General features: G+C 42.1%; 1 protein-coding gene across 1 annotated transcript; it reads right to left on the bottom strand.

Moving 5' to 3' along the window:
- Positions 1 to 48,873: 48,873 nt before the first annotated feature.
- On the bottom strand, positions 48,874 to 138,138 carry CRPPA (CDP-L-ribitol pyrophosphorylase A). The gene is made up of 10 exons (XM_054991754.1): positions 137,894 to 138,138; positions 134,591 to 134,858; positions 113,005 to 113,154; positions 108,065 to 108,169; positions 105,730 to 105,775; positions 89,574 to 89,671; positions 87,526 to 87,618; positions 86,409 to 86,501; positions 84,863 to 84,985; positions 48,874 to 49,592 (listed from the first exon to the last, which is right to left on the bottom strand). Exons 1-10 carry the CDS (start codon positions 138,100 to 138,102, stop codon positions 49,488 to 49,490), a joined length of 1,290 nt encoding a protein of 429 aa, XP_054847729.1. The 5' UTR covers positions 138,103 to 138,138; the 3' UTR covers positions 48,874 to 49,487.
- Positions 138,139 to 144,179: the final 6,041 nt, after the last annotated feature.

Below are 144,179 nucleotides of genomic sequence, written 5' to 3'. Positions count from 1 at the left end.
TTTAATTTTTAAAAAATCTAAAAGAAATAATCTCAAGTACCTTTAAGTTACTTTAAGTTACTTTAATTACCTTTAAGTTTAAGAACTTCCACAAGAAATTTAGCAACTGCTACAGTAATTTCAGGAACCAAATCATTTAAGAGAAACTAACATTTAAGGTTATTACTCAGATGATTTTTAGAATGTAATAAATTAGAAAGCAAACATTTCTGAGCAGACTCATAAAAGGGCAATCTAAAATTATATGGTCAATTGTATCTAAGGAATTAAGACCACATGGACATAGATGCTCTTGCCTCGGGGTCTGGAGATACCTGCCAGAAAGCATCCTGGAAGGGAATGCATTAACCCTGGCCAATAAAAAGGCTCTACGTTGTGAGGGAATATCAAGGTCATGAAGATAATAAGCCATCCTACCTGGAAGACTAACAAGGCCGAGCATGGCGGGTGAACAAATGTTAGATTGAGCTGGACTCAGTTTTTGCTGTTCATCACTTCTGCTTACATCTGGATGCATTCTCTTCACGAGGCTAATTGTTTAATTACATAATTCATAATTCCATAAGGAATCCTTTGGCTATGCTGCTTATTCAGCATTTGTGACACCACAGAGCAGCTGATCATTCCTTTACAGAACATAATCAGCATAGCATATCGGGTAGCTGAAACGCTCTAGGGCTGGGCTGTAAAAGAAAACGGGCATGGTGTTAGTTCAGGACCTTGCAAAACATTTTGGAAAATCAAGTTCTTCCTTCTCTCTTTTGAATGTTTGTGTGAAGGTGGAATACCTGGGCTTAACTTGAGAGGTCAACCAAAATCTCTGTTCATAATAGACATGGGCATGAACGGAAAAAATAACACTGAACAAGCTGTTCATTGTTTGTTGCCATCCACAAACAACGAACAATGAACAGTAACAAACATGACCCTGTTCACAAACATGTTCATTGTTCGTTGTCCATGGCTCCTTAAAGATCCCTTTAAACTATCAGCTGGCAGGTGGCAGGGGGAATTCCCCCCTGCCGCCTGCCAGCTGATAGTTTAAAGGGCCCTTTCCTGCCACACGCATGGGGCAGGGCCCTTTAAACACCCCACAAACTGACCTTCCCAATGTCCTATACCCACCAAATGTTCAGGGGATGTAGTACTCACTGTCCTCCGAAGACCCCCCCAAGTTTCAGAGAGATTGCACCCCGGGAAAGGCATGATCCCTGGGTTTGTTGTCATTTTCTCTTCACAGTGGCAAAAATGGAACTGCCTATTGGAAGGCAGCTACTTTGAGGGGTTACAAACTGACCTTCCCAATGTCCAATACCCACCAAATTTTCAGGGGACGTAGTCCTCACTGTCCTAGAACCCCAAGTTTCAGAGAGATTGCACCCCAGGAAAGGCATGATGCAAGGGTCTACCCCTTTGTTGTCATTTTCTCTTCACAGGAGCAAAAACGGGACTATCTGCTGGAAGTACTTTGAAGGAAAGCCAGAAGGAGTTCAGACAGAGTTCAGTCCCTGCCGTTGTCAGGGGAATTGATTGAAAGGCCCCAGACTATCTGGCTTGACAAACGGCTGATGAGGGCAACGAACAAGGCTTGCAACAACCACTTGTTCATTTAGAATGGAGCCTCATGAACGGCTTGTTCACGATCAGACAAATGGGCTGTTCATGTTTTTTTTCCATTCATAATGCTGTTTGTGCCCATGTCTAGTTCATAATGGGCATATAAAGGATTGTCAGGCTTCCAAATTGCCACACTTCTATGCAGAGCCAAGCCAATGACTCTAATGAGTCATGTTGTTTGAATGTAAGATCCTCCACTAACTCTTTTGCAAAGGTTGGGGTTCTTAAAATGTGGTTTAACCTTGATTAAGAAATTATAATTGGCTAGAAATCTTCCTCAGTCTGAGAAGTGAACAGCATTAGGATATGATGTTTAGCTGGAGTCAGACGGAAAACTTCAATCTTTGAACGATGTACAACAGAAACAGGAAGGCACTGTGCATGTCTGGCTATCAGGTTTGTGCCTGTCATAAGGGCCTTTCAGGTGTTACAGCTGTGTATATTGGGAACCTCACAAATGCTTATAGATCCTGTAGATATGTGTGGTTGCCATATGGAGTGAACAGGGACCATATGTATTTACCATGCATGTAGAGTGACCACTGGATTTTTCAGGGGGCATCTTCACATGTATCAGAGCTGCATATGCATGATAAACATACACTGCCACTGTTCACTCAATATGGTAGCCATGTGTTTCAGGAAGATCATGGATAGCACATTCTCTGGATACGTATGGTTGCTGGTTCTCAATACATGCTCTTATAATGTCCAAAAAGGGCTAAACAAACTGAAATTTGTTCATTAGTATGAGCTAGATGTTGTTCTGAGTTCATCAAAATTATATTATATCTAAAGGGCACTTTGAAGAATCCAGTATTAAATTGCTGGGCAAAGGTATGTCTTGCAAAAGGATTTTTTTTTGTACACTATAATGATAGCAAAGATTTAAAATGAGTTTGTTTGCCTCAAATCCATCTCTTCCAACATTTCTTCATGTCACAGAGGATACATGAAGTAGCCCCTGTATGATCTCTTACGGAGCATGTGAAGCCTCTGTGCTTGCAGGTGGGCTGGGCTTCCATCAATTCATGTTATGTAAACTACCTTGTCCAAGTGGTTGAGAGCCAAACTACAAGTGACGTCTTACACAGGTTGGACACTAGTCGGCTTCCCTCAAGTTTTGATGGGAAATGTAGGCATCCTGGTCTTGCAGCTGTAATGGAGAGCCAAGCTGTAAAACCAGGGCGCCTACATTTCCCATCAAAACTTGAGGGAAGCCGACTAGTGTCCAACCTGTGTAAGACGTCACTTCTAGTTTGGCTCTGATACATTATATGCAGCCATACAGATTCCTAAAAGGGTCACAATATGAGAAAGTTCTGCTGCCATCACAGAAAACTGGATGCCAGTGTATACCTGACACACATGCATGAAATTCATGTGAGAATCTGCAGCCTAATCACAAGTTCTGTTCATGATTGATATGCCCCCAAATAATCATATAATGTCACTGATATCATATGAACGTAGGAGGTTACTGTATACCTAGTGAGATAGCCTACTGGCAGCAGTTTCACAAGTTATTAGGCTGTATGATCGTTCCTGCATTGCTGCCTAAGCAAGCCTGAACGAATATGCCCTTTTCCTCTGTGGTCTACTGTTTCGTTCCATATATTTTTGTTGATGGTATCACCACTTCATCTGTTTGTTTTTATGATGTTATCCAAAAATAACATAGCAAATGCATTCATTTCAGCAATAAAAATGGCCGTAAGGAAATGGCAAATGGTGCAAATACATGGGTCCAATTCACACAAGGGGAAGCAAAATGAAAATGAGAATTTTTCAGTCAAAACAACAGGATTCGTATTTTTAAATGCAGGTGCTGGGAACTGAATCCGTGATCTTCGCACTATTCATTTACTCTCAAACCGAGCTGCTGCCCTGCTCCTTTATCATTTTATTATAATGCAACAAAGTTATTTTAACACATTAACTAAGTCACCAATACAGATTCCAGTAAAACTTTTAGACTTTCTATTCAGCTTCAGTTTTTCTTTAGTGTGACCTTGGGACAAAACTCATCTACTTGCTTGTTTCAGCTAAAAGTACAAGAGCATTTTTCGAGAAGCAAAAAAGAAAGACCAAGTAGGGGGAAAAGGGGGGGGGTCTTATGGGGTACTTGGGATCTTATCTTTTTCAGGATCCTCTCTGTTCCTAGAACTTCATACCTCACAAGCTGGGGGATTGTTGAGTTAAAGAGAAGAATTTACCTTTTGTTAAAAGAATAACTTTCATTCTGGAATGAAGTTACCAGTAGGACCCATCAGAGAGCAGAGCGCCTATTTTATTAAATATTTTTATTTGTGAGCTGGGGAAGGGAAGCAGGAGTGGGCTGATGAAATCTGCAGATAGCACCAAGCTGAGGTATTGTTAATACAAAGAAAGAGCAGGAAATTATGCAGAATGAATTGGATGACCTCATGAACTGGAATAATATAAATGAAATGAAATTCAATAGTATCAAGTGTAAGACTATGCATCTGAAGGCACTTTTTGTTACTGGCTGAGAGCTCATTAGCTGAGAGGATGAACAGCCACCAAGTTCAGGCAGCTGCAAAGAGGACAGATCCAGTCACTGAATATATTCATGGGCTGCCAGCACAAGCAGCCAAGGCGGATCACAAGTGACCAAATGGTAAATAAATGTAGCCCATCACACACAAAAAAAGGATGCATCAGTTCTGCCACGTATGTTGCACGTGGTTTACATGTTTCCTGGCATCCATGTAGAGAGATGAAGTGCAGACAAAGAGGGCGTCCAGCTCAGAGACAGTCTGGAGTCAGACTTAGTTTGAGGAGACAGCCTATTAACTAGAGAATTCTTTTTGTGGTCTTTAATAATAAAACAATAAAACAATAAAATTTGAATTTGAACTAGAGAAGTCTAGCTGATATCAAGGGCCAAGCTTTTAAACAATTCTTTTTAGTTGCTTTTAGAAGGACTTTAAGCATTTAAAGTAGCATATATGCTATCTAAATCTGAATAAAATAATAATCTACAGCATTTTTTCTAATTATGATAGAAACTGCTGTCGTTGAGCAACAGTGGGCACTGAAAGGGAAGATAATTACCCTTGAGCCTTCACAACATTCTTACTATTGAACCTCACAAGTCAAGAATAATTTCTTCTTCTCACCAGCAAAGGCCAAAGCTATAGTTTAAAATGGCAAGGTTTCTTCCCTCTGCCCATTTCAAATGAGTAATTTTCACCAATCCCAATAACACTCCAATATTTAATTATATATTTGCAATGGTAATTTTCCATTCATTTTATCAGGTGAAACAGTAAGGAGACCAGTAGCAGCTTTAAGACTAACCAACTTTACTGTAGCATAAGCTTTCGAGAAACACAGTTCTCTTCATCAGATGCAGATCTCGAAAGTTTATGCTACAGTAAAGTTGGTTAGTCTTAAAGGTGCTACTGGACTCTTTACTATTTTGCTACTACAGACTAACACGGCTAAGTCCTCTGGATTTATCAAGTGAGGGAAACTTTGGCGAATATTTTTGCACTCCTCACTGCTGGATCTCCCAGTCCCCTTGCTCTTGAGGATAACAGTCTGTGATGGCCCAGGCTGGGCTTTTTGTGTTGCTGCTCCTCTTTGAGGGAAGCCGCCCTCGGGAAAAGAAAGGCAGGCACCTACCCTTTGGCCTTTCAGTGGGTTTGTAAAATGAAAGTATTTAAAAGAGCTTATGGTGTTAACGTAAATGGGCTATGGCTAAACTGTTTTAATTGTCTGCTTTAATGGACTTGACACCTTGAACCACAAGGAAAGGAGGGATATAAATATTTCAATAATTAAATAAGTTCTAATTATTTGTTTTAATTAATTTAATAATTGTTTTTGTATTATCTCTATTTTTGTCACCTGCCTTCAGTCCCAACTATGTCAGGAGCAAGACAGAGTATATTTCATAAGAAAATTTTGCAAGGTTGGGGTAGTTGTCGAGAGAGCATCTTAGATGCAGACTTTCAGAAGGGAAACAAAAATAGTGAAGATTTTTCAAGGTGACATCATCCTTTCGGCGGACAAGACACGGCCACAAATAACCCACCATAACCTTTAAAATTAGTTTTTTCCTGACTTCATAAAGCAATATTTTATTTGGCAGGCCTTTGTTGGCAAGCACTTTCAATAGTTCTGTTTGTTTGCCGTAACCAGGAAGATACCACCCGTTTTTTCACGTAGGCTTCCGTCAGTGCCGTGGTTTTGCCATTTTTGGTCTCTTTATTACAGCCTGCTGCTACTGCTGGAATTTGCTTTTAAGAACAAGGATATGAATAAAAGAAAAGCAATTCCTATAACAATGTTGGCTGGGCTTCTCTAACAACAACATCATTGCATCCAAACAGTTTTGGATTAGAATACTAGCTAGGGCAATCAAGTTGCTTCATATTTTGAAGTTATGTAATACCATGCAGCTGTGAACATATAAATTGCAGGAAGTCAGTCTTTATCCTTTGATGCACTGACTGAAACCAACAGTTAAATATGGAACTGTGTAAGCATACGGATGTATAGAAAATTAGATCCTACACTGGAAAAAAAGTTTATCATTAGATCAAGAAATATGGAGCACAGTCTGTTGCTGATGGGAGGCAGTTGTGCAGGAATCTGCATAGGGCTCAACTGAGCTTTTTTTCTCTTTCTCCCGCTGGCACAGGGGCACATACACAAAACCCTTCACTAGCCATTGTACTAACAAGGAAGTCCATGATTTCATATCTATACACTTCCCTCAGCGGGAGGAGGGATCCGACTGCTAGCAAGGGAAACGGCACAAAACCCAGATAAAAACGGGTGAGAAGATTTGCTCGACATAGGCTACTAACATTTGCCAGTCTAACTCCTCAAGTGACTAGAGGTGGGCATGAAGTAAATTTCAACCAATTAAGCAGCAATTAAGTTTAGGCGGTCTCTTACCCTGCCTGACTCCCTTCCATCTATGGTGAGCTGGCTTCAATCTGACTCCTATTCCAGCTCTTGCAGCTAGAGGATGGAGAAGAAAATTGCCGATCTGGCTTTCTCCATGACTTATTTATTGGTGCTGAAGTTCAACAAAACCTGTGCAGAAGTGGTTTGCCATTGCCTGCCTCTGCACAGCAACTCTGGACTTCTTTGGTGGGATTTTTCATCCAAGTACTTACCAGAGCTGATCTTGCTTAGCAACCAAGATTGGGTGTAATCAGGCCAGCCAAGGCCATCCAGGTCAGGAGAATACCTGGTATTAGAAAATACATTCATTTAAAAACAACAACACAGTAACCATATATTGAAGTAATAGAAATGCAACTTCTGTGCCCTTGATCTCCAGTACACATGCGTGCATGCATACATGCACACACACACACTCTAAGCAAAGAATCAAGAGCTGGTGCAGTGTAATCAGAGTGGTGTGTACTTGTAGACTGGGATACTTGTTTGTAATAGCAGTTTTGGAAGCAGAATGAGCTTGAAGGATTGCTCGAGAGTGTTCACCTTTTGCTGCATCTTGTGGATCTTCAGGACCTGTTTCCCACAGTATCACTTGCATTACAGCCACTTCTGGCATAGGACAGCCTGCAATAGCTTGATCCTGACTACTTTAGGAATCCAACTTTTGTGCAAGGGATTGCATGGAAAACACTTAGAAGGGAGAAGTACAAAGCCCCATCTGACCCTACTTAGGTATGGAGGCGGGGCTGGTTGGACTATTTTACAGCCAGCCTGCATGTGCTTTTTACTCCTTTAAACCATGTTGATTGATGGCTACAGGGGTCAGTGGGATCCCCTCTATTCCCTAGGTTGCCATTGTCAACTGCCCTGTTTTGGTTTGGTTTGAAAACCACCACCACCTCTTGAATCAAACAGGAGTGAAATGTCTTGAATCTTCAATATATATTGATGAAATACAAATATGCATAGAAATTTCAAAATGGTGAACTCCTTGTTTGTGAATTGCTAGAAACTTCTAGGACTCTCTGCATGCTAGGTGCTCCGAGGAGAGTGATAGCAATTCTGTAAAGCTGTCATCTGCAGAGAACTGTATGAGTCTCTTAGCCTTTCTCTTGTACCCAGGTCCCACCTACATCCATAACACAGACTCATGTACTCTGCCCAATACACACCTCCTGGGTGATTTGACGAGACTCACATTTTTGGAAACCCATAGTTAGTTACTACATCTGATGGATAAAATATGAGTTCTGGTCTCCCCCAAAACCTGGATTTCCAACCAAGATTTAATCGAATGAGCCTGAGGATGCCCCAGTCCTGTATACCTTAGCAGCAAATCTTGATTTGTTATTATGTCTGAATGATGCCACAGATTCTTTATGATCCTAATTCACAGCAATCAAAGAGCTGTTTTGTGCGTGCTCAAACACTGTGACAACTAATGTACAACAAAGGTGCATGGATCATATCCTTCCATTTCCTTTCTTTCCTCCCTGTACATCTTTTTAACTGAGAGGATATTGAAAATTTCCAGCTATTCTGCCCATTTTTTTTCTTTTTCTTTGATAACTTTGGAGAGGCTTGTGCTTTTTTTTTTTTTAAAGCTTAGGGAGGCTACCCTGGGACTTGCACTTTCGGCTACACCCTAATACAGCTGTGTTTCTATGTATGAAACAACTGAGAATTTCCATATGACTTGCTCTGCCATATGAAAGAATCAGGTAATTGTAGAACAGATATTTCCCTTGTTTTACCAGATCACTTGCATAAAAACAATCAAGATACAAAAACCATATTTTTATTAACATAATTTTATCACTTTCTGTAAATACAATAGATTACATAAATATTTGCACATGTGCTTTTTGCCCAGTGCTTTTTTCTTTAAAAAAGAGGTGCTGGTAGCCGATGAAGGTTACAAATAATTTCTCTCTCCCTTTCTTGTTAGATGGATGGATGCCAATGTCTTGTAGGTTCAGGTGGCTTATAGGCATGGGATTGTAAAAGTATGTTAGGACATTTCCATTGCAAATAGGGTTGCCACTTGAACAGCTCCAAAATAAGAAACAAATTATGAGAACATAGGAAATGATACCTTACCTGAACTTTATTAGAATAGACCATCCTTACAGTGTATTAAAGTTTCTATTCATTAAGAGGGTAAAATATTCCATATTTCTAAAATCAGCTATTTGTGTGAAGAAATATGGGAAGCTGAACTGCAAGCAGAATGTAGTGAACACATAGCCTACAATACCCCCATCAGAGAAGTTTGAAAATGGGCTTCTTGTGCCTAACAACCCACATTAAGGACACGTCACACATCCTACATTCAGCAGAAGCAATGAAGTGCCCCATATGGACATCGTACAAGTACAAGAGAATTTTCTCTTCATGCATTTAAACCAATCTTGAATTGGGGAACTAGGATTTGTCATGTAAATGCTTGGAACAAGCCGAAACTGTGACAGTGTGGCAGGTGTGAGAATGTCTCCATTATACCGTCTTCTGAGTGGGGTGAACTCTGATGGTAGCCAGGAACACCTCAACACTTACTATATACAAATAGTATTTATTCACATGTATTAATATTATCACATTATTTATTAAAGGGATCAAAGGCAGTTAGTATCCCCTTCCTAGATTGATTAACATTTTTTTTTCTTTACAGCCTACAACTGTGAATGGAAAGTTCCAATAATTAAACTTGATCTATTGACCTAACCAGAATTAATTGGCTAGGCAACCATGTAGCAGTCCATGTCAAAACAGGAAGCCAAAGTTCCTCAAATAACTTTGATTCACTGTGAGAAAAACAGCTGGTTATTTCTCTTAATGTGCAAATTTGGGGGGCAGGGATAAAAGGATGTATATATCTGATGCCCTCTTTAAAAATGGGTGTGTTTTTTTCCGATGGAGCACTGACATTTGGAGAAGCCTAGCCCCAAGACAGTCTGATTTAAACAAAACCATTGCTTTGCAGAAAGGGTTTCTTTACAATGGCTACAGAGACCCAATTAGCATGACATGCACATTCCACTACACTGAAAATATAGGCGTTCTACGGTGCATTTTTTTCCTTTTAAAAATCAGTAAGAAAAATATCCATTAACAATAATAATTGTTAAAGACGCGGGGCACAGAGATTTTGTGTCACCGTTTCTCAGCAGTTATACTACATATTCCCCCTGTAGGCTTCTGGGATGTTGTTTTTTATTATTATTATTTTGCTCTGCACACTCTCACATCTGCTCAACATGTGTGGTTGGCGACTGTTTCTTTCAGGGCTGAATGTCCTGCTAAATGGACAGAATTGGGCAGATCGTTCCCTTTGAGAGAGGAGAATCTGCCTCTGGTGGATTGCTGCCAAGCGCAGCGGTGCAATAAAGAAAAGAAATCTGCTCATTCAAATTGCTCTGAAATGAACTGTGTCCTTTCCAAAAATACCATCTGGCCAGGAGCCCTTAAGGCCTGGTCGTAACACCTAGGTTTGGCAGATGCCATTTGATGGCTGCAAGCATCTTCATGCTGGCTAAACGGAAGGAAGGCTGGATAATTTAAGATCATAGGAGATGTGATGAGGGCTCTCTTCTTGCTTTCAAGAGGCAGGATTAAAATCCTGTTGCTTAACGATGAAACAAAACTGAAATTGTGGCAGAAACCTAGTTTATTTGAAAGATTTAGAACCTGCCATTTGATCAAATAATCCTCATGGCAGCAATAAAACAAAAGTTCAACATGTCTGCTCAGCAGCCTGTAGACATGCAGGTGCTGGAGGGTTCCTTCCCCTGGACAACTGGCAGTTTAGAAGGACATACTTTTGGACAGGAAGACGGAAAGCATGCCATCTATCACATTCTACCACCACCCCACACATACTTTCTCCAACGAGCTCAGAACAACACACATGGATCTCCTCCATTTTATCCTCACAGCATCCCTATGAATTAAATCAGGATGAGTGAGAGAAGCTCAAGGTCATCCAGTGACCCTCACCGTATTCTGGGGATCTGAGGCCAGATTTTAGTCTAATGCTAACCTGTACACTGGGTCGGTGTAGCTGCTTCTTCTCTTGACAGTGAGGTCCTGGCTGATTTTCACTTGCAGTTGGTATTCTTTTTGGATAACAAAGGAAGGATTGCTGCCTCCCAGTGGCCCTTGGATCTCTGGCCAAAATTCTTCCATGCACTTAACGTGCAGAGCCAAATCCATATGTGAAGAAATAGCTTGAGTGGGTTCATCCAGACTGGCCCTTGTGGTGGCCAGTGTGGCACAGAGTGTTGGACTAACCTATGGAAGTCCTGGGTTCAACTTTCACTCTTGTGGGGTGACTCTGAGCCAGTCACTTGCTTGCAGCCTATCCTACCTCACAGGGTTGTTGTGAGGATAAAATGGACAAGAGGAGAATGATGTAAGCCACTCTGGGTTTCTTTAGGTAGAAAGATGGCATGTAAATGAATTTAGTAAATAAATAAATCTTTGAGACACGTCCTGTTTTTGACTAAATTCCCATTTGCTTCATCAGCTGACCAGCTTTATTGATTTATTTAAAACCAGGGGCAGATGTCTAACTCAAGAAAGTAGTTTGCCACAGATTATATGAGGCTGCTGCTATTAGTCTCTCATAATCCAGTCTGGTACAATCACAAAACAGGAACTGGGAATGCATGTGGAACTAGTAACTGTCTATTTAATGGCATTAGTACATATAGATCCTGTCTTTGAGCTTGAGAATCTCAGAAGAAAGGCAGGTATATAACTATTTTAGATACATAAAATAGATGGATCATTTTATTAAAACAAAAAAATAGTGAATTTTATTTTTCTAAAAAATTTCTTTTGTTTTCTATTGATCTAACCCAAGTAAAAGGATAAATGAGATCCCAAGATAATGATAACTGGGTACGCTGGCTCCACCATTTAAAATAACTTGGTAGACCACACCTGCCCTGGACTTCTCCCCTGTTCATTTATATCTTGCCTTTTCATCCAAAATGGATCTACAGGCAGCTATGATCAAAGACTAAAACATTGAGTATAATAAGCCTATGTCTATTAATTAAACAGACAATGGCCAGTTGATGGAGAAAGAAGCATTATCTTTTCAGAACACTTGTGGCAGTATGTTGTTGCCAAAGGCCCTCCCACAAAGTACAGCATTGCTTTCCATTGTTTTGTGATGGCATGGTCAAGAAAGGTTGCTGTTTAAATGAAGCACATATTAAGTCATGTGAGCATTTCAGAATGTACCACTCTCTGCTCAACCACTTTCAACATTCTCAGTTACTTATATGAACTGACTTGAATTCAACTGGGAGCAATGGGTAGGGTCGCCAGCTCTGGCTTGGGCAATTCCTGGAGACTTTGGGGGTGGAGCCTGGGGACCATGGGGTTTGGGGAGGGAAGTGACCTCAGCTGAGTATAATGCCAGAGTCCATCTTCCAAGGCAGCCATTTTCTCCAGGGCAACTGATCTCTGTTACCTAGAGATCAGTTGTAATTCGGGGAGATCTCCAACCACCATCTGGAGGTGGCAACCCCAGATTTCAGAGAACTAAAGCCAGCATTCATCATGCATATATTTCTTACTGATATTGAGCAGCAACAAAAATCCCACACATTTAATGGGAAGAAACAAACAACCATCCAGCAGTCTGTTCATATGGATACTTCCCAATCTGGAGGGCCCTTCTATGCCTTCCCACTCCCTGTCCTTTATGTCTAATTGAATCACCTGTATTAAGTATTGTGATTAACAGCTCAAACAACAACTTTATTGAAGACTGGAAGCAGACAGACAGAACAAGGCTCACCAGGAGCCAATTTATACATAAGAAAACCACACCCCTTTTTAGCAACAACCAATACAAAGCAAGTAGTTTGAATCCTTCGTTTGCATAAACCATATACATAGTAACTTATTTCTAGTATGGTTTGGTCTTTTATACAGATCTGATTGGCCGCTGCCAGCATGAAACAACCAATAGTAACGAAGGCTTCAGGAGCCTTAGCTCAGCCTGAAACTAAGCCAATACATAACAAGCTCCACAGTAGCTGCAGCAGTAGGTGGATCAGTAGATGAAATAGCCATTTTTTAGATGAAATAGCCAAAATATACCTGGGAAATGCCTTTTCGGATTGTCAAGTGTATTTATAGAACAAAAAATAGAATTACTTCACTTTCTGGAATTAGAAACGCACACAATTAGGCTGCAATAGGGGATCGACCAGAAGGACGGAGAGGCTGTTTTTAGAGCACATTGCACCAAATTTGCAGGGAACCAAGTCCACCTTCTCCCCTAAAGCACACCTAAGTTTGAACAAAGAGGTCTGATTTTAAGTACCCCATAACATGATGTCCTCAGCTATCTTCCATTGTTTCCTTTCCAGGTGTCTGCAGAGGGTGTTTGCAGAGAAATAACACCAAAATTACAGAATGCAAACTCTTCCCTTTCTCCTAAAGACCTTCCAGGTTTTAAGGGAATTGGACAAAGGGGCCCAATTTTATGCCCTTCTGAGAGAGGACCTTGGTTCCCAATTTGATATCATTTGCTTTAGAAACTCCTATACTGGACCCCCCCCCCCCGAATGATCCCCTATTCCATCCTAGGGCTTCTTTTTTCCTTTGGTAACTCTAGTAAATTCTGTAATCCTATTTTTCATTCCGTAAATACACAGGACAATCCAGAAGGCGATTTTCCAGGAATATTTTCAGCTTCGAAATTTCGGTATGCATATCCCTATTTAAAATAGCAGCAAAGCCAGCAATCCAATTCCATTCAGATCAATAGTTTGACTGAGCTGTATATTGCCACACCTTATATAAACAGGGAGATCAGCAGACTTTCTCGATCAAAACAGTCTTCTCAGTTGTGACTACAGTTTATATTAATAGCAGTCTTCCAGTCTATCAAAGCAGGCAGTTTTCCATTGTTTGGAGAACATAACATCATCAGGTCATGCTCCCACATCCCGCACTGTAACTCAGCACCAACAAAACAAAGATGCCACCTGTAAAACACACACACACACACACACACACACACACACATCATTGTTGATAAAAGGGGTAATATCTGTCCATTTTTCTGGTTAGTTTGTACATCTATTATTAGCCAATGATACATTAAATTAGCCTTAGTAAAAAGTTATTTTGTTTATGCTTTAAATGTCCTTCCCCTCTTTTTAAAAAAATCTTGTTTATTTAATACTGAAAAGGAATTTTTGGTTCTCTTTCAACCAGAACATGACAAATTACATTCTCTGTTTTCACAAACACAGTACAATTTGTGGTGTATAAATGAGATTAGTCATTGAAACTTTAAGCTAAGTTATTGTGCTTTTTAACAACTATTAAATTAGTATGTGAATAAAGCTCCGCTATAACCCAGAAGGTCAATGCCTGATCCTCTTCGTGTTTATTTAATTTAAAGATTTTTGCCCAGCATTTCTGCTAATAAAATAGGGCAAGGCAGAGTACAACACACTACTAAAATTAAAAAGCAGCAATAGAAAACAGCATAAAATACTAAAATAACAATAAGTAATCTAATACATGAGTAAAGGCAGTAAAATTATTTAATGCATTAAAAATATAAACATCAGGAGCAGCATAATAAAATCAGAGATAAAATTACCAAATAGCAAAAGTATTAAAAGCAAAACATCACATGACACAGCTGAGATTCAGTCACCATCACAAGACCTTCACAGGTTTCTGGAAGGCAAAGAGGAAGGGACAAGATGGGCTTTTACGGATTGGATGTTCCAAAGCCTTGGAGCAGTTCCAAAGCCTTCCTGCAGAGAAAACCCTGTTTCATGTGCTCACCAGGTTCACTTCTGCAGTGTGGGGTACAAGAAACAAGATAGATTTAATCTTAAATCATAGGCTGGTTCATATAAGCAAAATGGTCCCTCATTTACACTGGTGCTAACCTAAGTCATTTAAGACTTCAAAGGTCAATACTGCGACTTTGAATTGCGCTTGGAAAGAAACTGACTGCCTCCCTAGAATTAGAACAATAGGTGGCACTGAGTTGTGTTACTGTATTTTGGTGCTCTGGATGATCTCCAGAAGTCACTTCATATAAATATTATGTAGTGTGGGAGATCAGGTGGAACCCTGTAGAATCCTACTGGGTATAGAGCAGTAGTGATCAAGCATCACTTGCAAGAACTTATCTACCAGGAATGCCCAAGACCAATGTAAATCAGAGGCCCCTTATACACGCATTCCAACAGATGGCCAAGAGGTTACTACAACTGCTGTTATGGAAAGCCTCTGAGCAACTGATGAGGAACATACTCTCCTTGTCAGCTGCCCAGCAAGGTCATCCAACAAGGCAACTGGCAATTTCTCTTCCATAGTCATGTTGGACGCTGGATTGGAAAGATTCAAAATAATGTAGGAAGATAAAATTCAAGATAACACAGGAAACAATGGACCCAAAAAACGGAGGTGAGGGGTGGGTGGAGCCAAAAATAAAATTAAAAAGTGGGCGATCCTCATGAACGAATACTAAGGATTGAGAGAAATAACGTAAGGGTCCTCATTGAAGAGAAAGGTGGGGTATAAATTGAGTAAATAAATGACTTGTGGACTATTTTTTTCTTTTCTCAGTTTCCCAGAGGGAGATTCAGCCTCCAGCGGCACCTCTTATTATTTCTTCCTTGAGAGGGCTCAGTTAGTGCTTCAAATAGAGTTTTTTTCTCTGTCTCAACAAAAGGGAGGCATTGTTTTAATAAAGCAAATTTAAAGCTTCTATAAAAACACCAAAATGACTCACCCAAAAACTGACGTCCAGTGCATCCACCCCGATGTTCTTCCTGTTCAGATTTATAGTGCAATATCCATCATCATGCAGTTCTTGGGTTCTTCAAGTTTGCTCTTGCCTCTTTGAACTTTATCTTCTTATCTGTCAACATCTACTTTAATTAGTGCTAAATAATTATTACACTTTGCAAAGGTCTAGTGTTCACCTAAGGCATGTTTAAGTTGATGCTTTAATATTAAATTGATAGAGGTGGAAACTGCTGACTGAGCTGACAGAGTGACATTTAGCAAGAACACACAATAATACCGGAGTTATTCCAATCTGGGCAACACTTGATGAGAAATGGAGGTGGGAAATCTCTCGCCTTGGACATGTGCTAGGAGAAAGCTCTTGTCTTTAGCTGATGCTCAATGAACAGGTTTCTCTTTTGTTTTCAGAATCTATATTGTCACTATTTTTCAGAGGATACTAGAAAGCAGATTTGGCCACAGATACATTCTTCACCTTGTTATCCAAATTGTACGCTTCCGGTGTGAAAAGTAATGAAACTGTCTAGCTTCAACCAGATTGGCAGCAGCTTTCCAGGGTCTTAGGTGGTCTTTCTCATCAACCACTACCTGGTCCCTTGGTGGGGATTGAACCTGGGACCTTCTGCACACCAAGGAGACACTCTATCATGAAGCCATGGGCCCTCGCCTTCTTTCCAGACAGGCTGGCCCATTCATTGCAATCAGAGAAGCAGCTCCAAGTGTGTAAAGGGATGTGTGCAGAAAGGATGCATGTAAAAGGTGAGCTGTTGAAATATGTGTTGTATATTTTGTTAACAGAGTATCGTGCAGCAATGCAATCCTAAGCAGAGCAGCACCCTTCTAATGGGCTAAGGCTGCCAGCAGCCCTTGTTGCCTACTGCCTCTGCAAATTTTTTAAAAGCTCGTATGGCTATTTTACCATAGAGTTTTCAACTATTCCAAGAGCTATTGTGTTTTCCATGAATTGATGTCATGGCATAGATGAGTCCTTCAAATCATGCTTCACATCTCAAGGAGGGTGGGAATGGGTGGCAAAAGACATTTGAACATGAGAAATGTGCTATGTTGAATTACAGGTGGAAATGGTGTACACATTCCTTCAGGTATATCAAGCAATACTAAAGTGGTGTTCCTATGATATGTTAACAGTGCATAAACCCTTCTCATGTTTAGGACAGGTTCCCAGAATACATTTTTGCATATGTTTGTTAGCACACAAACAGCCACTTGCTATCTTCCAGAATACACCCAGACTTAAGGGGCTGCCTTTGAACATTGTTCTGAAGTTTCAAACAATGCAGTATTGCTGAAAGGCTAATTGGTACATCTGCACAGAAACATATATCATCATTTTCAGATGCAGATTTTTTTTATAGCGCAATCGAATTTGTTGATGTCAGATCCAGTGTGTGTTTAAACTGTACTGACTCCATTTTCTAATGTTTCTAGTGTCTAAGTGCTTTCCCTGCAGGTGCACCAGTTCCCAGGCAGCTTTCCCATCGGAGGAGACTGTTTTGTCTAACACCGTTCCACCAAGCATTGGCCTTGAAGGAGAGCAGCTTCCCAAGACTGAAAGATGTTGTTTTGAGAACTGTGGGGGGAGGCTAATGCAGATGGGAACTGTTACTCTGTACCTCATGCTTTGCCCTTCATTGGTAACAATGACTGTGTTCCATCCTGAGTCTTCTATTCAGGACAGTGGACTATAATGGACCTTTTCTGCAGTAAAGTTTCCTTATTCAATCAATGGACTCTTGTTTGCTTTTGAAAGGGAACCTGTAGGAAGAGCCTTATCTAGCCACAAGCTGACATTTTGTTACCAATCATGCCTGAGTCGGGCCCAGCGGAATCCAAGGTAGTCCCGGACAGGGATCCTTTGTTTGATCCGTATGCGTCCCCCGACAGTCAAACAGCGCAACCCCAAGAATCTCAGGAACCGGTGCCAGCCGGGGCCGGAGCTTCGACTTCTACACCGCCTCTCATCGACCTCGGCAGTGAGGGGACAAGGCCGACGGCTGCCGCTCTCCCCTTGATCTCGCTACCCACCCCGTCGGAGTGGGGAGCCAGACCCCGAGAAACGCGAGAGCGCCGGGCCGGAGGACTACATCCAAGAGTTTCGATGGATGGACGCCGAAGCCTAGGGACTGTCCCTGAGCTGGATAGCAGCCAACCGTGGCTGTTTTGGAACAGGACGACCGAACAGACGGACGGGAACACATCCCGCCGCAGCGCCCTGAGTTGGGATTATTCGGAACTTGCCCCATGGAAAGAGCCAACGGAAGTTCCTGAACAAAGTTGGGTGCAGATGCAAAGTCGCACCCATGCTGTAGATTCCGGCATCTCGGCAGTGACGGGTCTAGCCAAAGGAATTCTAGCAGCGAGATCGCGAGTCGATCAAGGAGATCCTCCGCCTTGGGGGCCGTTTTCCCCGGTGAGTACGACCGAGGGAGGTTCCGTGATGGGGCAACCGGGTCCAAGCCGAATGCAACAGTTGGAAGCTAGGCTGATCGATATGGAGGAAAGTTTGGCTCATGCCATTCACCTAATCTCAGCGATGGGGGCAGGAGAGAGAATATCACCTGAAGAAATGGCTGTACAAATCGCCACCCTCCAAAGCGTTATGTCCTATCCAGTGGAGGACGCCCCGCAGCAGCCGCTGCCTTCGGGAGAGGAGGAATCCTACCCTGGAGAACCGGGAGAACCGCCCGCGGAACTCCCTAGATTAGACGAAATTCCGCCTAGCGGGGATACTCCAGCTGAGGTGCCTGGAGAGACTCCAACGGAACCCCCTAAATCGGACGGGGATCCACCTCCCGAGGAGACTCCAGCTGAGGTGCCTAAAGAAGGGGAAGAAGGGCCAACCCGTCCAACCGAGACGACGGTGATACCCCCTCCCGCTTCTCCAATAACGGTTCGGCCGGATCAGACGGAAGAGCCTCCGGCTCCTCCTGGGGAGGAATTGCCCCAACAACCGCTAGAAGTGGTTCCCATTCAGCAAACCCCGAGGGACGGTCTACCAGCACCACAAGACCAGCCTCTGCTTCCCAGAGTCACGACGCCGGGAGGGGCAAGCCTGCGCGGCCCACCACCCATCAGGCCTTCGCCGCTGCGGCCCCTTCCGCTTCGACCGCAACTAACCCCTTTGCCGCAACCGATACGTTTGCCACTTGATCAACCCGTATTACCACCTCCGAACCAACCGGTGGGGCCTACACCACTACGACCCCACCAACCCGCCCCTCAGCGGCCGGTCAATACTCAACCGCACCAGCCACCTCCACCTCAACCGCTACTGCCGGCACCTCCGGTATTGCCACCACCAGCCCGACCAAGGTTGCAGCCGCCTGCCCGACCACGGCTACAGCCACCGGCCCAGCCGAGGGCACCACCGCCAGCCCAGCCGAGGCCACCACCGCCAGCTCAGCCGGTGATGCCGCCGCCAGCGCAACCAGCGCCGCTACCACAACCGGGTCCCCAACCACTTCCCCCCGTACCTCAAGTGCCATTGATGCTTCCGACGGACTTCTACCCAGCACCGGCTCCGAGGCAAGACCTCCCGATGGGCTGGGTGAAACTGGAAGCTACTTTTGATGGGGATCCCTCCAAACTGGGGTTTTTCCTAGTGCAAGTCGTGCAATTCTTCAACCGGTGGGGACACCTCTTCGGCAGCGAGGCCAGTCAAATTGAGCATCTCGGCTCCCGCTTACAAGGCAAAGCAGCGGACTGGTATGTAGGACTATACAATATCGGGGCCCCGGAACTCAATACTCTCCAGGGGTTGGTGGATGCGATTCGAGCACAATACGAAGACCCCTTAGAGGAAACCAGGGCCCGAACAGAATTGCAAGCCATTAAGCAAGGCAGCATGTCGGCAAGGGACTATATTACGAAATTCCGACAATTAGCTGCCAAATGCCCTAGGTGTGAGGAGTCCACCAAAATCATCCTGTTCAAGCAAGGGCTAAACCCGAGACTTCTGGACAGAGCCCTTATGCAGGACAATCCCCCTACGTTGTTAGGTTGGATCCAACTTGCATGCGAAGTTGAAAATCGCATTTTGGAAGTCCGTTTGGTTGAACAACAACAACAAACGGGACAAAGAAGACCCTTGACTTTACAGAAGGGAGGACGGGGAGCTGGGTATGCCACTCGTGGAGCGAGAGATGCTAGATGGCAACAAGGGCTGTGTTTGCAATGCGGACAAGCCGGTCACTTTGCAGCACAATGCCCCTACCGGCCTGTGCAAAGACCTTCGCTTCAACTACGGCGTCCAACCCTTGCTCCATTTCCTACTCTCCAACGCCCGATTCCCGCGCCATGCGCGAACAGAGGCCGCGGCGCTTCCCAAAGGCCCGCCTCAGAAAGAGGACTGGAAGCGGAAGAAGTTATGGAATACGACCCCGCTTCCCCAAACGCAGAGGTAAATCCAGAAAGCCCCCAGTCGGGAAACGAGATGGATCTGTCGTAAAAGGGCCCAAACGACAGATCCACCCCAAGCCCGTCCCTGCGCGGAACCGGCCACCTGGGTCCATCTTATTCATGCCAGTGACTTTACTTAACCCGGAGAGGAAGATGCACATCCGAGTGCAAGCCCTCATCGACTCGGGTTGCTCAAGAGACATCATCGCCCCAGCCCTAGTCAACGGACTAGTTCTACCAACTCGTGAATTGCAAAATCCAGTGATTTTTGAACAAATGGATGGCACCAATATGAACCCTGTTACCACTGAAACCATTCCAGTAATCACCGGCATGGGCCAACACTGGGAGAAGAGGTCTTTTGTCATCAGCTCCACTGCCAAATACCCGTTAATTCTAGGCAGCAAGTGGCTATGTGATCACAATCCCTACATAAATTGGGCAGAAGGATGCGTCACTTTCAGTCACGCCAACTGTAAAAACCATCGCTGGAACCAAAACTGGGGTAGTGATCCAACTCACACCGAGAAGGCTCTTCTCACCCAAGAAGAAATAAACCAAATACCCGAACCGTACTGGCCCTTTCTGAATGCCTTCTCCGAAGAAGAAGCTGATACTCTACCCCCGCACCGACGAACTGACTGTGCGGTGGAAATTGTACCTGGAGCCTCATTGCCCAAAGGACGACTCTATCCCATGAGTCTCCATGAACGAGAGGAGCTCCGAAAATTCATCGACACCAATCTTCAAAGAGGGTTCATCCGCCCGGCCAACAGCCCCCATGCCGCTCCGGTACTCTTCGTGAAGAAAAAAGATGGGGGACTTCGGCTGTGCACGGACTTTAGAGGACTTAATGCTGTGTCCACCAACAACGCCTATCCCATCCCGCTCATCCGAGATCTTCTCAACGTCGTGGCCCAAGGTAAGATCTTTACAAAATTAGACTTAAAAGATGCTTACTTCCACGTCCGTATCAGGGCAGGGGATGAGTGGAAAACCGCATTTAATACACCCCTCGGACAGTATGAATATTTAGTTATGCCCTTTGGATTGGCGGGAGCCCCGTCTGTATTCATGTCCATGATAAATGAAGTTCTACACAAATTCCTCTATAAAGGTGTAGTGGTGTACCTTGATGATGTATTAATTTATTCGGACTCGGAGGAGGAACACATTCAAATGGTGCAAAAAGTCCTGTCCACTTTGATGAACAATAAACTACCCATTAAGCTGTCCAAATGTGAATTCCACAAAACTGAACTCACTTACCTTGGGTACTGTATCTCCCAAGAGGGGTTAAAAATGGATCCAGCCAAAATACAAGCGATCCAAGAATGGCAAACTCCCACCACCCGCAAAGAAGTGCAGTCCTTCCTGGGCTTTGCCAACTTCTATAGAGACTTTATAGCAAACTTTGCTCAAATCACGCTCCCCTTAACCGAATTGTTAAGGACAAAAAATAAAGGGGACCAGGCTAAAAAACCCTCCTCCAAAATACAATGGACATCCGATTGCCAAACTGCTTTCGAATGCCTAAAAGAGCAATTTGTAACAGAACCCATCCTCTGCCACCCCAACGAAAATTACCCTTTCATAGTGCAAGTCGACGCCAGCGATGCGGCGATAGGAGGGGTATTATTGCAGAAGGGGGAGGATGGGAAACTACGGCCTTGTGCATTCCTGTCAAGGAAATTTTCAGAAGCAGAAAGGAATTGGAATGTGTGGGAGAAGGAAGCTTTTGCAGTAAAAGCGGCCCTCACTAACTGGAGACATTGGCTGGAGGGGGCGCGATATCCCTTCGAAGTCTGGACAGATCATAAAAATCTGGAGGCTCTTCGAAGCCCTCGCAGACTGAATGCCAAACAATTACGATGGGCAGAATTCTTTTCCAAATTCAACTTCACTTTAAATTACCTCCCAGGCAAGACTAACTTTCTTGCAGACGCCCTATAGCGCATGCCCCAACACAAGAGCAAACGGGAGGAGACTGTAGACACGGTCTTCTCCCCTACACAATTGGGAGGCGTGGTAACTACCCGCAGCCGCGCGAGACAGCCCCTCCCGCATAACCAGGAGTGGAAATCGAAACTTAAAGCTGAGGTGGAAAAGGAGGGGGATAAAGCGCCTAAAAGCAAACTGGCTCAATCCCCACAGGGGGACTGGCTAGCTGGAAGCAAATTTTATGTCCCAGACAGCCTCCGACGGGAGGTATTACAGCGATGTCACGATGCCCCCACTGCTGGTCATTATGGGTATCTGAAAACGTTGCATCTAATACAACGGCAATTCTGGTGGCCGGGCATGCGCAAAGACATTTCCCAATACGTTAGCTCCTGCCCCATTTGCCTCAGCGCCAAAACCCGGAAAGGGAAACCCCCAGGCCTCCTACAACCATTGGAAACGCCTAACAGACCGTGGGAAATAATATCTATGGACTTTATCACTGATTTACCCCTTTCGAAAGGACATAATTGCATTTTAGTCGTGGTAGATCTGTTCTCCAAACAAGCTCATTTTATTCCATGTACTGCTATACCCACCGCCCGAAAACTGGCAGATTTATTCTTAAAACACATCGTAAAATTACATTCTTTTCCGTCCAAGGTGATTTCGGATCGCGGCGGACAGTTCGTTGCCAACTTCTGGCGGGAGCTTTTGCGAATGTTGAATATTGAGCAAGGAATCAGTTCAAGCCACCACCCACAAACCGACGGACAATCCGAAAAAACTAATCAGATTTTAGAACAGTTCCTTCGTTGCTACATTAATTTCCAACAAGATAATTGGGTGGACCTTCTTCCTTTAGCTGAGTTCTCATACAACAACAGTGTGCATGCTTCCACTGGGGAGGCCCCTTTCAAAATTGTATATGGAACTCACTTCAATCCCTTCCCATTGGACACTCCCCCCCTCCATTCCTCTAATTCACCTGATGTATCCTCCTGGTGGGGGGAGGCCACGCAACAATGGACTCTTATTAAAAAACACCTCGAGAAAGCCAAACTGGATTACAAGAAATACGCAGATCGCCATCGTGTGGCCGAATGGGATTTACAACCTGGAGATCATGTTTATATTTCCACCAAGAACCTGAAATTAGCTCAGACAAGCCGCAAACTAGCATTAAAGTTCCTTGGGCCTTTCCCTGTGCGCAAAGTAATCAATAAAGTGACTGTTGCTATAAATTTACCCAAAAACTTGCGCCATGTTCATGATACATTTCATGTCAGTCTCCTTAAAAGAGCTCCCACCGACGACAAGTGGCACATCAAAGCTCCACCCATTCCAACTTTGATAGACGACCAAATACACTACGAAGTGCAACAAATTTTGGACTCTAAATTCAAACGGAATCAGCTTTTTTACCTCATTAGGTGGAAGGACTTTGATTCTGGATACGATGAGTGGGTGAACTCTGTACATGTTCATGCTCCTAGATTAACCAAAGCTTTTCATACTCGTTACCCATATAAGCCAGGGGGGGATCTATTTTAAGGGGGGCAGAATGTCAGATCCAGTGTGTGTTTAAACTGTACTGACTCCATTTTCTAATGTTTCTAGTGTCTAAGTGCTTTCCCCGCAGGTGCACCAGTTCCCAGGCAGCTTTCCCATCGGAGGAGACTGTTTTGTCTAACACCGTTCCACCAAGCATTGGCCTTGAAGGAGAGCAGCTTCCCAAGACTGAAAGATGTTGTTTTGAGAACTGTGGGGGGAGGCTAATGCAGATGGGAACTGTTACTCTGTACCTCATGCTTTGCCCTTCATTGGTAACAATGACTGTGTTCCATCCTGAGTCTTCTATTCAGGACAGTGGACTATAATGGACCTTTTCTGCAGTAAAGTTTCCTTATTCAATCAATGGACTCTTGTTTGCTTTTGAAAGGGAACCTGTAGGAAGAGCCTTATCTAGCCACAAGCTGACATTTGATACTTATTTTTGAATTCCTAAATGAAATGGGGCCTAGGACCTTAAATCCCACATTCTTCCTGCTTGAGTATTTAGATGTACATCAGAGGCCCTATTATGGGAACCCCATTCACTAAAGTAAGGCAAGTGGCCATAAGGGATAGAGTTTTTTCTGCAGTGGTACCTTGATTATGGAGTTCCCTCCCCACCACGATCCATCTGGCAACTTCCCCATTAAGTTTGAAGCGCAAGGAAAAAGCTGTTTTTATCTAACCAGTTTGGTGTACTGGTTAAGAGCAGCAGGACTCTGGAAGACTGGAAGACTGTGGAGTAGACTATAGGACAGTTTGGTGGATAGGGAACTGGTTGGAGGACCGCACTCAAAGAGTGGTGGTCAACGGCGTTTCATCAGATTGGAGGGAGGTGTCCAGTGGGGTGCCACAGGGCTTGGTTTTGGGCCCGGTACTTTTCAATATTTTTATCAATGATCTGGATGAAGGAGTGGAAGGGCTGCTCATTAAATTTGCTGATGATACCAAATTGGGAGGGGTAGCAAACACCCAAGAAGATAGAATTAAAATTCAACAAGACCTGAATACTCTGGAGAAGTGGGCAGCTGTGAATAGGATGCAATTCAACAAAGACAAGTGCACAGTATTACATCTGGGCCACAAAAATGAGAAGCACAAATACTGGATGGGGGATACACTTCTGGGCAGTAGTATATGTGAAAGGGATCTTGGGGTAAGAGTGGACTGTAAACTGAATATGAGCAGTCAGTGTGATGCGGTGGCAAAAAAGGCTCTATACTGCCTTGGTCAGGCCACACCTGGAGTATTGTGTGCAGTTCTGGAGGCCTCACTTCAAAAAGGATGTGGACAAAATCGAGAGGGTGCAGAGGAGAGCGACGAGGATGATCAGGGGTCTGGAGACTGAGCCCTATGAGGAAAGGCTGAGGGCCTTGGGAATGTTTAGTTTGGAGAAGAGGAGGTTGAGGGGGGGACATGATGGCTCTCTTTAAATATTTGAAAGGCTGTCATTTGGAGGAGGGGCTGGGTGAGGGCATAGCTGCATCTTCCCCCTTGCTTGCCTGGCCCCCACCTGAAGCCACGTGGCTCAGAGCTGCATACACTTTAACCTGCAAGGATGCCTACACTTCCTGACAAACCTTGAGGTAAGAGAACATGAGTTGAACCTAGGTATCTCATCACGTCTGTTTCAGCTCAGGGTTTGATTCCCCACTCCTCCTCTTGAAGCCAGCTGGGTAAACTTGGGTCAGTCACAGCTTCTCAGAGCTCTCTCAGCCTCACCCACCTCACAGGGTGATTGTCGTGAGAATAATAACATAATAATAACATACTTTGTAAACTGCTTTGAGTGGGCATTAAGTTGTCTTTAAGGGCGGTATATATATCAAATATTGTTGTTACTGTTACTGTTATTCTGGTATTTGTTATTTAATTATTTTTGGTAGGCTGACTTTTCTTTCTTGGTTGAGTTGGTAGATTTTATTTCCTGCTAAAGTGTATATTCTTGAATATTTCATGGTCTCCTCTGCTGTATTTCGTTTATATGCATACAAATAAAGCAGAGTCACCATGGTAAATGATATCCAACCTGATACAAATACCTATTGACTAACAGTTCCTTGAATCTACAGGTTGATGAATTAACCAGGAGGAAAACACATTATTCTGCCCTCAAGCATGTTAAAAATATATACAACCTTATGGAACAGGTTATGTAATGATTTGATCTGCCACAGTATTTCCACAGATGAAAAGATTTTTGCCTGTGGAAGGCAATGTTACAGCCTCCTCTAGTTTCTCTGTAGCACCAAATCCCCCCTGCCAACAGAATTTTGAGGGCATTTGGAGTAGCAGCAAGAAGGAGAAGTGAGAAATTGAACATACAGGCAGAAATCCTACCTCCATGGAAATGCTCCAGTAGAATCAAGGCTTAGCATTACAGAAGGAACAAACGAGGCTTACAAAACCTGGCTGGCAGGATAAAGCTGAATACAAATGTTGCTGTATAACACTGCAATATAGTCCCTAGGGGCATTTAACTGATATTGAAAGCACTAGTGATGTTAGTCTGCTTTTCACAGAACTGTTATAGGTGAAGACTTAATGAGCAGTAAGCAAACTGTTTCCAATGCTGGAATCAAATTCTTACCTTCCAATATCTGTATGCATGTGTGCTTTCACCCCAAATTACAATATTTTTCTTTCTCCCTTCAATTGCCTAAACCTCTATACAAAAATTCCAACTGACTATATCCACCTTGATCATGAAAGTCAATAATGGGGTATCAATGAAGAAACAAGGACAAACAAGCAAGTATTTAATACAGTTTTTGTAGGGAAAAACCACTTTTTACCATCAGCTGTCATTTATAATGCTCTAGTCCCTCTGCTGGACTAAAGGAAAAAAACATAGTCTTAGCTAATGAAAATTTACTCAGGCTTCTAAAGACACATTCATGTGATGGGGTATGGAGAGCTGTGAGGGAGGGAGGCCTGTGACCAATTAATGGAAGGATGTTTTGTGTGAGCTAGCTGTATTGCTCTTATGTGTTTTGGTCATTTCATGTGATGCTTCCCCCACTTAGGTTGGTTCAGATATTCAGCCTTTCAATAATGTTCCAAGCATGGCAGAGGCCAGAACAGAGCTTTAGGAACACATGGTTCCCACACCACAGGTTTGTGAGCTGAGAGACCACATATGCCAGGCTAAGTGTAGTTTATCCTTTCCTGGTACAGCTCTTTTGGCCATAGCCTTAAGCCTGATCCTGCGTTAACGAAGACCAAAATACTAAATCTACTATTGCCAATAATAGTGATAAGCATGAACACCCAACTTACCGGGCGGTCGGGTTGCTGCTGTGGGGTGGGAGGTGAGGCAGGCGCGGCGGCTGCCATGTTGGCTTGCCCAGCATCCCTCCGGGCAACCCGGCAGCCAATAAGTTCAAATTCCGGCCGGCCAATCAGTGGTGGCCGGGAGGCGTGAGCAGGGCGGCGCTCACTGCCAGACCTCAGGGAAGCAGTCTTCCCTCTGGTCTGGCAGCTCTACATTTAAGGAAGCTCGCCCTGCTCTGCCGCTTTCCGCTCCTGGCTGCAAAATCCCACCCACCACTCCCTCTCTGTTTTGGGTTGTGTTGCTTGTTTCGTCACAACTTTTCATGGCAGTTGGTCATTGGATCAGATCTCTTTTGGGGGGAATCAGGGCCTCCGCTCTGGTTCCCGTTAAGGGGATTCCCATAAGGAATCTTGGGGGTGAGTCACGGAGGTGCATGCCCAGCTTGGGGGCTGCCCGGGCATACTCACTCCCAGGTGGCAGAGGAATCATGGAGGGGTGTACACCCATATGATCTCCCCCCCTTAATGCCACTTCTTGGTTCCCCCCCTCAGCAATGGTCTGAGGGGGGAGGGGCCATCAGCTGGCAGGTAGGCCAGCCGATGTTTGGGGATCCGATCCACATGACTGCCAATGCTCGTTACTTGCTGTTGTTTCAACAAAGTTGTGGCCAATTTTTTCACTCCAGTAACGTGTGTGGTCTAAGTTTGTCGCCGTGCCCCCGCCTTCCTCCACACCATCAGCACTAGGCTGCAAAAGAATCGCACTCCAATCACAAACATTTCCTAATTTTAGGCTGGATTACTAGAAGGTAGGATGCCAGTGACCTGGTAATGTCTGGGTTCTTGTCTTGTAAAAGAAAATAAAGGCTCTGATTAATATTTGTGAGCTCATTCTTCTCAAGTATCGAAGTAATCCATCTTTGTCTCTTCTCACTGAAATTTGGGCAAGCGTAGTTTATCTAATCTGTGTTATCCTTTCACCTGCTTGGGGGGAGTGGGAGAGAAAGATCATATATATTAAGCAAATTGCACATTTGTTCCGGATCACATTTTAGTCTACTAAATAGTCGATTTTTTCAGAGTCACATGATTGTGACTACATACAGATATCAAGTGGTGCATGCTTAGAGGTGTGTGGTAGTATTGTTATTACCATAATACTTCTATTCAATGAGACGTCACTAAGTCCCACCCCTCTGGCTTACTGATAACGTTAGAAAGGGCTGTCTCATGGTTTGAGAGGATGGTGAACTATGTACTCATACCACCCCCTCACCATAGTATTTCTAGATACATGCCTGAACATGCAAGAGCCAGATATGTTTGATTAAAGACTGACAGCTGAGCTTCTCAAGCTGTTTGAAGTTGGGCCTGCCTTGATGCTCCCAGGACCTATTCTTCATCATAAAGATTACCTGCTGAAAGCCAGAAACCAAAGCAAAATCACCTCTATATAAACAAATACTCAAATAAGTAGCCCATGACACTACAGCAAGGGATTTAATTAATATAAGGAAAAGCGCAAACTACTGAATAAACCATAAGTCATGTAAAATAGTACAAATTATTAATCTAACATTATCAGAAATAATCAAGCAATAATAACAAGTAACCTAAATTTCTATCAAACCATGCTGAATAAACTGTGCCCTAGCTCTTTGCAATAGATATGCAAATAGGAGAGCTGTGCATACTCTGCAGCTTCTGTGTCCGCATCCAATTGCTGCAAAGGACTGTTGCATCTTGAAGGACATTCCTTTGAGATCAAGAGAGAATGAACCCCAAGTCCAAAACACGTGCATTGCTTTTTTTTTTTTTTTAGGAAAGTCTCCTACGTGTACAAAACATGGCTTTTCTCTTCAAAATACGTTCAGCCAGAAGGCCTTTCTTTTGCCACATGCCGCCCATGTATATTTTGAAGCCTAGCATCTCCAGCACATATTGTTGCTAAAACAATATAAAGGTCACTTAGTACTTAAGTTTCCCAATACGAGTGTCTCCTGTTAAACAGCCCTCACATCCAAGTATTTTCTTCAGCAAAAGAAAGTAAAATCAGAAATTTAAAATTGTGGAATTTTAATGAGCGTGTGGCTTAAAATGGCAATGTAACCCATATTGTTTAATCTAAACTTTGAAGGCATTTAGACATGCTTGATAAGGGGGAAGCAGGAGGTGAAAGGGGCAGGTGTTTCCTGCTTACGTGCTTCCCTGCCTTTTCCAGAATGGAACTTCTAGGCCAGATGAAAATGCGATGCTGATGGGACAGAAAAACTTATCTGTGATGTGGTATACAAATCTAGCATTCCATTTAATCTGATCCTCTATATGTGCAGTCCTGTTAAGTGTGCCAGCCCAGTACCTACTTAGGCTATGGATTTCTGGAGTTCTCAAAGCTCTAGCACGGCAGCTGCTGACCCAGCTTGATGCAGGAAATGTTAAGTTCTGCCTGTATTAGATTACCACATTTCCCTATAAGGAAAAAGTTCTATTCATAAAAAGGTAGAGGTTCTCAAACATTTTGAAGTGAGAATCACTTCTACTGGCTTGGATCCTATGACATCGTTCCCCTCACACTTCTATCCAGCAGCCGCAAAGGCTTTCCTCCACTGCAGCACTACTCACTCCCACTGCTGCTAGCACTTTTGTGTGCGCACGACCAGTGTTTTTCAAGATGCTGTTATGCATATAGAAGTACTAGTGGCCAAAGGAGTGAGTACAGCAGTGAAAGAAAGCCTCCACAGTGGTTGGAGAGAAGGGTCAGGGGAATTATATGCTACCTGAATAACTACTGAAGTTGGTCCCCTGGTCTCTAGAAGCGTCTCTCTGAGCATGTCCAAAGTGCAAACCAAACACAACACCACCTGGATCTTTTCCTCTGTATACTGGGGTTCAGTGGAAGGGATGTCCCTGGTTGTTGGGGGTAAAAAAACGCTTACAAAGGAGAGAAAAAGGAGCTCATTACAACTTTCTATTGGAGAATTAACATTATTTGAAAAAAACCGTTAAAGAACAACTTAGACAACGTATAAGCTTCTGGTCAAAAATGTTTACTAACGCAAGGTAGATAAGATATATACAGGAATAATAATGAAGGCAATGACCAAATCCAAACTACAACTAACAGAACAACAACAAGACCATAGCACACTTTTCCATTCATCAGGCAGATGTAAATACTGCTCTTAGCCTCTAAGTTCTGACATGAGTCTTAGTTAAAATAGCATACAACGTCAAAGTAATGGTTACTAAAGCAAACATAACCACAATGAAAATATAAGCAAAGATAGGCATGTTGACCTGCATGCATTCCATAAACTAAAATAGGCCGTTTCCACCATATACCAAAGAAATGAGTTGCAATTGTTCTTCAGGCAATGTGGGTATGCTTGTCTCTTATGTGTAAATGTGGCTGCAATATAGGACCATATGACCTGTCCTGAAGACATGGTGATGGAGAGATCTTCCTCCACTTTTTTTGCTGGTAAACTAAATATGGTGATGCACAGTGAAAAGGAAAGTTTTGCATCACAGGTGCCAGGTAGGAAGACAGAGCACTGGATGCTATTAGGGCAAAGCAGAAATCGCACACACGGAAACTGTATATACACACTTGCATTAGAAGGTGAATGAAAAATGAAGATAATACAGATCTAAAGAGAAGGAAGCAATTCCAGAAGATTAGAAAATGAGAATGAAGGGGTGCAAAAGAGAGGGTGCAAAAGGGAAAGAAAGGGCAATTGGGCTTTGGGTAGCCCAGATAATGAAACCAAAAAAACACTTGATCCCAAGGAACAGAGAAGGAAGAAGCTGGCAGGCCCCAAAGAGATGGACAAAGAACTTTAGAGATAGAAAAAGCTTGAAAAATAAATTCAGAGAAAGACTTGGCCCACAGGAGACAAAAGAACAGTCCCCTCAGGAAGGATTATCTTTATACCTTTACAGTAAATGTACCATGCAAATGAGGCTAATTAAGATGGACACTTCATACATACCTCTTTTTCCATTGGGCACCTTTACTTAATTCAGAGCAAAACTGGATAAAGCCATATTTCATATGTAGTGGGAAAGTTCAACGGCTATGATTTAGCAGGCCTGTTTCACTGGAGACAAGAAATTGGTGTGTGTAGTGTAAGGTGTTTTGAAGTTCCTTATGTGAAATATCTAATTGTACTGAAGTGCTGAAAAGGTGCAATCCCTTCAAAAACCCTTTGAAATACGGGATCTACATTCTGATTTCTCTGGGAAAAGGAGGGTTACACTGGCAACATGCATACATCAGTACCCTTTTGTGATGCTCTTCAGGTGGCCTCTGATATCTACCATTACAGTTTAATGCGCAAATGACAGAATGGCACCTAAGCTGGAGGCACTTCCTCTCTGTAGAATTTAGGAAGAGTAATTACCCTTTTAAATCAAAGGTGGTGACAGAGCGTGATGAACCTCGGTCTCTTAAATCAAAGCAAGGTTCCAGGTTCACCTTCAGTGTAGCGACATGAAAATCCTTTTAATTTTTATATAAAAATAAGACATTTAACTACCTAAGATTGCCAAATTAATCTTCATGCTCTCATATGAAATGGAATTCAGTGATGAGATGACGGGATGTAGCTGCAGTGTGTAGCTGCTTCACAGTGCAGACTTCTTTTCTGTCTTTCTTGCAGAAGTGGGCAGGGTTGAAGTGTTCCCCTTTCCCTTCTCTGTTGCCTCTTGTACCAATCTTTCTTCATGGATCTTCATGGTACATTCTGCATGGGAGAGGGAATCACTGCACACGTGCCTTATTTTCCCTTCTCCCTTGCACTACACTATTCCTTATGGGTTTCTACTATAGAAGCAAATATTATGAGAGCATAAAAGAGAAAATAAAGTGGGGACTATAATGTCACAGATCCAAGTCACTGCACTTTTCTGCACTCATTTGCAAAGTTACTCCATGCTACTTTCTGTCAGACTATGGAATCCCTGTCATCTAGAGGTCGTCTCCCCCTTCGGCAAGAAGCAAAAGTTTCCTGATTTCAAAAGGTTTATTGAAAGACTAGGCTCTGATTCAGGTGTCCATATTTCAAGGCCTGAAGAGGTCTTGACTGAACTTTAGCATTGCTGAGAATGAGTTAGAAAACGAAACTTGTGATACATTAAACCCTTTGTTCCCAGCCTCCCCCCAGAGTTCACATTGCTGAGAGTTCATCTGTGGGAAAGCTTGGCTCCTCAAGGTCGGTGCTGAAGAGACAGATAAGACAAGACATCCTCTCCCATGGAAAATGCGGTCATAATAATGTCTGGACCTGGAGGGAGAGAAAGACTAACAACTACAGATTAACATGGCATAACTCTGGCTAGGAAACACACCATAGAATAGACCCTGACACTTTCCTCCTCCCCAACACAACATGCAAGAACCTCACATCAGTTAACAAGGAACAAGCGTACACTTTGGGAAACATAGCATTTCTGAGCAACAGGCTGTAGTTTATGGCCATTTTGCACACTGTGCAGAAGGAAACCTAAAATTTGCTACTGAGTTTCCCAAAGTCTCCTGTTCCAGGTAAGCTTTTCCAGCTTACCCTCCTGCTCCTTCCTTGCCTCACAAACCACCTGTGAGATAATCACAACTTCCTGACCCAGAGTTCAAAAACTGTTGAGAGAAGACAAAGAAATTGTTGGCAGAAAATACAAGACACTTGTGCTTTGCACATTATCATAATCTCAAAAGCCACTTCTTAAAAGCAGGGAAGAGGTCATGCCTCTGTGGGTTCAACGCCTGGCTTCTCCAGTGAAATGGACTGCATGACAGGTGATGTGACTTTTGTGTGGGACCCTGGAGTGCCACTATAGTCAGAGGAAACAAAGCTGACCTTGGTAGACCAATAGTATGAATCAGTAGAAAAAAGCTTCATGTGTTCATGTGTCATTGCCTTTTCTGCTTCCATAGAAGTATGTATGGGTACCGCTTTAGTGACATTGAATTCATATGTAAATTTGACTCAGTTAGGCTGGGACTGAATAGGGACTATGAATGGTTGTCTCATTATCAGAAGTAACTGATTTCCTTAACAGAAGCAAACTGATCTCCATAACAGAAGCAGCTGTTTGCATCTACTCTGCCCCCCCTCCTCTATATCTGACCGGTTTCTTCTTGCCCTCCAAGAGAACTGTGATTCTCGAAAGCTTATGCTACAATAAAGTTGGTTAGCCTTAAAAGTGCTACTGGACTCTTTTTGATTTTGCTACTACAGACTAACACGGCTAACTCTTCTGTGTTCTGTACATTATTAGCTTAATTTGAAAACTAAACATGAAGCAGGAGCTCTGTGACTGGAATTCCACACATGTAATTTGGCCTCACAGAGTAGCCACAGGAAGACACAAAAAGGTTTTTTAAAATCTTCTCTTGCCCACACTGTTTTCTAAGTTAGAAATCCCCCCGCCCCCGATTAAAACCCAATCATTGGCAGGGGGTGGGGAAGGGGAAGCAACCTATGCCTGGGGAAATGACACTGAGAGAAATGTTTAGTTCACCCTTCCCCAGCTGTTAACTGGACCTAGATGCTGCTGCCCCCTATGCCATGTCTCCTATCACTCCACTGAGCAAATGCTGAAGCCTTCCTCCAGCCTAAGCACTGGAGACTTCTTTCTCTCTCATTGGAGGAAAGCTCCTTAGGCTGAAGGAATGTCCTCTGGCCTTAGTTAGGAAGCCTGTGTCCGGGGTCTGACTCCCAGCTCCCAGACTTGCCAGGAGGGAGCAGTGGGAGGCAACCGGGAGGCAGTGGCCCTACCACCCCAGCCAGCAACCAGGTCCAGAACCTGCCCACTCCAGGGGGAAGGGGCAAAAGGCCAAAGCCTCAGAGGGCTGGAGGGAGCAGGGGGAGACCAGCCAGTCCCACCCTCCAGGGGGAAGAGAGGGGGCTAAGAAGGACGGAGGAAAAGGGCCAAGGCAGGGGGAATAGGGACCCAGCAGCAGCCCAAACAGAACCCTTACCAGCCAAGGAGGAGAAGCAGCCACTACAGCCCAGAGCCACACCCCGGCTAGAGGACAGCAGCCTGGCTCAGGAGTTGCTAGGAGCCAAGCCCCTCCAGGTGGAGCTGCCACAGGCATTCTGGGGGAGGAGATGGGAGCCCCACCCAGCATCAATGAGCAGGCAGCCCAGAAGCTGGCTGGGGCAATTCCTCGCGAGCAAGGCCAGGCAAGCTCAGCAGTGCCGAAGCCAGCTTGGGCAGCTCCTCACGAGCAAGGCCAGGCATGCTCAGCAGCACAGAAGCCGGCTGGGGCAGTTCCTCATGAGCAAGACCAAGGAGACCTCAGCTGAGGATGGATCGCATTCAACCCCACCCTGCCAGCAAGGCAAGGAAGCCAAGGAGGGATTAGTGGTAGCAGGGAAACACCTGAGGGAAGGCACAGCTGGGCCAAGTCAGGAGAGGGAACAAGCCTAGAAGGAGGGCAGGGAAAGGAAACCCTATATAAGGTGGCTAGGAAGAGCTCTGAGGTGGTGGGTGTGAGTAAGGAGTGATGGTGTGGAGTGAGAGCAGAGTAGTGCAAGAATGGAGGCATGGAGGAGAGTTCTGGGCGGAGGAGATGATGGAGGATGCAGGGGGTAAGCAGGCCAGGTTGAGCAGGCCAGCGAGTGGATTGAGAGGGAGTCAGGGTGATGTATACCGCCCCTCCTTCCACAGAGCAGGGTCCTGCAGCATCCCTGGTGCCCCTCTGACGTCAGGGCCGGCCCAGCCGGTGCCCCGCCCAGCGGCGGCAGCGACAAGCCCTGACAGCCTACGTCTGTTTTTAAAGGTCTAATTACTTACCTGGAGTTCCAGCTGGGAATTCTAGCATCACAGACCATGAAGGCTGTTGCCTTTCTCCATACCCAGGTCACCTAGCCCATGGAGCCATGCAGAGCTGGCATGAGGGGGAAAAAAACATTGCCTCAGGTCATCAGAGGTCATAGCTCAGTAGCAGAGCACATGGTTTGCATACAGGAAGCCCATGGTTCAAGCCCTGTTAGGTGAAGAATCTCAATAGATAGTATTGAGAAAGAGCTACTGCCTGCCAGGATAAATGGTCTCACCTCAAAAAGCACAAATAAGTTCATAAATGCATACCTTCTAGACCCTCTTTTTTAAAAAATAAGTGCATTTTTATTCCATGTGTCTATGGGGAAAGATAAGATCTTATTGAACAGACAAGGCCAAAATTATACAGAAAAAAGGTACAAATTGCCAATTTCATAACTGTCATGTTTTTAAAAGTGTCATTGCTATTATTGGCATGGTGCCTTCCTTCAGCTGCATCTGGTGCACCAACCCTCTCATTAGCTAGACTCAGCTGATCTGGCCATGCTGCTTCGTGCTTCTGTAACCTTGCCATTGGATTACTGCAATGCACGTTACATTGAAGTACTTGGGGTTGTTTCCGAAGATGACCTGGAAACAACTAGTCCGAATGTGGCAGCCCAACTACTGTCAGAGGCCAGCTGCTGGGAGCATATGTTGCCCATTTTGAAGCAGCTACATTGGCTGCCAGTCTGTTTCCAAGCTCCATCCAAGGTGCTGGTTATGACTTTTTAAAGCCTTCTGTGACCTGGGACCCACATATATGAATCACCATCTCCTTCCATATATCCCTGTGCACCGCCTACAGTCCTTGGGCAGCCATTTGTTGGCTCTCTCACATCTTAGGGTGGCCCATCTGGCATCGACCAGAGCTCTGGCCTTTTCCATTGTGGCCCCTGCTCTTTGGAGTGGGTTCCCTAAAGAGGCGATGAGGGCCCCTCTTTAGAGCTCTTTAAGAGACACTGCAAGGCTTTATTTGTCCGGGCTTTTCAAGAGGTGACAGGAAACTTTTAAAGGGAAAAGGAGAGACTTGGGGTTTGTTATTTTATTTTGGTTATGATAGGAAATGTTTTTAACTCTTATTGTAAGCCACCTTGAGCCACAGAAAAGGTGGAATATAAGTCTTTAAATAAATAAATATGCACCCATCTTTCTATGTCTCCCCCCACTTCAAATGTTTCTGCTGGCTTGTGGCATCTGACCACATGGAAGAAGCAACCAGATTGCTGAGCTAATGTAAGAACCAGCCCTTATTCTGCTGTGACAGAAATTATTTGGCAAAGTTCATAAATGAAAACTAAGCACATGCATTTCTGAATTTCTATCTGTACCTCTTCCAGTCAGACAAAATCACATATATTACATTTTGCTTTGAGTGACTGTGCTCAGACTGTACTCAGAAACTTGCAGGCTTCTGAAGAAAGTCTGCTCCTGTTGGTTATATGCAATAATAACACTTTTTCTATGAAAATGCTTTTTCTTTTAATTTTTCTCTCCCTGTGGACTATGCAGTTAGTGCACGTTATAGATGATTCATTTGTTAGTTGCAGGTGTAAATAATGCAAGCCACAACTTTGTGAAGAACTGGACGCACATTCTAAATAACTGGATTTACATCCTTGTAATTGTCATGACTGAAGCCTGTTTCCTGAACTGAGTCAGAGGGAAAACCACACAAGGGTCATTTCATTGCACTCAGAATGAATACGCCGTCCAACTGCAGGGGGCATGAAAGCACCACGGAACTGCTTGACTCATAAAACTTTCTCATTTTTACGCCCCTGGAATAATGTTTCTCATGCTACTGCCATTTCCTAGGCTATTTTTAAGCAAAGGCGAAAAGCAAGGCAGAGACATCCATGAAGAGCAAGTCCCATCAGTTTTACAAAAATGTGCCAATCAAATCAGGAGCAGTTTTGAATTTATTCATTTCATATCATTCTATTAGGTGCTTGCAATGTTAGAGCGTCACAAAAAGGAGCAGAGCAAGCCCCAAAGAGCTTGCAGTCTAAAATTCCACTTGGAAAGACATTGAGAGGTGTGGATGAAGATGAAGGGGAAACTAAAAGGAGATACATGCATTCATTTCAATTACATGTAATTAGATTTAATTTTAATAGGAGTTGAGGCCAGCCCAAAGGCAAATCCACAGCAAAAGTGGATTTTGAAGAAAAACTCACTCTTTTTGAGTTCATTCCAAAGTTTATGTTCTGTTATATCCCTCAAGACATCATTTTTCTCCCCAAAACTTATGGTGATCATAACATGGGATTGGAGGGCTGTGACAAGGAGGGTTGGGTCTAGGGCCTCTTTTTCACCAAAGCTCACTGGCACAATGGAGTCTGAAGCAATGAAGCCTCCATGAAATATGGTTTCTTAGAGATGCTGGTGCTCAAGATATTGCTGCAGGGCATAAGGGCAGAACAGACCTGGCAGCAGCCCTTCTTGGCAGCCCTGCTGCCTGGTACATCTGTATAGGAAAAAGAAGGGGGAAATGGGCATGGAATGGAAGGGGTGATGGTAGGTGCAAATCCAAAATGCACACAATGATTCATTCATTGTTGAAATTCACAAATATTTATACCGCAATAAAACTGGGCAGGATCCTTGTCTATGCAGACATCAACAGTCAGAAGATCCCACAGTGTGCATTTAAAGCCAACTCTCCCCTGCCCCGCCCCTTGCAAATAAACAGGTATTACACTAGGCCATCAAGAAAATGGGAGGCTCACAGTTTCCCATCTCCTAAGCCCCCTCAGTCAAGAAATGGACATATATACAGATCTTAAAGAGGAATGCACTGAAATGCTGGGAGGGGTGAGTTTTCATAAATAGTGCATTCCCAAGAATTGTTGATTTTCTCAGCTGAGGATGGAGTAAAAAAATGTGCTGGGAAGAGAGAGAATGTCGATCCATTTCCTTTCTGTCCCACTGAACTGAGGGATAGCTCTTTGCCTGCTCAGCACGGTAAGACAGGAGCATTGGTGCAGTTACCTCAGCAACAGGTGTTTTCTCCTCCTTCTCCATTCTGAGGGAGGGCAATGTAAAGACATTAAAAAATCCCTTGGTGTTGATTTCATGCAGTTAAGTCTGATTAGCTGTTTGGTAACTGACCCATGTAGTAATTAGATTGTTGAACTAGGAATAGAGAGAACAGGGTTCAGACCCCCATTTTGCCACAGAAGCTCACTAGAGCATCTAGGGCTAATTATCCTTTCTCAGCCTACAGAGCCTTCCTGACAGTTATTCTGAAGATAAAAATGGAAGAACTGTGTATGTTACCCTGAGCACCTTGGAGGAAGGGTGGGAAAGACAATGAAATAAAATTAGAAATGTGATCCCTGATGGGCTAGGATGTTATAGGCTTCCTAAGGACAAAAACTGGCACCAAAGCTAATGCCAGCAGGAAAAACAAATAGAAAGAAAAAAAGGCTTATAAAGAAATAATGGGGAACATTTCTGATCTCCAGATGTTTTTGATGCTGAAATTGTCTACCCATAAATTACAGGCATCATCCGTCCCAAGCACTTGCTGTTTGAGATATAAACAGCAGCCAATCCATGTCTAAACAGCTAGAAAGAATTCATTAAAAAGAGGGAAAATCTATCATGTAGATGAGCAATGATTGAGACTTGCATGATAATAGGCAACCCTGGAACATCGGGATAAGGAAATTCCTGCCTGGATCATTCCCTTGCCACTTTAGAACTCTGAGACTATACGGGAGCTGCAGGATGAGGCAAGGCTGCAACTTCTCCCCTTACACCTTTAATCTGCTCCCTCTTTCCCCCAAATGCACTCCCTCTCTACTCTGTTTTCAGCATTGTTCCCTGAATCACATGCACACATGAAGCTGCCTTATACCAAGTCAGACTATTGGTCCATCAAAGTCAATCTTGTATACTCAGACTGCCTGTGGCTCTCCAGGGTCTCAGGTGAAGGTCTTTCATATCACCTACTGCCAGATCCTTTAACTGAGATGCGAGAAATTGAACCTGGGACCTTCTGCATGCCAAGCTGACACTCTACCATTGAGCCACAGGCCCTCCCATAAATCAAGTGTATTGCATTGCCCTTTGTTTTGCCTATTCCTTTCTTTTTCTGTCATTTTATTAAGATTTAAAACCCAGTTATGCACTTACACACAACATGGAATTCACTTGCATGGTAGAGTCTCACTTGGGGGCATACTTGCATGCACGTTTACTGCTGGAGACTAGCTCAAGGTTGTTGCTGCCTATGGCAGGCTCCAGCTATGTCTATCCATGTTCCCTCCTTCCACCACCCACATGGCAAGTCAATCCACGTGGAAACTGAACTGCTGATTCCTCCTACAGGCCTTTTCAACCCTTCAGTAGATGGCACATTGTGCCTATTGCTTGGATGGAGGGGTGACCAAATAAGGGCTGTCTATGTTGTCCACTAAACTCTCACAGCCCTTTAGTTTTTAGCTTGGCACAAGACTTGGCCTGGGGCAGTTCAGAGAGGGAATGTTACTACCTCATGCTGGGAATTAGCTGGGATTTATAAAGTAACAACAGGAAGAAACCTCTGTAAGAAATTCCTTTGCTAGAAAATAGTTCCCTGCAATTTGGTTTGATTCATTAAAAGCAGGAAATACAGTAATTCTCACATTGTATTTTCAATCTTGCTGTAGAGGGGCAGGGAGAATTCATGTCCCTTCAGTCTCTGGGTGGCAGCCTCCATGGAGGCACACACACTACACACTGGATTAATGAAGAATTGTTGTGATTTCAAACAATGCAGGAGACGGTGCCTTTTGTACTGTGCACTCAAAGCATTAGGAAACATTTGTATTTTTCAGCTTAGTATGACTGCTTTGACTGCTGCTAAGCGGCCACTCCTCAAATCCTTTATAGACCGTTGATTTCCTTCCTCCCTTTTCTTTTCCTTACCAAATAGTTAAAAAAGAGATTACTATTTCAACTCTTAAGGCTTCTTAAATATTGTTTTCCTCGTGACTTTTACAGAAAATCGTTGGAGGTCTGGAGTGCATTGAAGTTGGCCCGTAATCTGTTACTGACATGCAAAAATGGTTTTAAGAATTATGGCGGGGTGGCAGCGGTGGAATTAATTCCCTAGGAAAAGGGTTTATTTCACCAGCTGCTAGTGCACAGAGCTGCCACAGCAGCTCCCCATGCTAGAGGTCTGTTCCCTCCACCAGCTGTTGATCATCTGGACTCTGCTGGCAGTGGAAGTGACATCTGCTTTTAGCCCCACCAAGCAGAGAGGTGCCAAAGCCCAATAGCCTCAGTTCCTGATCCAGGCAGGCAAAGAAAGGATTCTTGTGCCAGACTACGGCCCTGGATTACAACACAGAAGGGGATCGTTTAAATCAGGCAGGGTGGCCTGCAACGAAGACAGGCAAGCTGACAAAGCAGGACAAGGAGAAGCCGCCAGGCCACTGAGAAAGGAGAGGCTGTGGCATGTCAAAGCACAATATAAGTGGCATTGACTCTTGGGAGGGGAAAAAGGACAGTTGAGGTAAAGTGTGCAAAACACTTGTCTCCTTTCCTGACAGGATCTGAGTCAACAATAAGCTGGATAGAATGAGATGGATTTTTTACGTTGCCTGGTGGGTGACACAGGAGGGAGGCAAGCACGTATGTTGGTGTGTGGAACAGATGCAACTCAGAGGCCCTGCCTTTAGAGCTGAAGCTGGGCAGTGGGGGCTTTGGTGTGATCAAGGGTAGAGCTTTAATGTCAGAAAAACGTGCAAACAGAACTGACCAACAGGGCAAGCCCCGTATGTCCTCCCCTATCCAAAAATGTATCTCCTGCTCCTTGCAGCAATGTAAGGAAAGGCTTTCCCCCATCAGGATGGGAGAAGGCTTCAGACAGGAGTGTCTTAAGGCCAACTATCACTGTCTTCCCCTGCTGAAAGGCTCTGGACCCACCAGAAGCTTGTGGCTCACCGTCTCCTCCCAAGTCTCTCCAATCAGCTGTGGTGTGCGAAGGGAAGAATACACCAAATCTTTATAACAAACTTCATTCTCCAGTGTTGTCAAAGTTAGGGGGGTATTCCAAGAGGAAATGCTTCTTCTTGGTAACAGGCAAAGTTGTGTGAAGAACTCTGCTTACCAAGGGGATGGGGGCTTCCTAACATCCCTCCAACTTGTCTTGCCTGAGTAGCAGGCTTCCAAGGAGTTTTCTCCAGTTCTGTGGAGCACTGGTCATTGTTTAATTTTTTTCCTCCTCCTCTTTCCCCCCCCACCTCTTAATTAGGGGCAAGGAGTCATATTTGATCCCCGCTGAAGAGGCGTGCATTCAGCACACCCGTTTCTCTCTCCCCTCCCAGCCTCAGTTTAATGAGGCCCTCTTCAGTCAGTTGTTGTGTCACCCTATGGGGGGAATGAAGGGGCATACCTATCATTAAAATGGCTAGACTATCTCCTCCTTCCCAGAAGCCCTGTGCAGCCTTGTGGAGTGGCCATGTTGTCATGAGCCAGTGCCTTGTCTCAAACTCCAGTGAGAGAATATATCCAGCTTTAACCCAAGTGTGAAGTTTGACAGCTGCAAATAACCTGGCAGGAAAATAGCAAGATGGTCCTTGAGTTGAGCCAGGGTTATGACTGGATTTCACCAAAACATAGTCATCCTCATTCCCCCTTCTGCCCAACAAATCATGTGCAGCTATTTACGTTTAATTGTATGTGGGAGCCAAAAGACCAGTGAGTATGCATGATATAATTTCAGGATTATACAGTCATTCAAAAAGAGATCTCAACGTTCTTAGATTTCTATGCACCCCCCTGGGAAATACCTTGAGAAAGACTAAGTGGCTGACATGAGACAAGATGTTTCAAGAACTGCTCTTCAGCATTGCAGGCTTCCAATCAAATCTTTGGAAACCTGCATCAGTAATGAGAGCTTCTGTTTTAGCTACAAAGAAATTCCCTCTGGTTTTGTAAAAGGTTTTTAAAAAGTACCTGTGTTCCTAGCACACCATTTTGGAATTACAAAGCAAATATGCAAATAAGAAAACCAGGACAAGAGCAGCAGAAAAAGGTAAGTTTTGCCTGGAGATATCTTCACATATCTTGATGGAGCTGGGCATGAGCAACAGACTAAATGAATCTACACTGCACCAACATAAACATCAGCAGTTCACAGAAAATACTATCAACTGGAGTCCTTAAAAGGAGTAATTTCACTTATACATCTTGCAGTACAATACTGCATAGAGTTACTCTAGCCTAAACCAACTGATTTGAATGAGCTTAGACTGAACTACTTCTGTACAGGATTGCACTGTTGGCTTCTGTCCAAGTTTATTCAGAGGTAAAAGTTAGTTATTGGCTCAAACAAGTGATCCTTGAAACAATCAAGAGGAAATGCCTTTGAATAGCATTATTTTCAGAGTTATATAAAACATCTTTTATTCCCCAAACCATGTATTCAAGTAGATAATATTCAGTAATATACTCCTTTGAAAAGGAGACTATGAGGATTAGAACTGAGCAATTGTACTGTCAGAAAGGAATACAGACCCAGGTGGGCTACTTAAAAGATAAGCAAACAGGATATTTTCAAAAGACATGTTAATATTAGGTTACATCAGAACTCCTATCTAGTGGTGTTGATTTGTATTGTTTGCAGCACATTTCTGAATTAGAATGTTACAAGCGAAGGAACTGAGAGATTCATGGGGGGAATCCCATCAATTGGCAGCAACTCCCACTCTTCCTCCCACCCACCACACTGCTCCCACCCAACCTACCTGCTAGCCTTCCTGCTTGCAGTGCTGTCATTTCCCCCTAGCTGGGTAATGTGGTGTTGGGAGGATGGGAGCGGCAACTGCTCCTGCACCTTCCTCCCAGCCCTCCTTCTCCCCCCCACCTCCCGCAGCACAACTCCCCCCCCCTAGCAGGTTCATGAGGTATTGGAAGCTCCTGCTGCTCCCCCCTCACCTCCCTCAAAATGGTGGCTGAGGTATTTCAGTGTAGCATCATGAAAGCTAAGGCTTCTTGAACCATGTTTAATTTCCTCCTCCTTTTTGCAAACCAGACTCCATTTTCTGAGTTTTTGATCTGCACAGAGGCCAAGTTCAGAATTAGATCTATGATTTCTGAAATTTTGATCTCTCAAACATGGCCTCAAGTCCATTCCTGACATCTTGCTTCCCCAATTCAAGAGATGTATTTTTAAAAAAACCGGACCTGATAAAAGTAACACCACACTTGGTGCTGAGGCTGCACTGATAGAGCTCCGTCTTATGTAAAGATGCTTGACATGTCTTCCTGTCCTGCTATCATTAGCTGATTTGCTCTGATGTCACAGGCGGCCTTGGGCAGCCTGGAACAGTGCATAAACGCATTTTGATAAATGAAATTTCCTATGTCTCACGCTCATGCCATTGTTTTTGAGACTGGCATGTATAATTTGAATGATCCTGCGGCATTTCAACAATGAAAATCAACGAATTCCAGAGGAGTAGCTAAAAGAGTGGCTATAGACAGACACCACATATTTTTAAAGACAAATTAATGAGGTTTAATTCTTCAGAGTTAAGTTATAAAACTTCTATTCCAACCAAAAAAAAAACAGTAGATAGAAGAAGGCTACTGGATGTAACATGTTTGCTTTCAATGCTACCAAGTTTTTGTACGATTATATTAAAAGTAATGCTGCCTGCAGTGTGTGATGATTTCCAGTCCCAACATTTAAGACAGCCTGATAACCAGCATTCATTGTAACTGACCCTCATGGAGGTCTTTCATCTGTTTCAGTTCCAGGGTTGCACAACTACCTAAGTCACAAAACAAAACCCCCAGTCTTCTGCTTGAACTGCTGGATCTATGATTTATAGGGATCGTTCCCTCTGCTTGTCTCCTCCTCCATATCACTTGCTGTTCCTAAGGGTCCCTCAACTCTTTTAGGTGGTTTTACAGAAAAAAGGTGGGAAACACCAATCCTGCACGCAGAACTCTGCTTGTGCTTCCACAGTACACGTAGAAAGTTAGACCCTTCCATGGCCAGAAGGGTGTGATTTCACTTAGGATTGCAGTCTTACGATCCAACACTTTGTCTTTATGTAGTTCTTTGACTGAATTTTCCAAATACCCTCTCCCCTCATTATATTCCTTGGAAGAGGGTAAAAATTCTCTGCAACGATGACTTGGAAATTTGTGCCTCAACACAATGTTGCTCCTGAGATCTCTTGGAAATGACCCTTTAAAATGAAATATTTCTTTTTCAGGAGCAACATTTGCTGTTTCTGTCCAGATGTTCAGAGGAATTCAGGCTTTGTATAAAACGTGACATAAACATAACTGAGGCTTACTTATTATAAGGAATTGTTAATAGTATACAACAGGAGACTATCATTCACAGGTAAGGAGTAAGAGGTAATGAACCATACACTTCAAGGTAAGAAAGCGCACAACACCGGAGATACCCAAAGCTCCATAAAGGGTGAATTCAGCCTAAGGTACAAAATTCAGAGATAGCAAGAGTGCACTCTGTCTCTTGAAATCAGTGATTTCTTGCTGATGCAGCAACTGAAATGCACACTTTTAATCCATGGAGGCTTCACTCCAATGGCATATCAGCTTCATGCATAAAAAGATATAAAAACAGAAGGGAACAAAACCCAGTGAGATAATGCACAGCGCAGACAAGAACTATGCAAATTGACAATCTGTTTTGTGATTAACACCTATATTGGATTTCTAACATGATTTAACCTACATAATTTTAAAATAAATGATCATTGAGATGTGTTTACTAGTAGATACCGCAAGGTGTATAAACATCAAAACAAAAAGACACTGATTGTAATCAAATATAATTCCCACTGCGTGATGTTTGATTTTAAACGGTAATTTTAAAGAGATCTTAGGCCCACATGGGACTGTGCATGCTCAGGCCTGCCGATTGGTAGGTTTCATAGCTAAAAATTCCTCTGGGGGTGTCTGCTTTCTCAGAGTGCGTAAGCTGCTTGTTTCCTGCTGAAACAGTCTGCTCTCTGGGAGGAGCAACACCCCCAATCTTCAGTTTTTTCTTGGTTGCTGGTAAACGTATAATGTGAAAAAAGTCTTTTTGTCTACAGGAAAATGAAATGCTAAAATAGTAGCCAGATACACTTTGATATAAAAGAAAGAAAGCCCAGCATGTTTTCGGCTCAATAGATATTCCAGGACAGAGGCTAAAGGGCATGTATAGGGGGGTCGAGGTCGTTGTCCTTGGCCCGTTCTACAAATGCCCCATTTATGTGCATAAGATTTCCTAGTATTACGTTTTCTAGCATTTAGTATAGCCACTGTTACTCCTTGAGGGAGACCACCTATTGCAGGATCAACCATGGTTTACTTTGAATCTGGGTATGTCGTGATACCTGACTCCTCGGTACTCCTTCTTTCCATTTCTTTCTTCCTTTCTTTCCATCTCTTTCCTTCTTTCCATCCATCCCTTCCTTGCCTTACTTCCTTTTTATTTCTTTCCATATCTTTCCAAGCCTTCCTTCCTTTACATCTTTCTATATATTTCCATACCTTTCCATATCTTCCTTCCTTCTTTTCTTCTTTCCATACCTTTCCATATCTTCCTCCCTTCCTTCCATTTCTTCCTTCCATTTTTTTCTTTCCATGTCTTCCTTCCTTCCTTTTTACTTCTGTCTTTTCATACCTTTCCAAGTCTTTCTTTCCCTTCCTTCTTTACTTCTTTTCATATCTTTCCATATCTTCCTTCCTTCCATGTATTTCATTCCTTCTTTCCCTTCCTTTCCTTTTACTTCCTTCCATATCTTTCCATGCCTTGTCTTTTTCCTTTATTCCTTCCTTCCTTCTTTCCATCTTTCCATGTCTTCTTTTTCTTTCTTTCTTTTTATCCTTCCTTCTTTCCATATCTTTTTTTCCCTTCCTTCTTTCCATGTCTTTCTCTTTTTCTTCCTTTCTATCTTTTCATGTCTTTCCCTCTCTCCCTTTCCTTTTTTCCTTCCTTCTTTCTTTCCGTGTATTTCCTATTTTCAATAAAACATTGGGGTTGCCAAGTCCAACTCAAAAAATACCTGGGGTCTTTGGGGGTGGTGCCTTGCAAGGATGACATCACTTTTTGTGATGTCACTTCCAGGTCAAAGGTCAGGTGATAGTCCTTCCCAAGCTCTACCCCTTCTGATGGTGTCACTTCCAGCATACTGTGCCAAAACCCCACCCCTTCCTGTGATGCCATTTCAGGGCACTCCCCCAAACCCACCTCTTCCTCTGAAGTCACTTCAATGCATCATGTCTTGTGGCTCTCAAACATCTTAGGTTTATTCCATGTGGCTCTTACATTAAGCAAGTGTGGCCACCCCTGATATAGTGCCTCCTTGTTTGTTTACGTAGAACATAGTTGTCCGCAAGTATTTGGATGTTTGTTTTGTACAATATTTGCAAGGGAGATAACAAACAGCCCTCATTTCTAATATACTAGTAAGTAAATTTCTTTCATCTTTCAACTAAGTGCCATAGGTAGTGAGATGGTCACAATGTGCACCCCTGGTCTTCCATCGAAGCATCTGTGGTAACAGTGACTTCAATCTTTGAGGCACCAAATGGAACCCCTCTAAGTAGATAGGGATCTGATAACTACCCGTACAGTAATCTAACAGATGTTCTCAGAATATAATACTTTCTATTTGGGGAGTTATGGACAGATTGGAACCACATTTGTAATCTCCTCATATGCAACCTAGCCAGAGAGGTCACAGTTGTAATTGCAGCTGTTAGCCCAAGAAGCATTTGAATTTTTAGCTGACTGAAATCTACAGTTCATCATAGATCTGACTAGGGTTTTATTCCTTTGTGCTCTCTCCACTGGGAGAAAAGCCTTATTTGAATCATCATCTAGCAATACACCAATAAATACCACTCTTTTGGAAGGGATAAGGTTAAATTTCTTAAAATTAACCATCAATCCCAAACACCAACGTGTCTCTAAACATGACAGTGTTTGGGACTGATTTTGTAAGACCTCCTTGGAATGGGCAGAGATCAACCAATCATACAGATAAGGGTAAATGGATCAGCCTTTAGTTCTCAGGTGTGCAACTACTATGGCCATGCACTTAGTGAATGCTCTTGGAGCCACAGCTAGTCCGAACGGTAGGACCTGTTATTGATATATGTTCTCCCCAAACTGAAATCTTAGAAATCTCCTGTTGGATGGATGGGTTGAGATATGAAAACAGGTGTCTTTCAGGTCTAGCTATGCAAACCAAGAATCATCGGGAAACAGCTGTAGCACCATACTGATTGTTATCATTCTAAATTGCTCAAATCCCTCAGACCTAGTAAGGGTCCAACACCCCTTCAACCTTTTTCTGAACTAAAAGAACCTAGAGTAAAACCCCAGTCTAGGTTCAGATGCTGGTATCTATTGTAATACACCCTTTTCCAGAGAGTTATTATTATTATTATTAATTTATTAAATTTATACTCCACCCTCCCCATAAACGAGCTTAGGGCGGATTACAGCATATAAATACATTACAAGTAAAATACAATAAATAAAACAAAATCATAAAATTCACAGATTCAAGTTCAGCAGCGTAACAGCTCTACAACATAACTTGTAGAATCCCAGGACTGGATTCCTTTCACCCTTCCCTGTAACCCATATATAAAGAGAAAAGGGGGGTGGAGATGTGAATTGATGTTCAGAATCACTGCTCACATGTGGGGGCAGATGATCATATGGCCCCACCACTGATAGGAGACCGGGAGGGAGGCTGATTTAGTGGATCTGCATGCTGGCCTCAACCATATACCTGGTGGAACAACTGTCCTGCAGGCCCACTGAAAGGACACAAGGTCTTGGCAGGCCCAAGTGTCCTCTGACAGAAAGTTCCATCAGGTTGGGGCCAGGACCGAAAACGCCCTGGCCCTAGTTGAGGCCAGTCGAGCCTCCCTAGGGCCTAGGACCACCAGGTGTTTTCCTGCTGATCTAAGTGCTCTCCGGGGTACATATCGGGAGAGGCGGTCCCTCAGGTATGCTGGTCCCAGTCCATTTAGGGCTTCATAGGTTAAGACAAAAACCTTGAACCTGATCAGGAACAACATGGGGAGCCAGTGTAGCTGCTGCAAAATTAGAGTCACATGTGCCCTGTATGGCGTTCCTGTCAGGACATGAGCAGCAGTGTTCTGGACCTGCTGCAATTTCCGGGTCAGACCCAAGGTAAGCCCCGCATAGAGCGAATTACAGTAGTCCAATCTGGAGGTGACCACTGCATGGATCACTGTCGTTAGATTGCGGGTTGAAAGATAGGGGGCAAGTTGCCTGGCCTGCTGAAGGTAGGATAGATGTTGGTTTTTCACATATTCTGGACATCAAGTCTACAATTCCCTCTATCATGGGAAACGCAATGTTGGGTTCCCTGAATAGTTGTTGTTGTAATATTTTGTCCTTGGGTTTAGGCTTAGAAGAAGCAGCACCTATGTCCATACGGACATAGCCATAGAGTGCATCTGTTCGGCATATAGTTGAAAGTCATCTGTGAGAGAAACAGGTTCCCTATCTCTCACTGTCTCGTCCGGTGATAGTTCCAAAGGTAGACTTGGGTTCTGCTCCCCAAAGTAAGGCTCTTGATCTGGCTCAGATAGATGGAATGCCATAGAAGGTTTTGGAAACTAATGTTGTGGATGATGCACCCTCGGTTGCACCCGATCAGATGTGGGTCTAACCTATTCTATTCTGTAAGATTTGCCCCAATCTACCCTTGAAAGTGGAGGCATTTGTGCGAACAGCAGCTTTGCAGTGAAAGTGGTCCAGAATTCAGACTGACCGGGTATCAAGGTTTGTGGGGTAACTCTCCTTCCTCTTCCGAGGAACAAACTGAGCAGGAACCCGAGTGAGGGGAAGGGATATGTGGCATCTCCACTACCTCCAAATCCTCAGTCTCAATGTCTGTAACTTGCATCCTGTGGGAGCTCCTCTTATGCTTGGAGTGTTTTGACTTGGATTTAGTCTTTTTTTCTAGGTATTTTGAACTATTCCGGAATTTCTGTCCCTTCAGATCCAGGCCCAACAGGGCTTGGATCCAACTGTAGATCTGTAAAGGCAGGTGTTATAGATGGCGCTCGTACCACTTGATTCGCTGGCTTGCTAGACTTGGAACATTACTGAGAGGGTTGTCAAGGCGGATGGGCTCGGAGTGCTTGAGGCTCATTGGTGCTGTCTGAACTGCTGGTTCTGAAGAGCTTGGTGTGCTAGAGGCTGACTGTTTTTGGATGTTTTTGGATCTGAGGTGGTATTGTTGGGTCCAAGTAGGTTGGAATCTCAGCCAGTGAAATAGCTGGTACTGTCAGAGCTGATTTAGTGGCAGCCGCAGCTGACAATGCCCATTTCCACAAAGTATCCTTGAGCCTGGTGGTTCTTTCAATTGGCCTTAGAGATGAAGCTGTGGCAGTGTTTGCACAACCTAACATTATGCCCCTCTCCTAAACAGATCAAGCAAAGGGAATGTCCATCTATTTTCGTCCTTTTCATACTGCACTGAGTGCACATTTTAAATGTCCTTTTCAGCCATTCTGACTGTCTCTCTCCCATTTGTCCAGGTGGAGAAGGAATCTGATGAAAGGCACTACAAAGAACCTCTCTGACTAGTGGCAAAAAGGGAACTGAGGGTCGAGGGCATCGCTCCTCCCAGGGTGTGGGCTGTTTCAGTAGCAAATAAGTTGCACATGCGCTCAGGGAAGGGGGTAGATGCCCCCAAAGGAATTTTTAGCTACAAACCTACTGATTGGCTGGCCTGCGCATTCTGAAAATGAACCTCTGTTACTGGGAAGAAACATGACTTAAAGTGCTTCACTAGACCATGCCCTTATCCATTTTGAAATAAATAACTGTGTGGTGATACCAGCTTTGAACATACGATCATATTTTTAGCTACACTCTCTGTCCAAAGGCAGTCAGGGCATGTTCAACAAAGCAAAATACACCTTACAATAACTTCTGTTTTGCATAAAACCTCTCTCTTAAACATCCAATGATGTTCTGAAAACACTGGTACTAGATTGTAATTGCAATTTTAAACATTCCATGTTTTCACTAATTAGCAAAAGATTTTAGAATGCCTGCTTGAAATTTTGGCAAAGAATTGAGCTTTTCTTTCTCATGCTACTAGAAGCTGGCCAACAAAGGCAGGATTTCTGTCTCTAATTAATGCTGTGATAAGTGTAGCAGCAGTCTCAGCAGTCTCTTGAAGTTTCAAATTGTCCTGAGGGAAAAAAAGAATACCTAAATCAGTCACTTTTATTTCTAAATTCATTTATTTATTAAATTCAAAACATCTAGTATTTACAAATTAATGAACTTAATTTTTTTTTTAAAAAACCCACTCATTGTGTACCAAAACCAAATTTCTCTTGAAGTCTGACAGTCTACAGAATTCATAAGCATATGAAAATCAAGGAATCAGGAGAGATGAAACAGACATGCAATCTTTCCGACTATCAGGTCAAAAAGATCCTGCAACAAAAAATAACTGTACCGATGGCTTTGTACAGAGTGGTTCCACCAATAACACCGAAGGCTCTGTAGCTTAAGGAAACCTTTCTTGATTCTGAAGAAGTAGTAGAGCCTATTTGCCTGAGATATTCATTCTTTGCTACTTTGAAATTATGGTAAGAGTGAGTCTTATCTTCTATTTCATTTAGTGGTTACTATTACTACTATCTCAGAGGTATGCACAGAGAGGACGAAGAGACAAATGTTATGACTGCAAATCCCACACCCAGATGCTAGGCAGAAACACAAGGGGAGGGGGAATACACTAAATACTACTGGAACAGAATGGAAAAGGAATTCCCCCACCAATGTCACAGAACAGGTAGATGGATAGGATGGTGGCTCTCCCTCTCCTCCTTTCATCTGCTCCTTTTATTGTATGCTTTACACTCCCTGATCAAGTCACTGATTGCAGCCAAAACATCCTCTGTCACAGTAGTTCCTTTGCTCTACTCAGCTATGCTATTTGCTCCTTCAACCTCTGCACCCGGCTGAACATCTCCAGACCAAGGATGGGTTCCTTTGGCCCTGACCTACGCCTGATAATGAATCCTGCCATCTTTTGTCCTGCACCTTTAGATAGGGACAATGCAGCTCACAGAAACAGTGGCAGTATTGAAGTTTCAGTGGCATCTTGGTATTGCTTTAGGGCACTGTCAGGGTGTCCCACTGCTTACAGTCAAGCAGTGCCAGTGCAACCACAAATTTGTTATCCTTCATTATCTAAAGACATGCTGCTGACACCACCTGTCACCAGGCAGCCCCATCCACAGCTATTTCCATGCATTGCAGCCCCTTCGTGCTGAGGAACATGGTCTGGATGGTTTTGGCAATCATATGGTTCTGTAAAGAATCTGAGTCTGAGCAAGGTCTACCTATCCTCTGCTGTACCCTTACTAGCTGCTCCATCAATGTAGTCAGGGACAGCAGCACATTGTGTAATGTACTCCGCCTGCTCCAAATCTCATTAGTGACAGACACAATAGGCCCACTGCCTGGTCAGCTGAACCTTTACCTGATTCTTAGAGAGATAGTACCACAATCCTTTTAAATATAATGCCCTGAAGCTTTTTAGAATGGGCACCAGTGTGAGGCGCCTAGCCAGAACTATCACCCAACCCCCCCCCCCCATATTGGGAATTCACTGCCTTTGACTTTGAGCTGCCTGCAAAAATAGTTGTGGAAAGAAACTGAGGGGGCTCCTTGCTGCCAAGATTCCCCTCACATCTCATAATGTACTTATTAAAAGAAACATTCCCCACAACGCCCTCCTCATCTTGCCCAAAGTCCTTTGAGCAAGTGAATGACCATGACTCTTGCTGCCATGTTTATCACAGTTGTAGAAGCATAGCCAATTGTTTCAACAGTAGGCACACTTCTGCTCATAAGGCTGCCAGTACAGAAGCTACTCATACTCACTACTTGGGACACTGCACCTGAATGCCCTTGCCTGCAGTTGCAGAGCTCTCACTCTTTTCTCGCCTTCTTCCTTCAAAATCATACACTTAGTATCTTGGGGGACGAATTGTTATCAAGGGTGCCAAGAAGACTCCACACCCACTAAATGCCTTCCTTTCTCCACATAGCAACATTGCTGAGTGTTTTTTCTGCACTGTGCCAGGAATCAGAAGGCAATCTTCTGTAGCCTATTCTAGGACCTACCTTCCTTGGTGAACCAAATGCAAGGCTCTTAGCCCACTATGTTATGCTATCTGCTTTCCTTGCAGTGTCAGGCGGAAGCCACCCTCTACCATGCAACTCTGCTTGCACTCTAAGGATACTATACAACTCCCTGTACCAACTCTGCCATACAAAAGGTACATTGCCTGGAATACCAGGAACCATTCTCCTATCCATCCAAATTTAAGCCAGAATGATACCTTGTGTGAAGTTATAATCCCCAAGACCTTCATAGAGACTGAACACAAAATGCTACAGCTGGAAGTGTGTTTTCTATTTGAATGAATGGAAATAAAAAATGAATGAATAAAAAATGGTACATGCCTAATCCTTGGCATCTGCAGTTAAACTATCTCTGTTAGCAGACTGGAAAATCTTGGTGTAAGGCCCCAGTCAGCTACTGTCAGTCACAGTCGACAATGCTAGGGTGTATAAACCAATGATCCCTTTCCTTGTACATCCTTGTTCAAATTTGTACACACCAAGTTCCTTTCTCTCCTTCTTGATTTCCTGCCTTCTGTTCCTTTTCTCCCATCAGAGCATTGCAAGCAGATGGAGCAAGAAATTTATTTTATAAAACTAGAGCTAGTTTCACAATTTATACCACAAAACGACTGGTGAAATTAATTCCAACTGAAGAAGTAGAGCACAAGGACACGCAGACTAGATTTTTAAGGACTGAACGGAGAACAAGTGACTGCTTATAATGCAAGATATTGATAAGAGACACTATGCTTGATATAGAAAAAAATAAAATATTGAGATCTATCTTGTTGGAAGGCAGCAACAGAAAATGAACACACAAAATGTCTACATGTGCATCTCCTCATAATCAGCATCACTATGTACACAGCACTTCCTTTGTGCATTTGCCCCACATAGAACACTCAGACATCATAGGCAGGGGCTGGGCCAGCACACTGATATGCACTCATCCTCTCCATGCAGTGAATAAACACATGGGCAGAGGGATACAGTCACAGGCAATATTCTTGGTACCAAAATAAGGCTAATATACACAATACTTTTTATTATATTCAAGCAGTACATACTCCAAAACTGAACTACATTGACCTAACACATATATATCATATGAGAGGGTGATAAGTAATTAGTACTAGTAGTACTAATAAGGGCTGACTCTGCTCTGCTTCCAAGAACTGATAAGACTGGGCTAGCCTGGGCCATTCACATCAGATCAGTCTTCAGTTACCCTAAGCTTACATCAAAAGCTATCATCAGAGGTCCGAGAATATGGAATACATGCAACAAAATAGCTATGATAGTTTCTCTGTTACAGCCACACTTAGCAGGGATTTAAAACCTAGCTCAATATTCCCTCTGCTATCTCACTCTCAGCTTGCTAGGAACATTCATGGTAAATGATAGCCAGTGCAAGAAAACACCCTCAGGGTGCTGACAGATGATCAATGAAACTCTAACCTTCACTTTCTCTGCAGGGTTAAAAGTAATTATCCAAATATTTTTTCACTGAGTGAGTTCTCAATAATTATATATTCAGCTCTTTTTCCTAAGAGGCTTGTAAAAAAATTTTGGACACTTTAAATAAAAAGATAAAATAGAGGTTTGAATTGCCTTTCTTGTTTACAGATGAACATCTAAATGAATAATCCAGTCCCAGTAGAATCTGGATGGAAAAACCACAATTCCTTGAACTTCCATTGAATGAAGCTGGCAGTGCAAACTAACTTGATAAAGATGACGCACGCAACTATATCTACTGCAACTTTCCCCCCATGCCCACAAGAGTATTGCGTCATTGAATTTTTTGTTCAATGGTGTAATACTAAACCTTTTAGTAGTTTCATGACTATGTTTAGGAAGTTAAATATTCAAACATCAGTAGCTTCACAGGCTCAAATACTTGAAAGGTTTAGACACACTGCAAACCAGAATACACAACAGGACAGGAAAACAAAATAAGCAGCAGAGATCTTGTTGTCATCCTACACCAATTATCCTGTATTATCGACCACCCACTGCTGTTCCTGCAGTTCTGTGCCTTCTAGGATGCAATGCTTATGGATCGTGTAAAGTGAACTGTTTTACTCATCAGCAAAACCTGTAACAAAAAAACACAGTGATCCTGATGATTGTTCTTTCCTATCTATTGCTAAATTCTGTGGTCACCCCTCCCACCACTGCTGAAAAAAACATTTTTTTTTTAAAATACTGGTTCAGTTAACCCAGATCCTGGTGTAAAATCTGTCTTCCTGGGTAGGAATAATTTCCACTGTTATTTACACGGGTGATTTGCTATGCATATATACCAAAGTATAAAATATTTACTACATCATGTGGACATAATTTTCAAGATAAAGCAATACGGGCATTTGCCAGTCATACAGCTGTTAGATTCCCAGAACCTACTTTAAAAAAGAAACAAGGCAAGTGTTATAATTCAAGGTGGACTCAATTGTGTACTTGCAGCATCTGATTTTAGGGCTGTGTCGCTTTGGGGGAAGCCATTCCACAAACTGAAGTGTACTTTTGCACATTTCAGTATCTGGCAGATCTCTCACTGCTAGAAAGCGGTATATCTATATTCTGGAGGTATTACTGAAGTTTGGCCATTTGTACTGATAAATCCAAATGTGCATGGCAATGAGTGGAACAGGCTCACACAGTTTTTATTTTTGTCAAGCAAAACTCTTCACTTGGATATGGCAAATACATGTCAAAATTCATTCTCAGTGTCACTAGAGAATAAATGTAGCAATATTTTAATATTTGAGTGGAGAAGTTGAACAGGAAGGGGCATCAGGCAAAATACAGAGGCACAACCAGAGAGCAGGGTATTATGTCTTGCCTATGTTAGAAAAACTTTATTTACTGCCTATTCGCTTCTGGGCTCAATTCTTCCCCCATTCTGTAATGATGAATGATTTTATTTGATTTAATTTGCTGTGCAGTCTCCTTTTGGTCAATATTTTCATGAAAACCAGCATTTGGTATTGCCAGGATTTTAAAATCTTAGTACTATGCTCAACTATTTCCTCTACTAAATATTGGAAATGATTCAAAAGAGAGCTACAAAAGTGATAAAGGGCTTCAAAAGCAGATCCCCTGAGAAAGAAGTATGCAACTGGCTTCAATTTAAAACGAAGAAAGGAAAAAAATTAAGAGAAGGAATACTCCAGTATTATTTATACACTGTATCATAATTAGAGATCTTCATGGGTTGCCTGATCATTTCTCAGCCCAAATCAAGGTGCTATTTTTTTTAAAGCCCTGTATGGTCTAGGAAACAGGCATCTGAAGTATTGTGCTTAATCCTATAGGCTCCTGCCTGGACATGATTAATTAATTAATTTAAAACATTTGTGTGTCACCTTTCTATTCAAAATAAAGTCCCCCAGGAGGAAAACACTAAAACACTAACCAACAATTTAAAACAACATTCCAAAACAATTTAAATTTATAACAACATTTAAAATAGTATTTAAAAATTCAATAAATATACACACACGAAGACACAATATGAAGAACAGGGAGGGGGAGCCAGTAACAGCAAAATTAAAAAGTCTTCACCCACTGGCAGAAGCAATACAGAGGGACAAACAAATCTCCCTGGGGAGGGAGTTCCAAAGCATTAGTGCCACAACTGAGAAGGCCCTTTCTTGGGCTGCTACCCATCTAGCCTCATATGGGTGTGTGTACCTGAAGCAGGGTCTCCAAAGATGACACAAGTGAATGAGTAGGTTCATACAGGAGAAGGCAGTCCTTAAGATACACAGTATCTTGGATACATGCTTCATGTTCCTATGCTTTGCAAGAAAGCCCCAAACAAAGATTTTCAAGGACATAAGCAATTTGCATGGGAAACCTGCAGGAATTCTGGCACAGGAGTGAAGGGGGAAGAGATGCAGGTGTTCTATTTTAGATACAGTGGATTTGGGCATTTAATGAAATTCATTTTATATTCTTCCCACATAAGTATCTCCTCCCCACAATAATGATGTAATATATAGAACACAGCCCACAGAACACAGTAATTATATTCTTTGAAATAAATGGAACAGTACTTGTGAATTAAAGTTACAACGATATCAGCAACCATTAAGCATCTTGTATCCATAAATGAAGTTGACATAGATGGAAGGCCACCGTAAGAATCCATTTACATTGTGACCCATATATTCTGAGAAATAGACTAAGGAATGTTGCAAACTGAAACGTCTTTGGAGAGATTACAAGCCATTAAAACTCTCTATGGAACGTAAAGAAGAAATGCAGTTTTCCATAGTTTAAAGGACATTTCCTTGGCTTCTTAGGTACACTGAATTAATAAACAATAATCTTGTGTGATATGAAGGACTTTCTTGTCTAGACAAAAGCATGAAAATATGATAACCTGTATTTATCTAAATTTACTATTAGTCTTTCAAATCTCCAATTAATCCTAACTCCTACAAACTAAGAATAATTTGAGAAATAAACAATAATTTATAATAACTACCGAATTCATTCCAAACATTCCTTTTAGTTGTGCATAATCCATCAAAGATGGCTGGGAGGAAATGCTGGAAAATGGCAAAGGAAAAAAAAGGAAACGAAAAAATACAGGGATGAACGGATTTCTACAGCTCCATTTCCTTTTAGGTCTGATTCCTCTCCACTCCTGGAGATTAGATCCAAAGATCTAAGTTTGCAAACCTCAGTGAAATAGAATCCCAGAACCAAAGAGGAAATAGTTCTTCTTCCCCCCACCCTGTATCAGCAAAACCTGATTTAGGCTCCATTCCATATACTTGTATGTAGTGTATCAGTTAGTCCCTAAATGTCCAAATGGATTGCAATTTCATGGCCTCTGGAACTGTGGCTTCACAAGCCAGGCCACCATACTGCACATGACACCATTAACGTCTTTTTAATGCTATCATCATTATTAAAATGGTGGCACATGAAACCATTGCTCAGAGCACAACTGGAAGACTGAAAACATCATTAATTACTTAATTGTTCTTTAAGCATGTACACAAATGAAACATGTCAGGAAAGTTTTCTATACCCTGTTCTGGCTGCCATTACGTTTTCTATACAATGTTCTTGCTGTGTGAGACAAAACACTGAGTCAGGCTGGCCATCTCTCCCCCTCTGCTAGCTGTGCCCCTTCCCCGTCACACCTCAGTCAAAAGAGAACCTGCTGGAAAGCTTGGAAAGGGTTTGCAAGTGATTTCAATGGTCTGATGTTCCTTGATAAAAGTCAAATGGCGATAAGTTTTCAAAACAAGCAGTGGAATCCTAAAGAGAGTTGCACGCTTTTTAGCCCATTGACTTCAATGCACTTAAAAGGGTGTAACTCTGCTTAGGATTGCAATAAATATAAGAGTCAGATCTTTTTAACTAACAAGCTTTCATTCTAATATGAAAAAAATAATTTTACCTATTTGCCTAGTATCAAAGTTCTGCTTCTTGCCTAAGAATGTCATGAAAATTATATTTAATTGGATAAACAAATTAAACTTTGATTGAGAGTGGTTTGCTCACTCCCAGTTATTCTGCGATTTAGCAAAACAAAGATCTCAATCTTGTCCAAGTCTTGACATGATTTTCTAACCATCACTGTCCTATGTATCTGGAATATTCTGTTTTCCCAAAGCCGAACAACATTTAACCCCCATTATACTTTATAAAAGCTATTTCATTCTGCTTCCTGGACTGATTTTTTTTAAAAAATAAGAAAAATCATACTTTTTAAACCAGGGAAGATGGCACCACTCATTCATACTATAAACATTAGAGCTAGCCAACATGGTTGCAAATTTTCCCCCTGTTAAGTTTCTTCAGATTAATTCACAAAGGAGACTATAACAGTGTTCATTTAGCCAAGTATCACTAAATGATAAAAATTAAATATCTCCAGACATTCATTCTGCTAATTGAACCCAGCTAATCTGGGGTATTTTTGCTAAGGTCCTGAAAAAAAACAGTATTTCACTTACCTGTAACTGTTGTTCATCTAGGTCTTCTGTGCAGGCACACATGGGACTGCACACGCGTAGGCCTGCTGATTTCAGAGATTTTTTTAGCTCAATACCACTAGGGGGCGCCCCTGCCTCTCTGCGCCCATGCGCGGCTGTTCTTTCCCACCAAAAATGGTGTCTAAGAGATGGGGCGCCCCCGACATACCCTCAGTCTTCTTTCCCCACCGTGCTGCAAAGTAAGTACCAAGAGTGTTAGCAGGGAAGGAGGGAGGGCATGTGTGCCAGCATGGAAGACCTAGAGGAACAGCAGTTTTGGATAAGTGAAACATTATTTTTCATCGACGGACTTCCTGTGCAGTCCCACATGGGAGATTACAAAGCTTAAATTCCTGAGTGGAGGCAATGAAGAGTTATCACAGGAAGACCACTGTCCCAACTGCCGTCTCCCTTCTATCCAGGACATCCAACGCATAATGCTTGACAAACATGTCAGCTGAAGCCCACATCACCACCCTGCAGATGTCTTGGAGCAGCAAACCTTTCAGAAGAGTGGCTGACGACGCCTGGGACCTGATGGAATGAGCATGAACTCCCAATGGACAAGGTACATTAGTAGTCTCTTAACATTCTACAATGGTCTGAACTACCCACCCAGCTAAGGTTTGAGGGGTTGCCCTTTTACCTTTCTTCTGCCCTGTATAACACAGAAATAGATGGGAATCCACCCTAAACGGTTTAACCCGATCCAAATAAAAAAAGGAGTGCCCTACGCACATCAAGAGAATGTAAAGCTGAATGTAAAGAGAATTATAAATATTTTATAACATACCAAGATATGATAAACTCTCAAGGAGAGATAAACACATGGCAAGAAATTCAAGATGAAGGAAAGAAAATACAATGGCTGATATATTTTCAGGCAGTTTTCAGAATACAAGAAGCCCAGAAGGAACTCAGAGGACAACTAAGGAAGCTTACCGACTTTAAGAAATTAATCATGCAGAAAAAAGAACACATCTTGGGTCTAATATATAAACTTTTACTCCAATGATACTGAATCACAACAAAAAGTGTGTATGATAAAGTGGATGCAAAATTTCAGAGAAGAAATAACATTTCAGCAGTGGGAGAATCTTTGGACAAAGGGCATAAAATTTACAGCAAGTCAAACATTAAGAGAGAATTGGTATAAGATGTTTTTTAGATGGTACATTACACCAAAAGACATTGAGAAAATGGACAAGAAATATGTGGGGTTATGTTGGAAATGTAATGAAGCAGATGGTTCCTTCTATCATGTGATGGACTTGCTACAAAAGCAAAAAATTTTCGAAAGAAATACATGCTGAGATGCATAAGATTTTAAAATTTGATTTTGCCATGAATCCACAAACTATGCTGTTGGGAATACTACCAGAAAATGTAGACAGAAAATTACACAAACTATTTAGATATCTATTGACGGTGGCAAGGGTGGTATTTGCAACCAGATGGAAGGAAGATGAATGCCCAACTAAGGAAATCTGGAGAGATAAAGATGGCAGAATACGCAGTGATGGCAAAACTAACAAGCTATTTAAACAGAAGACCAATGAGAGAATTCAAAGAGAAATGGGGAAATTATTTTGCTTACAAAGGATAAAATGAATAAAATGTATTAGTTTTAGAAACCAAAATAGGATAGTATACTGATATATTGTTATAGATTGGATATAAGGTTAGGTTCTGATAAGATGAAATTGGTTAAATATTAGTGATGAGGTAGAATGCATGATATGGAAACTTTGGCAAAATAGTTAAGTTAGATAGAAACGATCTGTATAGAAGCATTAGACCATACTAAGATATAGCAGTTAGAATGTATAGGGAGACCACTTATTTGATCTTTAGTTGATTTAAAATTTAATATTGTGCAGGAAAAAGATCATATTTAGTTTGAGAAGACACATAGGAGACATAATATTGATGAACTCTGATTAAGGTATGTTCTGTGTACTCTGTATTTTATTATAACAACTCTTGTAGTGCAAAATATTAATGTTCCTCTGACCCTGTTATTCCCCCTTCTTCTTTTGTAACCCCCTCTTGTTCTGAAAATAAAAAAGAGAGAGAATGTAAAGCTTTCTCAGCATTAGAACTCTGAGTGCGAAAAAATACTGGCAAGGGTATCTCTTGGGACAGATGGAAACAAGAAACTACTTTAGGTAGAAACTCAACTTTTGTTCGAAGAACTAACTTTTCCGTGTGAATTTTCAAAAAGGTGGGCTCACAGGACAACGCAGGCAACTCCCCCACCCTCCTGGCCGAAGTAATGGCCACCAAAAAGACCACCTTCATGGAGAGGAAATGTAATGCACATGTAGCCAAGGGTTCGAAGGGCTTAGACATAAGTCTGATCAATACTAGAGGCAACGACCACTGAGGAACAATAATTCCAACAGGAGGGAATAAATTATTTAATCCTTTCAGAAATAATTTGGCAGTGTGATGAGAAAAAAACGTTTTGGCGCATCTATTGGGGGGGTGAAAAGCGGAAATAACCGCCAAATACATCTTGACTGATAACCCCCGTTGTTTCAGTCCCCAAAGGAAATCTAGAACCTCAAGCAGGGAGGAAAGGAAAGGATCTAGGCTCCATTCGCTGCACCAAGCACCAAACTTTTCCCATTTAAATGCATAAGACTGGCAAGTGGACAGTCACCTCGCATTCCGCAGTACATGAGTCACACTAGAGGAAAAGACTACGCCTGAGAGATCAGCCATGCTGTCAGTTTGAGTTTCTCTATCTTGTGGTGGAGCACTCCCTTCCATGTAAGAAGGTCCGCTTTCTCTGGGAATTTGTACATCCGGGTCTGCAACCGCAGTAGAATATGAAACCACGGTCGACGCGGCCAAAAGGGAGCTATCAGGATGGCTGAAGTCCCGTCTGCTAGCATCTTGCTGATCACCCCGGACATTAGGGGGAATGGGGAAATGCGTAGAAGAGGTGTCCAGACCACTTGAGTTGAAATGCGTCCCAAAGAGACCCGCGGCCTACACCACCTCTGGAGCAAAACTTGGGAGCCTTGTGATTCTCTTCAGAAGCAAAAAGATCTATTCCAGGATAATCCCATTCGGAAAGGACTGGGTTTAGATAAACATCCAAAGGGACCACTCGTGGTTGTCTCTCTGCAACCTGCTCAAATGGTCTGCTAGTGAATTGTCTATGCCGGGGATATGCATTGCTTGCAACCGTATCGAATGATCCATAGCCCAGTTCCAGATTCTCACTGCTTCGTTGCACAGAGTCACAGAAGCCGTGCCTCCCTGCTTGTTTATATAAAACATAGTCGTTGTATTGTCCGTGAGAATCTGGACGGTTCTGTTCTTCACCACATCTGAAAAGGAAATCAAGGCATAGAACACTGCCCTCAGTTCTAGAAGATTAATATGTTCCTGACTCTCAGTCGAGTCCCACACACCATGAGCATAGGAACCCGTACAATGGGTTCCCCAACCCAGATTAGAAGCATCTGTCGTAACAGACACTTGGGGCTGTCTACAACCAAACTGTACACCCTTGAAAAGGTTTGCATCACTCAACCACCATTCTAATGACTGAAGGATTTTTCTAGGGACATTAAACCTCCTATGTTGCGGATCCCTGTCTGGGGAAAAAACTGAGGTAAACCAAAGCTGCAGGGCCCTCATGTGTAGCCTAGCCAATGGGACCACCGCAGTGGTGGACACCATACACCCCAGCAAGGTTTGAAAGAACTGGGCTGACTGAAAATGACATCTCTTAAGTCTCCTAATGAGGTTCTTAATCTTCACTACTCTATCCCGGGGCAAGAATCCAGAATTCCAGGTACCATCCAAAGTGGTCCCTATAAATTGTATAACCTTAGAAGGGGTAAGTTTGGACTTCTTCTGATTAACGAATAGGTCCAGACGAAGGCAAGTGGTCAAGGTAACCGAAACTTGCCTAGTTACATCATCGGCCGAGTGTCCCACTAGCAACCAATCATCCAAGTAGCACCCCTGAAGTCTCAGGTGGGCTACTACCACTGCCATACATTTTGTGAATACTCATGGGGCAGTAGATAAGCCAAATGGGAGAACCCAATACTGAAAAATGCGGCTGCCATAAGAAAAACGAAAGAACTTCTTATGTTCCAGGAAAATGGAAATGTGAAAGTAGGTATATTTCAGGTCCATAACCGTGAACCATGCATCAGAGGGTAACAAGGTTAGGACTGCCTACAAAGTAACCACTTTGAATTTATGAACTCTAATGAAATCATTTAGACCACGAAGGTCCAAGATAGGTCTAAGATCCCCATCTTTCTTTTCCACTACAAATAACTTAGAATAGAAGCCAGGCAAATCGGCTTGGTCAGTGATCTTCTCTATGGCCCCTTTCTCTAGCAAAGCTGAGAATTCAGAGAGTACCCCTGACTGGGATATCTCGGAAGAAAACACAGGGAGTCGTAAATAGGGTAACTGCAAAAATTCAACTTTATAACCAAATTTAACTATTTTTTGAACCCAAACATCAGAGGTGATAGAACACCATTCAGTGAAAAAGCCACTCAGCCTGACTCCAAAACACAGATCAGGGCCCTGTAATTGTCAAAACAGCTTATGTGGTTGAGACTGGTCCTTGGCATGCTGTTGATGCGCACTAGTCTTCGTCTTCTGGCCTGGTCTCCTGGAAAAAGAGGATTGTGGACTCTGGTAACCCCGCTGATTGCGGTAGGTGTACCCCTGATAAGGTTGAAAACACTGTTGCCACGCTCTCTGGCGGGATGTATAGTGCGATCTTGATGCACCCTGCTGCTGGTGTTGTGGAAGCACGCCATATGAGCAAGCAGTAAGTCTATCTTTCCTCTTCTTCGAAAGGTATTCATGTATTTTGTCAGAGAACAAGGTGGTGCCCTCAAATGGAAGATCTTCTACCCTATTTCTCGTGTCCGCTGGCAAAGCTGTGGATCTCAGCCACGCATAACAGCAAAGTACAATAGCCGACAGTAATGACCCACAGAACTACCAGAGAGAAAACTCTCGGGAGAAATCAACCACAACCTTGTAACTTATCACAATTATTTCAAAAGTGGAATGTGCTATAATCATACATCAAATTCATATCCAATAAATATATAGCCATATACAATCATTCATATACATATACAAGAATAACCCAAACAAGACGGGCAATAAAGTCCAAAGAGGATCTCCTTCAGTATATAACTTCTTTTGCCTTCTTGTAAACACTCATATGCATGTATGGAAGTAACCCAACCGGGAACGGCAATAAAGGCCACAGAAAGATCTTTTTCAGTGATGTGTCTTCTCTTTTTCTTATCCTTTAAACGGCAGAAAATGGAACGGATGGAATACAGTTCCACGCCCTATCTGGGGCCGGCTCAAAAACTCAGATTTCGTGCCTCCACTTCCTCAGGGGTGTCATTTTCTGCTATAATATAAAGTCATAACGTACTAATATAACAACCATTGCTACATAAAACAGTACAAATCATTCATCTAATCTCCATTACTGATGTATGATTCTTATAAAGTGTTCCTTCCCTCCATCACCCGGACTGTCGGCAGCTGTGCATTCACTTGCGCGCCGCGTTACCAGTTTGCACATTCCTTTTAACTCCCTGCTCATTGCATGCTGAAATTCTCTTAAAGGGGACACGCTTGTTTAAAGAAAACATCGTCTTAAAGGGAAAATGCTCATTTAAAGAAAACAGCTTAAGGACAATTCATTGTTCAAGCCCCCAGGTCGCACTGTCTGCAATAAATGAATCCATTGTGCCTCCCTGCGTAAAAGAGCAGTCTGGTTCAATTTTTGGCTACTCTTGCATATTACACTAAGAATCGCCACCCTAAAGGCATTTTCACGATGTTGTTTTTCCAGAAAATGCTGAGTGAGAGGTGCCTCCATGACTCGATTTTTAATTCTCGATACATGCTCAAGAACACGGACTCTGAGAGGTCTACTGGTACATCCCACATATACTGAGGGACACGGACATTCAATCAAATATATCAGGCCCAATGTCTGGCAGGTTGCAAAGTGATGGAAAACTAAATTTCTGTTCTTTACTCGAATTTCCCTGCCTTCCCACATCAACTTACACACATTACAGTGTCCGCATTTGAAATTTCCTTGCGGCAATGCCTGACTTACACTTGGAATACGTGTGTCAGAATTTACTAAATGATCTCGAAGGCTCCTAGTTCTACGAAACCTGCAGAGAGGTGGTTGTGCGCACCCCTCAATGTCCTGAACCAACTGCCAGTGGTGGTCTACTATTCTCTTAATTTGATTGGATAGAAGGGTATATTCCATAGCCCATCTGATCCTGTTGTCTGATTGTTGTCTCCTTGTCTCAAATAGTGGTGTCCTATCCATGGCTCTAGCTTTTGACAAGGCAGATAGAATGACTCGCTGGGGGTAGCCTCTGCGTGCAAATTCATTGCACATGATCCCACTAGCCCTCTCAAAATCCTGCACTGACGAAGAGTTACGCTTGATTCATAACAACTGGCCATATGGGATATTCTCTTTCAGGTGACGTGGATGAAATGACCTGTACTCTAGGTACGAATTACGGTCCGTTTCTTTAGTGTATGTCCTCACTCTAACCCTATGGCAACTATCTCTGTAAGTAATAACATCCAGAAAGTTCTGCTGGCTATTATAGTGCCACGTGTATTGTACGTTCACAGTAACGACCTAGCTGAAGTATCTTCCATATTCTGACTGGCATTAATCTGGTGGCGGGAAAGTCGAACAGCTTCCTCCTGGATGACTCTCAGAAAAATATTTTGGTCTTCCAGTAGTTTGGGTGTAAAGGTGGCGACTTTATTCCGAAGAAGGAGTTGATAAGCCTCCATCATCGCAGAATAGTTAGCGATCTTCACTGCAAATGCCACAGAAGTATAAAACTTGCATCCCATTGCGTCCAGTCTTCTACTCTCCTTATCAGAGGGGACCAAAAGAGAACCTTGTTTCGGCTTTGCCTGCATCTCTTTCGTCACTAGGGACGAAGGCGGAGGATGGACCGACAGGAAAGGACAGAGGTCATCCTTCACTCGGTAAAGATTCTCAAACTTCCTGTTCATAGCAGGAGTGGAGGCTGGTCTTGAATTCAAGTCCTTTAACAGCTTCACAAAACCTTCGATTACAGGGAAGGAGATGGCAGGGGTAGAGCCAGAGTAAATATGTTGCAGGATTTTATCCATGAACTTCAGTTCAGTGGATGTTACATTGACCTCCAGAGCCTTAGCCATGCGTTGCAGGAGTTCATTATATGCCCTAAAGTCATCCATTGGGAATGCATCTTCCAAAGGGCCAATCTCTCCTTCAGGTGAGTCTGAGACAGGAGAATCACTGGATCTATGATGTTCAATATCAGCATCTATATCTGGTTCCGAAGGGTGTGAGGTCCGCCAGGAGCCTGCGTAGGAACGAGCTCTCAAGGATGGAGATCTGGATTCCCTTCTAGAGGGAAGATCTGAATAATAGGAGGAGCCTTCCCTGTAGTGGCGATGAGAGGGCCTCTAATCGGGCAGGTGTCGTTCTCTCAAATAGCTTGCATAAGAGTAGGGGCTCATCCTGCATCTGGAATGCCCTCTGCATTCTTGAGAAGATCGAGAGGACCAGGAACCATGGGACAGTGATCTAGGACAACCTGATGGAGTGGGAGGTTTGTCCAATATAATGACGTCCTCCTCATGACTGCTCTTGGAATGAGGGGTGCTGTGGGGCAATGGATGATCCCCCAATCCCGTTTCTTTCCAATGGGTTCGGAACCAACATCCTCTGATTGTTCTGGAGGATTTGGAGCCAAGAGGACACTCTCAAAGATAGCTTTATCATGTTTAGATGACTGATGCTTCCTCTTTTCCTCAGGGTCAGAGCGGACTGGTGTCAGAACCAATGTCGGACCCGATGGCGGTGGAAACAAAGCAGAGTCCCCCTGCTGTCGAGGTGAGGGTCAGTCTGAGATGGTAACTGGAGCCGACGGTGCTTCACTTCAGGGAGTCTTGGAACCGGGAGCTCGCGAAGGGGTGTCATCCCACCAGACTTAAGGGGATGAGGCGACCACAGCCAACGTCAAGGGCATTCGGCTCCGAGACGTCTTTGAGCCTGATGGCACCGTACCCAAGACAGTAGGGATTGGTTCCGATACGTTTTGGACCGAAGTCGGAGTCGAGTGCAACAGCGGTTTAGGCTCTGACTGGGGTGGAGAAGAGTGAGACTGTGGCGTTTTAGAGCCAGTCGAAGTGGGACCTGTTCAGGTGGTGGAACTGGGCGAGGCAGAAGATTGTGCCTTAGCCGGTGGATCTGTCACTTCCATAGCGTGTTTCCACAGGGAAGCTTGCAGTCTACCCGCCTGCTCAGATCTGGCCTTCGAGGTGAAGGCTCGACAATGCTTAAAAGTCTGCGTATTGTGGGTCTCGCCCAAACAATAGAGACAGCTCGAATGGCCATCAGACTTAGTCAGCTTTCTGTCGAAGGAGACACACCGTTTGAAGAGTGCTGTGTCCGACATCGTCGAAGGATTCTATGATCAGAAGAGCTATGAACCTCTCTCATCGGCGGCAAAAGAGGAACTGAGGATATGTCAGGGGTGCCCCACCTCTTAGACACAGTTTTTGGCGGAAAAGAACGGCCGCGCATGCGCGCAGAGGCAGGGGCGCTCCCTAGTGATATTGAACTAAAAAATCTCCAAAATTGGCAGCCCTGCACATGTGCAGGAAGACCGTTGATGAACTATGAATTATGAGGATAACTGAAAAATCTAGTGTAGTTTCTACAGCTGAATATAGGGTATGAGGTTTACATTATCACGTTAAATATATCGGTTAGGAATACAACAAATAATGCCTCACTGAAAATTAAAAAAATACTTCATCATATTAACATTATTTAAAGCAAAGTATTTAGAATTCCATTTGAAAGTTGTGTTTTAAATATCTTCATTTTACTGGAAAATATATGAGCATCAGGAACACATTTTATATATCACACCATGTTATTTATGCTTATGTATATATAGGTTTACCAGGTTTTGAGAATTTAACATATACTACTCCTCTTATACTAGTCACACAAATAAACAGTTGCTTTCGTTTTGTATTGTAAATGGATGGTAAAACTGCATTTGAAAAGTTCACAAGTTCTGAGCATTATTCCCACAAAAGCTGGTTCCACCCTGACCCAACTCCCCTCTTTGCCAGAGGCAACAGGTAATGTACATAGAAAAGTATGCTTATGTTGGAAGAAACTGGGAAACTACAGGAAGCACCACAAACAACCCTTTTACCTACAGGTCAACAATATACATCACTAGTGGTGGACATGTAAAAAATGTTTTAAAAAATTGGAAAGATATACATGCTGAGATTCAAAAGATTTTAAAAATTGATTTTGCCATGAATCCCCAGACTTTGTTGTTGGGAATAATACCAGATAATGTGGACAGAACACTACATGAACTATTTCAGTGTTTGCTGATGGCGGCAAAAGTGGTAATGGCAAGTAAATGGAAAGAAGGAGAATGCCCAACCAGGGAAATTTGGAAAGATAGAATGTCAGAATATGCGGTGATGGCAAAATTGACGAATTACATAAATAGAAGACCAATTAAAGAATTTGAAGAAAAATGGGGAAATTACTTTGCTTATAATGGATTATATATATAAGATGTTTTAGTCCTCTAAATCTGAAAATGATTGCATATTGAAATATTTTATAATTTGACTGTAAGATAATTAGTTATATAAAGGTAATTGGTAGAAGAGACTGTATGGAAGATAATATTGAAATATTGGCAAAAAGTCAACATTGTTATTGTTAAGCAAAACATAAGTAAAAGCAGGGCTTTTTTTCAGCTGGAACACAGTGGAACAGAGTTCCGGCACCTTGAAAATGGTCACATGGCCAGTGGCCCCGCCCCCTGATCTCCAGACAGATGGGAGTTTAGATTGCCTTCCACACCATGGTATAGGGTGGCTTTCACATCCTCATCTTTCTTTGAGAATATTAAAAGCTGAGCAGACTTTGGATGTCACTAGTTCTCTGGGACTGGTTCTAGCAAATACTGAACTGGTTGAAGGAGAACGGACCATTGGATATTCACCGTGAAGGGTCCTTCTCCTCTGAGGAAAGGAGGACATCTTGATGGGTGATTCCCACCCTCTAGTCAGGGAGGCAGGAACAAGTTTTCTACTTCCTGTCTTCCTAGTGGGAGTCACCCTTTCTTTCAGTTTTGGCAACTCCAAAAGCAGTTATAGTGTCATAATTATGAATACGACACTCTAGAATTGGATAACAAGGAGAAAGGTGAGAACAAACATGTTAAGGGAAAACATCAGGACAGGAAGTAAATTTGTCAGGCAGAAGAGAGTAAAGAGAGAATGACTTCAGGAGGGACAAGATGTCCTCCTTTCCTCAGAGGAGAAGGACACTTCATGGTGAGTATCCAATGGTCCATTCTCCCTCTGAGATGGAGGACATCTTGATGGGACCTCCCATAGCAGTGTCCCTATTTTCTGGGTGGGTCATTGTCATCTGGTCATACGTTGTAATACTCTTCTGCCAAACGCTGCATCAGCAGAGTCGTAAGTGTTCAACTTATAGTGTTTAACAAAGGTAGATACAGACGACAAAATAGCTGCCTTTTAATGGTCGCATGTCTGACAAATGCTGCGCTGGTGCAACACTTCATATCGAGTGAGTAGTAATCCTAGCTGGTGTGTCTAGTTTTTGAATTTTGTGTGCTTCGATAATGCATGCCTTGAAGTTACTGCTAATGGCAGACTTAGACATCCTCATTCCTTTATTTAGTGAGGATATAGAGATAAATAAGGAAGTGGTTTTCCAGATTTGCTCTGTTCTATAAAGAAATGCTTTCAGAGTAAGTCTTATGTCCAGAGTATGCCACATTTCTTCTGTGGGATGAAAAGGATTTGGTCAACTGATAGTAGACATAATTCCAGTGATCTGTGGGAGAGATCACTTTTGGTATGAAGGTAGGATCTGTTCGCAGGACCACTTTGTCCTTGTGTAAGATACGTAGCTCAAGCTAATTAACAGGGTACCCGGTTCTAATACCCTTCTTGCAGATTTAACTGCGGAGAGGGATAAGGTCCTCAAGCAAGTAAGAGGAATTTCCTTGACAGGCTCTCAAAGAGGTGTCCAGTAACAGCATACAGAACTGTATGCATTTTCCAAGTCAGAAATTGGTGAACCTGTGGCGGATCCTTCAAAGTATCACACTAGAGGGAGCTACATATATGAGGTATCTGGACAGATTCAGATTCTAGTACCGTGGCAGTACTGTTGTTAAGACTGTGACCTGACATCTTAAGAATGAGGCTCTGAGACTGCTTGCATGACCAACTGTAGGAAGTATAGAATGGATCTGGTTTTGGGTTTCATGTCATTAACCTCTTTTTCTTTTGCATCTCCTCTGAAGGCTTTTTATGATGCTTTATATATATCCTGTTAGTGAACTGTCTCCTAGAGGCCAGTCGCATGTTGGTTACTTCTTGAGAGTAACCTAGCCGAGAGAGTCTCGCTCACTCTCCATGCAGTTAAATGTAGCTATTCCAGATGTGGACGCAGAACTTGGCATCGCTGGAGCATATCCAGAGATATTGGAGAAGTCAGTGGTGGAAGTGTTGACAACTGTTGAAGAGCAGAGAGCTGTGAAAGCTGAGGGCAGTAGGGTGCTACCAATATGATTTCTGCTTTTTGTTTCTTTTTGTTCTCTTATCTTCCTATTGGCTTCAAGAAAATCGGAGTGGTTGGAAGGCAAACAGCAGAATGCTTGGCCACTGTGATGTCAACAGTTCGGTTACTTTGGCCTTGGGATGGAAACACCTGGTAAAATTGAAAGAAAGGGTGACTCCCACTAGGAAGACAGGAAGTAGAAAACTTGTTCCTGACTCCCTGACTAGAGGGTGGGAATCACCAATCAAGATGTCCTCCACCTCAGAGGAAGAAGCCAATGTTTAAAGAGACACCAGTTCTTTGAAAGCTGGATAAACATGTGTGGAGTCCTTTCTAGCTCCAGGGAGTAGTTGTTGGAGATATCTCCAAACCCAGTGCTCTAAATTGACTTGACAAATTCCTGCGAAGTGTTGAAGTGCAGCCTGCCACAGTAGAAACTTCCAAGGCCCTAGAGGGCTCTAGCTTTTGTATGCATATTTGTGTTTTGTATGCTTCTTATGTGGCTCTGCGCTATGTAGATGTAACCACTCTGGTCCCCTATAAGCCTGTCAGGACTGCTGAGACTGATTGTAGTACCAGGGATCAGGCAAAAGAGTTGCCCCCCCATACTTACTGCAGGGTTGGTAGGGAGAAACATCTCCTGTAGAAGTGAGGAGCGTGAGCTGTTGCTGGCTGCTGAAGTAGAGATGGGCACGAAATGAACCACGGAACAAAATTCCGTATGGAATGGCTGGTTCTTTTGTAGCGAAACACGTGTTCTGTGGGACCGCGTTTTTATGGAACAAATGAATTTTTCCAGCCGTTCCGTGGCCAGTTTGGAGTTTCACAGACCCCGCACCAGTTTCAGCTGAACCCAGCGCGGGGTCTGTGAAACTGACAGCCCATTTCTCCTGCCGCTCTGGCAGCAGGAGAAAGAGGCTGTCAGTTTCACAGACCCCATGTTGGAACCAGTGCGGGGTCTGTAAAACTGACAGCCTGGGCAGCAGGAGAAAGGAGCTGTCAGTTTTGCAGACCCCGCGCTGGATTCAGCCAACAGGCGGCAGAAGAAAGGGGCTGTCTGTTTCAAACGCCCCGCACTGGCTTCAGCAGCCAGTGCCGAGTGGTTGAAATGCCACGAACCACGAACCAATTCCAGAACTGGGAAAAGGTTGGAAGTTCATGGTTCATGGAATGCTACAAACCACGAATCACATGGTTCAGTTTTTTTTGGTTTGTGCTCATGTCTATGCTGAAGGCATGCTCGTCAGAGCTGCTGATCCTGTGCATGCTACCATAATGGCTGCATCACCTTCATATGGTAGGCAAAAGAGTTGCCCCTGCTACTTAAGATGTTTCTTGGCTGCTTTTAGCTATTACTTGCCACAAGTGGATCTGTTCTTAAGCTTCCTAAGCCATGTGCTCAAATACTGGGGGAGGGGGGGCGGTAAACAGTGCAGAGCCTTGCAGCCACTGTCCGTAACCTTCATTGCCCTGGAAGAAGTGTCATTCAGAGGCTCCTGGGATAGGAAGAGATTTATTTAGATATTTATACCCCACTTTTCTCCCCAGAAGGGACACCAAGCTGCATACATCATCATCATTCTCCCCTCTTGTATGTTAGGATGAGAGAAACTGGCTGAAGGCCACCCAGAAAACTTCAATGGCGGAGTAGGGATTCAAACATGGGTCTCCCAGATCCTACTCCCAGATCCTACAGTGGACATGCTGGCACAAGCACAGTCCCTTAGGTGATGTTTTGTTGTTGCCTCTACCATCTTCCTGCTAAGGGAGAGAGGGGAAGAAACCTCGGCTGGCAACAGTTCATCTCCAGGAGAGATGGTTTTCCCACAGCTTCAGAGCATTAACCTGAGCCTCTAAGCCCCACCCACCTCCAACTAAGATGTGGAAAAGGGATTGGTAGGTAAAAGACGGGATTCTGGATGCTGCAGCAACTTTGCTCTATTACAAGCAAAGGTCATGAGCTACTGTAGCCTAGCCAGACAGAACCAAACCAGGGATCACTGAGAAATCCCTCATATTAGCATTGCCAAAGACTGACTATACTGCCTGTATCCGTAGTTGGCACTGCTCTGCAACAGTCCAGACTTCTCCATCCCTGAACCACCAGAGAGTATCTAAAAGCATTTTTATTCAATGTTTGCAGCTTATTCACTGTATGCAATTTATCCACTGCATAGTTAACACCGAACAAACTGTATATATTCAATAGACAATTTAAGTGCTAAATTAATAATAAACCAGCAGGTAACTTTTTCATAGCTGCACTTTAAAGAAATGAAGTGATTCCCTAACATATGAAATCTAAAAAAGTACAAAAATTGTGATGCCATAAAATCAAGGTAGCACCATAACCATAAAATCAAAGGCAATCCAGTAAAATCATCTATGACTAGTTAATACACCATTAGCTCCTGGACAGACCTAGCTACACAATCGAGACCAAGTGTACCACACGTAGAGAGCAGACACTATAAAAAAATAGCCCAGACAACACAAACAAGCAAGTCAATGAACACTTTTATGGAGGTTATCTAGCTATTTTAAAAAAAGCCTCTGTCAGAAATACCTGAATTGTAAGCTATGTATACTGTACTCACAATAACTTGAAATCAAGGGTGGCCCACTTGTAAAACAGTGTGAACATCTACATATCCACAGAAAATATGTTTTTGAACATCTGCATTGTCAACATGCACGCACTAGCAGGTAAGTGAACGTCTTCTGTCAATATAAACTGAAGGAACTTTGGCAATACATTTATAATTATAATCAGGATAGAGTGAAGATCTATTGCCTGCTCCTGTAATTATATTAATAAAATCATTGCTGACTGATGAAGAAATATGATATTAATGCTTGAGGGATTAACTATGAAGATTCATTGACAGTTTTTGGTAAGGCACTTTACCACAAAGTTAACGTAAGCTTTGTCTACTATCCAACTGGTTAACTCTTACTCTCCAGATTTCATTATCAGCTATACTGACTCATTGGTCTTATAACGGTGATGACTATAAAACAGAACAAATAACATCAAACAATACAGGATGGCCGCTAAATTTTTTAGCATACTTATGCTAAAATCACACTGACTTTAAAGAGTTCAAACACCTCACATCAACTTTTGGGAGGCACTTCCATAGTATACAGAAAACATACAGAAATTTTAGTACACTTGTTCAAGGTTCCCTCATTACTAGTAGAAGTAATAGCCAGAGCTTAGGACATCTGTGGTACTTCTTAATAGTGGCTAGTTCTCGCCCAGGGAGCAAAGTAAGACAGAAAGAATGAAAGCACGTTCTTCCTGTTCTTATTTGGGTTAGTTTAACTTGAAGAAGGGGAAGTTCTAGTGGCAATCAAGAAGCTATCTATGGACTCTAATATCTTGTAGAGCTGCTGCGTTCATGGCCAGTCTAGCCGTGCATATGTATGTTGTACAAATAATCCAGTGAAAGTAACATAAAAACTATGAATGTTTGTTTAGTTTTCGCTGGGGGAGGGGGAATATGCAAATTATCTAAGTTCTAACTGAAAATTATAGTAAATGCATGCAGCTAAAATATGCATATTGGCTGCTGTTGTGGTTTAAAGAGCTGTACAAGTAGTGTACCATGTCAAGTATGTCAAACTTCAGTTTGCATTAAGTTAGTAAAAAAAAATTTCTTCAGAGATGTTAATGATTACCCCACTAGATCCAAAAGCTGCAGAACATACATTGTCCACTATGCAATTCTTTTACAGGACAGATAATAGAATATAATTAACAGTTATAAAATGACTGCTAGATATCTAAAAATAATCATTGCATAGTAACACTGAAAAGCATATTTTCCACTATATATGCATATTTTCCACTAAATGCATATATACACTGCACCTACAGACAGAATACTGTTGTCTTGTTATTGCAGAAGGCAGTATTGAGTCAATTTTCTCTTATATCAACGTTATATCAACGTTGCATTTTAACGTTATATCAACGTTATATCAACCATTGATTTAACCTTTGCATTCCAAGTAAAATATATATTTTAAAGTTAATTACATTATAATTATTTGTTCACACTCTAACTGAAAGCAATTTTAAAAATGTATAATTAGATATCATATTTATGTAGCAAACATCAAAACAAAGTGCAATGCACTTTGTAGCCCTTTCACCCACAGCTAAACTACATTAATCTTAGGTTATTAGCAAACAAGTGGGATCAAAATGCCGTTCTAGCTTAAACAATGTAATATGCTTGACTGACTGATTGAAGCTTTATTATATCAAAGTATGTTAGTGACAGATCACTGAAGTCTGCACTGCAGGGGATCAGAACATGAACAGAAATGGGCCAGGGAAGACGGTAAAATCATGTAAGTGGCAGCAGCAGTAATTTTACACTGGTTATTTAAAACATTCAAAGATCACTCTAACTGAAATATTAGATTTGTGGAAAAAGGTGCTTTGAAAAAGATACTTTTTGCGATCGTGCAAGAGGTTATACAGCTGCTAAACTGCATTTTAAGTTTGGAGGTGTTTAAAATCTGGTTTCGTGCAACAGAAATAATTAGAAATGACAATTTGGAAGACAAACACGATATATTAAACTCAAGTTCTCTACCAGATGAATGTATTGACGTGGAAGGGATGAGATGCCTTGAATAAACCACAAGCCTATTTTGCAAGAGGGGCCATAGTTACTCCAGGAAGGGGCAAGTTACTTATATTACACAAGACAGGAAAACAACAGTTTTAGTTTAATAAATGGATGAAAACTGAAGACTAGCCCCAGAGTTGCCTCCAGCCATTGGGCAAATATGTCACAATGGCTCATTTTCAGTATCTGGTCCACAAGTCCTAAAAGTTATTGATCTGAGACTATGGACAAAACTGGTTTTAGTGGGAAGGATTCTGCCCCCCCCCCACATTAGTCTCAAGTAGAGGGCTAATAATAAAGCCTGGTGTGTTGTTGCAAATGGGGTATCATAAGAGGGACACTTGCAAGTCATCAAGAAGGCAAGTCTTTATCCAAAAGCTTTTGTCTCTTTAAGAGGGAAAGGTAAGCTTGTTTTAGCATTAAACTGTTCTGTTATTTTGCTTAGCAATCTGACTCTAGGAATTGTCTTCTGGGTATTTCCCAGTTAAGACTAGTTCCTCTTGGTCTGCCTGAGGCTGAAAGGAGGCAGGGGGGGCACATATATGACATGTATAATGTTCATATAGCTCTTATCTGGATAGCCAAGGCACACTCAATATCAGAAGCTAAGGAAGGTTGACCTTGATTAGCAATTGGATGGGAAATGTCCAAAGACCACCACAGTAGCAGAGGCAGGCAATGGCAAACTACCTCTGTTAGGTCTCTTCCCCTGAAAATCCCAGCAGGGGTTGCCATAAATCAACTATGACTTCACAGCACCTTCTGCCACCATAATGTTCACATAATGGATGCCTGCAATTCAGAATTCTTGCAATGTGGGTACAAACAAAATTAACTTGCTACAACAACCAACTGCAAACCCTACGGCCAATGACGCAACAGACCACGAACCACCTGGAAGGCCCTGCACCCCGTTAGCATCTTCCAGTGACCTGGAGCCACCACAGGAGACCTTCCAACATTCCATAGCCTCAGAGGTCCCTCCAGAACCCCGGGATCTGAGACAAAGAAGGCCCAGGTCAGAGACAAAAACCCAACAAAGGAACATACAATAAGCAGCCCAAATTCTGCCTCTCTCAGGAAGGTGATGAAGTATAATAGTTCTTGACAGGAGCCAGGACTTTAACCAGGTCATCAGAAAGGGCAGGGATTCCAGCTTCTTATATAAGCCTGCAGAAACTGGAGAGGTAGGAGCAGGGCATGTGGGCACCCTTAAACGCAAGGGCAGGAGTAGCTGAGGGGGATGAGTTTGCCTTCTGGGCGATACTGGTTAACGGAGCATTCTAGATCATCAAGCAACAGATAAAAGCTTTTCCTGTACAAACTTTCCTAAGCCAGTTAAAATAGTTGCCAATTTAACAACTCATGACCCATATAGGAAGGACCACATCCTGCCCCCCCCCCCCAATACAAGCTTATTAGTGAGACTTAAGAGCAAACCCTGTTGGCAGTCTCATCAATTTGCTATGTATTAAGAGTGGCAGCAAGAGCCAGCAGAACTTTTTCAGTGGTAGTCTTCATGCTTTAATCACAGTTGTGAGAAGATGTGGCAACCCATACCATTCTTCCTGTTTTGTAAGGGATGTAAACAACTTTATTTCCTTTGACATCTAGTGAACAGTTATACAGCTGACCTCTAATCCAATGGTTTTATGATTGGCTATTAACTGGTTGGTGTCTTCTGGCATACAATTATTTGCTGGGTTTGTTATATTTTATTAAGTTGCTGAGAATTCTTGTTACAAACCTAAGGGAGATGTGCACTTTTTCATAAATAACACATTTGGCACACTGCAACTATAATCTAGAATGATTGGCCAGGAGGCATTCCACCTTCTGCTGCTTCATTAGAATATCTGCTTGGTACATTTCTCTTTAAAAGGAACCACCCTAGAATAAGAAAGCAAACACCATTTCAATCCAATTTTTTTAGAACCTTACTGTTCAGAGTTTAAAAAAATGAGTATAATATATATTTTATAAAATGTAATGCCAGACAAACATAATAGTCATCAGCCCAAATGTTTATTAGTAACTCAGATGCACCTACTTCACTCTACTTTGTATTCCAGTTCACCCTCCCAATAATGTGTGTTTTTCATTTGTCATACCAGACATGCTGGTTTCTATTAGCTGCACACTTTGTGCTGTTTTCTTTAAATATCATTATGTTTAAAACAGCAAGTGCTTAAAAGCTTTCAAAGAAGCCAGACATATTTATGGTAAAGGTTTTTTCTCCCTTTTGTTTCAAGAGCTGGTTATCACTAAAAAGCCCTGCTCTGGAATCCAACATTGAGGTTTGTAGCTAGCTTTTAATGTTTGGAATAAAGGCTCTTTATTAGGATTTCATATCAATAAAACAGTTTCAAATCGTGCAAATATTGTGTCACTGGAAATGCAGGAAATGAACCACTCCAAGTGTCCTCCTGAAACATCACTTTGATCATGTAAAACGTTTGTCCCATACAGGGGAAGAAATACAATTACATTTGCTGCCCGCAAAGCAGGGTGGATAAAAATCAATGATTTTTTTTAAAAAATCAAAAAAATCAGATTTTTTTTATTTGAATCGGATTTTTTTGATTTAAATTGGATTTTTTAAATTTGAATCGGATTTTTTTAAATAAAATGCTTTTTGAGGAAAATATATTACCATCCAAAGGTTATTCCATCATGAAATAAAGATTAGTTTTTAATTATGTAGAATAAGGCTGTATATGTTTAATTTTTTTGGTAAATAAATTCCATTAATCCATTCACAATGTCATGCTCTTCCAGAGGTTTTTGTAAGATTATTGGGCAGTTTCTCTGCCTACAAGATATTATCACAGATGCTTGGTTTTGCAGTTCTCAAAACTGAATTTGTGTCAGCTCAGCAGAGATCACATGCCTCTTCTTCACAGCAAAAATGTTATAACATGAACAGAGTTGAGAAAAAGACCTTAATCCTATTGTTCTACAAACCTATGAAGACAGAATCAACCCCTTCAGTGCTAAGTTTCAAGAAGTTCAGTGAATAGAAACAATCTTTTTCTGATTGTTCGAAGTGGAATAGATCTGCACAAGAAGAAACTAAGTGTGAGGAGGGAGGGGCAAGCAGTACAAAATGAAAGTGAAACTTTTTGAGCACAATACTGCACAAGTCTCTGGATCTTTTGTGTGTATGACCTGAGGTTTATCACATTCTTTCCTTGGAGGAAAAAACCTATAATGGCAGCAGGCTGTAAAAGAGACCCAGTTTGGGAATACTTTAATGAAGTTCCTTTACCTATCGGTAAGGCAGGCATGCGTGCAAAATGCAAACACTGCAACAAAGAAATGCAAGGCCTGGTGGCCCGAATGAGGCAACATCATGAGAAGTGCTGTGATGAAGATGACCAAAGAAACACATTTGAACAGGCAGGATCTTCAGGTTGGTAAACATTTTTATTGAATCATATTTCTAAAGACTGCCTTGAACTGTCATGTTTGAGCAAAATTATATTTCTTATTATTACTGCATGTTACTGTCATTTGGTACAGTTATGAAGAAAAGCAAATATTCCTTTTGGGGCAGTGCTGTACAATAAGCAGAAATTGTATAAACAATAAAATAACAGCATTGACTTTTTTGTTTAAGGGAATTCATCGTCAACATTAAGGATTCTGGAAACTATCCACCTTCAAGATCACCATCCTCCTGTTCTACAGTTTCAGAGTTATCCATCCCGGATAGTGCTTCATTTGCATCATCATCAGACACCCACAGTATATCACCTAAAAGAAAGAAAAAAACTCTTCCCTCCTGGAACCACCATAGATAAATTTGTGATAAAAACTAGATTAGAAAAAGAGTTAATTGATGAAAAAATTGCCCAGTTTGTTTATGCAGTGAACTCTTCTTTCCGTCTGACTGAGAACCCACATTTCATTAATATGGTTCAGTCACTGAGACCAGGATACAGTCCACCCTGCAGAGCAGATGTTGCAGGGAAACTGCTGGATAAAGTGTATGACAGAGAAATGGAGCAATGTGCAACAGCTCTGGAGGGTAGAATTGTTAACCTAAGTATTGATGGGTGGAGTAATGTCCACAATGATCCTGTTGTATGTGCTTGTATAACAACAGAAGAAGGGAAAGTCTTCCTTGCACAAACAATTGATACGTCAGGAAATGCACACACAGCAGAATACTTACAAGAAGTGGCAGTAAAAGCTATAATAACATGTGAACAAAAATTCAAATGTCTAGTACGCAGTTTGGTCACAGACAATGCTGCAAATGTATCCAAGATGAGAAGAAATTTAGAAGTGCAGGAAGGGAATACAAAGCTAATAACATATGGTTGCAGTGCTCATTTGCTGCACTTCTTAGCCAAAGACTTAAGTGTTCCAGAAATAAAGACGAATGTTGTTGAAATTGCTAAATACTTCCGTAACAATCATTTTGCTGCAGCAGCTCTGAAAAGGATGGGTGGAACCAAGCTAACGCTCCCACAAGATGTTAGATGGAACTCTGTGGTGGACTGTTTTGAGCAGCATATCAAGAACTGGCCTATTCTGATGACACTTTGTGAACAAAATCGAGATAAAATAGATGGCACTGTCACGGCCAAAATCCTCAACATTGGGCTTAAGAGAAATGTTGAACATATGCTGAGCATCCTGAAACCCATCTCTGAAGCTTTAAACAAAATACAGAAAAATAGCTGTTTTATTGCTGATGCTGTTGAAATTTGGAAGGAACTGAGTGAACACTTAAAAACAGAACTACACATGGACAGAATTAAATTACAAGCATTAAAAAAACGAATGGGACAAGCACTGTCTCCAGCTCATTTTTTGGCAAATATTGTCAATATCCAGTACCAGGGTCAAAACTTAAGAGCTGAGGAAGAGGAGTTAGCTATGACATGGGTATCCAGCAATCATCCATCTGTAATGCCAACTATAATAAACTTCAGAGCTAAGGGGGAACCATTCAAGAAATATATGTTTGCTGAAGATATTTTAAAGAAAGTCACACCAGTGAACTGGTGGAAGTCACCTAAGCACTTGGATTTAGAGACTGTTCAAGTAATGATTTCACTTTTAACAGCAGTAGCTTTTTCTGCAGGCGCTGAAAGAATATTCTCTTCCTTTGGACTCATTCATTCTAAATTGAGAAATCGTTTGGGACCCGATAAAGCAGGAAAGCTTGTTTTTCTTTTCCAGATTATGAACAAAGAAGACAATGAAGATGACGAGTGAGCTACAGAGGACAGTATTTAAGTTTTTCATGTGTAGGCTGGGCTGACAGTCTAAGTTTCTTAAAATATATATATTTTGTTTAGCCAAATTAGTTAACAAACATGGATGTTTGTTTAAGCAAATAACATATGCTGTAATGTTATTGTTTCAGTTGAATAAATAAAACTATTTAAATTGTTATTATTAAGGTAATGATTATTTTTCTCCTTCCAATAAAGTACAACAGAAAAGTTGTCCAAATATGAATGATTAACCTAAACTGGGGATAATTCATCTCACAATAAATTAACTATAATGTGTTTCTAATAGTATTAAAATCAGTGTTTTATACAACTGTAAAACTAATATGAAAAGTTGTTATTCTAAAAATCTTCATCTACTTGCATATTAAAGTTATACCAGCAAGAATTAGTCTTTATGTAGAAAACTATTATTTAAATCAAGCCTTACTGACTAGTGATTTAAATCGTGATTTAAATCGTGATTTAAATCAGTTTGATTTAAATCAAATCCACCCTGCCGCAAAGTGTTTTCATTGTGCTAACTGGTGTGGCCCTGTGACATCACAAATGCCCAGGCCTTACTGTATTGTGAATAATGTAGAGGCTATCTCATTACCTGCTGTAAATAGGAACTGTTCATATAACTTTTTTTTTTACTGGAAACATCTGAATCCCAAAATTTCCCCCTTTGTAATGGTTTGACCAATTTTTAAGCTCTGTTTCAGCTAACAAGCCCATATTAACCAAGCAAAAATTGTTGCTAGTTATTATTATAATTGCTTTTCTGTTCTTCTGTACTGTTGATGCTCAAGACTGTAGTTGTAAGAGCAGAGGACAAAAGCAAGACAGATTTTGGCTGGATAGGAAAAATAATCAGCACAGAGGAAGACCCCACAGATGAGAAAGATCTCTCACCATGAATCCATGGCTCTTTTCTGGTTTCAAACAGAAGACTTTATTCCAGTTTCACTTTAAAAATCAGACAAAGAAAGCAATCCTAAGCAGGCCCACTAAGAACCCTACTCAAGATTATTCAGTGAGCCTTATTCTTAGGAAAGTGTTCTTAGGATGGCTCTATCATCTATAAAAAAATGTAGTAGCAGAAAAGAGAGCAGGAAAGGAGCAGAAAAGAGAGTGGAAAAGAGTAAAAAGAGGAAATAGTGCCCTTTTAATTTTGGAGATTTAATCTTTACATATAGTGCATGTATATGCAAGGAAGCTGAATCAGAAAACCAAAGGCAGAAGCTTTGCCAAAATATAAATACTCCTTTTTCTGACAGTACCACACAGGTTGACTTTTAGAAAGCAAAGAAATTTCTTTAGTTTTAAAAAAAACATTTTGATGGAAAATTCAAGGAACACCACAACTGCCCAACACAAACCAAATACAGTATATTTATTTTATATTATTGCTGCCTAGTATAAAGAATGATCTTTATAATTAGTACAAAGCTATATTTGAAGGAAGGCGGTATAATAAACACTTAAATAGATTTCCAAATTAAAGCAAACTTTAATTTGCAGATATACTGCAGGATGGAATATAATTGGTTTAGACAGTTGGAAAAGGAAATTATAAATTATGTCACTCCAATTTTCCTACCATACGGTAGGAAAGTATTTCTCACACAAATTCAAATACAAGTGTAGGCCACTTTGTATTTCCTCTACAAAATGCATCGATGTTTCTGAAACAGCCTAGAAACAGCCACAGCCAATGAAATGAATTGCATGAATACATGTCTTTACCATTTAAAAGACTAACATGAAGCAACTATTTTATGCTCGTGCATGCCTGTGCGCAGTGGGGGGCTCTCCCCCAACAAATCATAAACAGCTTGGAGGATCAGCTACATGAACAGATCTGCACTGTGGATGTTATCTGAATGGTCCATTGAAATCAACAGGACTTTGCTTTGAAGCTAATAAGCTAAAGTTCAAGATGGTTCCATTTACCACAGTCATTCAAAAGGTTTAAGAAACATAAATTACATATTAGTATGTGGGGGTGGTTCAACTGACCGCTTGAAACCTCACTGCTCGCCAGGCTGAGGTACCAGAACTGGTACGACTTTAAGAGTTAATGTCTTCTTTTCTCCTCCTAGCTTGATTGGCTTTCTAAATTCTTCCAAACTGAATACTGACTCTCAAATTATGCCCAGGGATTAAGGCACCTTATTACATGAAACTCTGAAATGGTCCAAATGTTATAAGAATAAACCTTGGGGGATCTTTGGCCTAATGTACCACCCCTCTTCACAGTTCAAAAGTATAGCCTTCGAGTTCATAGCAAATTATAGCCTATGTTCTAACCCCAAACCCTCTTCCCTTGAATCCAGGGCTCTGAACTCTGGTTTAATTTTTGAACCTGGGAATTCCATAGGCCAATTTACACTATACAAAGTCTTCATGGATGGTCTATCACGTGTGTGCTAGGAGCACTATGCCTTGCACGCATTGGAAGGCTATATTCCAATCTTAACCATGACATGCATGGAAAAGGGGCTTCAACCTCCTCCACATATCTTTTCATAAAGTTAAATGGCACAGGGGGAGTTGCTAACTGCTCTATTTTGAAACTTAAGCATAACCATCATTACACAATAAGTTTCCACATGCAGCAAACAACAGTTATCTGAGGTGATGGCAGCTTGCAAACAGCATGGGGGGAGAGGCCAAAGCCCCTTCTCTGCATGCACCATAATGGGAATATGCCACCTGCACGCTTGGGGGAGCAGGGCTCCCAGCACATATATGATACAGATTAGAGGTGTGCGATTTGGGAATCAGATTCGGGAAAATATCTGAATGTGGCTCAATTCGTAAAGATTCAGCATTTCCGAATCAGGGTCTACATGCCTCGATTTGGAAATACTGAAGCAAAGCTTTCCGAAGCAATTCAGGTCACTTCAGAAAGCTTCAGGATCAGCCAGCAGGACTTTTGCTGGCTGCTTGCATTGCAAACAGCCAGCAAATTTCTGCTGCAAATTAGGAGAGAGGAAGGGGGAGAAGGAGTGACTGACTCACCACAACCTCCTCCTTCCCCCTCCCATCTTGTAAAATTAGGCGGGAAGCTTGAAAGCCGTTTTCTTGCTGTTTACAAAGTTGCTTGCAAACAGCAAAAGTGCTTTCAGAGATTCCCGCCTATTTTCCTGAATGGGAGGGGTAAGGAGGGGTGACTAGGAGGACAAGGGGGAAGAGGGAGGGAGTTCAAAGAAGAGGGGGGAGCAGATTCCTGAAAATTTGGTGCATTTTGTTTGCAAAATGCCACCCCAAGCCACCTAGAAATACACCTTGTTTTTCCCCATAGGGAATAATGGAGTGGAGGCAGATGGGGGTATCTTCTTTGGAGGACCATAACATGCCTCCCCCGAAGTCCAATTGTTCTGAAACTTGGGGGGTCGTTAGAGGAGAGTTAGAAGAAGGTCCCCACCAAGTTTGGTATGATTTGGAAAGAAAATGCCCCCCAGGCCCCCAGAAAGCCAGAAGCATGGTCCCCATTCAAAAATAATAGCCGAATCTTTCCTAATCATACCTAAGGATTATCTGAATATCGATTTCCAAAGCGGCTTGCCACTTTGGAAACTGCGGTATTCCAAAACTTTTTCCCGCTTTAGAAATACTGAAGTGGGAAACCCAAATATTACTGGCACTGCACACCCCTAATACAGATTCTTCATAAAGGTCACAGGACTTTGTATCATGTGAACTGGCCTTTAGGCTCTGGGATCCCAATACAAGGGAACTATAGTTAGAAAGGATCTAAAAGAGAACTTCATTGACATTATGAAAATTCATATAAAAATGGAACATATACTACATTCAACTATCCAGCCTTCTGGGAAACTATGCCAGTTATCCATCCTCAGACTAATGTATCTCACAAAGTTGCTGTGAAGATAAAATAGGGCAGTCTGTGAATTCCACTTTGACCTTCTTTGAGGAAGATCAAAATAAACACATTTCTGTATTTCACACAAAAATGTTCATTGGTTTTTCAGAACCCCCCCCCCCACAATCTAGTCTATTTTTTCAACAAAGTAGATATAATGTCACCAAACCACACTAATATTGGAGTAGAAGCATTCAGTATTTTAAGTACTTCAAGCAGCTAATTTAATTTTCAAAATTAACCACTAATTTCAATCCTTTTCCAACTTTTTAAAAAAAATATACCACCCTCAATGAAACATTTTAATGATGAACACTTCTCTCAATTGGATGCTTGAAAATGGATTAAGTAAGGAAAAGTTGTCCTTTTCAGAAGCAAGCTTTAATAAAGTTCATCTTGTTGAGCTTTCATTTCTACAGAACAGCTAAACCAAATGAACTGAAAGCTTTGATTCATTCTTTAAAAATATGTTGTACAGCTGCTACATTTTAAAAACAATGTTATATAAAAGCCCCAACAGCACATTTTAGATGACAAACGCTGTAACAACCCTGTTAAATGTAAAAATGTAGGGAAACATGCAAGGAATCCATAGCTAATCAGGGAACACACAGTGCCTGTTGGAGCCCTTAGATTTGGTTCACATATAAAGTGGCAGAGCCCACACATTCATTGTGTGCGAGGACCCTTCTAGGCTCACAGCTTGATATGCACAACTTTGTACATACAGAGGTTTCACAAAAAAGATATACACACAGCTGCTTGGGTTTATGCAATAACATTTGATTTATATACTACCCTTCAGCACAACTTAACACCTACTCAGAGCAGTTTACAAAGTATGCTATTATTATCCCCACAACAATCACCCTGCGAGGTGGGTGGGGCTGGGAGAGCTCCAAGAAGCTGTGACTGACCCAAGATCACCCAGCTGGCTTCAAGCGGACGAGTGGGGAACCAAACTTGTTGCTTCAGTTCATGACATCAGGAAGGCTACTTATAGATTATCCAGGTGAAGCTGACATTTCTCTCAAACAGAATCTCCACTGTAAGCTTGTCCTGGCTGTGAAGCCAGTACCCTATTCGCTTCTAAAGTGTGGGAGCCTGCTCATATACTGCACAAACCAGCCCCAAAGCAGTCTACACAGACTTCAACAATATCATTTATATCATCAGTTTGAGCTTGGTTCCTACTACAGTTTTTAATAACTATCTCATGTTCCTATTTCTTATGGATTTGTCCAGGTTTATAAGAAAATGCAACAAGTGTCTCAAAGAATTACACTATTTATTAGAAATTACATGTTTCAGTAAAGATTCGTATTTCCCAGTTCATTGTGTGTAGAAAAATACCACTTTCGCACATGATCTATCTGAAATGGCAATTCCCAAAGACAGAGATGGAGCTATAAACAGAGCTAAATTTTATTATGCAGTTACTAAACAAATCAAAGTCTAACAATAGTGTCGTTCATTTAGAACACTGCATCAAATTAAGATTTAAGAATTCACTATTTGCATATAACAGAGAATACAGCCTTTTAAAATGAGTTACACAGCAACAAGTTAAATAAATCTCACCTATGAAATACCCTCTTTATGTGCTTTAAATGTCATTTTTACATACACTTTTAACTGAGGACTTTTCTTTTTTTAAGCTGTTTTTATGCCCTAACTCTAGACTGAAAATTGTTTTATTAATATCATTGTAGACTGCTGAGTCGTATTTTATACTGTTTTATGGCTTGTTCTAAGGCTGTATCTGGTCACTAAAAAAAGATTTCATTAAGATTATGAAAAACCAGATTATTCCCAGATATAATGTATATCATTTCATTGTACTACATACCTGTTGGTAGTGTATAATGAGACCATAAAGGAAAATATTTTTCTTTTTCACTTCCTTTGCAAGTTCAACAAAACTGTGCATTTCACTGCTGAATGCTGCATTTTCTAAGTCATCCATGTGTACCTGCAAAGGGACAAAATACCTTCAGAAATGTTTAAATTTCTCAAAAGAAAATAAAAACTAAAGCTGAAGTTTACTGACTACTATTTAAAACGCACCAAGGAAAGGTTTCCTTTTGATCTTTTACAAATTTTTAATAAACGTTTAAATAATTCACAAGTTCTCAAGTACTACCAACCTCTCCTGTTGTGGTATTTTTTCATACTGAGGTATAAATGTTTCTGAAATTTTCACTTAAATTGTATTTTTGAAGCAGTGACAAGCAACAAGAAAAACTAGAGAACCCCATTCTATTTAAAGTAAATAGCAGGGATAGGTACTTCAGTATTTCCAGTTTTGAAAATATACCCCAAAAATACCTTACTGGTGTTTTCTAGGTATATCTCAAGATTCAGATCAATACTCAAGGTTCTTAGATATACTGGTATTCTAATCCTGATTATTCCTAGAAATATTCAGGAGTATCTGGAGATAACCAAGGACGGCATTTTAAAATTTGCAGCAGCTTGTTTTTTCTTGCTGTTGCAGGTTTTGCGGGGAAAAAAGAGAGGGGTGGGGAGTAAACTCTCACAGGTGAATAGCATCACTCATTAAGGGGAGCTCAACTGTCTGTACAAACATGGCAGTTCTTGTAAAAGCTGCAACTTCAGGGTGAGATTTTTTGGGGTACATGCTTTTGGCTGCTCTAGTCTTTCTGTGCCTTAATTCTCCTGCCTGCTGCCACATTCTGATGGGATTCTCTGGTTTGCCATTAATTCTGCTGGAATTTGATGGTTCTTTTTGCATCAGAAGGCTTTTGGTCTTGTGTGTTTGGCTAAGGCCTCTTTACCTTGGATAAAGCGTTAGATCTCCCCTCTCCCCCATAAGAAATAATGGAGAATAGTTGGGAGCATTTTGTTCAGCACCCACAGAACTGGACCCCATCTTCTGAAAACTTGGGAGGTCTTTAGTGGACAGGCAGCAGAAGCTGTGCTGCAATTCTGGTCTGATTAGCAGCCACCCAGAGCCCTGGAAAGATTCCCCCAAAGGGAATAATTAAGCCAGTTAATTTCAGAATTCCCCCAAAAAACTGGATCAAAATACCAAACTAGTATGAGAGCATCCAAATTTAAAGGAACATCTTCCCTATACCTGAATCTGAAAAACACAGATGGGGGGGGGGCACATCCCTTGAAAACAGATATTCACAGGGCAGTACAATTTTTGACTATGTCAGTTAGTTACATGCTAGAGGTAACACTGAATTTTTAAAATAAAATCTTTCATGTGGTACAGTGCACAGTAAAGATGTTTTTATGTTGTTGTTACCCACTCTTGAGTCCTGAGGTGTGCAAAAAAGATACAGTTATATAAATGTTTTAAATAGATAATTATTTTAAACCAATAACCCAACATTTAACAAAAACAATGCAACACATTACCCTACCGAAATTAGAACGATAGAGGATAAAACAGAAGCATTTGTTTTTTCAAGTATTTTCACTAGCTGTTGAGTTTCTTGAAAGTTGGACAATATATCCTAAAGAAAATGAAAACTCACATTAGGCGGGGGGGGGACTTAATATGCACAGCATACTATGTAATCATCATCTATATTTTTTCTCCTTCCCTTCCCATCCCCCTCCCTATAACAGAGAGCTATAGAAGCACAAAAGATGTAAGAAACAAAAACTGCACACAAATTCAATTCTTTTCTTCAAGGCAAGTCCATCCATTTTTGTTGAAGAGACTGTGCACTCACTGATAAATGTTAATTTGCTTTAGGAAGCACAAAGCCACAGAACTGGAAGGGACAAACTCTGTCAGGCAGCCCACTGTGCCAATGAAATTTTGTTCCATCAGAGGAACAATGTGGTCTTATATGTCAGCATCTTTGGGCGCTTTAAGTTATAATCACTAGTATATTTTAATAAACAAACTATATAGCATCCAGCCAGTGTAGCATAGTCACTCACAAAGTAGTTGTGAGTAAACAATGGTGGAGGGAAGATCCATGAGCGCTCTAGAATAAAAATACAATGGATAATAAAATAGCTTCAGAGAACGCAAGTAAGCAAGCTGCATACTATAATGGATGGTAGAAAGCGACAGAACCACTAACATCCGACTGGAGCAAAATGTCTTTCCAATCGCATCATCATCATCAACGTACGACACTTGGAGCAAGAAGTCTAAAATAAAGTCAGAATAATGCAAGGAATAAAATTAAATAATTGTCCCTATTTAGAAATTCCCTTCCAGAATGCTGCTAGTTGAATGCCAGGAAAACAACGAGAACGTGAATAGTATGTAACTGATTATAAAACATTCAAACAGTACTTTCACTCAGCCAGCACTACAAGTATCAAATTGACAGAACTGATGCCTGGATGAAACATATGGCCCAGTTTAACTCAAAATCTATTCTTTATAGTTCAAGATCTGAGTTTTGTCAGTCTGACAGTGAACCATGAAAGTTGCAAAGAAGCCAGTTTTCCCAAGGACAATGAAGTGATGCTGTAGATTTCCTTGGAAGTTGCTATTGATTTTTCCATAGTACTTACGCTGATGCAAATAAAGTTGTAACACTGCCCTAGTAAGATATTTTGCAGATGGTTACTATCTTTACATAGGATCAATGATAAACTTTTCACCAGCTGAAAAAGAAAATACAGACTGAGTTACTGAAATCACTCGTAAACATTATGCTTCACATCTCAAAGAACCCACTGGTGACTAGAGATGGGCACGAACCGGAAAAAATCTGAACCCTGCAGTTCGTGGTTTGTCACATTTGAACCATAAACTTTCACGAACTTGGCCCGGTTTGTGAACCGGTTTGTGAGTTCATGGTTTGTCACTTCCCGAGGCCCTAGAACGGCCCCCTTCACAGTCAAAGATGACAAACTCACATGGGCTCGTCGGTGAGCATTCCTCCAGCCACCTTCCAAGTATGGTGAAGATTGCATTTTAAATGGCCGAGTTAGAGAGTTCCAGAAAAGTTATACTCCTTCTGCTCTCATAGAGCAGAATGGCTCCCCAAGGCCCAAAATCCAACAAATTTGCAGGGGACCTTCTCCAAATTATCCTCTAAACCTCCTCCCCCAAGTTTCAGGGAGATTGGGCCCTGAGAAGGGCATGATCTATGGGTTTCCCCAGTTGCTGTCACTGTTGTTCCACAACAGAAAAAATGGGGTGGCTGAGGGCACCTTCTTTGGAGGATCCTAAAATGCCTTCCCTGAAGTTCAAAATCTACCAAATTTGCAGGGGAGATAGTCCTGTCATCTAAAGACCCCCCCAAGTCTCAGGGAGATTGGACCCCAGGAAAGACATGATCTCTGGGTTTCCTCAGTTGCTGAGTGTTTCTCCACAATAGGAAAAAATGAGGTGGCTGATGGCACTTTCTTTGGGGGGCTATAAAATGGCTCCTCTAGGTTCAATCTCCCTGAAACTTGGGGGGTCTTTAGAGGACAGTTAGCAGTAGGTCCTTTGAAAATTTTGTAGATATATTTTGCAAAATTCCACCCCCTCCCATCCCCCTGGATAGCCCCCATAGTTTTACCCATAGGGAATAATGGAGATTGGAGGTGGCTGGGGACAAACAGGCAGGAAAGAGTTGATTCTGACTGACAGAAAGAAATGCTGTCATGGCTCCTGAAGTTGGGATTGCCCACCCCCCTTTGCATAGATGCCCCCCCTTCCTGGCAGGCTGAGTTGCAAGATCTCAGCAGAGGAGTGGAACCCCCATTTTTAACCCCCCCCACACAAACACACAGTCTCCCAGGAAACACAGAGGGCTTTTTCCCTCTGAAATGTTCAATTCAGTAAACAAGTCTCCCTCTCAGAAAAGCTGCAGAGGAAGGTTTGAGAATGCACGAAGAGAAGGTGCATCATGGGATAACACCTCTAGTCTAGGAGTAATGGTTGGCAGCTACAGCTGCCTATCAAGCTTTGGAGGGCTGAAACTGGTGTTCCCAGGGCTGCAGAGGGTTTCACCCCCTCCCCCTGTTGTCTAGGGAATCGATTGATCGGTGCCAGGCTGTCTGCAGTGACGAACCAAAAAATGAAACAACAAACTGGCCTAAAGTTCGCTGTGATTTGTCAGAAATGGGCTCTGATGAATCGCTGGTTCGCGAACCACGAACCGTCCAGTTGGTGACGAACTTCAGTTTGTATTTTGGTTCATGCCCGCCTCTAGTGGTGACCCATTTTTGATGTTATTTCCTTTGTGTAACAAGATAAATGTTTCGAGAGGAAAAAGAAAAATAAGACTGCAACACAGATCAAGTACATGCTGTAATTTTTTTCTATATCCAGCTATAAGCCCTCAAAGCTGCCCTAGAACATTTTTACAAAATCCTAACCTGAACCAATTGCCCCTGATGAGACACAGGAGACGTGTTGTTCTACTATGCAGAGCATAGTTACTGACTAGCAGCAAATTTTCTGGATAAGAAAGGAAAACCAACTAATTCAGGATGCCAAGCTATGACGATTTCACTTGAAGCTCTTGACAAAGGCTATGTTCAGTGGCACAAAAACTTTGCCAGCCTTTCAAACTGGAATTGCCCTTATTTTGACATGCTGTTGAAAATCAGAAACTAGTACTTACTTTCACATGACTCTTCAACGTTTCATGAAGAAGAAATCCTGTCTGCACAGCATTTTCATTCATATCAGTGATAACACAAACTTGTTGTGATATAATCTCTAAATAAAGAGAATTACAATCAGGAGAGAAGAACAAAGATGCTCATTACCAGCAAGTCCACAGTGTCCTTTTGTGTACAGTTACATTACCGCTCTTGTCTGAAACCTGCTTTAGCTTCTGTGTTCTACATAGAGTCATATCAATATATGGAATAGGGTTGCCAAACTGGCATGGAGAAAAAAATCTAGTCTCTTAAATAGATGTTTCATAGGATGTTGTTTACCAGGTGATATTATTTGACATACCACGAAAAGCTTCAACTGCTAATTTATACACATTAAGCCTCTCTTAAAGGGATGGGACAGTTGTCCAACCCTACTATGGAAAAATACATTCTTATGACTGACTAGCAGTTTTAAAATATACTAGCAAACTTGCATTTTGTAAGCACAGATACATCCTTGATGGCTCCTGGAAATTCTCTCTTACCCTGTTCAAGGATTGTTCAAGAAAATAAAGCAGGGAGTTCCTTACACATAATTTTTAGACAGCTTCCTGATTGCTACTCCAATGCTATCCCTCTCTGAATCTAAGGCTGATTTAAGTGAATGAAGGGGATACAGCCACTGCCCAACTTTCCATCCCATGTATGGGTTTAGACTGCTTTGTGCTCAAGTGCTGGTCTTGTTTAGAGAGATAAATATGTTCTGTGTTCCCTATGAAATAATTTAAAATTTTGCATTTTCTAGTTGTTGCAGTGTTTTGGGCTATGAATGTACCAATTTCAGCAGTTTCTGTTTAAATTATTTATTGACTTCATTTCTACCCAATCTTTCTACCCAACGGAGACCAGAAGCTGCTTCCCTCATCCCCTCTATTTTATCCTCACAACCTGGGAAGATAAGTTAAGCTGACAGAATATGACTGGCCCAAAGTCATCCAGCGAGCTTCCAGCAAGTGGGGATTCCAACCTGGATCTCTCAGGACCTAGTCCAACACGCTAACTACTATACCACACTAGCTACTACTACTTTAACTATTCAGGGTACAGTGCACACCCTTCTTTTAACTGAGCAATATAAAATTTTATCATTGTCAGTCTTGTGTAGCAGGCATCTGATATACAAAACTTCAGCTATCTGTTGTAGAGTGACCTTAATTTTGATATTCATATTCAGTGAGTGATGCCTGAGTGATTTTAAAAAATATATCTTTTAACTTGCTGGTTAATATTTTATGATGCCATACTGAGGGCAACCTAGCCATAAACTAGAGAATTCACAGTATGTGCTTCTACTTCAAGTACTATTCCTAAATAGGATATGCCATTGTACAAAGTTGTTATTGTTGATTACTTTTAGGTGTTAGTAAAAAAAAAAAAACAAGCAAAATTAATATGCATGAAAGACTTAGCAGCACCATTATGTATTGTGATAAACTATAAAATAGATGCTGAAACCAGTTTCAACCACCAGAAAATACTCAACCCCCTAGAGTCTTCAGCCCTCGGGTCATGACTCTCCAAGTGAGTTGTGGCGCCCTGCTGCTAGGTTGCAAGCTCCTATGGAGCTGCCTTTCCCCCCTCTTCCTTTTTTAGTATAGTCTTCTGGAAGCACCTCATGCATAGGGAGCAAAGGTATCATGCCTCCTGCATTTCTATCGATGCATGCTGAAAACAGCAGCAGGATGGTAGGGAGTTTACTCAGTGGTGGACAGGATTCTAACCTGCAACTTGGTCCTCACTGTTATATACCTCTTAGTCAGGGCATGTGTTTCCTGTCCCTAGCTTTCGAGGTCTATAGGTCCTGGCCCTCTTCCTGCTTGCATGGGTTCCATGCTCAATGTATTCTGAGTCTGCAAAGGTAGAGCACTATACTTTTCCACAACAAAAGGGAAAGATACAGACATTCTCAGGGCTTGTTTATACAAGCATGATCGGCACCTGATAAATGCAACATTTGATACCTTGAACACAATGCTTTTCATTTGAATTACTTCATCCACTTAGCAACTGTCAAGAGCATGACTTCTCTTACCAGACAGAGGAAGTCTAGGTTCTAGAACCAGTGCACAACACAATCACTGAAACAGCCATTCCACCAAGGACTCCCATTGAAGAACGGCAGGAGTCCAAGAAAGAAGGGAATACTACTTCCCTGTTCCCTCCAAAGGTAACTTTCTCTCCTTCCTTGGACTCTTAACACCTTGATTTCAGAATTGCCTGTCACACTATCATGGTGAGAGAAACTTACTTTTCCATTTGTGATTTTTGCAAAGGATCGCTTTCCTGTTTGAGATTCAATGAACAAGCCATAGTTTGCCACAACCAGAAAATGAGAAGGGGGGGGAGAGAAACAGGAACATACATGTGGCAGAGGGGAAAGAGGGAGAGTTTGAGCCGAAAGGCTCCCTCCAGTAATGTCAAAACTGTGGTTTAGTGTTGCATGCAAACAGATCCATAGAAAGCTGTTCTGTCTTTCACTTAGACTCAAAACAGACATGACGAAATACCTAGATTCAACTCGTGTTCTCTTACCTAAAGGTTTGTCGGGAAGTGTAGGCGTCCTTGCAGCTTAAAGTTTAGCATTTACAGTGCAGGCGTCCTTGCAGCTTAAAGTTTAGCATTTACAGGGCAGCAGGGAGGGAAGTGCAGGCGTGGGGCGCCTTTCCTCCCACTCTCAAGGTGCATCACGGCATTTTCCCTTCCCCTCACGCGGCCTGGCCCTGCAGAGCGACACCTGGCTGCACCGGGAGACTTTAAGCTGCAAGGACACCCGCACTTCCCTCTCTGCTGCTCTGTAAATGCTAAACTTTAAGCTGCAAGGACACCTGCACTTCTCTCCCTGCTGCTCTGTAAATGCTAAACTTTAAGCTGCAAGGACACCTACACTTCCCAACAAACCTTGAGGTAAGAGAACATGAGTTGAATCTAGGTATTTCGTCATGTTTGTTTCGGCTCTTAGTCTTGTAACTGTATAACCATCTGCTCATGTAAGTATCTTCATTCAAATGTACAGATGTCTAACTTTTCAAAATAGCTCTAGTAATGATGGTATAATCTTTTAAAAGTCATACAGAATGTATGAACAAGTGTACATGCAACAGTGGTGTCCTCTACGGTTTTTAAAGCCTGTCACTCCCTTGACCAGACATCCGGTTTCCAAATTAAATGAGATTTGTCCATTCCAAACATGGGAGCATACTAAAAGTGTTCAAAACTCCTTTGGCTAAACACGTTTATCTCCTTTACCCCATCATATGGTTGTCTATTATTGCTGCCTTAGTGAAGAAATACTGATGAAGGAGCCTCGGTTTTATTTAGCATTTTTCAGTGCAATCCTCAGCAGAATTATACCCTTCTAAGGCCACTGAAGATAGTGGGTTCAGAATGGTGTAACTCCTCCACAGGACTGCATTGCTAGGCACTTAAATTATGCATTGAACAGCTGCACTCCATTCCAGCTTTTCCATACCACAGAGGCGGATCAGAAAAGCAGTTGTCTGCACGGCTGGGGGTGCTCTTCTATCAATGCAGTGCAACTAAGGATAACACAGAAAAGCCTACGGTTTGTTCAGACTGGGAACCACTTGGCTGCACAATACTAAGCAATTGCTTTAGAGCTGGCAAGTCAAAGCAGGGCACTCTAAGTGGTTTATTGCTTAGGGCCAGTCCCATTGAATACACCAATTAGCAGCTAATTTCAAAAAGTGAGCCTAAAACATTTATTTCTACTTCCAAACTTGAATCTGAGCTCTTTGCACCCTAAGAATTTCAGCAGTTAACCAAGTGTACAAATCAGAGCAAGATTTCAGAAACAAAATAGATTTTTCTACCTATTTGGGGGTGTATATTTCAGATATACCTGAAAGGCAGGCAGAATGTTTTCATGTTCCAACTAGAGGTTCAAAGATATACTTGCCCTAAGGGCAGAAGTCCTTAAAGAGAATTTGTTTAGGATGTTTTTGTACTACCTGGGTCCTAACTGCGCCTTTCTAAATGAGTCATTCTAACAGCAGGATGAGGTTTCCCTATTTGTAGACTAATAATATTAAAAAAGACAGACATGCGCCACATTGTCTGCACATCAAGCAAGTTCTTACCTGTCTTGCTTAAAGAGCATTAAAACTGCTTTTTAAAAAAACTGGCTTTCTAGTTTTTTCCAGCATTCGTTGTAAGCGACAGACTTACAAAAGCTAAAAGAATCCATATTTCTAAGAAATAATTTTTTGAAGATAGGAGATTCAAAGAGTTTACATATTGCAACTACAATGCATTGCATCGTTATGTTTTTTCTTACCTACATCAGTATACAATTTAACAGAGTGGAATGTGTCAGCTTATGTTGCTGACAGCAGAAAACTTTGTTTGAGCTTTCCTGGAACATTTGGAACTCATTAACTGTATTTGCATAGGTTGGATTACATTTTAATATAGATTACCAAACTCTGCTGTTGTAATTAAAATCAGATGATATACACATTACTTTTAAACTATTTAAAGCAATTTTTAAAACTGTAATTGTAGTAATCACATTCAATCCCTAAATAAACAAGAGTTTACAATACAAAAAAAATCACACTATTGCAAAAATAGCTATGAATACAATAATGTACCAAAAAATGAACAGAAATCCATTAGAGATAAACCAAGGATTAATAATCAAGTGCATGCCATCTCTAAAACAACTGCTCATTATTATGGCTTATAACAATTTATAGATTTTTGTTGCAAGGGAAAATTAGATACTATAGAAATTTTAAACAAGCCAGAAAGGTCTCTCTACAAGCAAGGAAAAGTTGAAGAAAAATAGTAACTATTCTTAAAAAGCAATGATACAAAGGCTTAAACAAGTAACATTCACACATATGTGCTGGCAAGTAGCAACCGATTTACAGCAACTCTAACATAGGCTTTCCAAACAAGTGAGAAGCAGAGGTAGTTTGCCATTGCGTTCCTCTGCAGATTCTTCCTTGGTGGTCCCTCATCCAAGTACCAACACTGCTTAGCTTCCAAAATCTGTCAAGATGAGGTTATATACCATGCAGCCTTCCCTTCCCATTCATACATAGCATATATAAAAACACTAGTTATATCAGAATAAAACAAATAAAACAACATTTCTACAAAGTTTTCAGCAACAGTCCACCATCATTACTAATTAACTACATGAAAATAGTATTTACAAAATAAAGTAAAATTTGATAAAATTTCAAATTATTGGTAAGCTAGTCATCCCATTAAACCAAGTAAAACCGTTTATTTTAAAAAATTTAAACTTCAAAATTTTCTTTGTCATCTTTTTTAGGTCATTTTAAATGGATCTGGAAAAGGTACATGAATTTGTTTGGGTTTAGGTTTACAAACAGGATAAACCAGTTTGGGCTACTGAATATTTAGTATCCTTCTTTATTGTAGCATAAACATTAGAGAACCACAGTTCTCTTTGTCAGATGCATGGAGGGTATGAAGAAACTGGCCAGAGATATATAGGTAGTGAGGGGAGGGAGGAGTAGATGCAAATCAGTTGCAAAAGTCATGAAAGAGGTGGAGTGCACAATCCAGGCTGGGTGTGACCCCCTCCCCTCCACTGCTGAATCTGAATGGAATGCCTGAAAGGCAGTTACTTCCGATAATGAGATAACCATCCAGAATCTCTATTCAATCCAAGTCTAATTGAGTCAAATTTATATATGAATTCCAATTCAGCAGCCTCTCATTGGATTCTGCTTTTGAAATGTTTCTGCTGAACTACGGTAACCTTTATTTATTTATTTATTTATTTAATTCGATTTATACCCCGCCCTCCCCACAAATGGGCTCAGGGCGGCTAACAACATTTAAAAATACATTAAAATCACAAAAACATAAAATCAACAATAATTTTTTTAAAAATCATTAAAATAGTCCAAGAGCAGGCTATTTAGACAAATATTGGGAGTCCGTATACGGGCATAGCAGATGGCCGAGGGCAGCCCCAGAAGAAGTGGTGGTCTTAGATGGAAGGAGGAGGACACCTGCTGGCACTCAGTCCTTCATGGAGTGTCCTGGTAGATTGAAGTGTTCTCCTACCAGTTTCTGGATATTGCCATTTTTGATGTTAGATTTATGTCCATTTATTCTTTTGCACAGAGGTTGGCTGGTTTGTCCTATGTACAGAGCAGAGGGGCACTGTTGGCACATAAGGGCATATATCACATTGGAGGATGAGTAGCTGTAAGAGCCAGAGATTGTGTAGTTGACACCATTGGGACCTGTAATTGTATTTTCTGGTTAGATATGTGGGCAGAGTTGGCATCTGAGTCTGTTGCAGGGTCTGGTCCCAGTGTTGGTGACTCTGTTCGCCGGCTCATGGTTGTTAGTGAGAAGTCATTTAAGGTTGGAGGGGGCTGTCTGTAAGCAAGGAGAGGTCTTCCACCCAGGACTTGTGAGAAAGAGGCATCATTTTTCCAGGATGGGCTGTAGATCACTGATAATACGTTGGATAGGTTTGAGCTGGGAACTATAGGTGACAACCAGTGGTGTTCTGTTGTTGATTCTTTTTGGTTTGTCCTGGAGCAGGCTGTTTCTGGGTACTAGTCTGGCCCTGTCGATTTGTTTCCTCACCTCATTTGGTGGGTACTGTAGCTTGTTGTAAATCTCTTAAGTGAGAGTCCTAATCAAGAGTATTGGAACAGATACGACTGTAACATAAGGCTTGGCTATAGACAATCAACCAAGCGGTATGTTTTGGGTGGTAGCTGGAGGTATGAAGATATGAGTATTGGTCGGTGGGTTTCTGGTATAAGACGGTCTTTATTTGTCCCATATGGGACTGCACAGGAAGACCGTAGATGAACCTCTGTTCACTTTCCAGCCATGTGCCGTGAGTAGAAAGGTGTACACAGTGAGCACTCCAATTGACGGTTGAAGCATCTGTGGTGAGTGACCTCAATCTTAGGTGCCCCAAATGAACTCCCTCTAGCAAGTGTGAACCTACTGACCACCATAGTAAAGATTTTACTATAGTTCCTGGCATACTGTATTTCCTATCCTAAGAGTGTACCCCTGCACAGTGTACTGGCACTGTATTGGAAGGATCCAGAGTTGTAGTCTCCTCATTTGTAGTCTGGCTAAATGTATTACTGCTGTTGTATTGCTGCTGCCATGAGACCCAGGAGAATCTGAGAGTGCAATCCTAAGGAGTGTTACTCCAGTCTAAGACCATTGTCTTCAATGGGCTTAGACTGGAGTAACACTCCATAGAATTGACCTGTGAATTTTTAGTGCTGACTGGTATCTACATGTTGTAAAGGATCTGACTAGGGATTGTATCCTCAGTGCTCCCTCCGATGGCAGAAAGGCCTTATTTAAAGAGGTGTTAAGGACCGCTCCTATAAATTGCACCCTTGTAGAAGAGTTCAAATTGGATTTTTTGAAATTTATTACAAGTCTCAAGTTATGACATATTTCTATTATCAATTTTATCTGCTCCTACAGCAGGTCTACGGAATGGGCCAATATAAACCTATCATCCAAAGAAGGGTATATGACACATTCCCTGGGTTCTCAGGTTGCCAACTACCATTGCTATGTATTTCATAAAGACTCTAGAGACCGTAGCCAACTCAAATAGTAGAACTTGGTATTGGTAAATATTCCCTTCAAATGTAAACTCCAAAAATTTTCTATGAGAAGGATGGATTGAAATGTGAAAATATGCATCCTTCAGATCAAAGCTATCAAACCTAGAGTTGGAAGGAAGCAATTCCCGCCTGTTGCCTGCTTCAGCCTACAAAGGCTGCTGCCAGAGATCTGCCTGCACTGCTGTTGCTGCTGCCAAGGGAGCTTCTTCCATCAAGGACTGGGCTTTTCCATCTGCCCGGCCCCGCCCCTTGCCTGCTCCAGCCTACAAGGCTGCTGCCAGGGGACTGCTTGCACTGCTGCTGTTCATTGTTCCAAGACAGACTGCTGAACCAGGACAGACTGCTGAAGTGCTACTGGAACAAAGTAAGCACAAAACTTGGACAACCACCGAAAATCAAGAAATAGTGAAATGTTATTATAAGGCAAATCCATCTGCCCATGGTTTCCAGGAAAGAACGATGCAAATTTGGAAAGAAAATCTCCCACAATGTGATATAACAGAGCAAAGAATAATGGATCAAAGATGGTTCATTATTTGGAATAAAGTTTTCACAGAACTGGAATTGCAAGAAATTGGAGAAACTGGCAAAAAAAGTAAAAACAAAAAATAATGACCAAAGAAGGAAAAATATCACGGCTGAATAGACCAAAGTGGAAGAACATGCTCTTCCTGAAATACAAGCTGTGGATCAGCCTGATAATAATGATTTGAATGAACAGCAAAGAGTTCTGAAAAAAAATGTGAGTCATGTCAGCCAAGGCAGTGAATGACAAAGACTACCAAATACAAAGAAAACAAGTGAAAACTTTACTGAATGTAGCCAATGACATCATCGATACCATTCCAACCAACACATTAAAAGAAACAAATCAACTCGTATAGTAAAGCTGCTATAATAACAGCAGAGCTTGGCTACAAACTGCCAAAAAAGAAAAGGCCTGGCATACCAAAATGGAAAATTTGACTGGAAAAGAAGATATAAACTACATGGAGATATCAGTAACCTGAAATACCTGAAAGATGAAATATTGAAAAATGAGAGGATAAAAGATGGACTATACTGAAGGTATGATTTGGAAAGAAAAACAATTGCTGAAACCATGGAAGAATTAAAACAACGGGTAACAGCAACAGCAAAGAAAATAGAAGATATGATGGGCGAATAAAGCAGTATAAAGAAAATTTGCAATTTTAAAGCACTCAGCAATTATTCTGTAAGTCAATGGGAGAAAATGCAGTGCAGAAGAATATCATCCCATGTAAAGATGCCCTGAAATTTTAGCAAGAAATTTGGGAAAGCCCAGTAGAGCATAACAGAAATGCCCCATGGATTAAAGACATTAGTAAAGAATTTAAAGGGAAATGGATGAATAATGTGGTAATAGCAATTGAAATGGTTGCCAAACAAGCGAAGAATGTGAAGAACTGGAGTGCACCTGGGCCAGAGGAATGGCATGGGTTTGGGCTAAAGCATCTAACAAGTTTTCATCAACGTATGGCAGTGCAATTCAAAGAAATGCTTCAAAATTCTACAAGTGAAGAATGGCTCACAAAAGGCCGCACATTTCTGATTGTGAAGGATGAAGGAAAAGGCAATGAGCCTGGCAATTACCGCCCAATCACATCCTTTCCAACAACATTTAAACTTTTCACAAGGATATTAGCAACATCAGTATATGATTATTTAATGGGAAACAATATGTACCCTATTGAACAGAAAGGCAATTTTTAAAAGTCAAGAAGCACTAAAGATCAACTCCTAATAGACAAAATGGTACTGAAAAATTCAAGAAGAAAGACAAATTTGAATATAGCATGGATTGACTACAAAAATGCGTTTGATTCACTGCCACACAGTTGGATTAGTACCTGCCTGGAAAATGTTGGAATTAGTGAAAACATCAAGCTGTTCCTTAAGGAAAATACGTGAAAATGGAAAACCATGTTAATGGCCTATGGTGAAGAAATTGGGGAAGTTTGGATCAAAAGAGGTATATTTCAAGAGGACTCCTCGTCACCTTTATTATTCAACATCTCATTAATCCCCTTGACAATGTTCCTAGAGAAAACAAAAATGGGTTATTATATTTCTGATCAGGCTGGGGAAATAAACCATCTCCTGTACATGGATGATTTGAAATTGCATGCAAAAAGTCCCACTGAATTTGCATCATTGCTTAATACAGTGAAAATGTACAGTGATGATATTCAAATGAAATTTGGCTTAGACAAATGTGCAGTACTCTCCATGCAGTGGGGAAAAGTAAAAAATATTGACGGAACAGAACTTGAAAATGTCAACAGTATGAAATCATTATCAAACAATGAAAATTATAAATATCTTGGAATATTAGAATTAGATAACATCCTGCATGTGAAAGTAAAAGAACTGACTCAGAAAGAATATATCAAGAGAATACGAAAAATTCTGAAGTAAAAATTACATAGTGGAAATACATTCAAGGCCATAAATACATGGGCAATTCCAGTGATCAGATATCCACCTGGAATAATAGATGGTACACAAAGCGATTTAGAAAAATTGGATCGAAAAATGTGAAAACTAATGAACATGTGTAACTCTTTACACCCAAAAAGTGATGTTGACAGGCTATATTTACCACGAAAAATTGGTAGAAGAGGACTGTTACAAGTACATCAGGTAGTGGGAGAAGAAAAGGGAGGCCTGAATGATTATATCAGTAGAAGTACAGAAATATTACTTCAGGCTGTGTAAACAGAGAACATATTAAAAACAACCGAAACAAAGGCTGAATACAAGAAGAAATCGTATGAGAATAGAGTAAATGGCTGGAAAAACAAACCCTTACATGGGCAACATCTAAAAAATATTGAAGGGAAAAGTGACAACAGCCTAACTTGGGCATGGTTGAAGATGGGTACAATCAAGAAAGAAACTGAAGGTCTGATCTTTGCAGCACAAGAATAAGCACTGCAAACAAATGTTATGAAAGCCAAAATTCAGAAAATCAATGAAAATCCAAAATGTCGACTTTGCCAGGAAGAAGATGAAACTGTGTCCCACCTTATCTCTGAATGCAGCAAAATTGCACGGATGGACTACAAAGCTAGACATGACAGTTGCAAAGCTGATTCATTGGTCATTGTGTAAAAAGTATAACTTGCCTGTATCAAAGAATTCATGGGAACATCAGGTGGAAAAGGTGCTAGAAAATGAACAAGTCAAGATCTTGTGGGATTTCAGAACTCAAACTGATCAGCACCTTAAACATAATGCACCAGACGTAACAGTCGTGGAAAATCGAAGAGTCTGGATAATTGACATTGCAATTCCTGGGGATGCCAGAGTTGAAGAAAAAGAACAAGAAAAAATGATTAAATATAGAGATCTGGCAATAGAAACCATGCAATAGAATGCAACAGTAGTCCCCATTGTCATTGGGGCACTTGGAACCTTCTTGAAAAACTGCAGCTTTCTGACATAACACCTACAGAACTGCAAAAGACAGAGCTACTTGGAAAAACATACATATTACAGCAATATCTGGTTGATACTTAGGTCTCTGGTGGAAACTTGTATCAGCTTAGCAAGGCCAATAAATAATAACATGTGACCGCTGCTTATTGTTGATTTTGTTTCGGATAATTCAAATGATGATGATCATGATGATGATGAGTGGAGAGGGTAGACTCCGCTAATGTGTCTTAGTTGGCTTTAGCCAGAGGATGTGTCTTAGTTGGCTTTAGCCAGAGGAAAAAATTCCTTATAACCACATTGGCTGTTTTGGCTCTGGCTGCCCTGATGAGCCTCTACATTGAATTGTGAAGCTCTTTTAGCCTTTATACGTACATGCCATTCTGACAGTACCATGTCCCAGTAAGGGTCACCAAAACCATGTCCATCTAGAGGACCTTTTTATCCCTTGTGATCTCACTAAGTAAGGTAAAGAGTCTCTTAGCGTAACTACAGGGTAAACTGTAATCTGGTACAGACCATTGTGAATGTAGAGCCTCTTCAAAGTGTTCAGGGAAGAAAAGCAGCCTTTGACTGGCCCTTAAAAAAGAGAAAACCCCAACAACATCCACAATGGACACAATAGTAGCCACTGGCTTTTTTCTCAGTCTCTACAGGATAAAATAAGGTTCCTCCAGACCATGCAGTTTTCACTTTCATTGGATGTTAATATACCTGAGGAGTTAAGTGATAGCCTGTCCTCAATGTCAGGTTTTGCCTCTCTGTGTAAAACTGAGAAATCTTGTGGAATGAGGTAGGTTTGGAGAAAACCATCTCTGATCTAGCCCTCTTAGAGGTTTATTTGTATTTATTTGACAGCAAGGTGTTTAAAAAAGGCTTATGGTTGATAAGTTGTCTTTTTGGAGAGACTGAGGTATAGGTACGTAAGGCTGGACTTACATACATGAAGATGCTTAGCTGTCTTCATATGTTTGCCCACCGTTTGATCTCCCTCCTTTAAAAGCTCTCCTCAATTAAAAAAAAAAAACATTTTCCCCTAAAGCTGTAGGTTGAAGTGGGTTCAGGTTCAACCCCAATTATAGAGGGAAGATCCAGGCGAGATTTTAAAATGACTGCGTCATCCTAACAAAAGAGGACGGTCCGTAGAAAATGGGAAAAATTGGCACACCCACCATATTCTCCACCCCATCATTGTCTGCTAGCCGGGAAGTCAGAGAATGGTTAAGCCAAAAGAGGGCTCTAGGCCACTGCCCGTGTGGTTAACCAGCTGATAGAGAAGGGGAAAACCTACTCGGCTCTGAGACCTCAGTGCCGCTGCAGAACGCTCCCTATCATCCTTTGTTAATGTTGCCAACGAGTCTGATTTGACGATACAGGCTGTGTAGGCAAGATTGCTCTATTCAAGCAAGTAACCACAGCCTCAGAAACTCCTGATCTTTCTGCCCATTTTGCTCAAGGTGAGTGGCTCCCAACTGCCCTCTATGTTCAAATGCCCTGGGCAGGGAAGTCTCAATGCCGCCTCGTGGCCATTCCTCCTCAACCTTTCCTTGCCTAGTCCACATCTCAGATTGCGTCAACACTGGCAGCATGGGTGAGATTTCATCTAGTCAATGGGGAAAACGAAGCCTCGGAAAAAACTCCTGACTTTTCCCCGTTGCACTGTAAGTCGTGTAGCCCCCATCTGCCCCTCCCCTATGTCTGAAGCCTTGGACAGGGAGGCCTCTGTACCACCTTGGGGCCATTCCTCCATGCCCTTCTCTTCCCTTGTCGACGCCTCTGATCACGTCGATACTAGTGGTGTGGACCAGATTTCATCTAGTCAATGAAAAAAATAAGCCTTAGAAAAAACTCCTGACCTTTTCCCTATTGCCCTGAAGGGTGCACAGCCCCCATCTGCCCTTTCCCTATGTCCAAGGCCACCTGGGAGTCCTTCCTCTGTGCCTTTCCCCTGCCTTGTCTACATCTCTGACCGCATTGATACTGGCGGTGTGGGTGATTTTTATCTAGTCAAGGGGTAACTGACGTCTCAGAAAAAAATCCTGATCTTTGCCTGTTGCACTGTGAGGAAAAAATAGAAAAAAACGAAAAAATGAAAAAAACGAAAAAATGAAAAAATACAAGGGGGGTGTTGCACTGTGAGGAGCAAAGCCCCCCATTTGCCCTTCCCTCATGTATGATGCCTTGGATGGGGAGGCCTCAATGCCACCTCAGGGCCTTTCCGCCTTACCCTTTCCTTACTTTGTCAACACCTCTGATCATGTCGATACTGGAGGCTTGGGCAAGGTTGATCTAGCCAAGGAAGAGTCACTGGGTGACCTTCTCACCTTAATCTACCTCAGTTGGCTGTTGTGAGAGCAACATGAAGAAAAGGGAATGATATAAGCTCTTTTGGATCCCCATTGTAGAGAAAGGTGGGGTATAAATGAAACAAATAAGTAATAAATATAGCCAAAGATAGAGGGCTGATAAAAGATAGGTTGGTGTGTTGGTGAGAAGATGAAGCAGAAGCAGCGAAAGAGAAAACAGTGTGTGTATGGGGGAGAGATACAGGGGGAATTAAGGTATCCCCTGCAAGTCCTTGCAGGTTACCCAGTGTACAACTGGGCCCAGACCAGCAGCTGGCACCGTGCAAATGGGTCATAGTCCAAGCAGATGCTGCCAGAGGAAAAGAGGGAAAGCTGAAGATGGGGTAGGGGGAAATAAAGATTGATTTGCAGGTATGGGGGAGAAGAAAACATGAAAAAGGGAGAGGCTATGGCAGCTTCAGGGAAGGGCAAGAGGAAACAGTGGGGGGGGACTGAGATGTCCCCCACAAGTCCTTGCATGACCCTCAACTGCAAATTTATAGTATTTTAAAAATACTATAATGGAATGTAAGAAATCAAGGGTTTTAGAAGTTGAGATTAATTAGGTGAACAAAATACTAAAAAAAGTAGAGATGGAATATGGAAACTAAGGTTATGTCTGAATATTTTTTTGTTTCTAAGGCGTCTGGACATTCGTTGCCAAGAAACACTCATCATAAATGCAGGTCATCATATGGTTTTAGTCTGGCTTGTTTACACAAATTATTCAGCTTTTTTTAGTCTTGGCATTTTAGCAGCTTTAATAGTTTGTTAGTTTGAGCTTGGGTGGGCGCAACAAGTCTGCACAACAAACACAATGCTGCTTTGTTGAGAAGATATGTTCATGCCTAGGTTTCTATAGGTGCAAAGTATTTTCCTCACCACTGAATGACTTAAAAAAATCTACCCATCAGATATGAACTACTAAGCAGTATACTAAAATTTATGAAAATAAACAGTAAGAAATCAACAAATAGCAGCTAACAAAGAGAAGTCAGAATAAAAACAATATAGGCTAAGGTAAAAGCCAGCTGGTCAGACAGCAGTAAAACTAGCAAATCATGTACACACATACTACATACTACTACTAGCCCACTATCAAAAGGCAGAGGCGTTGTCTAGTGCATGATGGGAGAGAATTCCCTAACAGATGCAACAATAGAAAATGCTGTTATCAAGGAATTACAGTTTAACCACCACCACCCCACCCATTTAGAATGAAGGATCCCAGCTTACAGGGCATGTGGCAGAATTTCTACACACAAATGAAATCCAGCATCCTTTAGAAACTGTTTTACAAGGACAGCATTCAGTTCCACTTCATGGAAATCCACTCGTGGATTTTCCTCTTCCCAGTTCTTCATAAAAGTGAATTCATTTTTCACAACTCCATCTGTCTGCCTCCCCATACAAGCAAGTTTCATTATTTTCCCTTATCCAGGCTTCACCAGTGACAGGGTTAAGCCCAGGAAACCTAGAGTTTGCTTCCACTCCATTCCCCACCCCACCCCGCCTTCCTAAAACAGAGAGATACCTGGAAAAAGGCAAAGGCTGCTTATCAAGCAAGTCAACCAACTGTTGACTTAGTTGTCCCTAAGCAGCAAAGAGGAGATTTTAAAATGGCTGACATACAACCTTCACCTTACTCACCTAACCACAGAACCACAAAGTGGCAGGATTAACCGATATTTCACTTTCTTCTCCAGACTCCAACATGCCTGAATGAGGTGAGGCGTAACGAATTTTTTCACACTATGTATAATTATATAAAAATCAAGTTTTGCCTTTAGTCTTTCTTTATTCCTAGACTGCAAAATCCCCAAACACTTTATACTTTCTTTGAAGGGAAAGTGCTCCAACCTCATTATCATGTTGGCTGCCCTCTTAATCAACAGTGCCAGTCTCCTAACACAATGCTTTATTCCTCTTGTTAGTGCGGTATTGTTCTATGCTCTTTCCTGCTGTCCTTGCCATGCTGATGCTGCATCCTTTTCTTTCCCCTTCCATATATCAGCTCTACAGCATTAACCTCTGGCAAGTAATGAACATGGAACCTGTATCTTTTCTTTGATTTGCTTGCCTTTATTCTCCAGTGATCTGAGATATGCCCATGAGAAGTGCCTGGAAAATCCTTGGAATGCAACACTTAGTGAGATGTCTATCTGAATCTTATAGTGAAGCTTGAAAAATAAGTGGCTAGAAGGATGCTTTAACCTCAAAAAGGGATGCCTCAAAAAGTAAAAGCACATCTATGCCCCCTGTGGAAAGTACTGCCAACAGTATCTAATGCACCGGCTCTTCTTTGTCACAGTCTTGATATGGGGCATAAAGTTCCACAACAACATATTTCTGTAATCATTCAGAGAATAGCAAAGCCCTGTCAACCATTTGGTTATTTATTTAGTGAAGCTCTGTTGCCCTTTGTATTAGATCAGGTTGAGAAAAGAACATTTATAGACTCAACTCAGAAATGATGCCTGAAGTCTTCAAGAGGATAGTCAACATCTTTTCACACGCTCGTTTATAACTGAAGGACTTTCTCGTGCAATTCTGCATTGGTAAAGGAATTAGCCAAAATGATTTGTGTGACTTTATGATTTATCTGTTCAAATTTAGAATGTAAGCTGTTTCAATACATTAAGGTTTCAGCTTGGCAATATGAACTGACAGGCACAAGGACAGACACATACCCTTAATTAAAGATTCAGCTGCATACAGATCCTGCTTGTAGGTCACCTAAAGGGCAGATAAAGTTAATTACGTTTAACAGAATGAGAAAAATGTAATAAATAAATAAATAAATGTAGTGCCCAAGGGCAGTTGTTCATACTGAAATATCACTAGCTGATAATATTGTCAATTTCTTAATTATAGCTAGTAGCAATAGAAATCACAAGAAAAAAATGCTAAAAATGTAAGACATTTTTTCATTAAAGCTTTTAAATGTAATAGAATTCATTCTAAATCATTCATTTTGATAACTTGCAACAAGCACTATATTTACTTTACCTTAAATACTCATTTGCTATATAAGAATATACTTCTGTTAGGAAAATATAAAATTTATCTGTTGCATTCTCATATAAAAGTTTTTGTACAAAATAATCAACGTAATCTAAAATTAATAAAACAATCTCTTAACAACCACTAAATATGCTGAAGCTCTAGGCTGCAATCACTTCCCTGGGAGTAAGTCCCATTGAATAGCATAGGCCTTACTTCTGAGTAGACCTGCTTAGAATTGCTTCCATAATCCTCTGACTTATGGTCAGCTCTGAACAACAAAGTATTAGAGAGATCGACAGCTAAAACCTTTCCATGTTGATTACAGACAGGAATGGATAAGTGTCAATACAAAACCATACAACTGGGATACAAATATCAGGGCAAGAGCTCCTTAAAGAGAATGATATTGATTCATTCTCTCTATTTTCAAATACGGTATTGCCTCTGGGAAACTGACAAAATAATTACTCCGAAAATGAAGTCAAGCAGGAAGAAGAGAAAATGAAAGGATAAAAGATGATGAAATTAAGAAGGGATAGCAACATCCGTATCACAATTCCCCAAGGAAATGTGTTGACCTTGAGTGCCTTGCATGTGGCTCATGATCCGAGACTAAATTTAAATAGGAATCTTGTAAAACTTTTCCATCTGGAGGAGGGAGGTTAGATTTGAAGAAGCAAGGATACAACCTGAATAACTACTGCACTGCTCCATATCCTGAATTCCTGATAACTGAGGAATCACACCCAAAGCAGTGAAAAGACAAGCATAATATAACACTTTTCAGTGTTTACTGCTCTTTCGTGTACTATAACCATGCATTGTAAAAATATATATTTGTCACCATTTCATTTAGGTTGCTCCTCAATATCAGAATCAGTGTTTTTTGAGAAATTAGTTGTTCCTGTGGTTTTTATTTAGGAAATGTACAGGAATACTGCTAAATATCCACTTTTAAGTGAAGCTTGTGCCAGTTAAGGTATACAAATTGAAAACCTTAACTCTTCTCATATTCAAAACATTTCAAAATATTTCTGGATATTATTAAGTACAAGACTTCATCACTTGTGCCACTCCCCTGAAACCTGCCTGAGACTTTAAACCAGAAAGAATGAATTTTCTCCAAGAACAAACAGGTCTAACAACCATCTCCAAGAGCAGCCTGCTTCTCAGTTCTAAATTGCTAAAGAGTAGCTGTGTCCATTTTACAGCAGCTAAAAGAGAATAGAGATGGGCACGAACCGGAAAAAAAATGAACCGTGCAGTTCGTGGTTCGTCGCATTTTACGAACCATGAACTTTCATGAACCTGCCCCAGTTCACAAACCAGTTTGTTTGGTTCGTGAAAATGTCACATCCAGGTCAGCAAATCCTAACTTCCGGGTCAGCAGAAGGTCATTTCTGGGCCAGCAGAAGGCCTGCAGGAAGTCCATCCCCTGTTGCCTAGGAAACTGATTGATTGGCGCCAGGCGCCAAAAAACAAACCAAACGAACCAGCCTAAAGTTCGTGGAGGTTCGTCAGAAATGGGTTGTGACGAACTGCTGGTTCATGAACCATGAACCAGCTCGGTTCATCGTGAATTTTGGTTTGTATTTCAGTTCACGCCCATCTCTAAAAGAGAATACTGTGACACCATAGAGATTCCGGCTTGGATAAGCAATTGCCATTATTTGCTATAAAATCATGGCACCCAATTGCTATAAAATCATGGCACCCACAGTTAGGCATATTTGACCAGCACCTTATAATGTTGTATTCTACAACTATTCCACTGATAGAAGTCCATCACTTCGCATCAGCTCACTTTGACATTGCCTGTGCCCCCACATTGTCAGGGAACTCTTTGCCGACAAAAAACCAGAAAAGTCAGTGGCTGCAGTGAGGAGAGAAATCTGACGAATTGCCCCTCCTTCCTCTTCTACTAGAGTAACATCTGTAAGATCCAACCCTTATAAGATGACTGATATCATTGCATGGATAAAAGCTTCCCTTATACAACAGACAAAATATCACTCTTACCTTCCATAGGTCTGGAGGGCCTTCAATAAGTTTAGCATTTGTTTTGCTGTATTTCAGAGCCAGATGCAAACATTCTGTTCCATAATCCAAGTCATAGTCATTACACTGTAATAAATGTTAATTAATAAATTGTTGTCTGAAGAATACTTGAATATAAAATACAACATTTTAATTTAAAATCCACACGTTACATTTGCTAGAGTAGAAATGACATCCAATCCCAGAAGGACAAACATAGAAATGCCCCCAAAGAAAATCATAAAGGACTAGATTTTCTCCTTACACAAAATATTCTGCACTTTATAACATCTGGACTTGTCTTATGTCAACTGAATCTACTGAGAACTACAATAATGATTTTATAGGCTGTTAATATATTAAACAAGGCACAGTAGTACACCAGCACACTCTTCGTACTTCACTTGTAAAGTATGTGGAAGAAACGTAATGTTAATTAACAAGCATAAAAAAGCATAGAAATTAATCTCAAAGTTCTTCCTCTGTATGCCCCTAACAATAGCACAAAACTTAAGGGTAGAGCTTTCAACAACAACAGGAGTATGAACTAATAAGTTTGTCAAACTAAAATAAATAGCAAAGCGCCTATTTGTGATGACATAACACCTTGGCTTGGCAGAAGTATAAGGAAGAAGTGAAGAAATCTTCCAATAGAAATTTCAGAATCTCAGTGCCTCTTGTTCTTATGACAGAAAAAGCTGCATTTTTAAGTAGTTTTTTAGTAGTCGTGGTGCAAAACAGGTTAGCAGAGTTGTGAAGGTCAGGTTGCCACAGACAGACTGGTCCCACAGACTTGTGCCACAAGCTGCCAAGTCAAGACACTATTAGCTATGCTACACTGAGAATGCAGACACAGACCTGCTGCCAACTCCTAATGTCTTTGCTCAGTTTCAAGCTTGGTTAACAGTATACACCCTAGAGAGAAGGAAGATACCCAAATATATCTATGTGTGTGTGTGTGTGTGTGCGTGTGAAATATAAGGAAGCTGCAGTAGTTAGAGCACAATTTCAGCCAGAACTTGAACAAAGATATATGACAGTTCAAGCAATGTAGGAAATGATACTGATTGAACAATAACCATCTTCATACATTGAACACCAAGGTAGATATATTCCGAATGACGGTAGATGGTAGATATATTCAGAATGAGCTATTTTTAAAAAAATTATATGGACTTTTACACAGGATACTTTAAAAATTAACAAAACAGGTCCTTGTTGACAGGTCATGTTTTTTAGACATCATGACAGGATTAGGAGGATCTCTTCCTGTGAGATTAGGAGTATTCTATTAAAGTAAGTGATTATCCCATTAGCAAATGGCCCCCTTTTAGTTCTTTTTTTCCCTTCTTTCCAATGAGGGACCAGATTTCTTTTAAAAAACTTCCCTCTTATACACTGAAGTTCATACGGTATCCTGAGTTTCCCACTATGCCAGAGAGTTAATCAAGTGCAGAGCTTTCTGAAGTACTTGAGTTCAATTGGACCACCAATCTTGTTTTAGATTTTGAATCCATTAAAACATTACTGAACTTAAGTTTCATGAAATTATTAATCAAAACTGTATATGACTTGTTTAGACTCTGTCTTCCTGCAACACAATGAGGTGAGCAGATGGTGTATTCAAGCTTCCTGCTTATGCTTTGAATAACACAAGTATGAATGGGAACTGCTATGAAGAAATCAAAATTGGAAGCAGATGAAATTCCCTTAGCTATAAAGAAGTCAAAACAATTTGAGCCTGCTCCTTCCTTATTCGTGCCAGGACAGTGTATGGTCAAAACTAACATTTATTGCAATATAACAATCAAAGAAAGGCAGCTCTCACATATTTTTATTTTTGTGACTCAGGGGAGTTTAATATTATTTAAACTAAAAATGTGTTGCAGAGCTGTAAGAAGTGCTGCCATCAAAATAGGGAAGTTTAAAATAATTTAGGAAACTTCAAGTACAAACTAAAATAATAATGAGTTTAACCTAACTAAACTAGAGCCCCGTGGTGCAGAGTGGTAAGCTCCAGTACTACAGTCCAAGCTCTGCTCAGGTTCAGGTAGCCAGCTCAAGGTTGACTCAGCCTTCCATCCTTCCGAGGTCGGTAAAATGAGTACCCAGTTTCCTGGTGGTAAAGTGTAGATAACTGGGGAAGGCAATGGCAAACCACCCCCATAAAAAGACTGCCAAGAAAATGTGATGTGATGTCCTACCATGGGTCAGTAATGACTCGGTGCTTGCACAGGATCAAGCACCTTTACTTTTCTTTTAACCTAACTATGTCCGTATATCACCCTCAGCTTTATACCCATGTGCTGAACTTTAGAAATATAAAATCTAGAAATGTAAAACCTAGAAAATATCAGTTATCTTTACAGCAGAAATCAAATATTCTTTCTAACCATCTAATATGCAAAATCAGCTCTGAGATTATTAGAATGTAAGAGCTGAGGAGTTCCCCTTGCCAAACAAAGATTAAAGTTGCTTAACTTCTAATCTGTAGTCCTTCAAGCTTCCTTGAACAGAAATATCGCCACATAAAAAAAACTTTGGAATTCTTAGGATGTCCTCCTGAATTTTGCCTTTCAAAAGCTGAGTGATTGGCACAAGCCAGACTCTCACTTGACATAGGTCATCCCTGCCACAACAGCCTATGCCAGAACCAGTCTCAGGAGCAATATTTCATTGCTTTCTGCTTATGTTGTGCTGTACTAAAAAATGTGGTACTTAAGAGTTTCTTTCTGGTTTAGGTAACTGAGATCACAGGCACCTATTTTGCTACATATACTTTCATTCATGCTGTTCCAAACAATCTTAAATATCAGCTAAGCAAGTTTCTTACCAGGATCCCAAAATGGTTGCAAACCTTAGTTACCTTTAACCACTGTTAATGTTGCCATAATGCTTAACATTATAGCACATAACATACCTTTTTACAGGAATTTAGGACAGCTAGGGTTACAAGCAGGGCCTTAATCGCCATTGCCCTGAAGGTATAAACTTCCAGTGAGAATGGTCATTGACTCTTCTCTGCCCTTCAAGGAAATATGTGAAGCCTATACATTTATCAAAGTTTTGAGAGTAAAAGGGCTGGGGAGTTTGGAAGGCTGCTTTTCTTTGAAGGAAGGTACTGGTTGTGCATTTGCTTTGATTTTAGCAGTTTGCTTGCCTGAAAGCTTTATATCCAAGTAGTACATTTTTATGTTTGTGACTGTTTAAGCTGCAGACAAAGAAGAAATGCTTTAAATACAGAAAAATTAGAACAGGTGTCTTAGGACAACTTCAAATTGACCTTCCACCAAATGAAAAGCAGAACATGAAATACCAAAAATAAAAGGAAATATGTTCTACAAGGATTTGCTACTGCTACTGCAGTTTTGTGCCACAGCTGCTATGCCTCCAACGCAGATTCATCTAGACCAGGGGTCATTTCGTAGAAAAAGAGCTACAGGAACTCATTAGCATAACTCATTAGCCTATGCCACGCCCCTTGACATCACCGGAAGTGTGTCATTGGCAGAACTAATTTGCATATGCCACGCCCCCTGCCATCACCGGAAGTGTGTCAGAAGGCAGCCCACCTGGAGAAAAATTGCTTCAAAAGCACAAAGAAAATATGACAAAGAGTTTTATTAAAAAATCAGCAACTCTACAATTAACAATTAAACTGAATAGTATGAGACAGGATGTTTAGTGCCCCTCAGAATGGGCACTCAAAACAGTGCCTGGGGGGGGGGAATACAGTGAAATTCAAGAACACTTTCTTTCTATGGTTTTCCAGGCAGAGCATGAGAAGGGCAACAAAGCACTGATTTTCAAACTAAAAATTACAGTCTATACTGTGCCTGGGGAGGAGGGTGGGGGGAATACAGTGAAATTCAAGAGCATCATCAACAAAGCAAGCAGACCCCCCTGGCCCCCTCCCCTCCAGATATACTGTCACTCACTCTGCTACTTCGGAGGGCTCTGTTGCCGCCGGCCTCGACAGGCTTGCTTGCCCGGAGGCCGGCGAGTGCAGGCCCGAGCCCCGTGCCTGGCCGTGCGGCCGGCTTCGGAGGGCTCCGTTGCCACCGGCCACGACAGGCTTGCTCACCCAGAGGCCAGCGAGTGCAGGCCCGAGCCCCGCATCTGGCCGCGTGGCCGGCTTAGGAGGGCGCCACCGCCGGCCTCGACAGGCTTGCTCACCTGGAGACCGGCGAGTGCAGGCCCGAGCCCCGCACCTGGCCACGCGGCCAGCTTCGGAGGGCTCCATTGCCGCTGGCCTCGACAGGCTTGCTCGCCCGGAGGCCGGCGAGTGCAGGCCCGAGCCCCGCACCTGGCCACACAGCCAGCTTTGGAGGGCGCCGCCGCCAGCCTCAACAGGCTTGCTCACCTGGAGGCCGGTGAGTGAAGGCCTGAGCCCCGCCACCAGCCTCGACAGGCTTTCTCGCCCGGAGGCACCACTGCCCCTCCACTTCCCCCTACTTACCAGTAGTCCAGGTAGGTAGGCAGGCAGGCAGGTAGGTGCTTGCTTGCTCGCTCTCTCGCTGGCTGGCTGCTACAGCAGTGGCACTACTGCACAGCTGCCGGGAGGGAAAGAAATCATGTAGGCGGGGCCATCACCCACGTGATTTCTTTTCTGAGCTACCGGAACAGTGTTCCGGCACGTTCCGGTCCCAACGGAGCCCTGATCTAGACCATTTGGACTATAGGTGACTGGAATAAACCATGTGTATTTTGATGTGCTCATTCATACAAGTAAACTCTTCCATCTGGAAGTACCGTTACTTGTCTGTAAGTCTCATACATAGTACTACAAAATGACATATGAAATGTTGCCATTTGGTGCCAATAAAAAACTGTTAAAATACTTGCTATTTCTTTTGTTCAAAAAATACATGCAAACCAATTGTTTCTCACTGTACACAAAAGGGAAATGCCAGAATTCTTACCTGATGATATGCTTGATGGATTATATCAAATAAGAAAGCTTGAGGCATTTCACTGGCTCTGTACTTGGCACGATCTAGTGAATGGTCTAAACATCCGTCTGGAGAGGAAGCAATAACAGTGGAGACGAGAGGACGGATTGCTCCTGCTGCCTAGGAAACAACAACAACAAAAAGTATTTAAACACAGATTTACATGTTCACTTTAGTTAATCTCTGCTTAAAGAACCAGTCCAAACAAATTAAAAATTCTGACGTCTAAATATATTGTTGGCCAGTTCCGAATGGACACTGAACTTCTCCCTGGGTATACCACACACCCTAATCCAAAAGCACTTGAGTGAAATCACTCAATCATGGTCCTATGCATGATCAGATATTCATATTATGATGCACCATAACAGCAAAAATGAACCCTAAACCGCTTCTCCAACTGAAAGCCACAGAAGAGAAGCACTGACACAAACCTTTTATACTTGTGAAGAACCGTCCAAGGCACAAAAATATTCTACATGAGAAGCAATTCATAAACATAAATATAAAGAGCCAATTCACACAATCGCTTGCATATTCTTAAATGTCAAATAACTGCCATCTATGTTGCAGCCGATATAAAAGTATCAATCTTCCCCAAGCATCCAGAATTAGCTGTGAACTATGACCTCCTACATGTGTAAAAACAACCAGGTGACTCAGGGCTGGACCCAGCAAAGCATTTATTGAATGGAAGAGGGGACCAATCACCAATTTCCCTTTCTGAACTTTGACTACTCCTTTATGCTGCTACTGGGGGCGGGGCAGTTCTCATCTCCAGGAGCAGCATATGGCAGACATTTTGGGACTCAGAAGGAACAGGAAAAAAGAAAGACCCATTCAACTGATGGAAATCCCTTTGTCATCAGAAACATCTCAGAAAATCCAAGCATGTATCAGTGAACAGAATGGAAACAAACAAGCTGCAAAACCTTAGTAGCCCAAAAGGTGTCAAAAATGAAACAAGGCTGATGGCCCACATAAGACATAAATATAACTACAATAACCTGGGGGCTGACTATTTGCATATATTCATTCTTAATTATTTGTCAGTACAAAAGATTTTCCCTTTAAACTTGATTTAAACATATTATTATAGAGGTTGACCTGTTGTATTGTTGAACCAGGTTGTTCCAGATCTGAGATGGAGAAGGTGGGAAGAGCAAGTCCTCCTTCCTAATTAGTAATGGAGAAGTAATAGAAGGCATGCAAATGAGGGTGCATGCTGAGCCTGAAGCTGGAAAATAAGCTTTCGGCTGCTGCCAGAGGCCAGGTTGCAGTGAGCTGGTTTTGTGACTCTGCTTCCAGTCACTCTATGTGGAACAGCTAACCTGAGTGTTACATTGTGAAACCCTGACTGCTTGGGGATTAATGCAAAGGCTATCCCCTTCTGCCCTGCATACAGCTAAAAGTATAGTGGCGTGCTCTGATACCACCGGGTGAGTTTGTCTTGCATACTCTTCTTCCAGCTGTTTGTGAGGCCCCTCAAGGTGCTGGGGGGAGGGCAGTAAATCCCCCCTGTCCTGCCACCCACTTGTGTGTAAAAATCAGAACGAGTAAATTTAGAAAACATTGAACCCAACCATGCAAGCGGAACAGGGAGGAGGCTGTATGAAGCAGGGGGTGGGGACTTTATCTCTGTCAGATAGAGACATCTTCTACTTACAAACATTTTGCCAGCAGCCCCAGTGCCCGTATGGGGAACCCCATACTGGTTGTGCTGCTATGTAGGATTTTCATTGTTTAACAATCAAAAATTGCCCTGGGCCAAATAAGCCCCAGGATCAATTCAGCTTAGAAACACAGCAAGGGGGAGTGACAAGAGTCCTCTTCCCCACAAGCCAAATCAGGCCCTTGAAGTCCTTTAAAAAGCATCAGGCTGTATCAGCACACACATATGAAAGCCGTTTGTTCATGCATGCTGTTGTGCTAGCATGCAGCTACCCAGGGAACATCCATAAACAGGTTGACAAATAGTCAATGTAGTCATCAACAAATTGGCTGCATGATCACAACTGGCAATAAGGATACGAATCAAACTGGTGGGAGTTCACACATCCCTAAGTTCTAAACAGATAATCAGATCATAACTATAGCATATGAGAAAGTTTGTCCAACAATTCAACTATGCTGCTCACAAATTTATATTGTGAGAAATTGTTAGCAGATACTGTTCATAATGAGGGGGGAGGGGAAACAGTCAAACTTAACTTCAGAGGCAAGACAGAACAGCCAACACTATACAAGGGCTAAAGCCCATGAATGTTTCTAGGGATCCTATGTTCAACCTAGCTGTTTCTACATGGACTGCTTCCACAGCAGGGTAATTTTCCATGGTAGTACCCAGACAGTCCAGGGTATTCCTTTCTCTCTCCATTTTTAGTAGTGGTTTTCCTTTCACAAGGGGTGTGTATTAAAGCTCCCCTGCTGTGTTCCTTTGTAACCCTCAGGATTCTCCACCCACATTATTTTACTTTTCCTTATTCTGAAGAGTATGGGTAATTCAGTGCTGCATAGAAATAAAGTGATATCTTTTTTTAAAATTTACAAACGGTCACATATTTGTAGACATCTCCCATGGTTTTGCTCCCCCCTCCCTAAGTAGCAGGCTAAGCTGTGAGCAATTTTCTTCTTCTTTTTAAATGAGCATGAGTAACGGTGGATAGGACTAATAAAAAACTTTGTTAGGACCTTTGACAAACTTTTTTAAAAACCCTAGTATTTGCAGAGCCTCCAACAATTCCCTCCCCTCTGTTTAAAAGACAGCTGATTCGCTTCTGTTGCTTGAGATTGGCACCTTGCAGCCATCAACAAATGAAAAGATTATCTGGCTAGCACGTCACTAAAGGCTTGCAATTGCACTGTTTCCCCTTCAGGCACAAGAAACTGCTCATGCTAGTAACATCCTGACCAGGAAACAATGTTTCTTTTCCAGGATTAAAATAAAGCAGATTTTTTTGTGCAAAAAGAATGGGGCTGTTAACAACCTGTGCACAAATTGAGAATGACAACATATGGGAAAACATAACAAAATACTACACCAGTCGGGTGGCTGGAATATGGGAAATACTTGGTGAGGTAGCCGTCTCCATTTTGTTCTACTTTGGCTTCTTTATTGCAGCATAGTTTTCAGAGGCAACCACATAACATCTATCCTTTATTTGTCCTGTTTCTACTTTGCTGCAATCTTTCCAAAACCTGGTTTGATATAATCATTTTGGAAATTTGTTAGAGCCCCTTCTGATGGATGCCACGTAGAAGGAAAGGTACACATTTTTTCAGCTCCCACCCACACTGCCACCATTTTCCTTAAGTTCCTGCTGAGGCCATTTCCCCTGTTCCAACAGAAGAGTTTTTTATGTTTTGTTTTTTAAAAATGGTAATACTTATACCACTATAGGATTACAATGATTTATTCCAGCAATGGACTATTTCCCAGCTTTCTTTCTTTCTTTTTTAAAGTTAAGATTATAGTAATTTTCTTTGTAGAGTTATAAGCATCACATTTTCTGTTTTAACTTCACAACCAAAAGGAACAGAAATTTAGTTTTTTAAAAAAACACTGGGAAGCAGTGCATTGTTGCAACAGACTTTTACAACTTTGTAACAGTATAGTAATACAGCTATTAACATTTTTAAAGCCAGAAAAAGCCTTCTGGTGGCAGAGGGAAATGGCACAGAGAACTAAAGTAAGGAAAGCGTACATGCTCCGTTGCTACTATGAGTGCCTATGTATTCATAGAAGAAAAACTACACAGAGAATCAACTCTGTGCTGAAGCAGCCCATGAGAAGTTGAAAAAATGTAACAAGAACAGGAAGCCTAAAGGGGCCAGTTCTAGAAATACAAAACAGCGCTGCGATAAGCAGAACTGTACTGGAAAACAGGAGATGGATGTTTTGGCTGCCACGGAAAGGTGTCAATTTGATGTTATCTCTACAAGGTTAAGCTTACCTCTTGAATAACCTACCAGTAAAAATTCGTTTCAAGTTCATGGAGCAGAGAGCAGGATGACAAGAACTCAAATATACCACTCAAAAGACAATACCCACATTGTCCAAGTAGCACACAGCTACAGGAACATACAGAAGCTGGACTCACAATAAAAGATTACAAATGCTCTAAGAATCTAGCATACAACAAGCTTCTTTTGCTTCTCAATATTCAACACACTCCAGAAACATGGCCTTAAAGCTCAGAATCAGAAGGGGATCAGACCACTGGAACAATATAGACTCATCACACAACAGCTCCTGGGTTCAATCTCAGTCTATAGTCCCACAGGGGAAATAGCTGGAAGAGCCACTGCACACCCCACTTAGTGCAATTATCTAACCAAACACAGTGCCACAATTCATGTTCCAAGGTCCCTACTTCTTGTTCAGTGCCCTCACTGCTCGTTCAGTCAGTTAGTAATGACTGCTAATTATTAATACCATTTAACTTGTTATCCACTGTGTGCTCTCAATTCTCTCTTACACATTACACACTTCAAGTAGTCTTATGCCATTAGAGATGAGAACTTCTATAGCAGGTCCAGACATGCAAGACCCAAATTTCTTGGGTAACAAAGAAACGTGGATGTGCGCTGCAACAAGCAGCAGTTAGCTGGAATCCTTTGCTCATTGCGATGCAGATGGGAAATTGTCTGTTGACTTCAATTTCACCCTGAAACTCAGTTAGAAAGCCAGACTATAAATAAATAAATAAGTAAGCAAGCAAGCAAGGAAGCGAGCAAATGGGAGTACTATAAACCTCTAGTTTAACATGAATGTACAAGACTGCACAGTGTAAGAACAAACTCCAGAACTCTCTTCATCCAATGATGCTCTGCTGGTATAAGGATAACGGCTACATGGTTTACCAATTTCAGTGTATTTTTAACTGTCACAAACATAGGTAAACTTCAGGGTAATTCTTTCTGTGCAACCTGTGATAATATTGCTCCATAAATTAGATCATGTTTTCCCCCCTAATTTATCAAATGTTTTTCAATTGTTACAGCAAAGAAAATATTTTAAACCACTAAAGGAGCTTACATTAGTGAACATTCATAGCCACATCTATTTTCTAAACGAAAGTAAAAGAAATACCTGTGTATTTTTGGTTAGAGCAGGTAGGAACATGAGCTTCTCTTCAGACATCTGCACTCCAGCCAATTATATCTCTAGTAATCAACATGCTTCGGCTTTATACTGTAATTACCATTTCTCTTAGCAAAATTGTCTTGAAAAATTGTACTTACTCTGTTATAGAATACCACCTTCAAAGATAAAGCAACCACTGATAATTATGAGATTAAAATATTTCAACTATTTCTAAAAAGTAGTATTAAACGTTTTATATATTTAAACTCTGAATGGATACTGTATTAATAAGCTAGTCTTCCAGCATTAAACTGATTTTAGACACATTCCTGTCATTTACTGGCCAGCAAAACTGGAGGTGAGTTTGCAAAAACTTGAAGATCCAAGACTTACATTCTGGAGTTTGTTTGGTTTCTTTAGTTATTACATCCTTTAGTGAATGCTTTCATTTGTGTTATTTGCAAGACTAGAACCCACTTCCACTGTAGAAGGGGCAGCCAGCATGGCATAGTGGTTAGTCTGGAAGACCCGGGCTTAAATCCCACTCTGCCATCGAAGCTTGCTGGGTGACCCTGGGTCAGACACAGACTCTTAGCCTAATCTCTCTCACCCTGTATCTTCAGCTGTATCTGAAGAAGTGAGCTGTGGCTCACGAAAGCTCATACCCTACCTTAAATTTTGTTAAATCTTATAGGTGCTACTGGATTCTTGCTCTTTTCTACTGCTACAGAGAGACTAACACTGCTACCCATCCTGATCTATCTCACCCAGTTGCTGTGAGAATAAAAATGATTAACAAGGCTAAGAATGTTATTTTACTATAAAAGATATACTAGGTAAACACCTCCAGCTATGAAACCTTCCTTAGATTGTGGTGACATTACCAAAGCAGTCTCCCTAGAAGCTGCTTCCTTTCCAGTACATTCAAGAGATAAATGTATAAAAGTTACTTTTGCCTAAAACAATCTAATACACATGCACACAGGGTGGTTAGAACAAGTAGAGTCTGTAGCTTTAGAGCCTTCAGTGGCCACTGGAAGGCAGCCACACCAGTATTGCCTTCCCTTCCACCCTTGGTTTCTGTCAGTAGGGCGGGGGGGGGGGGGGCTTTCCAGGACTGTTTTGACCTTTGAGGGAAAACTCATGTAGTCAGGCCTGGCAGCAACCACTGGGCAACTTGCCACCGCTCAACTTTTATGATTCACCCAGGCCTAGCTGCTAACTATTGCTCAACAGTAGCCCCCCTACAAAAGCCAGTGTTGAATAGTGGTTAGAGTTTCAGATTAAGGATCTCAGATCCCCATTCTGCTGTGGAAACTCATTAGGTGACCTCGGGCCAGTTACACATTCTCAGCCTAATCTACCTCAGTGCGTTGTTGTGAGGATAAAATGGAGAGGTGAAAGCTGTATGCTACCTTAGATCCCCATTGTAGAGAAAGGTGGGGCATAAACGAAGTAAATAAATATAGCTGACGATGAGGTACAGACAAAAAGACGAGTGGTGGGTGGGTGGATAGGAAAGAAGGAAACAGGAAAGAATGAGGATATGAGGCTGAAAATCACTAAAATTTGCCAGGAGGAAGAGTGTGAAGAAGGGGATAGAGAGAGAATGAGGTACCCTCCATAAATCCTAGCAGGTTCATCACCATGCAACTGGGCCTGGCAGACAACACCACACAACTGGGCCATAGTTTTCCCAGGTAGAGGTTGCCAGAGGGAAGAAAGTTGAAGATAGAGGGGCAGATAAAGGCAGGTTGGCAGGTATGTGAGATGGAAGCAAGAGAAAGGAAGAAGATACCGGGGCTTTTAAGGAAGGGAAACCACCGTTTAGGGAGCCAGACAGCCTCCTCCGGAATGATCCTGACTAGAGATTCTTTGGTCTTCAGGCAAGTAGTCATTGTACACAGTCATTTTATTCCATAGAAAGATCAGGTAAGCTCCCATAAGAGCAATATAATTAGTAATTCTGATGTTCAGCGCCAAGGAGGTATAGCTCTTCCTACCAGCCACATCCAGTTTCTTGCCCTCTTTGTCAGCTGTCATAGAGTGAGTACCCTGTCAACGTCTGGACTGCATTTCCTCCATTTTCAGTGATGGCAGGGGTGAGGGGAGATGTATGAATAGGAAGGCACAATTGTCCTTGGTTTTGCAGGGCCCTTCTGCCTTCTTCAATGTTGATGAGATAGATGCAGGGTTTTCACACGAGGTAGACATCAACTGAACAAATCATTCAATCACAGGGAAAGCAATGTTGGATGGGTTTCCTAAATAAAACTATTGGAAGACTTTTATTATTTGCTTTAGATTATGTAGATGAAACACCTATATCTAATGCCTTTGCCACCTGCAGCATTTCCTCAATATATAAACTAACGTCATCTGTCAGTGACACTGTCTCCCTGTCTCCCATGAACTCATCAGGTAACGCATCCGATGGGATGCTAGGGCTCTGACACATGGTGCCCATCTTAACCTCTGACTCCAAAAGACGAAATGCCATGGAGGACCCTGCTGAAATTCTGTATGAAGACTCTTTGACTGTGTCAGATCCAGAAGCAATACAATCAATTCTGGACAATTAATGTCACTCCAGCCAATGTTGGCTGGAGGAGGCATGCAGTGAGGGTACTATGTAGGACATCTACGGAAAGCCGAGGTGTCAGATCCAATAAGAAGGGGATCAACTCCACTTGACCTAGATTGAGCTGATGGAATGCAGGGAACTTTGATGATCTTAACGTCTTCCAATACCACATTGGGTTCAATGTTTCTTGAGAAATGAGATGAGTTATGTTTGCAAAGCTACGAACCGCTTTTGCAAAGCTACGAGCAAAGCTATGAGCCGCTTCTCTCTCCTCTTGACAGCTCAACCTCTTAGGACTGTGGATCCAAATGAGACCCAGCCAGCATCAGTAAGTTCCAATAGGTCCCTAGATTCAGATCTTCGAGGGATCCGACTAGAGGTGTCAGATCCAAAGTCCCAATGTCACTCAGGTTGAGGGCAATTGACTACAAATGATCCTAATGCTCCACTAATGCAAAAGATTTTGCTGCCAGGTTGCTAGAGCTGGAGAGGAGTCTTTCCCAAAGACCAGTTTTCAGCCATATAGCTTGTTAGCAGTCAGACCTGGCCTCACGCTAATAGAAGGATTATGAATATGGCAATATCATAAGCCCCTCTCTACATATTTAAACACAAAAGCCTTGGCTAGCAAGGCAGGAAATGGATGCTAGATCCCAGCTGGGAGCTGGAAAATTCCTCATGTATGAGTCAACAGGCATGAACACCTTTCAGCCCCCATGCCTCAGAGACATGCAAAGATCCTAAGATAAAAGGGTCTTCCAGGAGCTCCTGAATTAATCCCCGTAACACACCCTACCAATCTTCTTATCTACTCTCCCATTCCGGGCTATGTAGGGCTCTGACAGCCTAACCTATCCAGCCATCGCAGGTCATCAATCATCACTGGTAACGTTAGTTTCACCCAGGAAGGCTTAATCAAACCTTCCCAGTTTTATTGTCTTACCTCGGAGACAGCTTCCTAGCTCTTTGTCTCAACCTGGAGACAGCCTCTAAATTCTTAGTCTTACCCCAGAGATGGCCATTAAATTATCATTTTTGGACAGAAGATGCAATCCTGCCCCAGGCTATGTGCCACAGTATAACTGGCCTATCTGCTGCCCCATTCAGTGTGTGTGCCCTTCAGATTCACACGTGCATACCCTCAGACACCATGTGTGAAGCCCTCTTGCTGTGCAGTACTGGAAACTGAAGCTACTTCCCTTCTGGACTGGTAACTATAACCCCAAGACCCTGAAACTCTACCAAAACTCCTCTCTGATTTTCCTAGGAAACTCTGTATGTATGTGGTGTACGTTCCTGTATGATTGTTTTTTGATATCCCTTTAATAAAAATCATTCTTTAAACACCGGCACGGTCATTGTGAGAGTCCTCTGAGGGAAAGGACCTGGTAAAAATTGGTGGAGGATCTCACAGTTACCCCCTCTCACTGCCGCTCCTTGCATGCTAATTCCCCCATCTCACAAGGAGACCCCCACCCACTGATGGGTAGCAAGCACTTCTTGAATAAAGCTTTATCAGCTATGGATCCTACAAACTTTTTTCCTTTCTTTCCACAGACTTGACATGGAGACAACCTGGGAAAGATCTGAGATCAACATACTTGCTACAATGTTCCTCTCCAACCAGCAGCAAAAGAGAGTAGGGGCATCTTTTCTCCACAAGTGCAAGCTATTAGGTCAGGAAACAGGTATGCCTCTGCGGGGGGGGGGATTATGTCCCTCTTCACAGATTTAAAGCTACAGAACCTACCAATCAGCAGGCCTATACAGGAGCAATCCTATGTGGGACTGTACTGAAGACCAATAAAGAACTATTGTGACAGACAGAAGGCTACCCTGACTCTGAAAGGTAAAATACCACTTTGAAGTTGAAACAAATACCAGCTACATGAAGAATATTTTTAAAGCCCTTGCCTAAATCAATGTGAGTTCTAGATTTTCCTATGACATAGTTAAGCAGATTTATATGAAGAAAATTAAAGCCGTCTTTTACATGACTGAGAGCAAACCCAAATTCTTTTAGAAAAACACCTATTTATTAAAAAAAAATTACAAGAGAAAAGCAGAAAGGTCCTAGCATACAATAAAATGAAATAATTATCTTTAGCTCACTTGCTTCTTCATTTATTCTGGATGTTGTTTCTCAGACAAAACATGCAGTTACTTCACCAGTACTCTGTCAAAGCAGTTAAAAAAATCACAATGGTGTTAATGCATAGTTGCTGTTCTGCCCAAATGCTGGCATGCCTCCAGCTAATCCTTGTGTGTCTTAGGTAAGCATAAGGGAAAGTAGAATACAAGCACAAATCTTCCTTATCCCATCTCCTTTTAAACGTAAGACCCACCTGAGCAAACAAAGATTGTAGAGCTGTGGTGGTCCGCAGACAAATTCCAAATCCATGTCATGTAATAGCTTTTTTTATTAGGAACAAGCAAAATGTCATGAAATTGAGTTCACTAGAACTGACAGAACTGATCTCCATGCTGATAGGCCAATTGGAGTCCCATGCATCATTAGTGACACTTGGCATAAAAGATTGGCTATCATTCCTCCTCTAGGACAGTGGTCTTCAATCCATGGGTTGGGACTAGAGATGGGCATGAACAGCAATACGAACTAAAAAAAACCACGAACAGCCCAATCTGCTGTTCGCAAACAAGCTGTTAGTGAGGTCTCATTCTAAACGAACAGGTGGTCGTTGCAAGCTGTGGGCCTGTAGGTCAGCAGGATAGGCAAACCTACCCTGATTGAAAGAGCACTCTGCTCCCCTCTGCTCGTAAATGCTTAACAATGCAAAGTTTCTCTTGGCTACGTGCAGTTTCAGCCGTCCCTGTCAGTAACTGGTTAACTGGATGCCAGCACAGATAAACATTATTTCCTTGGTCATCAGTCCTTGTGTATGCATGCTCTGCCTAAATAAGAGCCACTGCCTGGCTAGAGGGAGACTAGCCTTCGCAGACTGATGCTCAGAATCTCAACCCTGTGTCATGTCATTCCTACAAGTGGCGCCCGAACAGGGACACCCGCTCATCAACGCCTGGCATAGGCCCCTTTGAGTGCACTCCTTCGTCGCTGTCTCAGTGACCCCTTCATTGGTGAGTATGGGAGGACAATTTTCACATGCCCAGCGCAGGCATATTGAGGAACTCCAGTTCCTGGTTCAGAAGTCCGGTGGGTCCGTGACTTCTAGTCAACTTCGCTCCTTGGTTCAGGAGCTTACTAAGCTCTGCCCCTGGTATCCTGAGGAGGGGTCTCTCCGCCTCAAGGACTGGGAGAAAATCGGCCGGGTTCTCCATGCCCCGCGATGAGCTCATGTAGAATTGTTGCATATCTGGTATCAATGCAGGCATGCAGTGGAGAAGTTTACACCCGTTCCAATTGCTCAAGTGTCCAGGGAATGTCCACCAGGGTATGCTGAGGTGCAGTTGCTTCCTCCAGCACCGCTCAGCTCTCCCTCCACAACTTTCTGCGCCCCCCCCCGTAAAGATTTTAATCCTCCACCTTCCGCTGGAGGGGTCCCAGGGCGGCTTGTGAGGGAGGTACTGGAACGGGAACTGGGCAGGCAAAATCTGAGGATGTGGCAGAATTAACTGAAATGCTTGCTATCTGCCCAGTTCATCTTACTAACCAAGTTGATGCTCAGGGTCGCCGGATTGTGGAATATAAGCCTCTCTCTTATCCTGTTCTTACTGAGTTAAGGAAAGTTATTCGAGATATGGGATTGCAGAGCAGTTATGTACAGGGTATGCTTGAGGCTGTCATGTGTAATCATACTCTAGTTCCAGAGGATTGGAAAACCACGATTCGCATGCTTTTAACTCCTGCACAATATGTGGTTTGGGAAAGTGAGTTCCGCCAGCAGTGTGTACTAAGAGGCGCCAATTCTGGCGGAGCTTACACTGCTGAGCAACTCTATGGTTTATAAATCTTTTCAAGTGATTTTAACAATAATATATAATTACATCATATTACATATATCATTTTTCACTGTTGCACTATAATATGATGTAATTATGTATTATTGTTAAAATCACTTGAAAAGGTTTATAAACTGTTGCACTATAGTATTGTAGAATTTTCCTTCCCGATGGTCTTTTGACCACCTTTATTTAGTGACTGTAATCGGGAACAGCCTTATCTTTGAGCAACTCTATGGGGCAGGAGATTTCAGTGACCCTAATCATCAGATAGTCTTACCTGCAGCTACGCTGGAGATCGCTTCACAATGTGCTTATCGTGCTTTCCAGCGGGTTCCAGCTTCTGGCAAGCCGTCTCAGACCTTTTCGAGCATCCGCCAGAAAGCCACAGAGCCCTAACCAGATTTTATCAATCGCCTGCAGGAAGCCCAGTGATAACACTGACGCTCAAGAAGAGCTGTTACTTAAATTGGCTAAAGAGAATGCTACTTCTGAGTGCCGAAGGGTTATCACCGGTCTGGGGGAAAACCCGGAGTTGGCAGACATGATTAGAGCTTGCCAAGATATAGGAACTTCCTCTCATCAAGCCTTTTTGCTGGCGGCCGCTCTCCGTCAGAGTGGGAAGCCTGGGGGGAAATGTTTTAACTGTGGCAAGTCTGGTCATTTTAAAGCAGAATCCCGGGCTCCTGGGGGTGGAGGTGTAAAACCAAAACCTACCAACTGGAACAGGAACCCCCCCACACACTTGTAGATTTACAGCAGCTTCTGGGTACTCTAAATTGGGTCCATCCCTCTTTTGCTCTTCCTGCCAGTCTCCTCAGCCCCCTGTTCTCTTCACTGACCACTGCAAAACATCCAAGTGATGTTATTCAAGTCTTACAATCAGTTAATGGCATTCTGGCCCAGCAGTGTGTCGATCAGATTCCTTCCATGAATTCAGGATTTTCCTTGTGCATTCTTCCTACCCCTCAGACTCCTACAGGAGTTTTAGCAATTTCTCAAGAGTCTCGCCCTTTTCTGGTTGAGAGAGATAGTATCCTAGTGGCTGCGCCCCAGATTCCACCAGGGTGGTTGGGAGACCTTACTCAGTCTCTCCAACCTTTTGGCCTTATTGTGGCCCCTGAAAAGGTGCAAGTTGTGGAGCCTTATACCTATCTAGGGCATCGGATGCTTCACTCTTTTGCTGCTCCGGTGGTTCCTTGTTTAAAGTTCCCGTCTCCGCTTACCCTTGTTGCTTTGCAGCAACTCCTAGGCACCCTTAATTGGGTGCGACCTTATTTTGCCTTATCTGCCAGTCTGTTGAGTCCATTATTTTCTTTGCTTACGACTGCAAAACATCCCAGCGATCTTATTACTGTTCCCCTGCCGGCCCAGGCAGCTTTGCAAAAGGTAAATGAGATTTTAGCTCAGCAGTGTGTAAACAGAGTCCCTGCGGGGCTTGACGGCCTTCGCCTTTTCGTCCTTCCCACTCCCCAAACTCCCACTGGAGTTCTGGGAATACTTCATCCTGGGACAGTCTTTCTCGTAGAATGGTTGTATCTCTCTCATGGCTCTCATCAAAATATTCTTCCATATCAGCATGCCACAGCTGATCTCTGTGCTATGGCATGAGAGCATGCTATTGAGCGGGCTGGTTATGATTTGCTGTTCATAACTATGCCCTTTCCTAAAAATGATTTCAATCACCTCCTGTGTACTTCTCTGCAGTTTCAGATTGCTCTTGCAAACTTTGTGGGGGAAATCCTCTTTCATTTACCTAAAGATCATTGCTTTTCTCTCCTCCAATCAGCACCTATGTTCCTTCGCTCTCTTCAGTCCCCTCAGCCACTGCGAGCAGCAGCCACAGTCTTTTCTGATGGCGGCCGCTCCCGAGGAGCTATTGTTTTTCAGAGTGAAGGTCGCTGGATTACTAAATATTCTGCAAACCAGGCCTCTCCCCTGCGAGCAGAGCTCGCTGCAGCTATCCTTGCATTCCACACCTTTGCCCAGCAACCGTTTAATCTCATCTCTGACTCCCACTAATCAGCTGTCTTCCTGGTGCTTATCTGGCACCCCGTATCGATTCTAATCTTATGGCTCTGTTCCTCACTCTAAAATCTCTCTTTGAACTGTGTTCTCATCCCTTTCATGTTGCTCACATCCGCAGTCATACCTCATTGCCTGAACCTTTATCGGAAGGCAATGCTTGTGCTGATTCTGCTGTCCATTCTCTGTTTTCTGATCCCATCTCCAGTCATCAATTTTTTCACCAAAATGCCAAAGGCCTCGGTCAGTTATTTAATATTCCTTTATCAGAAGCCCAAGCCATTGTGCTAGTGTGCCCTCACTGTGCGGGCTTTTCTCACATCCCTGAAGGGGGGGGTCAATCCTCGTGGCCTAGGGCCCAATGCGCTTTGGCAAATGGATGTGACTCGTTCCTGACCTCTCCCCATGGAAGTTTGTTCATGTGTCTATCGATACTTTTTCTGGAGCGCTGTGGGCCACTCCTCAGAGGAGAGAAACTGCTTCTCATGTTGTTTCCCATCTCCTCGCTGCCATCACTGTTTTAGGCCGTCCACAGCGGTTAAAAACTGATAATGCCCCTGCTTACTGTTCTTCTGCCCTTCAGCAGTTTTGTGATCAATGGAATATTTGTCTTTCACATGGCATCCTCTATAACTTCGCTGGTCAAGCCATTGTTGAACGGGCTAATAGTTCCTTCAAAACCCTGTTGCAAAAACAATTAAAACAGGGGAAATATAGAACCCCCAATTTAGCAAACATTACACAGCAAGTCCATAAAGTTCTTTTTACTTTGAATCAATTAAATTTCTCTCACACCCCAGGAACCATGCCTTCTTCTCCCTATGATAGGCATTTTCGTGAATGACCACAGCTGCCCCAGCCGTTGGTGTTCTATCGAGCCCTGCCTGACCGGACGTGGTTGGGTCCTGTTCCCTTAATAACCTGGGGCCGAGGGTTTGCTTCTGTTCTCACTCCTACAGGTCCTTTGTGGGTTCCAGCAAGGTGTGTCCAGCCTGCACATGGCGTGGCATCAAGTGACGACCAACCCGGTGCCCGAGATGGAAAAGGTCAGCCTGGAGCAAGCTCAGCGACCCTTCCACCCCCTCCTGAAGGGGCCGAGGGCGCTGCAGGCCCCATTGGTGATGTGGGGAGCTGTCAAGAGAACCACCAGCAAAGCGCTACAGGTCCTACAGGCCAACCATCAACCGGAGACGCCCCAGAATCTGTGTGCTGCCATCTTTGCGGTTATAACTGCCAATTCACTTCTCATTCTGTGTGTGCTGTTTTGTTTTCTGACCCCTGTCCAGGCAAATTCATTGCCTGACTGCCTGCAATATAATCTTTGGGAACGTCTCGCAAAGCAGGTTAACGTTTCCTCCTTTTGTCTGAAAGAATCCACTGATATGCACATGCTTTTAGCTTCTTGTTTAATCCCAGTATGTACCCCCTTGTCCTATCTGTTGAATGATACTAACCTTAAGATGTTTATAGACCGAACACAAATTGGGTACCAGCACACGTATGATTGGGGAACTACTTCCTATCAATTACCATCTGACACTGTGTCATTGTATACCCCTTTTATAGCTTCTAACGCCTCTGCTCACCAGACCACGTGCGCACACATTGTGAACTGCTCAACCAACCCCCAAAAGCCTCACTGTCTGTTAGTTGGCCCAAATGTTATTAACTGTTCCACTGTTGAAAATGTTACTTTTGCCTTCGCTTATACTGTTTTGCCCCCTGGGTGGTTTAACTCTTGTGGCTCCCGCACCTTTAACTATATTCCTGCCAATTTGTCCGATACTGTTTGTTGCTTAAGTAGTCTTACTGTTGTACTCCCTGCCAAAGAAGATTTGTTAATCCCCACTCGAAGACTCCGGGCTGCCCTGCTAGATTTCAGCTGTGACTCTACAGTGAATCTCCTAAGCGATGCAGAGGCCGTGGCCCTTGGAGCCTCTCTAGTTGGCGTTCCAGCGCTCACCATTGTGAACCATCAAAATAGCTTGCAGCCTGGCAAAGACAATGAATGCAACTTCTATTGCAATTGCTGCCCTGAATGCTGAGCTCAAGGAGCTCAGATGTGCTGCTTTGGACAATCGCGCTGCCATTGATTATTTGCTATTGTTGCACCATCTAGGTTGCGAATCTGTTAAAAATATGTGTTGTTTTAATATCTCTGATAATTCACAAAAAGTATCTGTTCAGTTGAACAATTTACATAACCTAGCTTCTGATATTAAGCAAGATCTGTTACCTTCCTGATGGGCCTCCTTCTGGTCCTGGCTGCCTACTGGATGGCTCGGTCTCCTTGTGCAATATGGAATTGGGTTTTTAGCACGTTTAATTCTAATTTGTTGCCTGTTACAGTGTCTCCCTGCTCTTGTATCTATGGGGTCGAGGGTGATTGCTAAACAACCTCACATGTATCCACTAATGGCCTCACAGGCAAAAACTTTAGCCAAACAACTGCATTATTACAAACTGCATGCATCTGATGTTGGATCCAATCTAGAGTCAGATACTGAACAGGACTGCTTATTGTAAATTGATTCCTGCTCCTAATAAACAAAAAGAAAAAGAGTGGAGTGTGGGCCTGTAGGTCAGCAGGATAGGCAAACCTACCCTGATTGAAAGAGCACTCTGCTCCCCTCTGCTCGTAAATGCTTAACAATGCAAAGTTTCTCTTGGCTACGTGCAGTTTCAGCCGTCCCTGTCAGTAACTGGTTAACTGGATGCCAGCACAGATAAACATTATTTCCTTGGTCATCAGTCCTTGTGTATGCATGCTGTGCCTAAATAAAAGAGCCACTGCCTGGCTAGAGGGAGACTAGCCTTCGCAGACTGATGCTCAGAATCTCAACCTTGTGTCGTGTCATTCCTACAGCAAGCCTCATTCGTTGCTGTTGGTTGCTGTTTGTCAAGCCAGACAGTCTGGCACGTGCAATCAATTCCCTTGGCAACTCAGGCAGGGATTGTCTGAACTCTGTCTGAACTCCTGCAGTTGCCCTGGAAACCCCAATCTAAGCCCAATTTAGGCAGGTCTTCCTTCCAAGTGTGGACTGGAGCTCCAAATTTGTTATAAGAGGAAAAGACCGGGGGGGGGGGGGGTCCCAGCTCTGGCTTTCAGGGAGAGACAGCTGCTGTTAGAGAGATAGGGTGAGTGCATTGGAGCTTGAATTTTATTTGTCTGTGGTGGGATAGGGATCTACCCCTTCAGGTTCCAGGGCTGCTGCCAGGCTCTGGGGCCAAGCTATTATTTATTATTGGTACATTTCCTGCTGCCTGCTCAGGTAGGGTTTCTGGGAGTGGTGCAGTAGGGATCTTGATGGCTGGAGGAGAGCCTACTGGCCCCCATGAACAACAAACAACGAACATGTTCGCGAACAGGATCATGTTCGCCAATGTTCGTTGTTGACAATGAACACCATGTTCAGGGTTTTTTTCTGTTCATGCCCATGTCTAGTTGGGACCCTCAGCTGGGTTGTTAGGTTGCATGCATCTTAGAAGGGGGGGGGAGTCATATGCTACTGTTTGAAACATCTTTAGAGAAAAAAGCCAGCATGGTATAGCAGTTAGGGGCTGCAGCAGAAAGGGAGATCCAGGTTCAAACCCCCACTTGGCCATGAAACTCACTGGATGATCTTGGACTAGTCACTCTTTCTTAGGCTAACTTACCTCAGAGCTGTTGTAGGAATAAAATGGAGAAGGAAGAGCTATGTATGTAATTTGATACATAAAGAATTGGATGGAGGATCCAGAAAATGCTGGCTTATTTCTTTACTGATGAAATAAAAATGTAAGGTGTAACAGAGATGCCATTTTAAAGTGTCAGAAAGTCATTGCAAATAAAAAAATAGCCTAGCAGAGAGAAGGGTGTCCTAGGCAGAATAGTGAGGAACTAGTTTTCTAGTTTCAACGAGTTTTTTACTACCTCATTTTATTGGATGCCGAGACCACGCTTTATATGCCCTTGACCTAGACAGGAGTCCTTGACCTAGACAGGAGTCATTTTTATGACCAGCTGGCAGAAAGAATAAGAATACAAGAACAGCCCTATTGGATCAGACAAGCAGTTCATCTAGTCGAGCATCCTGTTTCACACAGTGGCCAACTATGTGCCCTGAAGGGACAACAAACAGGACACAGTGACCAAGGCCCTCCCTTGACATTGCTTTCTTAGCAGAGGGTCTCAGAGGTTTACTGTTTCTGAGTATGGAGGTTCCCTTCTAACATGACTCTGTCTAACCCCCTCTTAAAGCCAACAAAATGGTCTACTTCTACTAAAAAAGCATACTGCAGGGAACAACTAGCAGCTACAGACCCACAGCAAAAACCAGAATACCCTCAAACCCAGCAGGCAATGGATCGCTTCTCATCAAAACACGCAGAAGTTGAACAAAACATAGTAAGGTTCTATGAATATATTAAATGTAAGTTGATCTTTAAAGTAACTCTCTTACAAAATCATAGACAGCTATAACTACAAGCAATGTAATAAACAATGTGTGTTATTACAGATCTGACAAAGTGGATTCTAGCTCATAAAGGCTTATGACACAATACATTCACATTACACTACAAGGTATCACATGATACTGCTATTATGTATTTTATTCAGTATATATCACTTCAGGAACTGTGTTATCAAAAAGCTTGAAGAGCTTAGTTCATTTTTCTTCCTCTTTCACTCAGTAAATATGAAACCAAAGTATTTGAAAAAGAATCATAAGTATCCATTAAAATGTGTGTCCTGAAAATGTGAAAAATACATTTATAATGCAGCAGCAGGGAAGAATCAGACATGCAACTCAAACCATGGAACAGTTAGAGTCTCTGTCTCTCAATTTCATCTTTCAAGCAGGATTGACAAGATTAATTTTTTTAACATGCTGCAAGCACTTTTCTTTGTGGTGCTGTTCAAATTGTTGGCAATAAAAAGTTGCTGGGGGCTTTGGAATACTGCCTTTCTCTGTTTCCACTACCTTCCACAACTTGTATTGGCAACAAAATCTGTTTTCAGAAATGTATAATTTTAATTATAAATTGCTTCAAAATATAAATGGAATTTAATTGGTTACAAAGCTATATTCTAAGAGAATCAGGGGGATTGTTTCATAGGATGTATTAAGGCATAATTTAGTAGTTTGGGTAACTTGCATATTTTGAAACCTGCAGGCAAATAACAAACTGATTAGTAAATGTAATAAAGTAATTTATTCTACTGACAAGAGGAATTAGGGAGTGCAATATCCTACTTGATCAATTGCCATTTTAAGAATATTAAAACTTCATACAATTATGCTATCTATATGGTATGCAGAGCCTGAACTTCAATACAACATCATCTTCGTTGCTTGAGTGATTTAATGTGATGTTTCAGCCAGTTTTTTTAAAACCAGGAAGTCCCTTAATACACGGTGTGAAAGGAAATAATTACTTTCTGAATTGAAGGTTTAACCCTATTTTATTCATTTGGAATCCTAATATCCTGCCTCTTTGCAGCTTCTCTTTCAGGTTTCTTTTTGTCTAAATGGCACACCCCACCACACAAGAAGAGAATACACACAGTAGGATAAGCAGCCTGGTGGCTGCTTTTCACTACACTGAAAGCTGCTCTTGGACTCAGAACAAGTAATATAATACTCCAAAATTTAATATAAAACGTTGCTAGGCTACTACTAGAATACAACTTCAGGCAACTAAAATAAGTGTAAGGGCCATTAACTACTAAACAATTTAGCATTAATATTGCTTCTGGATGATTCTAAGGCTTAGGTAGGCCTCCAGAGCAGAAGAACAACTTGGTCTTGGAATTTGTACTTAAGAGATGTCTTAATTCGTGTCTTGGTATCAGGAACTGTGCTCTGGCCAGACTGGGATAGAGATTGAATACTCCCTTCCTTCAGAGTGTGAACAACTGATTAAACAGATCCTATATTTAAAAACTGTATGAGCCTAGTACATCACTTCTCTGAGGAAAGGGGGCAGGATCCCCACAGCTAAGTAAACAGCCTCCCAGAGTTCGCAAAAAAACCCCAGGAGGCAGTTAGTTATATAGAGTATATGTAAGTGAGCATTTAGAAACAATCTGATATACTGTAGCAGTATTGTTAGAAATTACTTGTGATAGTGACAGAAGCGAATTGTTTCAGATTGAGGTCAGATCAATTAAAGGCATTTGCACGCCAAGCAGTTCCCATAGTCCAACAGTTGGAGCAGGCTAAGGAGAAACTATGGACACTCCTGAACAGTGCAATCCTGAACTTTCCACTTTGAAATGCACTCCACTGAAATTATCAAAATTCCAAATAATGACTAGGACAGCTACTTTGGCAAGCACAAGAAAATTACATGCACCAAGTATTTTTCTTTAAAATTTAAGATACTTTAAAATTTGATGTTCCACGTATTTCAAGCGAACTCAAGGCAGCTAAACACTACAGTGAAAATCTATAAAGATATAAAAACATTAAAATGCAATCAAACATGCACCAGAAAATTTGAAGCAATTTGACAGCATCAGCAAAGTCTGCTGATAAAGGACTTTTACATGCACTGCTGAAAGATAACAGAGGAAGAGAAAAGCGCACAGCCTCAGAAAGTTTGTTCCACAATTAAGATAAAATAACAGAAGAGTCCCAATTCCTCATCAAGGCCAGAAAAGCAAGGCAGTATAAAGGCAAAGAAAGTAGGGCTGTTGACTGAATCTGAGTATGTACATGCTGCTCGTCTTAGGAGAAGTGGTTTTTTTCAGACAGGTAGAGTCCTCTCGTGAAGGGTCTTAAAAGATAACTAGCACTTTAAACTGATTCCCCATGTTGCATCAAAATCTGCACTTGAAAGCTGAGTACCAAAAACTGCTCATCATATTCAAGAAACATATCTGAAGTCTTCTTGGATATGCAGAACTTGGTTCTTTAGGACTTATTTAAGACTGAAGCAATCAGTGATATAAATTTAGTTTCCATACCAAATTTCACAATGATGGGGCAAATTGTCTTGATTTTATGATGAAAAGAATCATCAGGCTCTGTAATAGTAAAAAGCTGAAAGTGACCTTGATCTGCATGGTCTCCCCTACACACCAATTCATTGTAGACATTTTTCTGGGAAACCATGCTCAGTGAGAACAACTTACCTGCCAATGATTATCCATCAACAGGCATCTTCACATGGAACCGGTGCATCTGCTATCTGGCCAGCTTACTAACCACAAGACATACATAAATACATTTTTATTTATAACCTGGCCCCTCCCAAATGTTTGGTGCAGATAACAAAAGCAAGTATGATTTCACTTAATTAAATCAAGTCTTCCCAAATTCTCTTGAGCTAATTGTGCCCCAGGTAAGCCTTACAATTTTTCTGAAAGTTGCACAAGCTTGGCTTTAAGGGAGCTAGCAATGGGAAGACACTATAACTGAGGGGGTAGGGAGGAATTATTATAAGATCCTTTATCATGCCCTTGTTGACTGAACTTGAAAAAGACTATCATTAAGGGAACATACTAAAAGATTAAAGGAGACAAAAGTCTCTATGGTACATATTATCTTTTCATAGTCACTGCTTAAATTAATTTCCAAATGAAATAAGTAACATGATTAGAATTGTGTCCACTGTGACAGCTTCATCCATCTCAGCAAAACATTCTAAAGGTGCTACGCTGCAAACAGATAAGATCAACAGCAGCCCGTAACTGAGCATTCTCTGTTATGGCAAACACTTGGTGAAATGGACTGCCTTATGAGGTCACACTTTTATTATTTCACAGAATATATAAAACAGAATTGTCCCGCAGGACATGTTTATAAAGGGAATAGGATCATAATTAGGTAGCTTTATTGCTTTGTTTACTGCATATATTATACTGTTTTATTGCATTTCAAAAAAATGTAACCACCTTGAGTGTTAGTAAGAAAGTTAATCTATAAATACAGTGAGTAAATAGATGCCATACATACCCCATATTCTTTGGCAGCCATAACCACTTTAAAAATAATATCCTTCTCAACAAATGGTCTCACAGCATCATGAATAATGACTACTTCTGGTTTCTGGATCAGGGAATTTTTTACAAACATTTTCAGTCCACTGAAGATTGATCTATGACGACTTGTTCCACCTTCAGCTATTATTGTTCGTTTGTGGCCATACTGTTTTACGATAGACTTCATTATTTCAACATTCTCTATAGATACCACCACAATAATATGAGATATCCAACTGATTCTGTAAGACAAAGAATAGAACAAAGAATAGAACAATTTCACGACCTGGAGTTGGCAACCCTAAGTTTATTTGCCAGTTTATTTGCAGGTCATCTACAATGCTAGAATAGTGATGCCTGTAAATGTATCCCTGGATTATTTATACCATTCTGAATTCTATACAAAGAATGTGGAATGAGCTGAAGACAGCATCCTGGTGCCCCAGGAAGGGTTTGATTAGATCCAAGGCTGGATACAACCTGTTCTACTGCTAGGCCCTAATCTAGAAATACAGGGTAGTGATTGAAGAATAGGGCTGTTTCTACACATCCTTAAAGGGATGGCCCACCCACCAAACGCTGCCATCTTTCCCCCTTCACTCCACGTATCTCTGATTTCAAAACAGTAGCAAGCTGTTTGGCTTCTGTTTTTTCATCGCCTTTTCTGAGAAATTTGTCTTGATGGCATCCTCTGTGAAATGCTGAATAGGCATGCTTATTTGAAATGGTACTGATGTCAGGTTGCTCCTCTGGCCATCCCTACCAGGTGTTGGTAGACAGAGAATAGAACAATTTTGCAGAATTACTAAACTTAAGACTTTATTACTAAAGTACTAAAAATGCTTTGTATTTACTTTCAGACTTCATAACTATGTTTATTTGCTATAAAATTGGGAGGCAAAGGGGAAAGAGCAGACAACCATGAAATCACTCAAATTCAGTGAAACAGAGGTGTGTTCAGAGATGTTTCACCTAACATTATTGCCAATCAAAAACTCTTCACCTACTCAGCTAAGCGACCATATGCTCCTCCAACACGCACTTTTTATTTCAGTAATAATCAGCCTGATGAAGAGTTCTCAAGAATAATTGAGACAATTTTGCACAATTTTGGTTGATCCTAATAAAAATGTACTACAATGCTTTTGTTCATGTTTTGGAGATTTTGCTTGGGACTAACATAATTGCAAACAACTTCTTGGCATAAGGAAGGTATGAAGAGGGAGCTCTGTGTCAGTATGCTTAAGAGTGTACATATAAGTATGCATTTAGTAATCATGAAGATGTAATGAGAGGCATAAAGATAAAGATTTACTTGAGCTACTGGGTATCTTTAACTAGCTTATATGGCAAGGGTGGGGAACATCTGGCCTGCGGGCTGTCTGCGGCCCGCGAAATCATTTGGTCTGGCCCTGCCAAGATATCCAACTTCCAATGGGCCCAGCAGCCCCAGCACCAATGAGGAAACGCTGCGGAGAGAGACGACCGTTGGCGGCACTGTGGGCGAACACAGCAGCCCAGGAGGCAAGGCTGCTGCAGCGGCGGCCCACCAGTCGCCCAGCAAGATTCGCCGGCCTCACTCGCCACCGCGACTGGCCTGGGGGCTACACGAGCAGCCAGCGGGACGAAGAGTCACAGCGGCACAGTCTGGGCCAGGCGTCAGATGGGGGAGGCGAGGAGAAGTGGTGGTGTGACAGAGCTGCGGGTCGATGTGGCAGCCCCCGCAGCAACAGCAACACTGCGCCGCCGTGGCAGACGCCGACCCCACCCAGACCAGGAAGGCCCAACCCCAGGGCAGGCACGCTCCCACAGCCCACCAGAAGTATGGGGATTGAAGGGCGAGAGGGCAGCTTCCTAGGGGAGTGAATACTGGAGTACCCCACCACACACCAGAGCAATCCCATTCTGAGGCCTGTGGGGGAGCCCTCTCCCTCCGACCCCTAAGGTCATCAGCACGGATTGAAGAGGCGGCCAAGGGTAGGGAAGGTAGGACAGACCCGTGCTACAACGCCAGCATGGCCAGCCTCCCAGACCCGATGCTGACGGACCCTGCTAACATCACACGCCTCACCAAAGATAAGCAGTTCTAGCCATCACATTAAGGGTGAATTAATTAAATGTTTGACCAAATATAGCAGGTTAATTTTTAAGTTGATAATTTTGTATGGCCTGCGAATGATGTTATAAGTATTCCAATTGGCCCTTGGCAGAAAAAAGGTTCCTCACCCCTGTTATATGGACAGGGTTTCTGGGAAGCCCTGAGTCTTGGCCAGCAATTCACTTTAGCAACAAAACCATGAGTAAGCAAATAATGGTTGTGCTAGAGAGTGCTCTCAAGTCACAGCTGACTTAATATGACCCCTGTTGTGGTTTTCAGGGAAAGAGACTAACAGAGGTGGTTTGCAATTGCCTGCCTCTGCATAGTAATCCTAGTCTTCCTTGGAGGTCTCCCATCCAAGTACTTACCAAGACTGGCTCTGCTTTGCTTCCAATATCTGACACCATCAGGCTGACTTGGACTATGTAGGTCTGAGCAAGAAAACAGTGTAATCTGAAGCATCTTAGTCAGGGGTATTTATTGAGCTCAATGGGGTTTCTTACCTAGTATGTTTAAAATTGCAACCAAATACTACAATCTGACAAACCAGACAGCAAGCCCCACTGAACATACAGTAAGGTTTTCCTTCCAAGTAAGTATGAATTTAATCTATCCGCACATGCTCCCTTAATAAAACCTGGGACTTCCTACTCTTAAGCACCTCAGAAGATCTAGCAAACGGGTCTTTATGCTTCCCTTGAGAAGTCTGAATTTCACACAACCCTGTTTCATCCCTTATTGCCTGCAACTGAAGCCACTTGGCCCCTCTGTTTATTATGTCTGCAAGCCTCTTACACTCTAGCTCTGGCATACAAAAACTTACACCAGAAAAAATATGTTGTTCGTCTTTAAAGGTGCCACCAATAGACTCCTATTTAATTTCTCCTGCATGACACGTTCCTTATTTCTTAATTGCTGCACATGCTTTCGAGGAGGGTCGTGCACTTTTAAAGCTTTTTGAACAGCTTCTACTTAATAAAGAGGCTGCATAAAGAGTCTTCGCTCTCCTCTAGTACAGCACAGCTGCGCGGGCAACTCAACATGTCACTGACCGCGCATGAGTGAATCCCATTGCATGTACGGTGCGCATGCGTGAATCCGAAGAAGGCCGTTGGACGCCTCACAACAAGTCGGCCTAGGCGCAGACCGGGGAAAGGTTGGGGGTGGGTTGCGCTTTACCTTTCCAGAGCCTGCACAGTGTAGCTAATGAGCGGTCTCCCCAGAATCCTGCAAAACTGCTTCGGAGTGCCGCCGCCCATACGCTCCCCGGTTCCTCCGGCAGGCAACACGGCTGACACGGACACCAGCGGCTGCTCCTGGGAACCAGCCGCCGCCTCAGAGCTATATCCGTCGCTGCTGCCTTTCTGGAGGCTAGCCCCCGACTCCATGGCAGCAACCTAAATTCCCACTCCCGTCGCGTTGTGGCCCCTTCTCCCTCGCCTCAGACCAAGCGGAAATGCTCCCTTTCGCGTGAACCCCCGCCCGCTTCACTTTTGATCCCACGTGCGTCTGTGAACTATCACTCAAAGGGGAGGGAGAGAAAAAAAAACCTCGCGCGCGGACTTGATTTCTATCTCTATTGGCTCATGCTCTTCGTCTCGAACCAATCATCCATCAGCGTGCCCCGTTACATTTTAACAATTGAATTGTCTCTGTATATGGGGCGGGGGCAGAGACCGTTCGGCGCATGCGGGTTTTTCTTTGTCGGGTGGCTGGGAGGAGCTGTGAAGTTCGCTTATGCCTGCGAGTGCGAGTTCCTTTGAGGAGCGGGAATGGGGGCTGTGACTAAAGGTAGCCTGTGGCTCTGGCTGTGGCTCTTTTTGACTAGCCTGACAAAGATGAGGGAGGCACAAAAAGTAAACTGAAGTCTTTAAGGGATGAGGATTTGATTTAAATCCTACTGGTCTCCTAAGATGCCACTGAACCCAAGTCCTGGAGGCTTATAGTGCCTTTAAAGACTTAAATGAAATTCTGTTCCAGTAGAAGCTTTTGTGGACTCTAGCCCATTTCTTCGGTCACAATGAGTGGATCCTTGCTCTGCATTTGCTTTAGTTTAGGAGGGCCAGTAGAGTAAGGAATCATATAGGAAATATGCAGTGAAATGCAATTTGTGTAAAATTCAGATATGTTTTGAAAGAGATACAGAGCCTGTTTGATAAATTCGAAGGGTGGCCCACACACAATTCTTGTGAATGCTTTCTACCTTCTTGGCACTTACACAGTATAGTATTGGTCTGTATAGTCTTGATGTGAATCTGTTTTGGAATGTGGGGCTGCCTGTGTGCTCTCAACTAATTTAATTAACAAATGAAGTAAGAATTCTAAATCTTCATTCAACCCTGAAGGGGGGTGGGGATATTGTGACTCATTAGGATGGAAAGCAGTGAAAGTCCCCCGTCCCCCAAGAATCAGCTGCTGTCTCTCCCTTATTAAATTGAGATTTCATTCTAAAGCAATTTCAGCGTGGAAGCCTGTGCAGTCTGTTGCACAAAAAATAGAATTATGCACCTAAAAACTAGCCGATTTATTTTGGCAGGAGCTGTCATAAAGTTGAGCCCAGCCTATCAGAAACATTTATTTATATAATAACAACAACAACAACATTTGATTTATATACCACCCTTCAGGACAACTTAATGCCCACTCAGAGAGGTTTACAAAGTGTGTTGTTATTATCCCCGCAGCAAAATACCCTGTGAGGTGGGTGGGGCTGACAGAGCTCCCAGAAGCTGTGGCTGACCCTAGCTCATCCAGCTGGCTTCAAGTGGAGGAGTGGGGAATCAGACCCGGTTATAATCCAGATTAGTGTCCTGTGCTCGTGACCACTACAACAAACTGGCTCATTTATGTCATTTATAGTCCGCTTTTCTCACTGAGACTCAATGCGGATTACACAGTATAAGATTAGTACATTAACATGAAGTTAATTCTCGGCCACAGAAAGAGGGAGGACAGCTGTGTGCATTGGGTCAAAAGGTTAGTTTGTAACACCTGTGCAAAACTCAGAGTTACAGCTAGCATTCATAACTATCAGGATCTATGATAAGAAACTGGCTTGTGTTAATGTCTATAGAGACACTAAAAATTTGTCAGACCTCTTACGTTCCGGGTGAATACTATTAAGGTAAAGGTAAAAGTAGTCCCCTGTGCAAGCACCGAGTCATTACTGACCCATGGGGGGACGTCGCATCACGACGTTTTCTTGGCACACTTTATGGGGTGGTTTGCCATTGCCTTCCCCAGTCATCTACACTTTACCTCCAGGAAACTGGGTACTCATTTTACAGCCCTCAGAAGGATGGAGGGCTGAGTCAACCTTGAGCTGGCTATTTGAACCTGGCTTCCGCCAGGATCAAACTCAGGTTATGAGCAGAGCTTGGGCTGTAGTACTACAGCTTACCACTCTTCCATGGGGCAGAATACTATTAAACCTACCAATAAATTCTACTTTTAAACCAGGTAATTTTGAAAATTGAAAAAATATAAATGACCCTTTGAGATTTAATAATAAAAAGCATTGCATTTAACTTATATCCACCTTTGCTAGTATTAAGAGGAAAGATATCCTGATAATGAGCATTCACTTTCAGGTAGGCTTGAAGTCTCACATTTTTAATTGTAAAAAAAAAATTAAGCACTGCTCCCTGAAATTGCTCCAAGCAATTGTTCAAAAGCCGATGGTTGTTGTGGATTTTCCGGGCTATATAACCATGGTCTTGGCACTGTGACACTGAGAGATCTCTGTCTTTTGGTGCTACACCTCTGAAGATGCCAGTCACAGCTGCTGGAGAAATGTCAGGAACTACAATGCCAAGACCACGGCTATACAGCCCGGAAAATCCACAACAACCATCGTTCTCCGGCTGTGACAATGTTCAAAAGCCAGTAGCAGAATTCCTAGACAGCTTTACCAGTACCAGTCCCAGAAGATGAAATGCTTATATTTACTACAGTTTGGGGGATTTGCACCCTTGCAGTGCCAGGAAAGAAGAGCAGAGGACTCACAATCTGCTTTAATCTTCCCTCCCTTCTGATAACCAGCTGATTTGGAGTCAGTGTTGCCATTGCTACTACCTTCTTTCCCCCACCCACCCCCTTATTTTCCCCAAACTCCCCAGCTGCTGCCCTTATATTCCTGCTTTTCATTTGTGTGAGAGAGAGATCTCCAGAGTGCAGAGGTCAGCTCCTTTAGAGGAAATGGCAACTTCCGAGAGTGGACTCTCTGACATCTCATCCTTGCTGAGCTCCTGCCACTCCCCAAACTCCACCTTCCCCAGGCCAGAGATGGCAACCCAAATAAATGTTTTTTTAAGTCAGATTTTTAGTAAACCAAATTATTCCCCTTGAGCTTGCAGAATTTTTTGTCTGTATATGGCCCCAGAAAGCTGTTGGTTTTTTTTTTTAAAAAAATTGCATTCTTGGGACATTGTTCAGAATTAGATACATGATAATAGGAGTAACCTGCTTGTCACCGCTGCAACAAAAAGCTAACATCTAAACCCAACTTATTCCCAATTTCTCACAGTTCCATTAGTGATCTTAAAAATCTCTATTTAATTGAATAGTGGACCCAGTGTAGAAAACAACTGGATAAGAAATGAATTCATCCATCACCACTGAAGGTGTAAAGAAGCAATGACAAAAACTTCATGTATGTTTATTTTTATATCATACATAAAAACATTCTGATGTAAAAGAGTAAATAAGCTTTGTACTTCCACTGAGAATTTCTAAGACATATTTCAATAAAATCATTGTTGAAAATACTAAGTGTCCCAATTAAATTTCTAGGTACCTGGGCAACTTGGTGCTAGGGAATTGTTGAGTCCTGCATTAAAAAACCTCCTGTGAGGGTCTTGCAGCATGAAAAGCTTTCTTCCTTCTCCCTGTATTCCATGTACAAGCAAACACCACACCAGTGATGCTCAGAGCTAGTTCTGCTGGAGTACTGAATTAAATCTTCTGGCATTTTTACCAACTGATTGTGGTTCCCACTTCAACTTGTTAACGCAAGCGGTATTTCTAACTTTTATCTGTACTGTATATCTTTCAGGAAGCATAATAAAGGGAAGTGATATCCTACTAAAACATATTTATCCCAAATGAAAATACCTCTTGAATCCTAGTGTCTCTCCCTTAATATTTCACCAGATTTTTTTTCTTTTAGAACTGCTTTTTATAGTTCGTATAGAACAGTTTATGTAGACTCAATTTTTGTACTCAACAATGAAATCTTTTGTTCATATTTTCAAAAGCTAGTGCAAAAATAGGAGATTTTTTCTAAAAGTTGTCTGTTGAATGCTGCAGGTTAAGCACTTTTCTTTCAAATTGCTTATCCAACCATGAACAGAAACACGTATGTACACATTCTTAGGGAAGCCAGCTGCGTCACTTTTGAGTAGATCTGAATCAACACAGGGACCAATTTATCCTGATCAACTGATGGAATATTTCTTAATTCCACAGCACTTGCTGCTTATGGCATTATGGACAACTTAAGTAATCCCTATTGTTCTGAGTAAGGCTTACTTCAAAGTAAACATGCATCGTTTTTAGACTGCAAAGCTGTTATTTCTGTACTTACTGTCATGAATCCTGCAACTCTGCTCAGCAGAGTCAGAAGCCTTCCTCCAGCCTAAGGAATTTTCATCCAACTTGAGAAGAAGTACCTCTCTGGCAGAAGAGCCACTTAAATTGAAGGAAGCGTTCAGACTTCACTGAGTAGAGTGGTAGACTACATGCCGGGGAGTAAGTCCCATTAAAATCAATATGATTTATTACTGAATAATCGTGTAGAATTGATGCATGCTTAAAAATAAGTGCCACTGACCTTAGTGAGATTAATTCAGGTAAAAATGTATGGGAGTAGACTGTTAGTGACAGCAGAAAAGACAATGGCTGCTGAAACATACTGAAGTGGGAATTGCTTTTGTGTACATAAAATTAAACTTGTGCTAAAAGAATGCAGCGGCATCCTAGAGACCACATTCTTCATACGATCCTGCTTTGTTGGAGGCAGTATTAAGCTGTTTCAATGATCTGCAAAAAGAACCAATTTCATACTCTTCCCCTCCCCTTGATAATATCTGTATCTGGGGAGAACTTGGCATTCTTCCCTCTACTGTAACTAAGAGGCATAACATTTACTTTGTTTGCAGTTCTAATCAGGACTGTGATACAGGGGAGGAGGGCTCCCCCTATGCTTTCCCAAAATGGTATAAGGGCAGGAAATGGCATGGGAGGAAGTCCCCTTCTCCATGCTGTGATCCCAGTCAGAACTGGGCCCATGCATTGCTTCTAAATGGAATTCCGCCTGGGAACCCACAGCTGCTGTACGGCTGCTAGTCCCTGTGGTGATCTCAAGTAACTTGTAATTTAGCATAGGATATAGCAGGTTTTTATTCGATACTTTTAAATGTCATATATATTCCATACAGTGCTTTTTATAAGTAAGTTTTGGATTGATAAAGTAAGCATTGCATATATTTCAATTTTTCCCTGGTCCTCCCCCTAGAAAATAACCATCTTCCCCCTCCCAGGCTTCAAACATTTGTGGGAAATGTATACCTCATACAGACTTTCTTTTTCTCCTCCATAACTCTATATAAAGCCAATCATGTAGACCAGATGGGTACAGCTAAAGCTTCTTCCATTGCTGCACCTTCATGCTGGGTATGGTTGCACATCTTAACATTTCTTTTAGAGTTTCTGAGCATTGCAGAATACATGACAGAATAAAAAAGCGACAGACCCATACTAGACCAGCTGCTTCTCACTAGTTACTGCCTCAAGAGAGTAGGCCTTGCATGTAATCTACTGCAAGGCATGAACGATTTGGAGTCTTCTTTCCTCTGCGCATGTTAGCAGGCTGCTTGGTTGCAGATGGAGAGAAACATGGGAATAATGTTGAATAAATGCTAGTAACTAAAACAGGCAGTTCCTGTGGGGAATTGTTGGGATGTTGTTACCGAGATGCTGTTCCATTCTTTGAGTATAAGGTTCCTGCCTCCCTCCTTAGCTTACCTGTCTGTGGTGTTTTTTCCTTACAACCCCAGTTGTGGAACTGCAGTTCCTGGAGAATATTAGTATGTGGTATCCTGAGGCAAAGTACTTGAAAGGCTTCTGAGAAGGCAAGTATCTTCATCTGTACCTTCTCTATTTGGGCAGAAAATGCTCCCTCTACTCCCCTCCTGTGTGGTTATAGCACAGTGATATAACCCCATGATGTGTCTCTTTATATAGAAGAGATTTGCACTCCATTACTGGGTTCATATATATTCATGGTGGAGGAACGGGGACCAATAAATAAATAAAAGTGTGCCATGATTGGCTGCAGTATTAGTAGTATACTCTACTAGTAGTATTGTCCCTCACTTGCTATTATCAGTTATGTCTGGAAGGAAGAATGGGCCATTGTCTGGAACTCCCCATTGTCTTCAGCTAAGGTGTTATTTTATGCCGTGTG

The sequence above is a fragment of the Eublepharis macularius genome, chromosome 11 (assembly GCF_028583425.1).
Source record: "Eublepharis macularius isolate TG4126 chromosome 11, MPM_Emac_v1.0, whole genome shotgun sequence".
Lineage (NCBI taxonomy): Eukaryota > Metazoa > Chordata > Lepidosauria > Squamata > Eublepharidae > Eublepharis > Eublepharis macularius.
Note: the sequence above shows the minus strand (reverse complement) of the source record. Positions and strands in the feature narration are given on the sequence as shown.

Excerpts from the sequence above, each read along its gene's own strand:
- CRPPA (XM_054991754.1), bottom strand. The coding sequence starts at position 138,102 with ATGGAGTCGGGGGCTAGCCTCCAGAAAGGCAGCAGCGACGGATATAGC. Across the intron at positions 108,170-113,004 it reads TCCATCAAGCATATCATCAG|TGTAATGACTATGACTTGGA; the intron begins GTAAGAATTCTG and ends CATTTATTACAG. Across the intron at positions 105,776-108,064 it reads GCCCTCCAGACCTATGGAAG|GTGACCTACAAGCAGGATCT; the intron begins GTAAGAGTGATA and ends TCTGCCCTTTAG.